The 143158-nt window shown below is 37.0% G+C and overlaps 9 protein-coding genes and 1 pseudogene across 20 annotated transcripts; 4 read left to right on the top strand and 6 right to left on the bottom strand.

Moving 5' to 3' along the window:
* The first annotated feature begins 23638 nt into the window (after positions 1-23638).
* On the top strand, positions 23639-28337 carry LOC107800711 (protein FATTY ACID EXPORT 1, chloroplastic). The gene is made up of 6 exons (XM_016623936.2): positions 23639-23814; positions 24696-24933; positions 26251-26418; positions 27677-27723; positions 27807-27847; positions 27936-28337. Exons 1-6 carry the CDS (start codon positions 23716-23718, stop codon positions 28027-28029), a joined length of 687 nt encoding a protein of 228 aa, XP_016479422.1. The 5' UTR covers positions 23639-23715; the 3' UTR covers positions 28030-28337.
* Positions 28338-48937: 20600 nt separating this feature from the next.
* Positions 48938-54368, top strand: LOC107800706 (cytokinin dehydrogenase 1). Its single transcript, XM_016623928.2, has 5 exons — positions 48938-51846; positions 52566-52693; positions 53005-53265; positions 53511-53773; positions 53861-54368. Exons 1-5 carry the CDS (start codon positions 51168-51170, stop codon positions 54186-54188), a joined length of 1659 nt encoding a protein of 552 aa, XP_016479414.1. The 5' UTR covers positions 48938-51167; the 3' UTR covers positions 54189-54368.
* A 220-nt stretch (positions 54369-54588) lies between these two features.
* LOC107800707 (uncharacterized) lies at positions 54589-58844 on the bottom strand. 2 transcript variants are annotated; one of them, XM_016623929.2, is made up of 3 exons: positions 58686-58844; positions 56848-56963; positions 54589-55130 (listed from the first exon to the last, which is right to left on the bottom strand). In XM_016623929.2, exons 2-3 carry the CDS (start codon positions 56876-56878, stop codon positions 54772-54774), a joined length of 390 nt encoding a protein of 129 aa, XP_016479415.2. In that variant the 5' UTR covers positions 56879-56963; positions 58686-58844; the 3' UTR covers positions 54589-54771. The 2 variants fall into 2 exon arrangements, with proteins under 2 accessions (XP_016479415.2, XP_016479417.2); XM_016623931.2 differs by lacking the exon at positions 58686-58844 and adding an exon at positions 58407-58618.
* A 5405-nt stretch (positions 58845-64249) lies between these two features.
* On the top strand, positions 64250-71182 carry LOC107800710 (glucan endo-1,3-beta-glucosidase, acidic-like; annotated as a pseudogene).
* LOC107800709 (protein IQ-DOMAIN 12) lies at positions 70831-74551 on the bottom strand. 5 transcript variants are annotated; one of them, XR_001651458.2, is made up of 7 exons: positions 74411-74551; positions 73684-73789; positions 73304-73582; positions 72463-72693; positions 72234-72356; positions 71482-72132; positions 70831-70969 (listed from the first exon to the last, which is right to left on the bottom strand). XR_001651458.2 is itself a non-coding variant. In XM_016623932.2 (6 exons), the coding sequence occupies exons 2-6, from the start codon at positions 73759-73761 to the stop codon at positions 71590-71592; spliced, it is 1254 nt and encodes a 417-aa protein (XP_016479418.2). In that variant the 5' UTR covers positions 73762-73789; positions 74411-74551; the 3' UTR covers positions 71246-71589. The 5 variants fall into 5 exon arrangements, 4 of the variants coding, with proteins under 4 accessions (XP_016479418.2, XP_016479419.2, XP_016479421.2 ...); XM_016623932.2 differs by lacking the exon at positions 70831-70969 and having other exon boundaries at positions 71246-72132; XM_016623933.2 differs by lacking the exon at positions 70831-70969 and having other exon boundaries at positions 71246-72132; positions 73684-73802; positions 74411-74512.
* A 4253-nt stretch (positions 74552-78804) lies between these two features.
* LOC107800702 (putative inactive purple acid phosphatase 16) lies at positions 78805-83522 on the bottom strand. Its single transcript, XM_016623926.2, has 5 exons — positions 83263-83522; positions 82063-82296; positions 80819-81089; positions 80322-80490; positions 78805-79259 (listed from the first exon to the last, which is right to left on the bottom strand). The coding sequence occupies exons 1-5, from the start codon at positions 83495-83497 to the stop codon at positions 79047-79049; spliced, it is 1122 nt and encodes a 373-aa protein (XP_016479412.1). The 5' UTR covers positions 83498-83522; the 3' UTR covers positions 78805-79046.
* A 3146-nt stretch (positions 83523-86668) lies between these two features.
* On the top strand, positions 86669-94504 carry LOC107800703 (U4/U6 small nuclear ribonucleoprotein PRP4-like protein). Its single transcript, XM_016623927.2, has 6 exons — positions 86669-86864; positions 90696-91600; positions 92093-92546; positions 92653-92850; positions 92942-93023; positions 93995-94504. The coding sequence occupies exons 2-6, from the start codon at positions 90699-90701 to the stop codon at positions 94087-94089; spliced, it is 1731 nt and encodes a 576-aa protein (XP_016479413.1). The 5' UTR covers positions 86669-86864; positions 90696-90698; the 3' UTR covers positions 94090-94504.
* A 484-nt stretch (positions 94505-94988) lies between these two features.
* LOC107777924 (uncharacterized) lies at positions 94989-109659 on the bottom strand. The gene is made up of 11 exons (XM_075233637.1): positions 109241-109659; positions 108447-108534; positions 108257-108348; positions 108034-108152; positions 107679-107794; positions 107482-107609; positions 107323-107409; positions 96147-96207; positions 96035-96075; positions 95836-95956; positions 94989-95473 (listed from the first exon to the last, which is right to left on the bottom strand). The coding sequence occupies exons 1-11, from the start codon at positions 109603-109605 to the stop codon at positions 95414-95416; spliced, it is 1278 nt and encodes a 425-aa protein (XP_075089738.1). The 5' UTR covers positions 109606-109659; the 3' UTR covers positions 94989-95413.
* A 3847-nt stretch (positions 109660-113506) lies between these two features.
* Positions 113507-122879, bottom strand: LOC107777923 (DNA-(apurinic or apyrimidinic site) endonuclease, chloroplastic-like). 5 transcript variants are annotated; one of them, XM_075233634.1, is made up of 12 exons: positions 122742-122879; positions 121297-121450; positions 121139-121221; positions 119711-119790; positions 119314-119571; positions 118890-119215; positions 117873-117980; positions 117482-117619; positions 117344-117391; positions 116897-116977; positions 114514-114673; positions 113507-113938 (listed from the first exon to the last, which is right to left on the bottom strand). In XM_075233634.1, the coding sequence occupies exons 2-12, from the start codon at positions 121387-121389 to the stop codon at positions 113817-113819; spliced, it is 1497 nt and encodes a 498-aa protein (XP_075089735.1). In that variant the 5' UTR covers positions 121390-121450; positions 122742-122879; the 3' UTR covers positions 113507-113816. The 5 variants fall into 5 exon arrangements, 4 of the variants coding, with proteins under 4 accessions (XP_075089735.1, XP_016453579.2, XP_075089736.1 ...); XM_016598093.2 differs by lacking the exon at positions 122742-122879 and adding an exon at positions 121534-121637; XM_075233635.1 differs by lacking the exon at positions 122742-122879 and having other exon boundaries at positions 119711-119840; positions 121297-121324.
* Positions 122604-134972, bottom strand: LOC107777926 (folylpolyglutamate synthase). 3 transcript variants are annotated; one of them, XR_012700418.1, is made up of 17 exons: positions 134636-134972; positions 133379-133584; positions 132928-132993; positions 131505-131614; positions 130849-130909; positions 130228-130311; positions 128847-128903; positions 128626-128686; positions 128103-128149; positions 127881-127958; positions 126488-126646; positions 125703-126032; positions 125485-125563; positions 124860-125015; positions 124459-124604; positions 124164-124354; positions 122604-123231 (listed from the first exon to the last, which is right to left on the bottom strand). XR_012700418.1 is itself a non-coding variant. In XM_075233633.1 (16 exons), exons 1-16 carry the CDS (start codon positions 134793-134795, stop codon positions 123172-123174), a joined length of 1905 nt encoding a protein of 634 aa, XP_075089734.1. In that variant the 5' UTR covers positions 134796-134967; the 3' UTR covers positions 122604-123171. The 3 variants fall into 3 exon arrangements, 1 of the variants encoding a protein (XP_075089734.1); XM_075233633.1 differs by lacking the exon at positions 124459-124604 and having other exon boundaries at positions 134636-134967; XR_012700419.1 differs by lacking the exons at positions 124459-124604; positions 125485-125563 and having other exon boundaries at positions 134636-134965.
* Between the last annotated feature and the right edge of the window lie 8186 nt (positions 134973-143158).

Genomic DNA, 143158 nt, shown 5'->3' with positions numbered 1-143158 from the left:
TGGAGGCCAGAGATAGGGCAATCAGAACTGGGGTCAGCAAACTCAGCAGCCATACAAACCACCTCAGCCACAGTACAACGCTGGAAGCATAGGAGGTATGAGACCCCCCCACAATATGGCACCTTATCCAAGGCCACATGGGTACAACAATCAGCAGCAAGGGTATCCCCCACCTCAGCAACAACATGGTGGAAGGCAAAAAGATGGGTTCACTAGACTTGAAGCAATGATGCAGCAGGTTATTGGGTCCAATGCAAAAATAAATGAAAGAGTAGATGCACATGATGCAGTAATCAAAAATATTGAAGTGCAATTGGGCCAAATTTCAATGTCTCTGAAAAATCGTCCTCAGGGGACATTACCTGTAGACACCCAGATTAATCCAAAAGATCAGGGCCCAAAACAGCTGATGGTGGTGAGTCTCCGTAATGGCAGGAATCTAGATGTAGAACAAGAGAGAGAAAATATACAGGCTGATACATTCATTCCAGTGCCCATTGAGCTGGATAAGTCTACGACACTGACAGAGGTGACAGTCCAACCTGCTCAGGAAGAAAAGAATATTCAGCAGGAGACCGAGTAGGAGACCGAGAAAGTAGCTGAGCCAGTAGTTGAAATAGTAGCTGATAAAGAGAAGTCTCAAGTGATTGGGAAGAAGATACCTCCTGCACCCTTTCCACAGAGGCTGGCCAAGCATCAAAAGGAGGAGCAGTATAAAAAGTTCTTTGAAATGCTCAAACAAATCCAGGTAAATATTCCACTGATTGAAGCTTTAAAGGAGATGTCTGGGTACGCAAAAATGATGAAGGACTTGATGTCCCGGAAATTTGATTTTCAAGACTTGGCTACGGTTACACTTACTCAGACCTGTAGTGCAGTGGTGACGAGACCTATTGCTGAAAAGCTGTCTGATCCAGGTAGCTTTACAATTCCATGCACTATTGGGAATTTCGCCTTTGCTAAGGCGCTCTATGATTTAGGGGCCAGCATTAATCTTATGCCCCTGGCTATCTATAAGAGGTTGGGCATTGGGAGAGCTAGACCCACCTCCATGTTGTTGCAGCTGGCCGACAAGACTGTGAAGCGTCCATTCGGTATCCTTGATGATGTGATTATTCATGTGGAGAAATTTGTGTTCCCTGCAGATTTTGTGATCTTGGATTGCAAAGTGGATGAAGAGATTCCTATAATCTTAGGAAGACCATTCTTGGCCACAGGGAGAGCTCTGATTGACTGTGAGGCTGGGGAGCTCAAAATGAGACTCAATGATGAGGAAATAACATTCAATGTGCAGAAGTCTATGAGGAGACCAAGTGAGTTCGCCAATTGCTCTCTTATTGATGTCGCGGATGTAATTGTAGAGTCCGATGATGAGGTATTGACAATTGAGGACCCCCTTGCTGCATGTTTGATGAACTTAGATGAAGTGAATGGTGAGGATTTGGCGGAATGGGTGTTGGCATTGGAAGGTAGAGGGTTCTAGGAGAGAAATCTAGAGTTTGAGCCCTAGCACTTAGAAAAGAGAGAAACTCCTCCAGCTAAGCCATCCATTGAAGAACCACTAAAGTTGGAGTTAAAGCCATTGTCAGCCCACCTCAGGTATGAATTTCTGGGACCTGACTCCACATTACCTGTTATTATCTCATCTAGTTTGTTAGATGTGCAGGTTCAAAAACTTTTACAGGTACTAAAGGAGTGCAAAACTGCCATGGGGTGGACCATGGCAGACATCAGGGGGATCAGCCCCGCCTACTGCATGCACAAGATTCTGCTGGAAGAGGGGCACAAACCTTCCAGGGAACATCAGAGGAGGCTGAACCCCAACATGAAGGAAGTGGTGAAGAAGGAGGTGATAAAGTGGTTGGATACGGGAATTATTTTCCCAATCTCTGACAGCAGCTGGGTGAGCCCAGTGCAATGTGTTCCTAAAAAGGGTGGCATGACGGGTGTGACAAATGACAACAATGAATTGATCTCAACAAGATCCGTCACAGGCTGGAGAATTTGTATGGACTATCGAAAGTTGAATCTAGCCACCCAGAAAGACCACTTCCCACTTCCCTTCATTGATCAGATGTTGGACAGATTGTCAGGGAGGTCACACTTCTGTTTTCTGGATGGGTACTCAAGGTACAATCAGATCTCCATTGCACCGGAGGACAGAGAGAAGACCTCCTTCACATGCCCGTATGACATTTATGCCTTTAGACGGATGCCCTTTGGCCTATGCAACGCACCTGCCACATTCCAACGGTGCATGATGGCCATATTCACTGACATGGTTGAGGACATAATAGAGGTGTTCATGGATGACCTCTCAGTGGTGGGGAATTCATTTGATGAGTGCCTGATAAATCTGACACGTGTGCTGAAATGGTGCATCGAGACTAACTTGGTTTTGAACTGGGAGAAGTGTCATTTCATGGTACAAGAAGGCATAGTCTTGGGGCACCGGGTGTCAAGCAAGGGAATAGAGGTGGATCGCGCGAAAGTTGATGTAATAGCAAAGCTGCCTCCACCAACTTCAGTCAAAGCCATCAGAAGCTTCCTTGGACATGCTGATTTTTACCGGAGGTTCATAAAAGACTTCTCCAAAATCGCCAACCCTCTCTGTAAGTTGTTAGAAAAAGATCACCCGTTTTTGTTTTCTGATGATTGCAAGGTAGCATTTGAGGAGTTGAAAACGAGACTGGTCACAATACCCATCATTGTTGCCCCCAACTGGGAGCAACCGTTCGAACTAATGTGTGATGCCAGTGACTATGCAGTGGGAGTAGTGCTGGGCCAGCAGAAAGACAAACTGATGCACCCAATCTACTATGCTAGTATAACGCTGAGTGGAGCCCAGTTGAACTACACTGTGACTGAAAAGGAGATGTTGGTTGTAGTGTTCGCGTTTGACAAGTTCCGATCCTACCTGATAGGGTCCAAGGTAATTGTATATACTGACCATGCAACTCTCAGGTACTTAATAGAAAATAAAGAATCTAAGTCACGCCTATTTCGTTTGGGTGTTGCTATTACAAGAGTTCGATCTTGAGATTTGTGACCGTAAGGGCACTGAGAATCAAGTCGCTGATCATCTATCACGACTTGAGGGAGCTGAAAATGTAGTTGAGGTTGAGGAAATACTGGAAACTTTTCCAGACGAGCAGCTGCTCGCCACCACTCATCAGGAAGCGCTATGGCATGAAGACTTTGCTAATTACCTGGCCAGTGGTATAGTTTCTCACGACCTTTCATCGGTCCAAAGGAAAAGATTTTTTCGTGAAAGCCGCCAGTATTACTGGGATGAACCTTATCTATTTAGAATATGCCTTGATAATATGATCCGTAGATGCGTCTCCGAGATAGAGCAATTTTCTATTTTGCAGGCTTGTCACGCATCGGCGTATGGTGGACACTTTGGAGGGGTTAGGACAACGGCAAAGGTGCTAGAGGCTGGATTCTTCTGGCCGACAGTGTTTAAAGATGCGCACCTATGGGTGAAGGGCTGCAATGAATGTCAGCGGACCGGGAACATTTCCCGACGTCACAAGATGCCCATGAACCCAATTCAAGAGGTGGAAGTGTTTGACGTCTGGGGGATTGACTTCATGGGTACCTTCGTCAGCTGCTATGGAAATAAGTACATTATTGTTGCTGTAGACTATGTGTCCAAATGGGTGGAAGCTGCGGCGTTATCCACCAATGATGCAAAAGTGGTGGTGGGATTTCTAAAGAAGAACATATTCACCCACTTTGGGACACCACGAGCAATTATCAGTGATGGAGGCACTCATTTCTACAACAGGGGCTTTGAAAAGTTGCTTGCTAAGTACGATGTGCGCCACAAGGTGGCTACTCCTTACCACCCGCAAACTAGTGGACAAGTTGAAGTGTCCAACAGAGAAATTAAGAGTGTGTTAACCAAAACTGTGAACGCCACAAGAACTGATTGGGCGAGGAAGCTAGATGATGCACTCTAGGCTTACAGAACTGCCTTCAAAACTCCAATTGGTATGTCACCATACAAGTTGGTGTTTGGGAAGGCCTGCTACCTGCCAGTGGAACTTGAACATAAAGTGTGGTGGGCATTGAAACAGCTGAACTTAGACATGGAAGTTGCAGGCACGTCAAGAGTCACTGAATTTCATAATCTTGAGGAGTTCAGATATCTTGCTTTTGAGAGAATAAAATTGTACAAGGAGAGAATGAAGAGGCTGCACGACCAGAACATTGTTGAGAGAAATTTCAAACCCGGGGACATGGTATTGCTATACAACTCAAGACTATGTCTGTTCCCAGGTAAACTTAAGTCACGATGGTCTGGACCATTTCGAGTAGTTAGAGTTTTCCCTTCAGGAGCTGTTGAGATTGCCACAGAGAATGACTCTCGTACATTCAGAGTCAATGGTCAAAGATTGAAGCCATATATGGGCATGAGCGAGAAAAAGGAAGTGTTTGAGCTGCACCTGACTGAACCACAAAGGTCGAGCGAGCCTTAAGTGCGCTCATCCTGCATCGTGCCACAACGTTAAATCAGGCGCTGCGTGGGAGGCAACCCACGAAATTGTTGTAAGTGTAACACATTATAAAAAAAATCAGACAACTGCCCAGACCGCGGTTCCACCGCGACTGCGGTCAAACCGCGGTCAGAGACCCCCTCTGAACTTCGTTCACCGAGACCGCAGTAGAACCGCGGTGGGAACCCCTCTCTGAACTTCGTCTACCGCGGTTCAACCACGACCGCGGCAGAACCGCGACAGACCCCGTCGGGCCCAGGTATGCAAAAATTTTTTAATTCACCCCCCTTTCTAATTCACCTAACCCTGCACCCACCCCAACACAATTATTCCCCCTCCCTATTCAAAAACAGAATGCCCCCCCAAATAAAACCCAAATCCTCTCTTCTCTTTCTCTCTCAAATCCCTCCATCACTCCCAAAAACAGTCAATGTCATCTTCTCTACACCTCCTCTCACCACTACCCACCCATTCCAACCTTTATCAAGTAAGTGTTCTCTTTTTTTTATTCTATTTCTTCTTCTAATTAGTGTAATTTAGTCTATTTAGTTAAACCCTAGGTAGGAATAGTGTAGATTTTCTTTCAATTTTTGCTTCTTCTCTGTTTTTATCGTTGTATTTGCTTCTTGTGGATTTGTTTGGTGCTAAAATGGTTGGCTCTTTCTTATACTTCGATTGTGGGGGTTGTTTAGATGATTTGGAGGTCTAGAAATAATTTTTGCGGTGTAGTTTGGTGGAGGGCCCTTTTTGGCCGAAAATTTGGGGCTTGTGGTGCTATTTTGAGGCATTTTGTGCCTATCTTAGGTTGTGGTGGTGTTGTATTTGGTGAATGGTGGTGTTATATTTAACGTGAATCACTTGAGGGAGTAAGTGTGGGGTGTTGTATGCCAGAATTTGTAAGAAAGTTGTGGGTCCATTGTGGAGGTTGTAACCTGGAACACCTCACTAGTTGGGGGTTTGGCATAGTGTATGAATGGATTAAATGGGGGATATTATCTGGTGCCATCGGGTGGTGAAGTCTGAGTAACCATCCGGCTGGCATATGTAGGATATAATTGATGGTTTTCTTGTTTTCTTTGCAGGTCATATGACTCGTAAGAAGCAAAAGAGATCGGCAAGCACGTCCCAACAGCCTACATATGATGCCTCAAGGTTCGAATCAGAATTTGCAGAGGACGACTTTCATGCCAAGGCCTCAAAGAGCTTCATCCCTGAGATTCCGATTGATAGGGCAGCCCTCCGTACAGAAAAGGAGGAGATGTATGAGGAAATCCGACGGAGGGAAATAGAGTTCTTATTTGATGAACCTGAAACGGTGAACAAGATGCTTGTAAGAGAGTTCTACGCGAACTGCCCATCACATACGTTGCGGGAGGTGACTGTGCGGGGCAAATGGGTAGATGCCTCAGTTGAAACTATTCAACAGGTGTTGCGGCTGCCCCAGTTTACTGGTGACGTCGACTATTACCAGGATGCACCAAGAGTCACTTGGGATATTATGACTGATGCACTCTGCGCAGGGGGCAACCAATCTGGATACATGACCATATCACCCTGAACTCCAATTTATTCACCCATTTGGCTAAGTGTTGGCTCACTATCATTTGTAGCTGGTTCTTGCCCTCAGGCAACACGACTGACGTGAACTTCCAAAGAGCCCTCTTGACGTGGTGCTTCGTCACAAAGAAAGATTTTGATATGGCAAGACTTATTGGTGATGAAATGATCATACGGTCCCCGCTGAGGTCAAAAGGATTCTACTTCCCCTCCTTGGTGACTACATTGTGCCTGCTGAAGAATGTCCCCACCAATCCTACTGATGGAGACTTGCCCCCTAAAGCAGCTTTCAAAGCTTCGAGCATCAGAGTGGGCAGGGGTGCACGCACCACCATTCAGATCGATGATGAGGATGATGATCTGGTTCCCATGGCACCATCCAGGAGATCCTATGACAGTGCCGGACCCTCTCGGTGCCCCCATGCTGGGGCAAACTTATCCAGATCATAGTCCACCCAGCCTATGTTGAGTACTATGGAGGAAGAGGTCGCAGATCTTCGCACCTCGGTGAAGGGCCTACACACGCGTATGGATGTCATGTCTCGGCGGCAGGCCAGGTCTGAGAGCCGGTTTATGTCCTGGTTCCGTGCTTTGGGGAGAGCTTGCCATGTGGACCCCAGCACCGTCTCCGACTCTGATTGAGTCTCAGGGAAGTCTTCTTACCCTTCTGCTCGTTATTTTTGATATGACATGGGGAGATGCCATAATTTTTAAGTGTGGGGTGGGAGACTTGCTCGGGTAATATATTGTAGTGTATATAGACATGGTGTATGTTGTAGTATTTGATTGGTGTTGTTGTGTATAATTAACTGTACTCACATTAGAAGTAACTGACTTGGCCCAACGACGGACACTTGTCGACGGGTCTCTTGAGGGTCAAAGTCGGATTTAAAAAAAATAATAAAAAAATGTAGAGGACTCTTTCTGAGGACGGACCACTTGGACAGTACTCTTGAGGGAAGTAATCCATGTAGTTTCTTTATTTTTTTTTCTTTTTTTAGGTAGTGAATAATTTTCCCTTGGTTTTTCTTTTGACCGCGGTTCTTTTCCAAGGGCTTTTCTTGCACCGGGTTAGGTAGATTTTTCGTTTGTAGTTTTAGGACCAAAATGGGTGAAGGCTAGAATGCAACCCTTGATGTACACACCTGAGAATAACAAAAACGAACATGAGGGTGCGATGTCTAGGCTCGTTTGTAGACTCGTAAATCTATGCCTTAATTTTGCACATCGTGTCTTGCTTGAACGCTCGTATGAGTGTGTTGATAAACTGATTCGGAATGAGCTACATGCCAAGTGTGTGTGAGCTATTACTTGTATTTTGTGCTTGCATGTGATACCTAGAACTTGCCATGTGTATTTGCAAAGCGAAATAGAAGCTGTTTGGTTTTAGAGATGATTGAGGCATTTCTTTGTGTAGCCTGCATATTTGTGAATCCACCTGTATATATTGCCATAGTTAACCCCTTTGAGCCTGAAGCCTATTCTTTGATAACCCTATAATGACCTACATCCCTGTGTTTGAATAGTTTGACTGTTTGAACCTGTACCTCCTAGAAGCACTTGAATTACTAAATAACATACAAAAGTCAAAGTGTGGGGTGGTAAGAAAGTAGGAAAAAGGGGAATCAGGAAAGAAATACTTGAATGGTGCAATGGACTTGTAAAAGTCTCAAAAAAAAAGTTGCACCTAAAGAAAAGTGGGGGTCACCTATGAACTAAAATGTGGAAGAACGAGTGGGCTGAGCATGAAAATTGAAATAAAAGGAAGTGTGTAGTAAAAGTGCTTAGGGAGGTTAGTCACTATATCCAAATATATCCTACCCGTCCCTTAGCCTACATTACAACCAAATAAAGACCTCTTGATCTTTGACTGAATAGCTCGATTAGTAGAGTACTACACTAGGGGCAAGCTTATGGTGTGTCTGTGTGGCATGTGAATGTTTTTTGCTGAGAGTGAGTGAATTCTTCCTATCTTTGGTTCCTTGTTGCTTGAATTTTATGTGTGTGGAACTTCTCTCAGAATTATGATGTGAGGGCATGTGACTCAGGAAGAAAAAGTGAGTTTTCACCTCTGTTAGAGTAACTAGAGTGAGCATGAGTGTGTCATGGTGTTAGAGTCTTCATCTGAGGCGTGACTGTTGCACTGCTTAGGTTGTTCCTTCATAATGGCGGGTGTGGCATAAAAATTGGGTAATGCGTAATGCATCGAACGATTAGGCCTAGAAGTGTGGTTTAACTTGCTCGAGGACGAGCAAAGGTTTAAGTGTGGGGTGTTTATAATAGGTGAATTTAACTATAATTAGGCCCTAAATAACCACATTCTTGTATAGTTTGGATGATAAAAGTGATAACAAAATGCGCTTATTAGTGTTTTTCATGCTTTGCAGGTTATATATGATCAGAGAAGGTTATGGAGTACTTTTAGGATCAAATATGGAGAAAAAGAGGCCGACCGTAAAAATTCCGTCAAGTAAACCACGCGAAACAGCTCAAGTCAGAACTGAAAGAGGACTGTCGCGGTTCCACCGTGACCGCGGGAGAACCGCAGTAGAAGATGGCTGCAGACAAAGTGAGAATCAGAGAGCATGTTTGGCTGCGGTTTGACCGCGACCGCGGCAGAACCGCGGCGGAGACAGAGAACTTCAGGGATTAAAGTGCAAAACACAGGATTTTTAGCCCATAACCCTATTTTAAACACTAGACTTCGCCCAAAAGAGGCATCTATTAATTTGGAGGGTATTCTGGCAAGGGAAAACAATTGTGAGAGATCACCCAAAACATCTTTCTTCTTTTCTTTTATTTTTCTTGCAAGTTTTATGATGAATATTGTTTTAGTTTGTTTACCCATAGTTATGAGTAGTTAAATCCTTTGTCTAAGGTTTTGATGGAACATATTGGGGGATGAACTTCTTGTTTATGTGAATACAAATTGCTAGTCTCAATCTTTATTTGTTCAACTTTGTGCATGTTGTAGTTAATTGACAGGATCCTCAATTAGCTGTGCCTATTTAGTGTGCATAACTCGGGAGAGAGTGCATATTTAGGTTATTGTTGAACAATACCACTCCCAAAGTATAAGAGGGATCTATAATTGCGGGTTTAAAGGCGGGATTAGGGATAACGAAGCGTTGAGTGCAATCTAAAGTGAACCGTGTTAATTGGAGCTAGCTAGTGTATCTCGGGAGAGTGCATTGAGTATATTACTGTGATTACTCGGGAGAGATTTACGGTAAGATTAGCGTTTATGATTGATAGAGAGGTGTTGGTCAATTTGTATGAAGCATAAACAGAAGGGATTCCATCAATAGGGGAAGTCATTACCTTAGGGTTTTCTCATTATTGTTTACAACCTTAGCATCCTTAGTTTACAGCTGTTTATTTACTTGCAATTTTAGTTATTAAAGACACATCACTTGTGATTCAAACGTTTGGGGAAATTGGTGCTCAAGAGTTTAGTGGGTCTAAAGATAGTGATTGATAGGTTAACTCTCTGTGGATTCGACTCTGGGCAGAATACTCAGGTTATATTTGCAACGTCCGCAGGGTCCTTTTTATAAGGCATAGTTGGGCGTGATCAAGACACATCATCTTTTAATGAACATCCAAGGGGGAGTGTTATAAATATATTATATTATGGATGTTCATTTAGTACTCCGTTGTAAATAATCTTCCTGAAGAAGCTTATCCATATGAGACTCCACCGTAAATATGTTTATCCATTTAATACTCTATTGGAAATAAGCTTCCTGAAGAAGCTTATCACTTCGGTACCCGATTATGGATAAACATTACCCTAGGTAGAAGACTATCCATACCGGGTATAATAATCTTATCCATTCAGTACTCCGTCATGGATAAACATTGCTCTCAGTAGAAGATTATCCATATCTGGTATAGTAGCATCTTACACAGCAGCTTGCAGTAGCATCTTACACAACAGCTTGCGTAGCAGCTTACACAGCAGCTTGTAGTAGCAGCTTGCGTAGCAGCTTACACAACAACTTCCTTTCTTCTATAAATAGAAGAGATTTCAGTTCATTATGTACGTCAGTTTGAATTCGAATAATATATCAGTTTCTCTCTATACTTGTCTTTACTTTACAATCTTTATTTTATAACAATTTAAAGTTTTTGGATGGTTGTTATATACTACCTCCTATCCAAAATAAGTAATTTTTTGATTGCTTTTACACATATTAAGAAATTCACCTTTTAACCTTAGTTAGCAATGAAATTTACCATATTAACTTTTACTATCTCTTCACATAAACACTACTAACACATACTCCAACATTAATTACTCCAAAGAAAAAATAATTAATTCATTCTTGAAATCTTAAAAAATCACTTATTTTGGACCACAAGAAAAAAGTCAAAAAATCACTCATTTTGGACCGGAGGGAGTATTGTATTGTATCGTATTGTTATTTTAAATACAATATTTATTTTAATTATTACTTAAATTTTATTGTATCGTATCATTAAAATTATTGTTATGTAACGACGTAAAATGTCACTTTATGGAACGACGGATTTGGTATGATGACATAATTTTCTTATTTTTTTTCTCTTAGCTTGCCCTTCCTTATTATTAAATAATCATATTTTATTCTTTACCTTACTTTTTTATATAATAATTCCACTCTCTATCCTATTTTTTCTTAGTAACGTTGCAGGTTTATTCTTCATGTTTTTGTGCGTGACATCATGAAATAATGACAAACGATACAATATATCCAAATGTTATATTCGTTAAATAATATAATATAATGCAGTACAATACAATACAATAAAATTATGAAACGACATATAACAACAATCCAACTAAAATGTGCAAATTTAATGTTGAAATTATCATAGTTTTCAAGTTTAGACACTCTAGTCTGAAGTAGGGGTGTGCATTCAATTTATCGATTCGATTTTGACCCTTATCGGTAATCGATTTGTAGATATGCTTATCGTTATCATTTCAATAAGGTTTCGATTTTTTCGATTTCGATTTATCGATTTTTTGGGGCTTATCGATTCGGTTGTCGATTACACCAATAAGAAAATCTGCGGGATTCCATGGAAAGTATATCGCTATAAACACGCCTAACTAATATGGACAAAAAAAAGCTAAAATAAGACGAACACCGTTTATAACATAAAAAATTGTGTCAACAAGCACATGCAACGAAACTAAAGTAAGAGATCAAAATGTATGCCACCAACACTCCAACGGGTAAAAATAAATAAATACAAAATACGTCATCACGGCTAATTCTATTTTCCATTAATTTGAACTTCATTCCCTTGAGCTTTAAATATGATCGTTCCTTAAATGTGGTATCCCTTGCTGAAAGTCCTAACCTTTAAACATGAAAGAAATTAAGAAAAATATTAAGAACTTTGTAATACATTACATTCTTTTACAAGTATATTATTTAAAATGGAGAACTTACATAGCAGCTAACAAACTCTAGCAAACATTGTCGGTGGAAGCTTCTTTGCCAAGATTAGTAAAATCTAATAAGAATATATATTAACAAATCAAGCAATTAATATATTATTTAACTATCTTAAGCAATACAATAAAATTAATTAAATTATACATACCTTCCTTGAGTGTCTCGAGAAAATCTAAATCTTCTTCAACATTTATCGGAAGCGATGCACTCCGAATATATTAACTTTGTGATTTAAAGTCTAAGCTAATCTTCTACAAATGTAAGAGAACGTATGAATAACTGTCTTTTAAAACTACATTAGTTGTTTTAACTTTAAAAAGAATTCTTGGAATATATTTTTTAAAATATTTTGTTTTGTTTACCAATAAATGTTGTTAGAAAAATAAACAAACATATCTGTGATATTCAGAAATCTTATTGGGCTAAGATAATCTCTTGCTAACTTGACTGTTAAAAATAATTAATGTAAATTTACTTATTTTTTAAGATTTTCGTCTATTCTGTCTTTTCAGATGTGACACCAAACCATAATATTCAGCTTTTAAATGAAACTTCAACAGCTCTGTCCACGTGAAATTTCATTGGTAGAATTCTTGTAAGTTGTAACTATTGAAAGGGTATTATAGAATAAGGGTATAGTTGTCTTTTTAGTATATCTTATCGGTTTATCGATAAACCGATAACCGAAGAGGGCAAAATAGAAATCGAAATCGATAACTCGATAAGGAAAATTTCGAAATCGAAATCGATAAACCGATAACAAATAATCGATTCGATTTATCGATAAACCGATTCGAATGTACACCCCTAATCTGAAGTTGAACTTTGTCAAAGCCTAACTTTAACGTATTGCTAAGAAATACAAGTTCAAATAATTTCCTAGTTATAAAGATTATAATTTTTATTTTAACCTAATTAATTAGCAAATACTAAAAGCAGTAAAATTGCCAACTAACAAGACTAAGGGTTGGAGATAAAATTAAGGAGGTCTAGAGTTATGATTTTCCCAATTGTCGGAATCCTTCTCGCTACGCCTCCTATAATTTCGCCTAAGTATTCTCTACCGATCGTGAGTACTCCGGGTGTCGTAATTCTCTTCTAAGCAACTACCATAATTTACTAGACATATTCTTCCGAACTACGCTAGCTGACCCTAATTCACCGATCACTAAGATCGACTAAGGTTTCGTTATTCCTAATCTCACATTTAAACCATTTGTATTGGTCTCACACATACGTTATGAGTGATGTTGTTCAACAACTACCTAAACGCGTACTTTCTCTCGAGCAGTACACACTAAATAGGTACAGTAAATTGATGGCCATTCAATTAACAACAATAAATACGTAGTTGAACAAGCAGAGAAATCCAAGGGCTCAATTATATAAATACGTACAAGAATTTATCCTACAAAAGGTCCATCAAAACCCAAGATAACAAATTAGCTATTCATAATAGTATACAAAACTACAATACTATAATTCATAACCAATAATGAAAATAGGAATAAGGAAATGAAAAACTCGTAGAAGAATTCTCCGGCTTGCTCCTAGCGTGTTCTTACCTCCTTGGGTCGAATCCTCTCTCTAAAAACATCCTCCCTCCTTAGACATGTTTAGGGAGTATTTATAGGCTAGGGTTCGGGGTCCTTGAGTCTAAATTCGGGTCGGAGTCTTTTAATTCATACACTTTTGATCACCGTACAATAGACCTCGCGAGGCTAGACTTATAGCACGGTCAACCTGGTTGCGGAGCTGGCTACGCCTGGCATGTAGCGTGGTCAAGCTGGCTATAGAGTTAGCTATGCTTGGCCTATAGCACGGTTTGGGTACTTGGTATTTTTGTACCTTTTTCTTACATTTTCGTCCTCTTTTTTAGCAATGTTCACTCATCTTTGTCTTCCGATGCTCCTACATATAAAAAAATATAATTTAGCTCAAACGTCGCACAATTAATCACTAAACTAATAATATATAAGGCGAGTAATGTACTAAAAATATAGCATTTTGGCCAAACATCACTACCCAACACTTAAACGTTGCTCGTCCTCGAGTCAACCACCAATTCATACTAACCTTGAGCACTTTATTTTCTTTTAGCACGTCCGAAGCACACCATACCTATGACTATGAGCCCGTTTAGATGAGCTTGCTTTAAGTGACTTTTAAGCTAAAATAGTTTTTAAGCCATAAGTTAGAAATTCTAGCTTTTGACTTGTTTTTGTCATTTTAGCTTAAAAATAAGTGCTTAAAAGCACTTTTTTACTTTACCCAAACACTACAAAATAATTTAAAACTATTTTAGCTTAAAAGCACTTAAAACAAGCCAATCCAAAAAGGCTCTATGGTTGGTATTAACAATTAAACTTTAGCATATGCCTTCAACACACACTTCCCTTCACTTTATGCCATACTTCAAAAATTTATTCAACAACAAGACAACATGCTTATAACAATCCTAGCATCACAAACCGACTCAATATCACAATGACACAATGCATTAATGGCTTGAACACTTATTATCATAAAGAAATCTAATAACGTCACCTATCCCTCGCGAAATCATATTCCTCACAACAAGACAAAGGAGTAAGTCGAACCCACATACTCAAATCAAATGCTCAAATATATTTTAAGGACTTAGATAAATCAAAGAAATTCCTCACTCTCACATAAAAGTCACGTGTATACACAAAGTACCATAAGGTTGCCCATTATGTAAACATCCACTAATATAGGCTTGCTTGATCTAAAATCAAGTAGGACTTTTTCATGGTTGCATCGTGGGCTACAAGACGGGTAGGATATATTTTTGGAATAGTGGCTAACCCTCTTAAGCACTTTAACATATCACATACTTCTTTAAGCATAAATTCTCCAATACCAACTTCAATTTCATAAACAATATCATCCCAAAAGCTCCCCCCCCCCTTTTCTTCAGCACTACTTTAATTCATACCTACTAGCAAGGACAATATATCAATTTATTTATCTACGTATTTTTTTCTCAACTATGTTTTTTTTTTCTTTGCAATTTTTCTCTTCTTTACAATTTTTTTTCTAGTAATGTATTCTTTTACAAAACACGTGTACCTTTACTTTTTCAGTGGTTCCACTCAAAAGCCACACAAGTTCCCTCCTTACTTCTTCTAATGCTCATTTTACAATTAAAGTGCTTTAAGAAGTACAAGGATCAAAACAATAACAATTAAGAATAAGGGGGTATAGGCTTGTAATGTGGTTTCTAAATAAAAGTCTATAGGCTCGAAACGGTTGACTAGGGATAAATTTTTATTTGTGGTAGGCATTAAGTCCAAAAAGATTAAAGAAAGCCGAAAATCATTTTTCAAACCAAGCAAAGCCTAGGATTTCGCTTCAACTCATATGACGGGCAAGTTCTTGACTCAGTTACAATGACATGGACTATCCATTGCCTTTATATTTGTAGTTGTTTCTCATTATTTCGTTCCATTAGGCACTTTAACATATCTTTGATCTTTTTAAGGTCAGGTTCCCCAAGTTTTTTTTCCTATTAACTTCACAAGAAAATGTAGAACCATCACGGGGTTGGGGGAGGATAAGAAATACAAGCACAGCCATAAAAGTGATCATCTTGACCACCACAAACATCACATACATTCCATATATAAGATTCAGTTGGTGCAAATAACTCGCTCTCGAAAATATTTTGACAATTTTGCCACAAGTGATTTCCTCCATAATAAGTACAAGGAAGATTAACACTAGAATTACCAACATCGAAACTCCCATTATTCCAAGATGCCATGTTTCTCAATTCAACAATTAAAACTAAAATAAAAAAAATCAAATATCTAAAAAAAGAACAAAATAAAAGTTCAAACTTGAAACCTAGCAATATGTACAACTACAACCACATCATTAGTTCCTCGGCAACGACATAAAATTTGATCACGCCCAACTCTAGTCCCAAAAAGGATAAGCGATCGCTGCAAAAATAATTCAGTCTAAAAGTTCGGAGTCAAATCCCACAGATAACTAAGGCTTAGCTACAACTATTCAGTATTGCTATGAAATACAAGTTCAAATAATTTCCTAATTATAAAGATTGTATTTTTTTAACCTAATTAATTAACAAATACTAAAAGCAGTAAAATTATCAACTAACAAGACTAAGGGCTGGAGACAAGATTAAGGAGGCCAAAAGTTATGATTTTTCCGATTGTCAGAATCCTTCACGCTAGGTGTCACACCTCCTTTTTGCGCGCCCCGCCCCGAAGGGTAGAAATGCGCGAGGGAGTTTTTCCAATTTAAGTGACAAGATTCGAAATGGGATTATTTATTTAATTCAGAGTCGCCACTTGGGAAATGTTTGGCTTTTGGTGTCCCAAGTCACCGGTTTATCTTGAATCCCAAATCGAGGAAATTTTCGACTTTTCCAAATGAAGTCTGCGAACCAGAAATTCTAAGTAAGGAATTCTGTTGACCCGAGGGAAGGTGTTAGGCACCCTCGAATCCCGTGGTTCTAGCACGGTCGCTTAAATTGTTATAATGGCTAAATATCTGATTTAAATACATGTTATGACTTACGTGCTTTTATTAAGTTTAAACCGCTTTTATTATTATCATTAATTTTTATAGAATTGCAACGTCGTGGAAATGCATCTCGAACCACGTCACAATCAATGCACCCGTGGTCGTCGACACATTTTGACTCCGTTGAGATTTGGATTTGGGTCACATCAATGTGCACCCGTGTTTAAGAAGGTTAAATTATTAAAGGTACGCCTAAAGCAACTAGCGTATTGTTATTTTAGGAAGAGGCCGTGAAGGTTCATTAAACGGCCAAATCCAAAGTCTAGTCAATGGTTATGTATTTTATTGAGGGCCCCGGCGGTTTGTGATTTATTTGGCGAGGCTCGTCTCATTTTTATTTTAAAGGATAAACCTATAGTGACTATATTTTCTATTAAGTTCGTCTCTAAAATAAAAGAAAATCTCTTAATTATTTACATGCTGAAAACGTAACTTATTAGTTATTAGTTTACGGCTAATGCGATTGGAAAATTGCAATCGAGTTTTTACAAAGAAAAACTGCTTTCATTTTTATATTCCATTATTTACTAATGCTGGAACATGAGAGGGATACACAATAATATCAAAGCCGATTAACTATTCTTCAAGTAATTTAAACTAGCATTATTAGATGAAGCAATCATACATATGCAGCCTCATTACTCATTAATTAATCGACTACATTTTTATACAAAGAGAGGAAAATTAATATTCAAACACAGATCCAAACAAAAGAATTCAACAGGAACAGGAGCCTGATTAATATTTCATTTTTTCGCTTCAAGCCAAGAGTGTACAAATGTGTACCTGGAAACAGCAGTACAAGAACAAAAGAAGTAGGAGTCAGCAACAGTAATAACGCGGCAACAGCAGGTTCAGCAACACCGCAAAACCAGCAACAACCAGTAGAATAACCCAGTAGCAGATTGAAAACTCAGCAATGCAAAAGTACAATCGCAGTCAAAGCAGAAAGAGAAAAGATATGAGATGCAGTAGTTTCTAACTTTTGAATAACACTCGAAGAAAAGCAAACATGATTGTTCGAGTGAAAGTTCAAATTGTCTTTCTCTTTTACTATCACAAACTCTCTCAAGTATAAAAGTATGTCAACTCTCAAGTGTAAAAGAATCTGTCAACTCTCTCTAAAAATCCTCTCAATAATATTCAACTCTTTTTCTCTCCCCCAAAAATCCTTCTTAAAACTCTCTAGTCCTCTCCCTAATGTCAAGAAAATGACTCTATATTTATAGCAAGACCTTGCCTTGAATTCCTAAACCCAAATTATTTCCCCAATGGCATGCTTTGTCCCACTATCAAATATCTTCTTTATTTTAAAACTTTGTCCCCCATGCCTACATTAAATAAATGCCACATTACCAACCCATTACAATATGTCCCCCATGCCTACATTAAACAAGTACAAGATTCCTCAACCCATTACAATTTGTCTTCCATGCCTAACATAAACAAATACAATATTCCCCTCCATTACATTATGTTTTGTCCTATTATGTTAAACAATTATATCAAAAAACCCACCCCATTATATTTGTCCCCCATGCTTAACATAAAGAATCAAAATAATGTTCAATTACCAAACTACCCCTCCGACCTTATTGCAATTACAAATCTACCCCCAAATGCAATGCAATTTACCAAATTACCCCCATCAGCTCTAAACACTCAATTAATCATAACTTGACCAAAATATGATCAAGATGACCAATTTCTCAACAATCTTCAACAACAATTATATGAACACCATGAACAACACAAACTCCAAATTAATGGAAATAAATCAACCATATCAGGAACCAATCCTGGTTAATTTAGATCATCAATGGATGAACAAAGATACAACAATACCAACAACAATATGCATGATTCAAATTAAATCAACAAATCACAAACAAACATAAACTCACATTAAATCACTGGATTTAAACATGAACTTCAAACAAAGATGAACATGAATTAAATCTGTTTTTTAAGCAACAAACATGATGGATTCTAACGATTCAAATAACATTAACATTTTCTGGAAAATTCATAACAACATGAAACAAATTGAAGAAATAATTAATTAAATTTCAATTTGAATCTAACAAACATTAAACTAACAAATATTCACTTAAACAACAATAAATATTCACTTGAACAACAGTACGAACATGAAATAAACATGAAAAACAATTAATTAATCTTTCATTTGGAATCTGAAAAATTAATTTAACAAACAACACATGAACATGAACTAAAAATTAATTCAAACGATAAACAAAACAAACATTTGCCGATTTTAGATTCGAAAATATCAAAACAAAGTACGGACAAAATAAAACTCAAAAATCTACTAACCGAATCCAACAATCATACATACGGACTGTTTCGGCGACCCTCGACCAAAGCTCAACCAAACGACGACGAACAAATCTAAGAAGTCGATTGAAGCCGCGCCGGAGCAGCAGCAGCAGCTGTCGCGGCAGAAGTGAAGGAACGAGGCAGCTGGGGTTCCGTTTGGTTACGTGACTGAGTTTGGACGACTGGCTCGAGCTTGGAACGTGAAGAAACAGCAGCGGGGGGGGGGGGGGGGGACTGGACGACGAAAGCTAAAAGCAGAAGGAGCAGCTACGGCAGCCATGGATGACGCGAAACAGGAGCAGCTGGGTGCGTTCGCTCGTGAAGAAACCATGGACGACGAGCTGGAACTGATGCAACTAGCGTCCAAGTAAACACATGCAACTCATCCATGAACGATGAAGCTAGAACGAGGTCGGGGGCAAAGACTGCCATGGACGTCGAGCTTCACACCCGAGCTTGACGTCGACGCAACAGTCGCGGGGTTTGCTTGGACGCGAGGGAGGTGGAGCTTGTGTGGTGCGTGTGTTGTTGATAGGGAGGCAGCCATGGGAGCTGCTCGTGCGGAAGGGGAGGTAGCCATGGATGGCTTGGGGTGTTTGGTGTTTTGGAGAAGAAGAAACCCAAAAATGGGGGCGGATGGTTTAGGTCCCTTTTTTAGGGTTTTTTGTTCTTTCTTTTTTTTTCTTTTGTTTTTGTGTCTTTGAAATGCAAGATAGGGGTATTGGGTTATGGATTGGGTTAATGGGGCGGACCGGGTCGACCCATGTTGAGATGGACTGGGTCATGGAGAAGGTTGGACAAATGTTTGGGCCTGGGGTTGAATTTTGAAGAAGTGGCCCAATCCGATTCTTCTTTGTATTTTTGTTCTCTTTTCTTCTTTTATTTTCTAAAACTAAATTATAATAATACTTAAATTATTATTAAGAACTAAATTAAGTTATAAAAGCGCAAATTAACTCCCAATAACAATTAACGCACAATTAAGTAATAATTAAGCATAAAATTGTTCATTTGGACATTAAATGCTAAAAATGCAAAAGATGCCTATTTTTGTAATTTTTAATTTTTGTAAAACTAATTTAATTACTAACAATTGTAGAATGAAATCCTACATGCAAAATGCGACATATTTTTATATTTTTTTATTAATTTAACAAATAAGCAAACACAGACAAATACAAATAATTATCCAAAAATATCACAAAAATACTCAAAATTGCACACCAAGGAAAATTATTTTATTTTGCATTTTCTGGGAGTATTTCTCATATAGGGCAAAAATCACGTGCTTACACTAGGCTTTCTATAATTTTGCCTAAGTATTCTCTACTGATCGTAAGTACTTCGGGTGTCGTAATTCTCTTCCGAGCAATTACCACAATTTACTAGACATATTCTTTCGAACTACACTAGCTGACACTAATTCACCGCTCACTAAGATCGACCAAGGTTTCGTTATACCTAATCCTACCTTTAAAACCTTTGTATTGATCTCTCACATACGTTAGGAGTGATGTTATTCAACAACTATCTAAATACGTTCACCCTCTCTAGCAGTACACATTAAATAGCACAACCAATTGATGGCCATTCGATCAACAACAATAAACACGTAGTTGAACAAGTAGAGAAATCCAACGGCTCAATTATATAAAAAAGTACAAGAACTTATCCTACAAAGATTCCATCAAAACCCAAGATAACAAATTACCTATTCCTAATAGTATGCAAAACTACAATACTAGAATTCATAACCAATAATGAAAATAAGAAGAAGTAAGTGAAAACCCGTAGAAAAATTCTCCGCCTTACTCCTAGCGTGTTCTTGCCCTCCTTAGATATGTTTATGGAGTATTTATAGGCTAGGGTTCAGGGTCCTTGAGTCCAAATCCGGGTCAAAGTCTTTTAATTTAGGCATTTTTGATCACCGTGCTATAGACCTTGCGAGGCCAGGCTTATAGCGCGGTCAGCCTGGCTACAGAGCTAGCTATACCTAGCCTGTAGCACGGTCAAGCTGGCTATGCTTGGCCTATAGCACGGTTTGGGTACTTGGTATTTTTATGCTTTTTTCTTGTATTTTCGTCCTTTTTTTGAGCAACCTTCACTCATTTTGTCTTTCGATGCTCCTACACATAAAACAACATAATTTAGCTCAAACATCACACACTTAATCACTAAACTAACAGCATATAAGATGAGTAATGTACTGAAAATATATCATTTTGGCCAAACATCAATTAAACAACAACATTTTGGTAATCATTTGAGGGTTTATTTTCTTCAAATTTTTAACGATTTTGTCATGATCCACTTAAACTCCATTATGATTCATGCAGTTACTATATTAACAACTGGCGTTTTCATGACAACAACGTGCTCCCCTATATTTGAATACCCACCTACAACTTTGATTGTTAAGCTGTAAGACAGAAACAAGTCGATTGCTGTCATTTCAAAAATCAGGGTTTAAAAGTCTTTCATCCGGGAGATTTAACTAGTTTATCAAATAATCTAATATAAATATCAATTTTTTTACAAAATGTTAGTGCTTGAATATATGCTTTTCTAAAAATGATATTTGGTCATTTTTATTCACGAGATTACTACATGATTAATGTAAATAACTTTAATAGATATGATAAGTTTTTAAATTTCTACACCAAGCAAATAGCAAAAAATTATTCGTACAACAGCAACAACAACCACCCAGTGTAATCCCGCGTGTAGGTCTGGGAGGGTAGTATGTACGCAGATCTTACCCCTATCCCGGATAGAAAGGTTGTTTCCGAAAGACTCTCGACACAAGGAGATGGAAAAGAGGAAATGGAACGGTAACAACAACATACGTTAGAAAGACACTGCCACCAACCTAAGAATAAAAAAAAATAGATGAAAAATGCAGTATCGGTAATCAGAACAATGGAAAGGTACTAGGCAATCAGAGCAGAAAAACAGTATGAACACAAAGAAGTACCACTATCCTAACACCCTCAACGAGGAAAAAAAGCGCTCAACTACCTACTAACCGACGACCTTAATATTCGCCTTCCAAACCTTCCTATATAAGGTCACGTCCAGCAAGAAATATTAACTTGATATCTTAAGTTATATTCTCCATTTTATAAAAGAAATATCCACTTCGATTAAAACAAAAAAACAAGAAGGAGAACACCAAATCAGGAAAAAAAGGTAACTCAGTGCACTAAGTTTTCGCTATGCGCGGGGTCCGAGGAAGGGCCGAACCATAAGGGTCTATTGTACGCAGCTTTACCCTGTATTTCAGAAAGTAATATAATAATAACAACAACGATTATGTCTCGACTCCAAATACGCAGAGGTGGAGTCGTAATTTGAAACTTATGTGGTCGAGAATCTAATAGTTTTAAGTTACGGTTTTAAATTAATAGTTTATATACATTTAATAAAATCTCTAAGATAAATATAGGTTTGAACCAAAGCTACCGCATTCGATCAAACCCATAAGCTATTCTCCGGCTCCATAAATTGGAATTTATTATATAAATCCTCACTGATTATATTTCTTTATTTAAGTTTATCATAGATTAACATTTTATATAAAATAGTATTAAAGGTTTTTTATTTTTATTGACATAAAATTTCCAAAAAGAGCAAAAAGTAATTAAAAAAAAACTGTTGGGATATGATAAAGGGAATTTTTCATAAAGCACCATCTTTTTGGTCTAATTAGCCATTTATAGATACCCTTTGCTATATTACGTGTTATAAATACCTTTTATGTTTTTATACAATGTATTTCATGTATTTAAGCTATTGTATTCATTAATACAACAAAAAATATAGGCGTAAAATCTGGAATTCCATCTAAGTTTGACATGTATTTAGCTGTATTCAAGTGACATTAACATTAAATACAATAACGTATCTGCGCTAAAAATGGAAGAAAATAAAATCACATGATATTCTCTTAATTTAACTCAACGAGAGTCTGGTTGTATGCAAATAGAGAGAGATTGTATTGAGGTTTGCAGATACGCGGTAATTATGTGAGAGAAAATACAAAAAAGGAGAGAGAAAAATAATATTTAGCATATATGGTGCCTTAATTGTAGGATGTAACTATATTTAGATTTTTTGCAATAAAGGATAAAAGGTATTTATAGGATGTAATATTTTAAAATAGTATTTATTTAAAATAAATAGGGTACTAAGGTTTTCTATAGGGCGTAAAATTCCTAAAATCAAACTAGTGGCTTAATTAGGTTCTTTCCCATAATATGTACTTTTGGCTGGTTAATTCAAGTAGTGTGCAGGTTTGTAGGAATACAAAAACTATGCAAATCACATAGATATAATGCGACTTAAGGATAAAGAATAGCCGGAAAAATATAAATAAGTTGCTAATTGCAAATAAATTTTTTTAGCGAAATTATTATGTGACTTAAAAAATTGGCAAATGTGATTAATGAATCGCTATATGCAAATGCGACTTATTTTGGATATTTAATTCTTCTAAATAATAAAACATTAAATTTAGTCGAATATTGAGCACTAAAGAGCAGTTCCGTGTATTAAGATCCCGTTATGTACGGGGACCTGGAGGGTCGGACTATCAGAGTCTATGGTACGCAGTCTTACTCTATATTCCTGCAAGAGACTATTTGCACAACTCGAAAGGCAGCAAAAAAAGAACTCCACCAAACCCCTTTCTCTGTGCACTTTATTTAGTAAAAATAGCACGGGCTAGCCAGTTTTCGGACGGGTCATTCAAAAATAGCCAGCGTTTGCAAAGTTATTAGAAAATAGCCACTATTTTGCTGCAACAGAGACCGGTCCAACATAATATACTGGGGATCAGTGCACCAGTGTATGAACTTCCAGCATATTATGCTGGACTGTTATATCATATTGGAACTCAAGTATATTATGCTGGAGTTCCAATATACTTATGGTGGAACTCCATTATAATATGCTTGAGTTCCAGTATACTTATGATGGAACTCTAGTATATTATGTTGGAATATTTTTTTCGGATTCTGAATAATGTTTTCATTCAGATTTATCTTTACATGAAAAATGGTTAAATTTCGATTACTTTTGAAACTGTAACTATTTTTAAATGACCACTTGTAAATCTGACTATTATTGAATTTCTCAGCTTTTTTTAAAGTTCAATATTCAAAGTCAACAATAGTTACCTTTAATATAACAATTAGCACCTTTCCCATTTGACTTTCTCAAATCTCAACTTTGAATATTCCAGTATTTCACAAAAAAAAAAAAAAAAAAAGGAGCAAAGCAAATCAGGCATGTCATCAGCAATTTCTCAGCTATCATGCTTCTCCTCTATCAATCGCAGATTACACTTCCGCACTCATCTCCACCCTTGTTCTACTTTTCCAAGACAGGTGTTTTTTCTTCATTTTTCTCCCTTTTTAATGCATATATTTTTCTTTAATTTCTCCATTTTATTTGAAAGCCCCTCAATTTTGCTCACTCCATTATCTTGTTTTCTGGGAAATACTTCCCTTTTATTCTCTTTTGGGTAATTGAGAAATTAGCATTCTCTGTTGAGTGTTTGCTTTATTGTTGTTTGTTTGAATACAAAATCAATGACTTTGAAGAATTTTTGATGTGGGGGTCTTCTAATTTTGTTAAAAATTTGATCTTCTTGGGTAAAATTTGTTCTTTTCAAAACAAAAATAAAAAAGAGGAAGAATTTTTAAGTGGGGTTCTGTTAATTTGGTAAAAAATTATATCTTTTGGGGATAAAATTGTTCTTTTTATAAAAAAGAGGAAGAATTTGAAGCTTTTGTTGTTAAAAAAAAGATAGGAGAATTTGAAGAATTTTTTATGTGGAGGTCTGTTAGTTTGGTTAAAAGTTTGATCTTTTTGGTTAAAACTAAAACTTGTTAGTTCTATGGTTTGCAATGAGAGATGAATTAATCATGAAGGTTGAGAATGTTTTTTCAATGTGTTTTAGTTCCACAGACTAACAATAATTTTTTGCAACTACATTTTGATATTGATCAACAAAAGTACTAATTTTTCCTGTTATCACTGTATAATTATTAGGCAAAATATGAGCATGTGCTTGTTCTTTTTACAATTGATTAGTCCGACTTGACATCTGTCTTTTGACTTCCAAATCAATAATGATTTTAGTTTTTCTATTGCTCCTTGAATTTTAATTTCTATTTTGCTTACTAAAGTGTGGGTTTGTGGAGTGAGCGATACTCTGTATGGTATTTATATTCACTTAGACATCTTCAATTATCATGGAATTCAGGTAGCGGTTGTGAGTAATGATGGTCGTGGCACGGATTTATCCAACTTAGAAAACAGGACAACTTTAAGTTATACTGGAGATGCATCACAATCACACAACGGAAGCTCATCAAATTCAAATTTAAAGTCAGAAGAACTTGTTCCAGGAAAAGAAATGAATGGGTCAGAGCAAGATAACTCCGTCAGTCTATCAAAAAAGACGGCCAAAATTCATGACTTCTGTTTTGGTATTCCCTTTGGTGAGTATTGCCTAGAAAAGGTAGAGGAACTAGTGTTTTTTTAGTGCCTGATGTCACCTGTCCTCTTCTTAGTTAAGGCATTCTCACTTGTTTCATGCTTCATGATAATGCTACCTCGTCTACCAATTACCCTTTTTAGGTTGATCCCTTGTCCAAACATGAATTCTACTATCCTAGAGATTTCAATGATTCTATAAAAGACGTGTCTATGTCGCTTTGATTGTATTGTTTTCATTTTTTATTCCCCTCCCTTTTTTACTCTCTGCGGTTACCAATTAAAGAAAAAAAAAAGGAGGATTATGTTGCCAACCATTCTTGTGATATAATTTTCCCTTCAACTATTACATTAGGAGTCCAAGTCGAGAGGTATGGAAGTGCTTTTGAGGGGGAACTACCGAACTACCTAAAAGTGCAATCGTCTTGTTGTTTTTCTTTTGCTTCTGCAGCATTTAGGATAACTACTTGGATAGAGGAAAGGTGCAACACTTCTGTATAGCTCCTTCTTTTGTTATGTACACTTCTTATATTCTGCAGAATAATCTCCTTCTGGGAGTGCTGCTTATGACCTTTCACAGAGTCTAGACATGAATTAACCTTCAGGTCTTTTTCTTAAACCTAAAAGATTATGTTGAAAGCACAAATTCTTAAAAATATTTAGTCCAAAAGGGAGGAAACATTTTGTCAATGTGGACAAGGTTCAGTTATTTTCTTGCAAAATTCTTTTTCTTCATTGGAAACATAAGCATATATCTGTAGCATATTTCCTTTAACCTCAAACTCCAGTTCTATTGGCCTATCCTGGTGGAATCACCAATGTGTAGCTGGATCCAGAAATTCTTTTTCATTATTTAGGAGTTTGTGCATCCTACAAAATTTTGGTGATGCAGTAGATATAAGTAAGGCAAAAAGTAGAATCGTCCCCTTATTGTTTATAATTTTGTTCTGTGCAAGGTATAAGTTCCTTGTCTTTGAGTTATATAATGTTTGCAACTTTACTTAGGAACCAATGATTCTCAGAATCCTACACATATCTCTACATTTAGACGAATTTTTAATTATCTCTAGCAACATCTCTTTGTTACTAGCTTTGAATCTTTACATGTTTCTTTTAACCGAAATGTCCGTGAGGGCCTAGAGAAAAACTGTTCTTGATCCAGTGGAACTGTTTATTTATCAGAAAGATGTCAAGTAACAATAACTAAAGAGATCAGAATGACAACAAACATTTATCTAAGATTTGTTATCACAGTGGTGTTTTTATTTCTTGCAGCTACTTAATTATTTTGAATATTGATTGCTTAATGATCCTCATCACAGGTGGTCTTGTTTTTACCGGGGGCATCGTTGGTTTTATTTTCTCAAGAAGTCCTTCAACTTTAAGCAATGGTGTTCTTTTTGGAGGCGCTTTACTGGCCTTTAGCACAATTAGCTTGAGGGTCTGGAGACAAGGAAAATCTAGCTTGCCGTTCATACTGGGTCAAGCAGGTATTTGCTGGTTTCGTGCAAGTTAATTCCTATTTTGTGCAGTTGGACTTCCTTTAGTTCGCTGATGAAAAGGGAACAATTTCTTTGAGTGTGATCCCTTTTGTATTTGATCTTATTGTTAACATTTTGTGTCAGCTATCCGTTTTCTCATTCTTTTCTTTGAGCAGTAACTCGTTCTTTTCTTTGAACATTAATATTTTAAACATTAATATTTTGTAAATATGATGGGATGTAGGGAGAAAAACAAATTTTATGGGTATATTATTTCATTTGATAGATATGCTTATGAATGAGACAAATGGATATGTTTTAAAACACTTGGGGGTGCTGTAGTAAAATTTTATTATGTAATTGTTTGAAATAAACCAGACATCTTTCAATGAATAATATATGTTTCTAGCTCTCAATTTCCCTACTTCCTACTCTCAGCTACCTCGTAGTGTAAATATATTAAGTCCATGGAAACATCTCCTATGCTGAAACAATCCTTGCTTTGGAAAGGGAAAGAGGTGAAAGAGGGAAGATATGTTTGCGCATCTGCCATCTGAGGATCTATATTTTTGGCAGCTCTTCTCCTAGATCAAGCCAAACATTCTCGAGATTCATCTCCCACTCTTTGCTTGCCAGATTTGTTGAAGCTAATGAAAAATAGTTAGTTTATTTGTTTATTTTATTTATTTTTGGCGGTAGAGCTGATACTGGATGTCTGGTTAATAAATTTAGTGAAAGAGCTTTGTTGCGAGAAATGAAATATTATTAACCTAAAGGATACTGAATATTGATCTCCTACACTCCAACCTGGCTTTGTCCATTTGGATAGTCACCTCGGTCCAGCTCCATTTTCACTAGTGTCTTTGACAACACTTCTCCATAGTTTTTATGATTTTCAGTGAGTCATGTATGTGCTTTATGTGGCTCACTTAAAATGGCCATGATATGATGCTTCGATTGGTTCTACTGCATAGTTCATTCAGGTAAAATGCATTTTAGCTGTATTTAGATTTAATTTTATGTCTTGAAAAGTGCCTTATTTACGGCAATATCTTAATACACTCCCTTCTTATTTTCCATTTTTACCTATCAAAAGAAAATTTGGGCTAGCATTCGCTATTGGATATCATTTGAATAAGTTAAGCATCTTCTTGTTAGAGTTGAAATTTTGCACTCCCTCTTTTCTGTTGTCTGAAAGGGTAAAATAAATTAGGAGTTTGTTTTCTCTTTCCAATTATTCATTTCTTCTCTGCTATTGTTCCTGCAGTACTTGCTGCAGTCCTCCTTTGGAAAAACATGCAGTCTTTCTCCCTGGTAGTTCCTCATATTTCCGAAGTCCTTTATTAGCTTATTTCATGGCTTGCATTTTCGAATTGATGATGATAATCTTTTTGCAGACAAGAAAAGTGTTTCCCACTGGCCTTTATGCTGCCATCAGGTATTGCAGTGACTTTTTTCTCGAATCTCTTCTTGAAAATTCATTGTGAGGTGTATCATTATATGATTTCTGCTATCTGAAATGACAGTGCTGCAATGTTTTGCTTCTACTCTTACGTGGTATTGTCTGGGGGAAATCCACCACCCAAGAAGTTGAAAGAGTCTACTGCTGGGGCATCTTGACGAGAATCTAGAAAGGTCAGTTTTAATTCTTAGAAATACTCAGGATCTTGAATCAATGTGCAGTTGGTTTGCCAGAGAGAAGCCCATTAATTTGCACAAGTTACTTCTTGATGTTGAAGAGGATGAGGGAAGTTTGATTGTATTGGTCTTGAATATGTATTTTTCCGTTATACTTAGTATTCTAGGAGATTGTAATTTAGCAACTTGCTGGTGGAATTGAGCATTCAATTATCATGTAAATTATGTATGGGATCAGTGTAAGTACTAAAGTATGCTCAATGCTGTTGTGCTGTTGTTCTTGTTCTCAATTCTGTTTACAGTTATTTCTCATAGGATTATTATCTTCGTAACTTCTAAACTTCTGCTGCTGGAGAAAGACCAACTATTACCCTGAGTGTATGCAAGTGTTATTATCGATAGAAAATTAGCACTTGCATGCTTTCAAGCTAACAATGTCTCTGGTTCCTACTCACTTTTTGAGCTGACACCACGTAGAAAGTTAATAGAAGCATTTATATTTCAAACTATGGGCAGGTTAGCTAACTTCGAAGCATCTTTTGTTCCTCTCTTTCCATAAGACCCATAAAGTGCCGGCAGGGTCATTGGTCGAAATTCTTTCCGATCCTTATTGAGATTACTTCTTGACCAACTTGCAAGCAGTTCTTTCACAGTTGTGAGCATCACCCCTTTGTGTTCCAAAGATGTTCGGGTAGAGCATTCTGTTGTAGTGTAGAAAAAGCCATTGTGTTTCTTCACAGTGTTCATCCCAGAGATAGCATCTGCTACATGCCTGATGCCTCTTTACTGTAAATTTCTCTATGTCCATGCATTTTGGGAGGCCAACCAAGTGAAGCAAGCAACTTTAGATGGGGCGTTTCTTTTTCAAATCCTTTTCCAGGGTATTGAGTGTCTGCAGTATAATACGAGTATCATAGTAGGAGTTGACTGAGAGAATTTACCATTCTTTTGACCTTTCCAGATTATGGTGTCTGATTTTTAGGGAAATTTTTTGTTTCATCATCTAAGCTAGACCCCACTTTGTGGGATTTTACTGGGTGGTTGTTGTTTTTGTTTCATCTAAGCTTTTCCAATGGTACTGTCATGTTGATCTCCCAGCCAAAGCAAGCTCTCGTGAAGCTAATTTGCCTATTTCTTGTATTATGCCATTGAGCAACAATTGAGAGTGTATTCGATGCAAAGGAGAAAGTTGTCTGCCATCTCCTAACTTGAGATGTATCTCACGGAGAATTCAGCCCATAAGTTTCTTCTGGGCTCCAACTCCGTGGGAGTAGCTAATTGTGTTTGAACACCAGGGAATCCAATTTTTTCTGTAAAATATTCCTCGAAAGCGTGTGTTCTTCCGTGTTCTATCTCCAGAGCCACTCGCAAAATCAACTTCTGTCGTATAGTCTCAAATTTCTGACCACAAGGCGACCAGCTTTTTGCTTAATATGACAGTGCTCGTATGAACACGCTCAGTAGCTATTAGAAGAATGTGAGTAATCTGCCTCCCCTTCCTCAACAATGAGTTTATAAACAGAACCAGGTTAGACAATTTACGAGAGTGATATTTGAATCTTTTTATGCTAAACTTGTTTTTGTCATTGTCCCGATGCAATGGAGGAAAGACATTGAACTGTAAGGATCTATCAAGTCTCAGCTAATATCTGACCTTTCTGACATTTGAAAATGAGGGAGAGGAAATGAATTCTTTGCCTCCCAAGTTAGATCTTTCCTCATCACTGTTAATTTGGTTTACTAGTTTACTTTTGCATTTGATTCTTTGCAGACCTGCTGTTGCCTAACAAACTGATGCTATAACTAGATGAAATGATGATTAAAATTTGTGATGCAGATATGTAAAGAAGGTTCTATTTGGACAAGTGCAACATCAGTTGCACTATCCAATTGTCGAGTTATGATAATCGTCAATGGAAGATGGTATTCATTCTTCTGCATTATTTCACATAGAAAACAAGCTACTGGCACATGCTTAGACGTTTATTATCTATAAATATACGTTGTAGTGTGTGACCATCTAATCTAAAAGCTTCACTTTTATTCACTTAATGATGTCTTCAATATGCCCCTCATGTGCGAGCTTGATTCTTGTTGATGAGCCAAGCACGTGAAAATTCTTTTTGATATTGGGTGGCGGTGAGACTCGAACACAGGATCTCTACCTACTCTGATACCATGTTGAAGCGTGTGACCATCTCATCTAAAAGCTTAAGCTGTTAGAGAGAACACACTTTTATTTACTTAATTACGTCTTCAATAGTATATTTCATTAATGAGAAAGAGAGACATATGCAGGTGGTATACAACAGAGGAAAACCTTATACAACTTGCTTGGTGTTTTACCACCAAAGTTTTGCCTATGCATTATAGTTTCAAAAAGCCGCGATAGTGGAGAAAGAGAGAAGGAAAATAACTAGATGATGTCTTCCTTGTAGTACAGCACCAAAGTTGGTTTTCAAGACTTGTAGCAAGTTTGCCACCAATTTCTGTTATAATTGACATTGATTTTGATTTTGGTGGTTGTGGTGGTGATGGTTGGGTTGGGGGGGGGGGTGTTAACTTCTTCACTAGCTCTAGTTTTTGATCTAATGCTGTAATTTTTTTTCCCCAGATAGCAGAAGAAGAATTAAATACTAAATACAGAATAAAATATGCTGCTGGTTTAATCTCAACTTATTTTCTTGATCTTTGACAGAATTTACTGCTTACATTGATGTTTTCCTCTTTTATCATATAATTGAGGATTTAGACAAGAGGGGTTGCTCCGATGGTAAGCAACCTCCACTTCCAACCAAAAGGTTGTGAGTTCGAGTCTCCCCAAGAGCAAGGTGGGAAGTTCTTGGAGGGAAGGATGCCGGGGGTCTATTTGGAAACAGCCTCTCTACCCTAGGGTAGGGGTAAGGTCTGCGTACACACTACCCTCCCCAGACCCCACTAAGTGGAATTATACTGGGTTGTTGTTGTTGTTGAGGATTTGAATGCAGAATCAGGAGGAGAGTTATGACCAGAGTCTTTTAGCTTGGCGTGCCTAGTAAACAGTTTTTTTTTTTTTTTTTTTTTTTTTGCTCTACAGAAATAGTTTGGTCAGTGTAACATGTTAGGGATGAGATATTTGCATCTTTTTACTCTACAGAAATAGTTTGGTCAGTGTAACATGTTAGGGATGAGATATTTGCATCTTTTGCACTGAGAGACTTGGAAAACTCAAGGCAGTGAAAATTGACTTTTGATGTTTATCTTGGAGATGACTGGTAGAAGTTGGATCCTTTTCAAGACATGATTTGGTAGAAAGTTAGTGTGGGATGGCCCCACGGCTTTGGTCTAGTAGCAAAAGGGCAATGCGCGATGTATGGACTAGGCACACGTCATGAGTTCAAATCCTGTCGCAGTTAAGAATATGGTATTTAGGTGAAGAAAAGTAAAGGAGCCGGCCCATTATCCGACGACTTTCAAACCATGCGTCAGCTGGCCCAGAGGATTTCTCAGGCAGCCCGGTGCACTAAGCTCCCGCCATGCGCGGGGTCCGAGGAAGGACCGGACATCAAGGGTCTGTTATACATAGCCTTACTCTACATTTCTGCAAGAGGCTATTTCCACAGCTCGAAACCGTGACCTCCTGGTCACATAACAACAACTTTACCAGTTACCCCAAGGCTCCCGTCGCCCTGGAGATTTCTCGATTATCAAAAAAAAGGATGGTGTAGGATGACCCTAATGGCAACCTACTTCATTCATTTAGTTGGGATGGGATTATTGTCAAAATTCCATCGAGGTGCACTTGCATCCAAGTGGTGGTGTGTTAATCTTTGATGTAAGTCCCAGAAAATAGGTAACTTGATATTATGACACTTGTCCATTCAGAAATATTAAGTCTTTCTCAAGAAGTAGTAGTCTTTAACTAACTCAATTGCTTGCCCTACAAAGCACTAACTAACTCCAACCAACTCTTTTCCTCCTCACCTTTTAAAATGTCCCATTTCTCTTGTCTAAAATCTTTCTTCTTTCATAGTTGTGTTTCTTTATGGTGGATTTTGAGTTGCATTTAGAATCTTGTTCTTTGAAAATTTTGGAGATTCCTGTGTGTAACACTTTTAGGGGGTCTTGTCATGTTTTCCACCATTGGCTTTTCCTTTTTCACATTGATTGTTAATTGCATCTGTCATTTCCATTCTTTTTCAACTGTTTATTTGCTTATTGCAGTGACAAGCTTCATGCTACTTTGACATTGGATATTCTAATGGAATAGAATGTTTGGTCATTTCTTGAGTTTTCTTGAAGGACATTGGTCTATGCTTGAATATTTGTTGGGGTTAAATTAGTGATTTTGGTTGCTCCAGCACTTTGGACTAGTGGCACGAGTGTTGTGCGTGATGTGTGGATTAGGCACACGTCACGACTATTGGTAAGCGTGCGGTGCATGATGTGTGGTTTAGACGCACGTCACGAGTTCGAGTGTTGCTGCGGACAAAAGATAGTATTTAAGTGGACTATGATAGATGGATGAGCCCATTATCCACTGAGTTTTTAATCGTGCATCATTAGTCCTCGGGGACTCCTCGGTATCAAAAAATAATTTGATCATATAATGGTAAACCACAAATCTGACTACAGTTTAACGAGATGCAGTCCGTTCTCTTCTAGTTTTTTTTTTCTTTTTTTCAAGAAAATTTTCCATTTTAATAGAAATTAGTGAGGGAGTCTAAGCCATGACATTAGTTTACTGATTTCCTCGACACCATGGTGAAAATTCTGACTCTACCACTACAGACAACCCTAGAACATATTATAATCATTTTGTTTTACGTACTCGTGTGTGTTCGACTAATAGTGCTAATCAACGACCTTTTGATCTATATATAGTTTGATTAAAAATTGCGATTAATAGCGTTAATCAACAACCTTTTGATCTATATATAATTTGATTAAAAATTGAAAATGAGTCGAGAGAGGCTTTAGTACATAGGCGAACTTAGCTTATATTTATTAAGTTCGACTAAATTCAGTATTTTTGATACAACGCATAATAAATATGTGAAAATTCACCTAATGGAACCGGCTTCCCTTGAACCATCCTCAAGAAGAATAAGAAAGGATAAAAGAACGGGATTTTCTCTTCAGCATATATAAAGAAGCATAGTGTCACTCTAACAAAATAGATGCATGCATCAAGGCATTCTGCAAACGAGCGAAGGTTATCGGTCAAGAAAGGCGATCAACCCTGGCAAATGCGATATAGTAATCTTTTCTTATTCACTTGTGATGGTGGCGAAGAGATGTCTTTAAAATCAATGCATTAATTATCCAAAGGGTCCTAGTACTATATACTAGATACATCATTCTCTTTACCTACTTTTAAAGATACAAAATGTTTGTAGAAGAGTGGCCAAATTGTGATATCATTTTCAAGAAGTGAAGCATGAAGTAGAAGTGAGCACAAAACATGAGTTGTTACTTTCAAACTTTTTTCAACTGATTGGATCTCACTTAGGCTATATATCTTAGCCATAAAACAAGAATGGGTTGCACATGCTATCTACTTTGAACTTACAGATTTGGAAAGTGACCTATCATGAAACAAAATCTCTAAAAAAAAATTCTATTCCAATTTTCTTTCTCATTGGTGAAATTTCAAATATTTCCAAGAGAATGTCCCACACCCTAACATGATTCACGTGCTATTTTAACATGTTCGTGTCGACAAGAGGGGTTGCTCTGATGGTAAGCAACCCCCACTTCCAACCGAGAGGTCGTGAGTTCGAGTCTCCCCAAGAGCAAGGTGGGAAGTTCTTGGAGGGAAGGATGTCGGAGGTCTATTTGGAAACAGTCTCTCTACCCTAGGGTAGGGGTAAGGTCTGCGTACACACTACCCTCCCCAGACCTCACTAAGTGGGATTATATTGGGTTGTTGTTGTTGTTGTTGTTGTTGTTGCGTGTCAGATTGTACCAGACAGATAACTTTTTATCGAAGTACGAATCTTATCGTGATTTATTTAAGTCAAGAAAAAAGGAATAAATGAAAGAACGCCCTCTATAGCTGTGGGTCGGATCCAGTGGTTCGCATCAGGTTTATTTGAACCCAATATTTTCGACGTGTTACGTGTGAAAACTTATTAAAATTTCAACACATAGAATATATGAATCTAAAATTTTATTAGTGAGTTAAGTGCTAACAAATTTAAAGATCGAACCTCACTAAATTTAAATTCTAAATCCGCTTTTGAACGTTTCTGTAGTGCGTCACAAACTTTGAATTATCAGTGAGTTAAGTGCTAACAAATTTAAAGATCGAACCTCACTAAATTTATATTCTAAATCCGCCTTTGAACGTGTTATGTGTCTGTAGTGCGTTGTAGGCAGGGGCGGATCTATATAGCATAGTGGGGGTGTGGCACGCCACCCCGGCGCCTCGGTTGATACTTGGATACGTAGGTATACATGTATAAGAAATACAGTAAATAGAATTCTTGCCCCACCTTGTGCCATTGGTAAGGAATCTAGTTTTCCACCTTGGAGGCGCAAGTTCGATCTTGGTATTTTGCAACTTTTGAAATATTTTTTTTTTCTTCCTTTTTATTTTAAGCATAAAATATTATATTTTCTCGTCTTTTTTTTTTTGGTCAAAATTTTAGAAACTTTCCCCTGGTAACTCAGCTTCTCTCTAGTTGTAGCTTCTTATCTCTCTGATGGTAAGCAACCCCCACTTCCAACCGAGAGGTTGTGAGTTCGAGTCTCCCCAAGAGCAAGGTGGGAAGTTCTTGGAGGGAAGGATGCCGGGGGTCTATTTGGAAACAGTCTCTCTACCCTAGGGTAGGGGTAAGGTTTGCGTACACACTACCCTCCCCAGACCCTACTAAGTGGGATTATACTGGGTTGTTGTTGTTGTTGTTGTTGTTGTTAAATAGCTAACAAAATACAGTGGAAAATAGCAGGTTGAGTCTTTGTTTCGTGTCATATGCTGATTTAAAAAAAGATATCTTATTTATGTTAGTAAAAATTATGCTTGTAAGCTTGAGTTGGTGTATGAATATGAATTTTTAGTATGATATTTGGAAAACTATTTGTCTATTTTCTATATAAATCAAAAAGACGAATAACTCGAATCGAAGCCAAAAGTTGATTAAATCGAATGTTTACTCTATTTGGAATAAAAGCTGGATTGTTGTGCTGGTGTACCATGCAACATTTGCTCTTCCCTCGCAAGATGACCGGGGTTCAAAACCCAGCGCCAGCAACAATGCTGTTGATTTTCATTTGCCGAGGGTCTTTTGGAAATAACGTCTCTATTTCTTTGGGATAGGGGTAAGGTCTGTGTACACACTACCCTTCCCAGACCCCACTAGTGAGATTTTAATGAGTTGTTGTTATTGTTGTTGTTACTCTATTTGGACCGTGTAAATAGCAAAGTATCTAGTTTCAAAGCAGTGTGGCATCTGGAACTTTCAAATTCTGGATCTGCCTCTGGTCGTAGGCTTTGAATTATTAGTGACTTAAGTGCTAACAAATTTAAAGATCGAACCTCACTAAATTTAAATTCTAAATCCGCGTCTGAACACGTCCGTAGTGCACAATAATTAATGCAACAGAGATGGCTATTGACCCCAAAAGTCTTCATAAAAAAGGAAGACTCAAATTTGCCCCCAAGCGTGCCCTTAAAAAGCCATTTATTTAGGATTTGTGGAGTTCGAACTTGTTTCTGTCCCTAGCTACCATCCTAAGCTAGTTAGTTTTCCACTTCTTTTGAGTTTTTTCCCCCCTATTCTTGATATTTGTATTAGAGCCTTAATTAGACAAGAGGGGTTGCTATGATGGTAAGCAACCCCCACTTCCAACCGAGAGGTTGTGAGTTCGAGTCTTCCCAAGAGCAAGGTGGGAAGTTCTTGGAGGGAATGATGTCGGGGATCTATTTGGAAACAGTCTCTCTACCCTAGGGTAGGGGTAAGGTCTGCGTACACACTACCCTCCCCAGACCCCACTAAGTGAGATTATACTGGGTTGTTGTTGTTGTTGTATTGGAGCCTTAATTAATTCAGATTTGCGCAGTGTAAGGCTCGTTAAAAGGAGAAGCATTCCTCACCAAAAAAAAATTTCCGTGAAAATAGTGCGGGCTAGCCAATTTTCGGACTGATAATCGAAAAATAGTCAGTCTTTGCAAAGTCATTAAAGAATAGTCATTATTTTGCTGAAATACGAATAGTTCCAGCATAATATGCTGGATTATGGGACTCATGCGTATAAACTTTTAGCATATTATGTTGGAACTCCAGCACACGACAAATTCCACCATAACATGCTGGATTATGGAGCCCCTGCTTTTAAACTTCCAGCATATTATATTGGAACTCCAGCACATTATGAAATTCCAGTATATGTTGGAATCTCATATGTCAAAAATTCGAACTCCAACATATTATGCTACAATTTTTTCGGCTTTTTAACGTGCTTTTATTCAGATTTTATCTTTATATGAAATTTAGGTCAAAATTTTGATTACGTTTGAAACTGTGACTATTTTTCAATTGCTAGTTGTAAATCTGGCTATTTATGATTCCCTCCCCCAACCACCTTTTTTACTCACAAGACTTAAACCTGAAATCTCGGTTAAGGATGAAGGAATCGTATTCATCCCACCACAACCTAAAGTAAATATCTAGAACATCTCACTTTCAATTCAATGTTGAACATAATTCATAAATAGCAAAAGGAAAAGAATTTAAATGTCATTTTAACTTTTTAATGCTAAATTTATTTTGCTTTTGAACTATCTTATCTAATTATATTTACAGATATTCTTATAACAAAATTAGGCTAAATGTACTATGGGGAAAAACCAATTCATTTACAACGTAACGTGAAGATAAAAACTTGTTATCGGTCCAATAAAAAGAATTTAGTATTTAATCTTTTTTTTTTTTGCACAAATGTGTCTGGTAATCTTTTCATCACTCAGTTAGTATCATATCCTCCTTTGGATAATAAATTAGCTAGGGTTTTTGTTATATTAAAAGGATTATTAACACAAAGGTAAAAATTATCGTTATGTAATTAGGAGGACACATGTTCAAATTGCAAGAAATTGTTCATAGTAAAAATGCAAAGCGCGTGTACAATAGACTTAATATAGTCCGAATCTTTTCCGGACCTCACATAAGTAAATTAAAATTTTAGTGTAGCGGACTGCCTTTACGAGTTTTTGTTGTATATTATCAAATATTTTGTTTAATGGTAATACTTCGTCGATAAGGTAATTACTATGACATATACTAACATTAAGCATTTTTTTTTGTGGACAAATCGTAGCAAATTACATTATTTCTTAACATTGTTGATTAACACAATGAAATTAAGGAAAATGCAAGTGCATATAAAATACAAGAAATCCCTTTCTGAGGATAATCACCCCCCATGAAAAAATTGGCAATGAAAATACAATTTACTAAATCATAGTAGTTGAGAATTTCAATCTTCTAATTTTTATTTTTATTTTTAATTTATTTACTCAATATTGCGGCACGATATTATATTATAGACAACAATAACAACAACAGCAATAACAACAACAACCTCCCAGATTAGACTAAATACAATGATAACACAATGTAAAAGCAACCCTGAGATAAACATAATAAGTTGTAGAACCAATATTCAATGCAAACCATCCCAATATGTGGAGTCACAGGTACATTAGCTTCTAGATTAGACTAAATACAATTCGTTTGAAACTTTGTTAGGTTATTGTGAATTTTATAGTAGAAGGCTAGTAGGTAATCGAACGTATTTTTTTTTATATCTATAGTATTAATATTATTTTTGTACTTTCTTATACTTATATTAATTTCTAGTATTATTGGTCGTTTCTTTTGCTTCGACTATCTTATTATCTTGATGTTGTTCCCGCTTCTTGTTACTGCTTCTTTTTTATTATTGTATCCATTACTGCATTTCGTTTCAACAATACTGTGAATCTGTGATTAAACCCTGTCGGACCATATATGTAGACTCACGCACCCCGTGAATTTTATAAATTTAAATGCTAAATTCGCCTCTGATACACCCTATCGATCGTGCTATTTTATGTCACTATCGGTAACGATAAAACGCATGCACGCACATTATTCCACAAGTAAATACATTATTTTATGAACTCTAAATTATTTCAAATGCGAATAATTGAGAATTAATGATCAAGGGAGCCCCAAAATAAATGACAAAAAAAATCAGTGTTTTTAGTTCAAATGCTAAATCCTAAAGAAAATAACGACTAGTTTTATTGGGGAGAATAGACTAGTGGGATTCTTTGGTTTTGGTCCAAAAATGTTAATTTTTTAAGATTTGGTAATAATGATGAAATGAAACTATATACTAACATTTTCATAAGTCCAAAGTATCTCTTTTATAAATTATGGTGTTGCACATAAGTCAAGATTATTCTGATTACACTTTTTATAATTAATAAGAATAGTTCAACAACAACAACAACCACCCAGTATAATCCCCTATGGTAGAGAGACTGTTTCCAAATAGACCCCCGGCATCCTTCCCTCCAAGAACTTCCCACCTTGCTCTTGGGGAGACTCGAACTCACAACCTCTCGGTTGGAAGTGGGGGTTGCTTACCATCAGAGCAACCCTCTGATAGTTCGTGCATGTTAATTAGTATGATCTTCAAATTTTACCGATTCGGAATAGAAATTATCATCTTAGTCAATCCAATTAGGATGCCTTGAATATGTCATGTTGGTTTTGCTACGAAGGCCTAGCCAATTTTCGGATTGGTAATCGAAAAATAGTCAGCACTTGCAAAGTTATTGAAAAATAGCTACTGTTTTGCTGAAACACGAAAAGTTCCAGCAAAATTAGTCAGTCTAATTAGGATGCCCTGAATCTGTCATGTTGGTTTTGCTACGAAGGCCTAGCCAGTTTTCGGATTGGTAATCGAAAAATAGTCAGCACTTGCAAAGTCATTGAAAAATATCTACTGTTTTGCTGAAACACGAAAAGTTCCAGCAAAATTAGTCAATCTAATTAGGATGCCCTGAATCTGTCATGTTGGTTTTGCTATAAAGGCCTAGCCAGTTTTTGGATTGGTAATCGAAAAATAGCCAGCATGCCTTTCATTGAAATATAGCCACTATCAGAGGCGGATCCAGGATTTTAAGTTTATGAGTTCCTGTCGCAATTTCAAATTAATATACAATAATAACTGAGTTCACAAATAGATATTTATAGATATTTAATAATTTTTTTAACAAAAATACAGGGTCTAAGCAAAAGCTATTGGGTTCCCTGGAACCCGTATATTACACCTTGGATCCGCCCCTGGCCACTTTATTTTGCTGAAACACGGGAAGTTCCAGCATAGTATGCTAGATTATGGAGTTCCTGCGTATAAACTTCCCGCATATTATGTTGGAACTCCAGCACGGAAAATTCTAGTATAAATTGCATAATATGCTGGATTATGGAGCTCCTTCATTTAAACTTCCTGCATCTTATGTTGGAACTCCAGTACATTATGAAATTTCAGCATATTATACTGGAATCTAATATGTAAAAATTCGAACTCCAACATATTATGCTTGAATTTTTCCAAAATTTTAGGATATTTTTGTTCAAATTATATCTTTACATGAAAAAGTGATTAAATTTCTATTATTTTTAAAACTGTGATCATTTTTTAATTATCAATCGTAAATCTGACTATTTTTTTTCCCCGTATAACTCACATACACCAATCTGACTGTGAGCATCTTTAGTGGTTAATATTGATTGATTTCTTTTTTTTTTTCCCTTATATATGTTCAGATAATCACAGAAGGTACAATTCTTCTAAGAATGGGAATGACCCAACAATAGCCATGTATCTAATCTGAATTACAGTGGTGAATATTACAAACAGGACATATATATCAATGATCTCGAGATTAGTCGGAGTTGAAGCGTAAGTAGAATAGAGAGATGATAAATTTGTATGGTACAACAATATACAAATTAAAAAATAAATTTCGTAAAAATTTAATACAAATTTGATACATCTACAACATCATATAAACTAAAAATAAATTTTACACAACTAATTATATAATATACAAATTCATACAACTAATTATATATTATACAATTTATTTACAACTTATCTACAACTTTCCAATATCATACAATTTAAATACAAATTTTATACAATATGTATTTTGTATATTTTTTATCTGATTTGTATATATTTTGTATGTGGTGTGTGCTTCTTCCTCTCTAAAATTTCAATCAAAATTTACTCTCTTAATACAATTTTGATACATATCAACAATTTTATGTAAAAAGATAGTATCGATAACTTAAATATAAATTTTATACAACAATTCATATATTATACAACTATTTTTAAATTTTCATACAACATTCAAATAAAAAAATATATGTCACTACAACATAATACAATTTACATACAATTATAATACAACTTTACTACAATTTAAAATTTAGCCAAAATCAAGTCTTTCTTCACCAAAACACCCTCAAAATTGAGATATAAACTCCGAACAATATTCTCAATTATTTGCAACAACACTCAATCCAAACAAATAATGATTTTTGAAAACCCAAATTCAATTTCAAAGTTTTTTAATGGTTGTCAATGGTGGAGAGTCAAACACCTTCAAAATTTATAGATTGACAATTTCAATTTGAACACCAATTGCGCAACATGAAAGGAAATTGTTACGTTAAAACGATTAAAATCCATTGATAAATTCTATTAAAACTATATACAACAAGAAAGCATAAAAAAATAGAGAATACCAAATGAAGAAAAATTGGGGAAAAAACAGAGAAGGAGAGTAGAGAGACGAAGAGAGCGAGAGAGAGAGAGAGGGCAAGTATAAAGGAATAAGGAAATGCAATTCCTAATATAAAAGAATACTCAGTTAAAACTTATTTGTATATAATTGGTAAATTGTATATGACCATGTAATTAAATTGAAACTTGAGTTATAGGAAGGGTAATAAAGTTTCAAATAGTGTATAGGAAGGTAAAAATTCCTTAATATTTTACTTAAATATGACTTTACTATTAATGTTATTACTATCTTGCTAAGTTTCATTTTTCCACCTTTGTTTGTACATGACTATTATGTTAATGAACTTTCAAATCAGGTATTGAAGAAAATAATCACTTTTTATAACGACTAGTACGTTAATATGCATAAGATATACCTACTAGTTAATATAAACTGAAGCGGAACCTTGACGTAATTAGTAAAGTTATTGTCATATGACCAGGAAATTAGGGGTTCGGGCCGTGAAAACAGCCTCTTACAGAAATGCATGGTAAAGCTTCGTACAATATACCCTTATAGTCTGGTTCTTCCCAAACCCCGCACATAGTGAAAGCTTAGTGCACCGAGCTGCTCTTTACTAGTTAATATACATAAAATAAAGTAAGTATATAGCAAGGGACAAATAGACAAGACTAGAATAGAATGTAAATAGGATGGGGAACATGATAAGGATAAAATAGGACTCTTCCTATATAATCTCTTAGCTTCCTATCTTTAGTTTTTTAACCTAAAGAATCTTGTGCCCTTTTTCCTTATCACTTTCTATTTTTATTGGAAAATAATACAGTATAGTCGTTGTAAAAATAATAGCCGAAAAATATATAAAATTTATATATTTTTTTATATATATTTACATTCTGTATGTTATATACAAAAATTATATAAGTTTTATACACTTTTTCGGTTAGCAGATGTAAATAATTTCTGGCGCGGGTTAAAAATGATAATACCCTATTTTTATTTGGAAGAAATGAATGAGTCTCATAGTGACAGGAAATAGATTTTATACAAATGATCTTTGTAGTCCTGACCTTTTCCCGAAGTCTGTATATAGCGAAAGTTTAGTGCACCGAGCTGCCTGTTTTTACTGATAGATACAATATCGGGAGAAATTCAAAAATAGCCAGATTTACAATCGGTCGTTCAAAAATAGCCCAGTTTCAAAAGTAATCGAAATTTAGCTACTTTTCATGTAAAAATAAATCTGAGCGAAAACATTATTCAAAACTCGGAAAATACGCCAGTATATTATGCTGGAATTCCAGCAAGTATATCTGTCCAGCATAATATACTGGAGTTTGGAGCACCGGTGCTCCAGTCTCCAGTATATTATACTGGAGTCAGCAAAGTATACCGGTCCAGCATAATATGCTGGAGTTCATACACAGGTGCACCGAACTCCAGTATATTATGCTGGACCGGTCTCTGTTGCAGCAAAATAGTGGCTATTTTTCATTGACTTCGTAAACGCTGGCTATTTTTGAATGACCAGCCCGAAAACTGGCTATACCGAGCTATTTTTACAACAATATCTCGTTTTGTGTTTAAGAGATATTGTATGTTACTGTCTTACCTTTTCGTCTATTTGAAAAAGAATAACCATATTTTTATATTTAAAAATCTTTTACTTTTTATTTTACTCAAGTGATATACTTTATTTATATCAATAGAAATATCATAACGTATTTTATACCGTACGCAAATCCTACATTAAAGATATACTTCTGCAAGGCCAAATTAAGTTTGTGATTTTATTTTATTTAGATTTCGTGCTACACATCCGTATAACTAGAAAAATAACAATGATTTCGTCGGAAAATTTATTTAAATATTATTTTTATTATTTAAATTTTTGACTTATTATTTAAATTCGCGATCGAACCAGTCGGAAATTTAACGACCAATTCAGTCACAAATCCCTTAAATTCAAACGCATCCTTGATTTTTCATTTTGCAACCAAATCTGTCGTAAACTTCCGACCGTTAATACGTCAGAAAAGTTCGATCGATTGATTTTCGACCGTTTTGATGGTCGAAAATTAACCCTTTTCTATTAGTGCGAACTCAAAATTAATGAAAGAGATTCACAACTTAAACAAGGTATGAGCGATCTTTCCTATCCTTTTCTATTTCGAATTCTTTGAAAGGCGAAAAGAGTAAAAACATTTGTTTATATAGAATGAAACATAAAAATCGTTCTTGTTTATGATCAACTTAGAAGTCTCATTAATGTGGTCGTAATCTTGTTTAATAACCATATTATTTTTGACATATTCTATTTATTTATTTATTTTAAAAAATTAAAAGTAGCTCGTATGATGTGTCTCTTCCCTATTGGTTGTCTCTCGACCCCCAACAGCCAATCAAAAGATGCATAGTTTTTATATAATTATTTTTTATTATACTATGCCTAACAATTGGTCTTTCTTTTCAACTTGGTTGTCTCCTTTTCATGAGCATCTGCAATTATATATATCTCCATTATTCATTATAAAATAATATTTGAAAGTTTTGCTCTTAACTTTCTAGCCGTTTGAATCATGATAAAAACAAATGTTTTATATTTTTTTAATGTCTTTCCTTATTTTATTAGCAAATAAAATAATGAGTTAAGGATCTCGTCTAAATTGGAATGTCTCTTAAGATTGTGCATGTGGGGTTCTTTTCAAAAGATATATTAGACAGAATCAAACATGAATCTCTGGAAAAAAGTAAAAGATTTGTAAATAAGAAAATTATAATGATTTGTCTATAAAAATAAAAAATAAAAAATCGGTGCACAAGGCATCCTGCATACACGCAAGGTTCCGAGAAGGACCGCATCCCAAAGAGTGTGATTTTACAGTCTACCCTAATGCAAGTATTAGTGGACGCTTTCACAGCTCGAACCAGTGATCTATAGGTCATACGAAGATAACTTTACCGTTGTTCCAAGACTCCCTTCGATGATGTTGGGCAGCCCGATGTATTAAGCTCCCGCTATGCGCAGGACCCGAAAAAGAGCCAGACCATAAGAGTCTATTGTATGCAGTCTTATCTTGTATTTCTGCAAGAGGCCGTTTCTACGGCTCCCTTCAATGATATTGTCTATAAGAATACCATAAATCAATCTTATTTCTCAGGAAAATTAGGTGTATACCAGTGAATACTAGTATTTTGCTATTTATATATAATGCAATCAAATCAAAACCAAAAAAGTTTAATTTCATTCAAGAAATCTGGATGATTTATATAGACAGCTTCCATATATTAATTATTTAAAGAAATAATTGCAAATTAATTTTCTTTGACGTGACATGAGATTGTAAATTATGGTGCTGAAAATAGAAAAATAATGTCCTCAACATTATTCTAGTTAAAGTATGAATGCAATTTAGATAATTGCCTAAATTAGGCAAAGTAGTTAGCCAAAAGTAGTGCCTCTTAGGCTAAGCTTATCCATAATTCTTTAACAACCTGTAATACTGTCAGATCTCTTTATAACAACATCCTTATATAACAACACTTTATTATAAAAGTTAAACTTTTTCGGAACCAATGTTGATGTTATGTTATAATATATGTTTTCTATAAGAGCAATTCACTATAACAGCCAAAAATATTCGGAACAAACGAGACTGTTATAAAGAGGTTTGACTATACAATTTTTATGGTGAGTACCTAACTCATCCTTATTTTACGACTATACAACCTATTTCATGCTGGTGGTACATTAATAGTAAGGATAATTACGAGATAAGTTCCAGTAAAATCCCACCTCTACCCTGGAAAGATAAAAAGACTGTTGAACGATAAAAAAAAACAGTAGCAACAAGCAGACACAACATCGTGATACTAAGAAAACCAAAGCGAAAGACAATAAGAAAACAATCGATAGTAATAGCAATCTAGGAATAAGAAAAATACCAGACTTACACTACCAACTACTACCGGCGATATAGAAAAGAAGAATATGCTCGATTACCTATTAACCTTCTACCCTAATTCTCGACCTCCACACTCTTATACAGAGGCAGACCCAAGATTTGGAGATGGCGGGGGCATATAAGTGAACTGCTCACTCAATGCCTCCATTGGACTTTTGATTTTAAGTGTTCCAAGTAAAATATATTGATCGTTTTCAACATATGCACGTTTATATATTTAAAAATTTTGCCTAAGTTAACGGGGTCTGATGACCCCACTCTCCAAAGCATAGGTTCGCCTCTGTCCTCCTATCAAAAGTCATGTCCCAGATACAACAACAACAACAACCCAGTATAATCCCACTTAGTGGGGTCTGGGGAGGGTAGTGTGTACGCAGACCTTACCCCTACCCTGAAGTAGAGAGGCTGTTTCCAAATAGACCCCCGACATCCTTCCCTCCAAGAACTTCCCACCTTGCTCTTGGGGAGACTCGAACTCACAACCTCTTGGTTGGAAGTGGAGGTTGCTTACCATCATGTCCCGGATACATGAGCAAATTTGAAACTGTTCCGATTGGCCAATAATATGTGCACACAAGAAGTACTTTCAACGCAAAGGGACAATTTTTCAATGAAAAAAGCTGCAGATAAATTCTTATCAGTGACTTCAAATCCACAAAAAAATAATGGCACAATGGTTGGCCTAAGTCAGTTGCAGAAAATCATGTTGGTTTTAATAAGTGCTGGGATCTAGGAATTCATAGACAATCTATTTTGCTAGTAGTAGTTATTGCTTTTTTTTTTTAGACCAACCTTTTGGCTTTTGCAGATCCTTTTTGATTGTCACAAATGAATGATTTTGCTTGGTGAGTCATTGGTGACAAATGACAAAGATCAGAAAATTCACTATCTGATTCATTATTGACTTTTCCCTATGGTTTAAAATAAACAATTCCCAACATTATGATAATTAATGATCTTCTCTTTCAGCTAGAAACATAATAATAACCTCAAAAATTCAAGATTTTGTTCTCTATGTTAATGAGTCTCTTTAAACCAACAAATTACTACAATTTGAGAGTTTGAATTTGAGTATTTCTTGAATCATTACTATTCCTGAGTGCAGGCTCGGTGATTCATGCCATGTCGGATGAGTAAGATATGCAGAAGTTGGGGGGAAGGGGGTTGCCTCGTCGTTCCCTTTTACCTATGTCATGATCCTCATATGGGCAGCTTATATTACTAGGTTTCGATTACACCAACAATAACATAATCAGTGTAATCTCACAAGTAGGGTTTGAAGAGGGTTGTGTGTATGCAGACATTAGGGTTACGTGTATGCAAATTTTACTCCTACCTTGTAAAGGTAGAAAGATTGTTTCCGATAGATTCGACTCATGAAAAGCGAGATTTAATATAATTGGGTTTCCGATTAAAGGTGCCAAACTATAAAGCCATAGGAGTGAACTAACCAAGATATAATGTAAGGTTTTCGCAAAATTTATTTCAGTAGAGCGTATGAAATCGATATTCCAAGGTAGAATACTCAATGGATTATGGTGGCCTCCATTTGACTTACCAACCTCATAATTTTTTTGAATACATGCCTAAATCGTTTGTACGGATAGAGACATTCAATAAAATTGAAACGATTAATCTCAAAAGATTAGCCCCTAATATTGCTATAACCAAATCAAATGATAGATATGCTTTTATATTAACTTATTCCAAATAGTTACACGGGTTTCACTCTTTGTTTGAAATCTACCATTAGTACATCATAATCTTTTTTTTGTTCTGAAACATGATATATGTAGGCTCATAATTTCAAGATTAATTAATTGTTTAATTAAGCTTCGAATAACATTATTTATTAGACTATAAATCAATGGGGTTGTTATGATGAACTTATATCTTATTTCAATTTTTTGTCTTCTTACAGTTCAAGCAATTGGAATATTAATATCAAAAGGTACATTAAAATGTCTAGCAACATAAAGATTTTTTAAAGTTTTTTTCCCTTGGTTATGATTGCCATTCTAATGTCCCCTCCTCACCCCCCCCCCCCCCACACACACACAAAGAAGGGGCATTAATATTGTATTTTATTCTTGTTTATTCAAACTTGCAGCTTAGTGTAATTCTTGCCCACTATAAACTTTTCTGTATGAAAAAAATAGTAAGTGCCTTCGTAGCAAGCAATTTTTTTCTGTCCGGGAGTTTGAGCCGTGGAAGTAGCCACTAATATTTGTATTAGGGTAGGCTATCGACATCACACCCTTAGGGGCCGTTCCCCTGACCCTGCGTGAACGTGGGATATCTTGTGCACCAGACTGCCCTTTATATAGATTCTCGAGGGTCAATAGTTGCATGATTTGAAGTTCGATAAATAATGAACCCTTCTCCACTGAATACACATCATATGTTGCGCTTTTACCTCTAAACGAGAACCTTTATGACAAGCATTTTAAATTTGAGATTTTGAATTTAGTGGCTGATGACACTAAAGATTAATGGTATTCTGACAATTAAAAAAGGAGATCAGTCTCTTCTCTCTGCATGGCTAGCTCACCAAATGGAACTTTTGACAAAGAGTATATAAAGTTCTTCCTAATGCATATGGTCACCCTTTTGGTAGAGAGCGTTTTACCCCCTCAAAATAAAAAATTTGATGCGAATTTAAATTATTCGCACTCCATAACGAATACCGGACACTGAGTGAAAAATTAAAAAAATGATAATTTCTCTGATCGCTGCTAAAACTATCGATGTTTTTTATGATCTTATCGAGTCACCATAAATATCTTTTACTTTTGTATAAATGTAAAACTTGTTCACAAATACGTCTAACCAAATAAAGATTACTTCAAAATGATACATAATCATAATATATGTAGTAATTAATGTATCTTTACAAATATGCACATTATTTAAAACATATGTACAGTTCTTAGTACACTAGTTGATCGAAGAGGCACTAAACATACATAATTATTTGATTTTCCAGAAGCCAAAGAATGGAGATTACTGATGTAGATACAGAAGAAACAAAAGAAAATGGGGTAATAATTTCCAGAATAGTACTTTGTTTGGCAAAAGAAACAAGAATAACACCATAAAGAATATTTTATGTAAAAGAATATTTTATTCTTGTCCCAATGCTGGGATCCAAGACCTCAAAATCCATTCAGTTGATAAATTAATTTTTCTTTTAGTGTTCTTCCCATTCAAAATTGTCATAGGACACGAGTTTAATTTTTATGCATCGGAAAAAGAAAGACAGTCTGGTGCACAAAGTATCTCGTGAACACGCAAGGTCAGGGGAAGGACCGCAGCCGAAGAGGGGGTGATGTAGCCCGATGCACAAAGCATCATGCGTTCACGCAAGTCGGGGGAAGGACCACACCCGGAGGGGGGGGGTGAGGTAACCTGGTGCGCAAAACAATGTGTTCACGCGAGATCGGAAAAAGGACCGCACCCGAAGGGGATGATATAATATGGTGCACGAAGTATCCCACATTCACGGAAGTCGAAGGAAGGACCGCATTCGAAGAGGGATGATATAGCACAGTTCACAAAGTATCCAACATTCACGCGAGGTCAAAAAGACCGCACTGAAAGTGGTGTGATGTAGGCGGCTAACCTGAATGAATAATTAAGTGAAACTAATCACATAAAAGTTGTTATGGAACTCCATACTAGTCAATAAGTCATTTGTCAGCCAATGTGTTAATTAAGTAGCTTACTTCAGTAGTAATATAACATTATAACATGACCATTTTCACAAGGTCCTTTATAGAATAAATGGGGAAAAAAACATGGGGATTAAAGAAATAAAATAGACCAGCAAAAAGTTGCCAAATTCGGCCCTTTTGTTTCTTTCTTTTTTGTTTTTTTCATTGGATATGATTCTTTTTGTTCTTTAATTTTGAATCTAATCAGTTTAATATCTGACAGAGGCGGATCTAAGATTTAATCACATCTCATCTAATTTAATGGGTTCAAAATTTATTATTTATAGATATTTAATAATTTTTTTGGCAAAAATACAGGGTATGAGCGAAACTGAACTCATAGCTTCTATACTATATTCGCCTCTGGTTGCTAGACAATTTCTTTTTAATAATCGAGAAATACCAGGGGACCAACGTAGCACAATCGAAAGTCGATAAATTACTAATTCACGATTCGAAACTCGGTGGATAATGAATTCTCTTCTATATTCTTCTCCACTTAAATAACAAATTTTCGCCTACAACAGAATTCAATTTCATAACATGTGTCTATCTACACACGATACGTTACGCTCTTACCACTGGACCAAAGCTCTTGGGGCAATTGTTGGACAAGCAGTCAATTCAAGCAAATGAATCTCACCCTCAAAAATACAAAGATAAGTAAAGATAACCAATTCAAACTATTTTTTTAGCTGAAAGTTTCTTTTTTCTTTTCACATGTCATTTCTCCAAATATTCCATCACAAGTCTGTTAAAAGAAGGTGAAAATCATGTATAGCACCATTTTTCCAAAGTGACAAGCTCAGGACCACCACTAAATCTTATTCCTTTTCTTTCTTTTGGCCATATTTATAAGACCTAACAGCAAGTAAACTTAGTAGGGGCCTCCCTTCTTCAAACCCTCTTTATCACTCAAATCCATCAAACAGCTACCTGACATTATCAGTAGATCTTATGCAAAAGTTGAACGAGTTTAACTTTTATGCACTGACAGTGTAAGATAATTTTCGACAATCAGATTACCTAAAAGATAGGGCAACTTAGTGCACTAAGTTAACACTATGTGCGGAGTCCGAAGAAAGGCCGGACCAAAAGGTCTATTGTACACAGTCTTACCTTGCATTTTTTGCAAGAGACTATTTTCACGGCTCGAATGCGTGACCTCCTGGTCATATGGAGGCAACTTTATCGGTTACGTCGAGGTTCCCTTTTTACGTAAAAGAAAACTACAAAAAACCATCTATAAAAAAGTGAGATTAGCACGCCTATAAATTAAGGCAGTTACCCTTAACAACCGGTTAAAACACACAGATAGTGTAATAATTCTTTACGCTGTTAGTTTATATAAGTCAAATCCGAGTTGGAAAGCCATCTTGTAGACAGGAAAACAAACATGCATTCACTCCCACGTGAAGTGAATATCCTCAAAGCCTAAAGCCTGCTACCCATTGTAGAAGATAAACTTGTGTGGCCCTAGTAAACTTAAAGGACCACTACAACACAGAGTCAGCCAAGCGCTTTAAGTTCCCGCTATGCGTGGAGTCCGGAAAAGAATCAGACCACAAAGATCTATTGTACGCAGAGGCGGATCCAGGATTTCAAGAGAATGGGTACACTATTATAAAATGATGGATCTAAAATTAAAATTTAACAGGTTTAACTATAGTTTCTTACCAGTTACCATGAACACGCTACACTTTTGAAATTATAGGTTCAAAATTATATTCTTTTTAAAATTTTAGTAATTTTTACTTATATATATTTATACTCTGTATCGAAAATAAAACCATTCAGAGTAGGATTTGGAACACAATTTTACTTGTAGAGGTGCATCCAATAATTATTGCATCATAGGAAACTTTGAGCATGGGTGCACGCACATATATTTAAGTAATTTTGAAGAAATATAACATTATTATACATAGTTTACGGAGAGCAGTATGGGTTCACGTGAACCCATATGCCTAAGCCTAGATACGCCCCTGATTGTACGCAGCTTTACCCTATATTTCTGTCAGAGACATTTTTCACGGCTCGAACCTATGACCTCAACCTATGACCTCCTGATCGCATGACAGCAGTTTTACCAGTTACGCAAGGCTCGCCTTCCTACTACAGCAAATCTTGGTGCAGCCATTATGACTTTCAAATTAGGATGCACTGAATAGGATGTAAAATTTAGCACAAATCACCAAACCACGAAAAAGAAAAATGGTGTCATTGTTTCACCAAATATGAACAGGTTGAATAGTTGGTATAGAACTCCAAAATTCTGCATATAAAATTTGCTCAAAATAGCAATCAGACATGTTAAATATGTCATATGTGGTAGTTGAAACACTAGTGAAGTACAAAGTGACAGGTGAAATTTTCCACTTCAAACTCTATAACTGTTGATACATACAAAAAAAATCAAGATTATATTTTCCATAAAAATCCATTTTCAAGATATATAGTCCTCACATGCAGTCCAATAAACCACTTAGTGTCTATTGACAGTGACACCTCTAATCTCCTCCTTATATATTCTTTCTTGACCAACCTTAATTTTCTTGAGGCCATTCTACACCCCCTATTTTCACTCAAACAAAAGGCAAATATTCAAGAAATAACAAACTTTTAATTTCCTCTACACATTTAAGAAGGATGAAATCACCACCAACTCATGTCTTCTTTAAACATAAAAGTATGTTTCTTAGGTTTCTTATATTCATATTAGGCATTTGCTCAATAAACAAAACTAACCTCTGTTGTGACCAAACTTTTGCCACCCCAATATCTTCTTCTTCTTCTATCCCTTCAAATTTTTCAGTGATTCAATCATCACTGAAACAGTTAAATATTGAAGGGTATTTTAGTTTCAAGAATTTCGATCACGCGGCCAAGGACTTTGGCAACAGATATCATTTCTTACCGTCGGCAGTTCTGTATCCAAAATCAGTTTCTGATATATCATCTACCATAAAACATGTGTTTGACATGGGTAGCAATACAGACCTAACTGTTGCTGCTAGAGGTCATGGTCATTCTCTAGAAGGCCAAGCTCAAGCTTACCAAGGAGTAGTGATCAATATGGAATCGCTTCGAGCGCCAGCAATGCGTTTCCACACAGGGAATCAAGAACTGACTTTTGTTGATGTTTCTGCTGGTGAACTTTGGATAAACATCCTGCATGAAAGTCTTAAACTTGGATTAACACCAAAATCTTGGACTGATTATCTTCACCTAACCGTTGGAGGGACTTTGTCGAATGCCGGAATCAGTGGTCAAGCATTCAAACATGGACCACAGATCAATAATGTTTACCAACTTGAGGTTGTCACTGGTATGTTCATGCACAACAATCTTATTATTCCCCAGTTTACATAGTATCAAGCAGTCATTAGAAAGTAGTCAGGCGGGAAGAGTTTAATCTTCCCATTTCTTTCTGAGTTTAAGTTTATACACTGACAGTGCAAAAAAGTGAGATTAGCAGCCTGCAAAAAATGAGGCAAGTTACCTGCTACAAATACAAAAAAAGGCAGCCCGGTGCACTAAGCTTCCGCTATGCGCGGGGTCCGGGGAAGGGCCGGACCACAAGGGTCTATTGTATGCAGCCTTACCCTGCAATATTTCTGCAATAGGCTATTTCCACGGCTCGAACCTGTGACCTACTGGTCACATGGCAGCAACTTTACTCGTTACGCCAAGGGAACTTCACCTGCTACAAATACAATAGGTTAAAATACACATATAGTGCAAAATTCTTTACATTTTCAGTGTATATAAGTCAAATCCTGCCTCTATTATATTCCAACAGAGTACCAAATCAACAACTAGAAGTCAGACTAATCAGTTAAAAAGTGTTTACATTGTGGACTTTGACTCAAGAAAGCCTACAGCAGAAGGCAATTTTGTTACAACAAGTCATCACCTTTTTTATTAATCTAAACTTCTGGATAATCAACTATAACTATTGGAAAATTTCACATCCTTCCATTCTGTAAGTTGGATCGCCACGTATTATATTTCTTGAAATTATTAATAATACATTTTTCTGCATAGGTAAAGGAGAGGTGATTACTTGTTCAGAGGAGCAGAATGCTGACCTGTTCTATGGTGTATTAGGAGGACTAGGCCAGTTTGGTATCATCACAAGGGCTAGAATTGCTCTTGAACCAGCACCTAAAAAGGTAATTTTTCCAACTCCAAATATCAAATAGTTAACATTAATTAGAATAAAGGGTAGCCTGGCGGCGCACTAAACTCCCGCTATGCGCGGAGTCCGGGGAAGGGCCGGATCACAAGGGTCTATTGTACGCAGCCTTACCCTGCATTTCTGCAAGAGGCTATTTCCACGACTCGAACTCGTGACCTACTAATCACATGGCAACAACTTTACCAGTTACGCCAAGACTCCCCTTCACATTAATTAGAATAAGATTTTAAAGAAAGAAAAAGAAAACAAGTCCAATAATTTCTACTAAAGTTCAACTATTTACAGGTAAAGTGGATCAGAGTGCTGTATTCAGATTTCTCCACATTTTCCTATGATCAAGAACACTTGATATCATTGGAGAATTCTTTCGACTATATAGAAGGATTTGTCATTATCAATAGAACAGGATTGTTAAACAACTGGAGGTCTACTTTCAATCCTAAAGATCCACTTCTAGCCAAAGAGTTCAGTTCTGAGGGAAAAGTTCTCTACTGCCTAGAAGTTGCCAAATACTTCAATCCAGAAGAGACAACCAAAACTGATCAGGTAAGATATTTTTAGTCATTTTAAGCTTCTAGCTTTTGACAAAAGAGCAGCCCGATGCACTAAGCTCCCGCTATGCGTGGGGTCCGGGAAAGGACCGGATCACAAGGGTCTATTGTACGTAGTGTTACCCTACATTTCTACAAGAGGCTATTTCCACGGCTCGAACTTCTAGCTTTTGACAACTTTGCAAAAATGTTCACCTAAACATGTCCACATCTTGACTCTTGTTTTTCTTAACATTACAGAATGTTGATGCTCTTTTATCAAAGTTGAATTATATCCAATCGACGTTGTTCCAATCAGAAGTCTCGTATGTTGATTTTCTCGACAGAGTCCATGTATCCGAGATGAAACTCCAAGAGAAGGGGTTATGGGATGTTCCTCATCCATGGCTAAACCTTCTAATTCCAAAGACCAGGATTCATGACTTCGCACAAGAAGTTTTTGGGAAGATACTTACCGACACTAGCCACGGTCCTATACTCATCTACCCAGTCAACAAATCAAAGTACTGAAATCATCATCACTCAACTAATCTTCTTGTTAAGGATATATGCATTTTCCTAACATGATCTACGATCATTTTGTGTTGCAGGTGGAGAAAAGGAACATCACTAGTTACACCCGAAGAAGATGTTATGTACTTAATAGCATTTCTATCTTCTGCCATGCCATCTTCAACAGGAAAGGACGGCGTAGAATATATTCTAAATAAGAATAAGAAGATACTAAACTTTTGCAGAAAAGCACATATTGGAATGAAACAGTATTTGCCACACTACACAACACAGGAAGACTGGAAAAGTCACTTTGGTTTCCAATGGGAAACATTTAATAGGAGGAAATCCACATATGACCCTTTGGCTATCCTAGCTCCTGGCCATAGAATTTTTAGAAGAGCATCAGGCGTTCAACAACAATGACTTCTTCCGAAAATATAAATAGCTATATAGAGTTATTTTACATAGATCTATGGTTATAATGCTCCACAGTGCACACATGTAACAATGTTGAGGCATTGTAGCATTCTTTTCGGAACGAACTATCTTTGTACATGAATACTTGAAACTAGCAATGAATCTAATGTTTGTGCTTAGCAGAACTCATTAAAGATTCAGTAAGATTCGACCCACGATTGAAATTTTTATTTCATAAAAGAACTTTTAATATGGAATTTCTACTATGTTTCCTAATACCATCTCAAACACAACAAGATACGTCAAATAGAGAAGTGCACAAAGGAGAAATAACAGATTGACAACTAAGCACATTAACGAAAAAGTGCACAAAGGAGAAATAACAGAGTGACAACTAAGCACATTAACGAAAATGTCCATCGTGGTTGATCATTAATTTCATACACTAGGATAGAACTTATTGCTTGAACAAACTGTAAGACAAATACAACTTACGTTCAATCAACAGGACCAGAGCTGAGAGTCTAAGAGTGCTATTAAAACTGGAAAACACCTCAGAAGTCCACCTTAAGTTGCAGTGTGGATAGATTTACTTCTTTGCAGGTTCAGTCCAGCCAAGGCCCGGTCGCTTAATGCTTTCACGTGGTCCTTCATAGTCCCAAGCATCACGAATAGAAGCCTCAAAGTCAGTGGTATCGGTTGCGATAGGAAGAACACTATTTAAATCGTCTCTTGCTCCTAGACCTCCGGCTCTTATAACATCATCCATAGTGATATCTGCCTCCATATTTACTTCGCCTTGAGAATTCACATGTCGTGGAGCTACATCGCCTGCGACATTCCTACCACCTTGACCTTGATTCCCTTCAGATGTCACTTCCCCTGAAGCCTTATGCAGTTTTTGATTGGATTCACTGCTTTCATTCTTAATGCTATAATCTTTCTTAACTGTTGCAGTTAAATATGCATCATTTCAAGGGCAAGCCATCATGCGTATTTGCAACATTTTGGAATTGATTAAGAGCATAGGCAATCTATTATCATCTAATTAGACAATTTCAAAGTTTAGAACACCTCAATACACTGTGTCAGCAAGAAAAATCATGATAAGATGATATACAGAAAAAGTGTACACTTCCCTCAGAAACTGTGCTAAAGCTTCTCTTTCCACGAAAAAGAACGATCCAATTTTTTATTGATCCTTTCTTTTTCCAGAAAAGGTAAAAGTTACTGCATTTACGATGAACTAAGTTCTTGATATCTTCAAGGTTGGCATCTAGAAATGTCGTTAAGCCTAATATCTGGTACTTATTTCTTTCCTTATTGCATCTCCTCCTTATCCTTCTGAATTTCTGTCCATTAACCTTTCACCTTCTGTCAAGAAAAAATCGCCGTCTTCAGGCGCATGACAAATCAAGGCTGTGAATTTCAGATTTCTTATTTGGTTAAAGAGATCCAGTCAACAAAGAATTGGAGTTCACAAGTGTTTGAGAGAAGTTTATCAAATTTATCAAGCTTTAAATCTCCCAAAGGAAAGATCGTTCGGACAGTTTGTTGGGACAATACTTTCCAGAACTTAAAGTGAGTAACGAATTATCCAATAACTTAATGGTTAAATATTGAAATAGAGATAACAATTCCAATAACAGACCGAGCAAGAGCCCTCTTCACTGTCACAGTGTTGTGCCTCAACTCTGTTTTTTAACTAAGGAAAAAAAATTAACTGAAAAAGAGAGTGAGACACGAGTATCTTATTTCTCTTTGGAGAGAGGGAAGTAATCAAAAACTGTTTCTTTCCTTTCTGCAGGACATTATTTACTCTTGCTGAAGTGAACATTTGGCAATTTCTGAACCAAGTGGATACATCATTTCCTGCTTCACAAAGCAGTGGACATTTCGTAATCTTACGGTATATCATCATGATGCCGGCATGTTATGCAAGAGCCATTCACCCTTTATATTATGATGATTGACTTTATTCTCAAAACGTGAGAAATACTAGCAAAAAGTTTATTGAAATGCCTTCCTCTGCTTTGATAATGTCGCCTGCTCTAGAAGACTGCTATACTTTACTTTGAGTAAGATCCTACACCTAAAATTTCTCGCGCTCCATAAATAGTAATATCTATATAGCTTTAAGGAATGTTCAACTTGGTTTTACTATTTTGCCTATGCAATTTTTTGGGCTCAAACTCTATGTCACGTCCTTTCCACCAGAGGCGGAGGCGCGAAGCCACGATTTGAAGTTACTGGGTTCAGGATTCTAGTCTTTTTATGTTACTGGGCTCTAAAGTAAGAATTTGTACATAATTCAATGAATTTCTTAAGACAAATATAGGGTTTGCGCTAAAGCTACTAAGTTCGCCGAACCCGTTACCGAAGCTCTAGCTCCACTCATGCTTTCCACCTTATTATTATGTATTTAACTATTTTTATGATGAATATTATGTCTTTGAATAATTTGGTTAGCTTTTTCCAATGATATACCTTCATGAAATCCGTTAGTTCAACAACCTCTTGCAGAAACCAAAAGACAGATACAATTCTCTGATCTGTTTTGAAACTTAAAATAGCACAAACCTATGCATAAAATTAATTGCATTCAGCAAAACAGATATAGTATATTGTTAGGAGACAAGGCATGCACGGTAACCAGTTGAAATACCTTGAGAAGTTCCAAGATTATAGTGCTCCATTCTGCCTTAAATTACCACAGAAAATAAGATTTCCTCTAGCAAATCTTCACCAGTTCACAACCCCTCGGGAAAACCTTCAACAACCCTGTTACAGCAAAAGCATCTATTACAATCAAACGACAAGAAACCATGAACTCTCTCTACAAAATAAGACAAACTGTACTAAAAAGACAAAGAAATGAGGATTAGAAGAAGCAATATAATTCTCAATATTTTCCAGATCAAGACTGAAGTTGGAAAACCAAATGATTCTTGTTACTAAATACCATTACTCAAACCCGTGACCTATAAGCCATACGGAGATAACCTTACTATTGCTCATAGGCTCCCCTCATGACGTAACATGGAACTCTAAAATCTACGGATACCAACTCCAGTCGGTTTTTAAACAAGTCACCAAGACTGCTTACTTGAAGTTCCTAATCAAATAAATATGTCATTATCAATTTACTCTAGTCAAAAACTTGTCTATATTCCTACTAAGAAAACTCCCATCTTTTATACCCTTAAAGAAATTTGTTTTGCCAACTTTTTTTTCTTTCCTTTTTTTTGGGGTGGTGGTGTTCACACTAGCTTCGTGTACCTTGACTAGTTTACTGGGCGTGTTCTAGCTAGGTCTTGAACGAGGTTTTTTCGTGCTGTCACTCTTATGCCTCAATCACTCAATCATCCCGTCGAGGCCTTCAATCTTTACTTTGCTATCAACCCTCTCTACATTGGTAAACATGCATCCAGCTAGAAAGAGTAACACATATAACTACATAATCAAACACTACATCAAGAAACATGATGTACGAATCATTCAAGATAAGTTCAACCGTTCGAAAACACTAACGATCTCTCAATCCCACCCTCCCTCTGCCTAAAAAGTAAAGCATACACTTTCAACATATAACAAACAACTACGCTTTAATCCCAAATAAGTTGAGGTCAACTATATAAATCCTCACTGATCATGTTCCACATTTAAATTCATCACAGTCCAACATTATACAAAACAAAAATAAAAAGTACTTCAGTCAAACCTCTCTATAACTGCCTCATTTGCTCCGATATTTTTTTGTTGCAGTAATGAAGTGCCGTTATAAAGGATATATATTATAACATAATAAAAAAATTGGTTTCGAAAAAAACTTAGATTTTATAGTGAATGGTTGTTATATAGAGATGTTGTTATAGATAGCTCCGACGGTATAATTTTATGCATTTCCTACTGACATACGAATCTCCAATAGGGCTAAAAGACTCCTGGAAAGCATAGGACCTAAAGTAGATGTATTAACATGGCTAAAATATATTCCCAATTAGACAAGTCTTCAACATAAGCTAGCAATTTAGAAAGAATTAATCCAATCTCTCATGTAGCAAAAACTTAGCTAGAACCATCACAAGAAAACAAGTTATCCATTGAGAAATGCTCACAAAATAATCAACAAACAGGAAAAAAAAGATAACAACAACAACAAACACAGTGTAATCCCACAAATAGGGGTCGGGAAGAGTAGTGTGTACGCAGCTTTATCCCTACCTTTGAGCAGGTAGAGAGATTGTTTCCGACAGACCCTCGGCTCCAAGCAAACATGGAAATCACAACAGTATATAGAGAAGAAATATACTAGTGTAAAAGTCAGGGAAACAGTAACAACAGCAACGAAGTAGAACAACCAACCCAAGCAATCAACAAACTGTAAAAATAAACAAATTTAAGAAGAAAAACCATTCTTGGCTATGTTAATGCACCTATTGATTTTTATAACACAACACAACTGTATGTTATAAATAGATTGAAAGGGATTAAAAGACTGACCAAGATGAAGCAGAAGCAAAAGGGTGTCTCCAAATTCCAATATCAACTATTCTGCTATTATGTGGCACTATGTTATGGAATTCTTGAGCACTGTTTTTTATTTATTTATTATGATTATGCTAGAGTTGAGTTATTGAGTTGACAGTACAAAAAAATACGTGTAGTAAAGGAAGAGAGAACACGTAAATTTGTCTATGTAATGGCCTGCTATCTTTATGAATTGGATTCTGTTTGCCCCAAAGGCCAATCTTGATTTGTGCACATTGTATTGGTCCAAGTGTTAGGTGATTTATCATAGGAATTTTTATAGTAGAAAACCTTAGTACCCTATTTATTTTAAATAAATATCATTTTAAAATATTACATTCTATAAATACTTTTTATTCTTTATTGCAAAAAATCTAAATATAGTTACATCCTACAATTAAGGCACCTTATATGCTAAATATTATTTTTCTCTCTCCCTTTTTGTATTTTCTCTCACATAATTACCGCGTATCTGCAAATCCCAATACAATCTCTCTTTATTTGCATACAACCAGACTCTCTTCTCCCACAAACCCTAGTTTCTTAATTCTTCTCCCACCCAAATTCTCAATTTTCTGCTCCGCGTCTCCAACGTTATCTATGTGCATATTCGATAAGAAATACAGATTGGAATTACTAACCGTATTTGTGGAGGTTTTGAGCGGAGACCCAATTCACTGCTGGAGTCAAGAAAGAACGTAACCAAAACCCCATTTGTAATTGGAGTAGCTATTGATTTATTCTTCTCACCATAGCTTCCGTTGGCTTTGTTCCACTTCTTGACTGGAATTGGCAGCAACTTTCTCGTTGAGTTCAAGCTTGAGGATTGAGTTTTTACTTGTAAGTGTAATGTGAAAAAGGAAAAAAACAAGGAATTTGCCTCATGGCTGACCAGCCGGAATTAATGGCTGGCCGCCGGCCGGCGAAGCCATAGAGCTATTTCTCTATCTAGATCGCCCAAATCGCCTTTTTGTATTCAGTTGTATTCGAATGTATTCTTCAGCTGTATTCACTTGTATTCAGGTTTAACCAATTGTATTTAACTATTTTATTCAGCAGAAGTTAGTTGTATTTTGTTGCATTCAAGAGTTTATTCAGCTGTATTCAATTGTATTTTTGTTGTATTCAAGTGTTTTATTCAGATGAATTAAGGTGTATTCTGTTGTATTCAACTGTATTATTCATATGTATTTCTCTTTATTCAGCTATAATCTTTATTATGTATCTTTCAAATACAGATTAATGAGGGATCGTTTTAGTTCGTTGAGTTAAATTAGGAAAATATCATGTGATTTTATTTTCTTCCGTTTTTAGCGCAGATACGTTACTGTATTTAATGTTAATGTCGCTTGAATACAACTAAATACATGTCAAATTTAGCTGGAATTCCAGATTTTACGCCTATATTTTTGGTTGTATTAATGAATACAACAGCTTAAATGCATGAAATACATTGTATAAAAACATAAAAGGTATTTATAACACGTAATATAGCAAATGGTATCTATAAATGACTAATTAGACCAAAAAGATGGTGCTTTATGAAAAATTCCCTTGATTTTATTGTGGAAAAACAAGAAGCTGCTGGGTTATAAGAAGAGACAAAGTACACATATAGCCATTTTCAGGGATGTTATTTATAAATTAACCAATACTTGTTTTGTCCTAAAATTTTAAACTGAAAATCTTAATTTCAGGACAACTCAGAACATTTTTATCCAATAAATTTAAACTGAAAAACTCAAATTCAGGATGCATTGGCTAATCTTAAATAGCAGCCATTTAGAATGACTACTTGGTATCATTTTAACTTGTAAGAATTGAAATAAATAATCTCAATATAAAACATTCATAAAATTAATACTGTGTTTGCCCATAAGGATAAGAAAAAATGATCTTCGGATAAAAATAAGGGATTTTTACCTATCTATACCATATATCAAACTTTATTACCCTCAATGTTTAAGGTTTGTGTTTATTACATTTAAGCATGCCAAATTACCATTTCTATACCATAATTCAAATTAGGGATATAATTAAGGGTTCATTTATATTAGGCATAATTATAGGACTATCTTCCCACTTTCTCTTTCCTTTCATCTCAACTGTTCACAACACACACACAACTCACGATGCTCCTATGCTTCCTCTCGTTGATCATCCCCAACTGCCCACCACCGTCGAAGAATATCATATTTTCAGATTCACAAGAAAATTTCAAATTCTTTGATCCAACCGCTTGAATTCCCACTGGAAATAATAATGGCAGAGAGTTCGAAATTATTTGACCTATTTTTTTTTTGGGCAGTGGTTGAAGGTTACTGGTTAACACAGTCGATTGAAGAAGAAGAAGAAGAAGAAGAAGAAGAAGAAGAAGAAGAAGAAGAAGAAGAAGAAGAAGAAGAAGAAGAAGAAGAAGAAGAAGACATATTTCCAGAATTTGTAGATATTTTGTAGTCAAATTAGAAAAATTGTAGAAAAATTGTAGACTGTTTTTTACAGAAGATTTTGTAGAAGCTTTAGTCGTTTTGGATTTGTGATAACAGAAAATAATGCATCTACAATCAGAATACAAATAATCTACAATTTATCTACAAGATATCTACAAAATAGATACATTGAATTTTAATATCCAAATTCTCATTTCAATTGTAGCATAATTGGCATTTTTGACATAATTGTAGAAGATTTGTAGAAGTTTTAGTCTTCCCAATCTACAATTTATCTACAATTTATCTACAATTTATCTACAATTTATTTACAATATATCTACAATTCTACAATTTAACTACAATTTATCTACAATTTCTGGAAATATGTCTTCTTCTTCTTCTTCTTCTTCGAGTTTCAATCTAAAATTCAGTCAAAACCAAGTCTAATCTTCACCAAAACCCCTCAAAATTGAGATATAAACTTCTAAACATATTCCGAATTATTTACAACAACACCCAATCCAAACAAATAATGATTTTTGAAAACCCAAATTTGAATTCAAAGCTTTCAAGCTTTTTAATGGCGATCAATGGTAGAAAATATATGGAAGAACAGACGAAGATGAAGATGAAGAACAGAAATCTCCTTTTCGTTTGATTACTGGAGCTTCAGTAGCTTGCGTTTTTTGAGAATTGTAGTTGAGTGAGAGAAGAGAGATCTCTTTCCGTTGAGGAAGGAGAGAATTACGCAGCAATTCTAATTTGATATTGACAGAATCACACGCAGATCTGGTGCCTTCATTTTAGCGCATTTTTTATGGCAAAATCTACCTATTTTTGGATTGGTATATAATTTGTAGTAAAAGTGTGGACTACACGGGTAAATAACAAATTATGAACATTTTTGGTAATAAAGTTTGATATATGGTATAGATAGGTAAAAATCCCTTAACTCATGTATAATCTTGGGAGAAATTCAAAAATAGCCAGATTTACAAGTGGTCATTCAAAAATAGCTACAATTTCAAAAGTAATCGAAATTTAGTCACTTTTCATGTAAAGATAAATTTGAACGAAAACACTATTCAAAATCCGGAAAAATACTCTAGTATAATATACTGGAACTATACTGGAGTTCTAGCATAATATACCGGTCCAGTATATTATACTGGAACTTTTCGCGTGTTGGAGTTTCAGAATAATATGCTGGAAGTTCATACACAGGTGCACCGATCTCCAGTATATTATACTGGAACTTTCCGTGTTGCAGCAAAATAGTGGCTATTTCTCAATGACTTTGCAAATGCTGGCTATTTTAGAATAATCAGTCCGAAAATTAACTAGCCCGTGTTATTTTTACTATAATCTTATGTAACATTTGGTTGGCCGTATTAAATGATACCCTCACTAAATTATGCGAAAATCAATCAAAGGCCAAAAATCCCCTTAATATAAGTAATCCTCACATAAAATTCTTTTTTCTTTTGGAGTACAAAATATTCACTCTTTATTGATCATTTTATAACAATTCCTACTTTGTTAACCATTGCCTAAAAATCTCTTAATTATTGTTCATCGCATAAATAATCACTGCATTGTAATCTCCGCCATAACTAGCATCTAAACGGTAAAAACTTACCCGCACCGGGTGTTTATACCAAACCAATAGATATATAACATGTGTCTTGCATATGGACTTCAATTATTTAACCATGGTAAATTACATGTATTCTCATCTAATTAAATTAATTAACCATAGTGAGTTAATATAGTTTGGTGTAAACATCCGATGTGGGTAAGTATTTACCCATCTAAACCAAACAGACAGAGGGGAATATATAGGGGCATTGGTCATTTGGCACCTTCATTTTTGGAATTATGTAAATATTTTAGGTGGTGTTAATTTTAATATTTAATAGAAGATCCACAATGTTGGATTTTTTTTCCTGATTTAATATTATTTACGAAATAAATATTTACTAATCAAGATTGGGTGATCAACGTTGATGAACAATAATGACACGTGACATATACTTAAAACTTTTGGTCATTTAGTAAATGTCTTGATCCTCATCCTATTATGTTATTTTCAAATTGACATATCTGCTGAGAGAATTATATGGTTTTCATGAAAATATAAATACAATCTTGAGTTATGATGAAAATATAAATACAATCTTGAGTTATGATTGAAAGACATTGTTTTAATTACTAGAGCAATTCGATTATTTGAGTCTTCGAATTTTCTTGTTACTAACGGTGGTGTTTAGGCGAAATTTTGATCACCTCTATAATTCTACTCGATAGGTGATAGTTATCACTAGACTAACATTTAATAATTTTGCCTACCAAAACTTAGGCGGTCGGGGGAAAATCACCTAATTCTATTTTGTGTTTGAACTCTTATTTTTCATAATTTTTACTCAATTCATTAACCGCTAGATCACACCTAAACGTGTCTCGAGTTCTTGATATGCTTGGACTAGTTTGCCTGTTTTTGAGGTAAAATCAATTATTGATGCCATATGTGGAATGCCAAAGCATTTCTATGTACACAACTACACAAGTGTTTTGTGGAGGTAGGTACAAGATAATGTGGATATTCTTTTTTAATCATATGTGAAATTTCTCTCCAACAATTAATGCAGATATTGATGCCAAGGGCTGCTAAGAATAATCAAGTTTATCATCAAAGGATGTGGTGCAGCGGATGAAGTTGCTCTTTCCTTAATCAAAGGTCGCAGGTTTGAACCGTTGGGATAGAAAAATCCTTGGTAGGGAGCGCGTCTCCTCAAATGGGGCCCTACGAGGTGCGAATCCGGATATAGTCGGACTTCAATGCGGGTACCGGACACCGGATAGAAAACCAAAAATAAAGAATAATCAAGTCTAATCAAGGAACTTTGGGGTTGCAGACTTTTCAAACCTAGTGAAATAAATCCAAGAATTTATCTCTTAGGTGTAGGTTCTAGAGCTTATGATTCAATTTGTTTGTTTTTCTTTTTTTCCATGGACTGATTTGACTTGACTGTAGAAGTTTTCTATATAATGATAAGCTTTTACTAGTTTATTATAGCCATAGCTCAATTCTTGTTTTTCTTTCCAATGGCTAACACAAAAGCACATTTAATTGTCACACTGCTTCTCCTTGGTGTACTTACATTAGCTACCCTGGATTTTACAGGAATCCCTCTCTTCTTAGACACAAAATATTAGCACAGAAAATTACAATTTTCTGCTTATAGGATAAACCGTCTCTTTTCGTCTTCTTGAGCCGAGGGTCTCTCGGAAACAACCTCTTTACTCCCTCGGGTAGTGTGCGTACTCACTACCCTCCCCAGACCCCATTTATGGGATTTCACTGGATTGGATAATCACTATTGTTTTTCCTATTGCCCTTGAGGGCTATGTTATAGGGATAATTTTACGTATGTTCATTGAACTTTACATGCATATATGAGTCAAATGATGTGTTATAATCTGACGTCAGTATTTTGACTTTTTTCAGTTACTTTAATGCGTAAAAAAACTAGTTTTGTGACCTTATTATAGTGGATAAAGTTAAGTGACGATATGAAATAGCTACTATGTTACATGGACTCAAGCATGAGTATTGGATGCAAGGAGGTACTAGACTCGGGATATAACGAAGTACTTGTGTTCATGTCCTGCCCGACTAACACCTATGTTACTCGGACTCTCCGAAAATGTCGCTGGGTGCGTGTCGGATTCTCTAAAAAGCAGTGTATTTTTGGAGAATCCAACACAAGTGCGACAATATTTTGGAGAGTCCGCGCAACATAGACTAACACAAGCGTAATGAGGACGATGAAGGATCCGAGTAACATAGCTTAAGGGTGGTTATGGATTGTAATAAGCAATTAAAGGCAACTTAACATGAGCTTATAGGCAGAAATGCCATGTTTTATGTGATGCAGGTGCTCAAACAGGAGTTTGTTATGGAAGGCAAGGGAATGGATTACCATCTCCAGCAGATGTTGTGTCGCTATACAACCGAAACAACATTCGTAGGATGAGAATATACGATCCTCACCAGCCAACTCTCGAAGCGCTTGGAGGCTCCAACATTGAGCTCATGCTAGGTGTCCCGAATTCGTGTTGCGGAAGCCAAATGTATATAGTGTGAATAAGTCACAACTACTATACCAAAAATTATGACAGCCACCAAATAATAAATAAGACAATAAATCAACAATAAAGGAAACACCAGAATTTACGAGGTTCGGCTAATTTTGCTTACTCCTCGGACACAACCAATATTTTATTCCACTCCAAAAATACAAGTGAAATAATACTAAAGAGAGAAGATACAAATGCCTTAAACAGATGAGAAGGCAAATGAGAGGTGTGTCTCAATCCTAAACATTAGGCCTTCTTTTATAGGGGAAAAATCCCTCCAAACTTAACTCCCAACCAATGTGGGACTTTGGCATTTTGCCAAACTTCAACAAATCTCCACCTTGGCAAAATTCCACATTTTCAATTCTCTCTCAATAACAAATTTTGGTTGTGTCTTCATCTTCAATCTTCAGTGTTCAACAATGTTGATCAAATCCAAACAATGTTGAAACTTGACCGCAGTCACCACCTTTGTCAGCATATCAGCAGGATTCTCTGTAGTATGAATTTTCTTCACCGTGACTCCACCTTCTTCTATGATTTCTCGTACGAAATGATACCGAACATCAATGTGCTTCGTCCTTGCATGATAAACTTGGTTCTTCGCTAATTGAATAGCACTTTGACTATCACAAAAAATTGTGATACCTTTTTGTTCAACACCAAGCTCCTTTAGCAATCCTTGAAGCCAAATTGCCTCTTTCACAGCATCTGTAATAGCCATGTACTCTGCCTCTGTTGTAGACAAAGTAACTGTTGACTGCAAAGTAGACTTCCAACTAACTGGTGCCTTTGCAAAAGTAAACACATAACCAGTAGTTGATCTTCGTTTGTCCATATCACCCGCAAAATCTGAGTCACAATATCCAACTACAGACTGATTGTCTTCCTGCTCAAAAACTAACCCGACATCTACAGTATTATGAATATACCGTAGAATCCACTTCACAGCTTGCCAATGCTCCTTCCCTGGATTGTGCATATATCTGCTAATAACTCCAACAGCTTGTGAAATGTCAGGCCTTGTGCAAACCATTGCATACATCAAGCTACCAACAACATTTGCGTATGGTACCTTTGACATATACTCTCGTTCAGCTTTATCCATTGGCGACATAGTAGTACTTAGCTTAAAATGGGAAGCAAGTGGAGTACTAACTGGCTTAGTCTTGTCATCTATGCCAAAACGTTGAAGTACTCTCTTCAAATATTCCTTTTGAGATAAACAGAGTTTCTTTGAACGTCTATCTCTAATTATCTCCATGCCAAGAATTTTCTTTGCCTCACCCAAATCCTTCATCTCGAACTCCTTCTTCAGTTGAATCTTCAACTTATCAATTTCTTCCAAATTCTTGGAAGCTATCAACATATCATCAACATATAGGAGAAGATATACAAAGGAACCATCTTTAAGCTTGTGCAAATACACACAATGATCGTATTTGCTTCTCTTGTACCCTTGCCGCAACATAAACTCGTCAAATCGCTTGTACCATTGTCTAGAAGATTGTTTCAATCCGTACAACGATTTTTCAAGTTTGCACACCATATTTTCTTTTCCAGAAACTTTGAATCCTTCTGGCTGAGTCATGTAGATTTCCTCCTCCAAGTTTCCATGTAAAAACGCAGTTTTTACATCCATCTGAACTAGTTCCAAATCCAATTGTGCTACCAAAGCCAACATAATTCTAATGGAGGAATGTTTTACAACTGGAGAAAACACTTCATTGTAATCAATTCCCTCCTTTTGAGCATATCCTTTGGCCACCAATCTTGCTTTGTAGCGAACATCTAATTGGTTAGGAAATCCTTCTTTCTTTGCAAATACCCATTTGCACCCAATTGCTTTCTTTCCCTTCGGGAGATTGGCCAATCTCCATGTATGATTCTGATGAAGGGACTGTATTTCATCATTCATGGCAATCCTCCACTTATCTTCTTCTGAACTTTGGACAGCGTCTTTGTAAGTAGTAGGAACATCATCAGCTACAATTGAGGTTGCACAAGCAACCGTCTCTATGAGACGAACAGGTTTCGTTATTGTTCTTTTTGGCCTGCTGGTTGCTATTGATTCAAGTTGTTGTTGAGATTCCTGAGTTGGAATCTCCTCTACTGGCTCTCCTTCCAGAGGGTAATTTTCATTTGTTTCCTCCTCTGCTTCTTGTGTAGGAAAAATAAATTTTCCCTCAAACTCCACCTGCTTAGAAGCACCTTCATTTTGTTTGGTATCTTCTGTTACCTTATTTACCATAGCAAATTCATCAAAGGTAACATCTCTGCTGAACATTACTTTCTTTGTCATAGGACACCATAAGCGATATCCTTTGACTCCAGAAGTAATTCCCATAAAAATAGCCTTCTTTGCCCTTGGATCCAATTTTGACTCCGTCACATGATAATATGCAGTTGAGCCAAACACGTGCAAAGAGTTATAATCTACAGCAGGTTTTCCGTACCATTTTTCAAATGGTGTTTTGCCATCAATAGCAGTAGATGGTAGACGATTAATGAGGTGACATGCATATGTAATTGCCTCAGCCCAAAATTCTTTGCTCAAGCCAGCATTGGACAACATACACCGTACCTTCTCCAGCAAGGTCCGGTTCATACGTTCTGCCACTCCATTCTGTTGTGGTGTATGTCTAACAGTGAAGTGTCGGATGATGCCATCATTTTCACAGACCTTATTGAAATGATCATTTTTGTATTCACCTCCATTGTCTGTGCGAATACACTTGATTCTCCTGCCTGTCTGATTTTCCACCATCGTCTTCCATTTGAGAAAAATTCCCAACACTTCATCTTTGCTCTTCATTGTATACACCCATACTCTTCGGGAAAAATCATCAACAAAGGTTACAAAATAGTGCTTCCCACCAATGAAGGTGTTTTGGAAGGACCCCAAACATCAGAGTGTACATAATCCAAAATGCCTTTAGTATTATGGATCGCTGTACCAAATTTAACCCTTGTCTGTTTCCCTTTAACACAATGCTCACAAAACTCCAAGTTGCAAGCCTTTACTCCTTTTAACAATCCTTGATCTGATAGAGTTTTCAAGGATTTTCCTCCAGCATGTCCCAAGCGCATGTGCCATAGCTTGGTTGCTTCTGCCTCTTTGTCGTCACTGGATGTTACTGTCGCTGTCCCAATAACTGTACTGCCACGATAGCGGTACATATTATTATTCTTCCGATTAGCCTTCATTACCACTAGTGCACCGGAGCATACTCTCATCACTCCATTTTCTGCAATGATTTTGAACCCTTTTGATTCTAGGGCTCCCACAGAGATGAGATTCTTCTTCAAATCCGGTATATATCGAACATCTGTCAATGTTCTGATCATTCCATCATGGTTCCTTAATCGTATTGAACCAATGCCATATGAGGTAAGAGGGTTGTTATCCGCTGTGTGGACGACTCCATATTCTCCTTCTTGAAATTCCACGAACCAGTCCTTGTTGGGACACATATGATAGCTACAAGCCGAGTCCATCAACCATATGTCTGATGATGTTGATGACTCTGTTGTAACTAATGAGAAGTCTGAATCATCACAATCAGCTACATTTGAATCCATAATGGCCTTTCCATTGTTATGTTTGGCCTTATTCTTCAACTTCGGACAGTCTTTCTTCCAGTGCCCTTTTCTCGACAAAAGGCACATTCATCTTTGCTGGGTCTGGATCTTGACTTGGATCTTCCCTTCTTTGTCCTCGTTTGATTTTGAGGACGACCCCTCACAAACAGTGCTTCTCCTTCTCCGCCCTTCTGTTTTTCTCGCTTTCTTTGTTCATAGCTGTACAAAGCCGAACAAACTTCTCTGAGAGAAACTTCGTCATTTCCATGGAGTAGAGTAGTTTCAAGGTGCTCGTACTCATCAGGAAGTGACGCCAACAACATTAAGGCCAAGTCACCATCATCATAAGTTGTATCCATATTTTGCAAATCTGTGACCAACTTATTGAAACTGGTGATATGTTCATTCATCGTGGTACCAGGAACATAGGTGAAGTGAAACAGTCTCTTCTTCATGTACAATTTATTTTGACTGTTTTTCTTCAAAAATTTATCCTCCAGTGCTTTCCATAATTTACTTGCAGAAGTTTCCTTTGTGTATGGATATTTCTGCTCTCTAGCAAGGTAGGATCGAATAGTACCGCAAGCAACACGGTTGATAATTCTCCAATCTTCTTCTCCAATAACATCTGGTTTCTTTTCTTCAATGGCCAGATCTAGCCCTTGTTGAAAAAGGACATCTAGAACCTCGCCTTGCCACATCCCAAAATGTCCGGACCCGTCAAATATTTCGACCGCAAATTTCGCATTTGACACAATTCTTGTCATAAGCGAAGATGCCAATGATGACGTGTTGTTGACACTTGATGTAGATTCTTCTTGTTTATTGTCTCCCATATTTGACACAAATATTATTTAATAGCTGACGACACAAATCAAGATTATTTCCTTTCTGATGTAGAAGATCAGACTAAGCTGCAACTACAGAGCATACTCAGACAGAACCTTGATTCAGTTACCAAGATAAATCTTTTCTGATGTGGAAGATCAGACTATGCTGCAACCACAGAGCATACTTAGACAGTACCTTGGCTCTGATACCAATTGTTGCGGAAGCCAAATGTATATAGTGTGAATAAGTCACAACTACTATACCAAAAATTATGACAGCCACCAAATAATAAATAAGACAATAAATCAACAATAAAGGAAACACCAGAATTTACAAGGTTCGGCTAATTTTGCTTACTCCTCGGACACAACCAATATTTTATTCCACTCCAAAAATACAAGTGAAATAATACTAAAGAGAGAAGATACAAATGCCTTAAACAGATGAGAAGGCAAATGAGAGGTGTGTCTCAATCCTAAACATTAGGCCTTCTTTTATAGGGGAAAAATCCCCTCCAAACTTAACTCCCAACCAATGTGGGACTTTGGCATTTTGCCAAACTTCAACAATTCGGACCTTGAGAATGTTGCTGCTAGCCAAGCCAATGCAGATACTTGGGTCCAAAACAATGTTAGGAGCTATGGTAATGTCAAGTTCAGGTATATAGCAGTTGGAAATGAAGTTAGTCCCTTAAATGAAAACTCTATGTACCTGTCCTTCTCAACGCCATGCGAAACATTCAAACTGCAATATCTGGTGCTGGTCTTGGAAACCAGATCAAAGTCTCCACAGCTATTGAAACTGGACTTACTACAGACACTTCTCCTCCATCAAATGGGAGATTCAGAGATGATGTTCGACGATTTATAGAGCCTATCATCAACTTCCTAGTGACCAATCGCGCCCCTTTGCTTGTCAACCTTTATCCTTACTTTGCAATAGCAAACAATGCAGAAATTAAGCTTGAGTATGCACTTTTTACATCTCCTGAAGTTGTTGTAAATGATAACGGAAGAGGTTACCGAAACCTTTTTGATGCCATCCTAGATGCCACATACTCGGCCCTTGAAAAGGCTAGTGGCTCGTCTTTGGAGATCGTTGTATCAGAAAGTGGTTGGCCTTCAGCTGGATCAGGGCAATTAACATCCATTGGCAATGCCAGGATTTATAACAACAACTTGATTCGGCATGTTAAGGGAGGGAGTCCGGAAAGGCCTTCCGGGCCAATAGAGACCTACGTTTTCGCTCTGTTTGATGAAGATCAGAAAGACCCTGAAATTGAGAAGCATTTTGGACTATTTTCAGCAAACATGCAGCCAAAGTACCAGATCAACTTTAACTAGTTAAGAGCAAGAGGAGAGCATTAATAGGAATAAGGACTGTCCTGTGTATGAAGATGAAGTAGTCCATTGGCATTATGTACTGAAATCATCATGCTCACTAAGAAGCAGTTATTACAATAATGAAACACCTTTATTTTCGCTGTCGATTTTTCGGGAAAATTTAAACTAGCTTTTAAGATTATTCTTCAAAGAAACTTATGCAATGTAGCAGGCAAAGGAGGAAATCTATATGAAAAATCAGAAGTAGAAATGCTTACAAGAAAAGCCATCAAACAACACCAACCATCACTGCCTCAAGCAAACTCAAACTCTCTGAACCACACAAAATTGGGCAAAAACAAACCAGAAAGTAGATATTTTTGAACTATTTACATATATATATGTGTAGTCTGTAAAAGTACGAAACCAGAAACAAAAAAGGAAAATGCTTCTTTTCCTTACTCAAGCAGCTACAAATCCAAATTATAGCTTCTCTTGATTATTTGTTTTCGAGTTCTATAACTGATGCACGCTTGAAGTTTCTGTCTTGCCCTGCTGGAAATAAGCTTTTCAACCGCGACAAAACCCTTTTACATTTATAGCTGTCTGCTGAGAGATTTCACTCTTTGTGGTAATGCTGTTCACTTCACCATTAAATGAAGTCCAAGAAGTATGCTTGAGCATGTGAGGAGAACATTGACCTAAATATGTTTCATGCAACATTAGCCGTTGCTTCGGTGTGCTCATTGATCTAGTCTTTGCTTTTGCAGATTCTGTAGCAGCCATGTAAGTAGGAATCATAGGAGAACTTGGTAAAGAGCTATCTTCACCAATTGATTTCTGTTTCACATGAGAAAATGATCTCCTTGGTAGCGATGACGGAGAATTTAAGTCCTCTATGAAATCTTGTTTACGCGCTTCTCTCATTTTGAGTTGTGCCATCTGGTTCATGTCACCTAGAGGAATAGTATTTGAGTCTGCAAATGACCTCAGTTGCTCAAATATTTCTGCTTTTCTTGGTGCTTCAAGTTCTGCCCATTGATCGAACCTGCTGCTCCTACGATTTTCCTTATTGAATAATGGTTCGTGCAGAACATGATCATTTCTCCGCTCCTAAAAACCGTATTGAATAATTAAACCATAAAACATTACATCTGCAGTAAAAATCAGAAAAAAAAAAGAAACTGAGAAAATCTAAATGCAAGTGAAGTTACCCGATGTGAAAACGAGTATTTCATCATACGCTCTCTTTTGGCAATGGCTTCTTGTCTTCTTAAACACAAGGCTTCTTTTGAAGCCAAACTGAAATCCCAAGTCCTTTGGCTGTTGCATTTTAGCTGCCAATAGGCAAAGCTAAGTTAGACATACTTTATATCATTATAGTAAAACAAATCTGTGGAGGCTCAGACAATGAAAAATATTGTATGCAACTAATTCTATTACTTTTAATTCATTAGAATTCATGTTTCCCTCTGGACTACTATCAAGTTTCTTTTCGATACTCTCATAGTATTCTTCAACAGTAGGAACTCTGATATGATAAACTCGCGGCTTTGACATTTGAAATGGCAGCATGCACTTCAATTTGGCAACGAGTCTTCGTCTCACAAGTTCACCTCGGATCACTGCTTGAAGCTTCACGAGTCCCTTCATTGCACTTAATGCTTTCCTTGCCTGCAGAATATCCCACAGTTTGACATAAGTCCATTTCAGCAAAGAAGAGGAAAATGTTCTTAGTCAAATAATGCATAGGAAAATAACAAGAATTACAGCTATACACACAAGCTCGAATTGGTGCATCGTTCGATAGCTGTACTGTTTTAATTTTTCCATTAGTCACAGAGTTTAACATGAAAAGCTTATCTTTGATCTATTACAAACATTGATAAAATAATGAACTTCAATTCTTATCATATTCATCAGTAAATGGAGTGTATATTAAGATTTTTAGAAACCAAAGCAATATCTGCATTTTTTTCCTTATAATCCTTTTCATAATTAATTACTCACTAAAATTCAACATGACGCAATCAAATACACATCATATTTCCATAACAAGCCAACCAGTTCGCAATGAAATTGTTTCTGTTGAATTGTGTGATCATCTCATCTAAAAGTTTAAGTTATTGAGAACACACTTTTATTTACTTAATTATATCTTCAACACGCCTCCTTTGAGGTGCAAACCTAATTCTTTTTCATGGGCCAAACGCGCAATAACTCTTTTATAATGAACTGACTATTGATTATGGAAAATTAAGGGGAAACCAGGGAGAATGCTCACAAGGTGTGCGCGATAAGCGGTTTGGATTCTAATGGCGGCATTCTTCCGTTTCCTATCGAGCTCATACGGAGCATTAGTAAGTCGGACAACTTCAGCTGCAGCATTGGCAGCAGCTACAGCAGCCTCAGCTGCAGCTGCTGTTGCCAGAGCAACAGCCAAAGCATGTTTCCTCTGCTGTTCTGTTGCCTCAATTATTAGTGTTTTCTGAGGTGCTTCAATTGCTGGAGGACAATGCTGGTATTTTAACCTTCTCAAAAACCATTTCCATCTCCTTAGTTTCTGAAAATAAAATAACAAAAATTCCACATTCATGTTATAAATCATATAAACCAGTTCTCAACAAGAAAAAGAGAAAATCAAGAAAATGGAAAAAATCAAACCTTTTCAGCTTTTGGTTTTGCCTCAGGAATGAAAAGTAGTCTTTTCACAAATGTAAACCAATTTCTTCTCTTTCCCATTTTTGCAAATGCATTAGACTGCAGCAAACTGATTCAGCAAACTGATTTAAACAGTCACTTTATTGTTGATAAGAGTATAGATAATCTCTTTGAGTTGGCAGTTCTATTTCTTTCAATAAAAACAAAAAGTTCCAAGACTTTACATTAGAAAAAGAGAAAAAAAACAAGAAGAATGAACAAAGCCATGCACAACTTCTCACATCAGCAATATTGTTCAGTTTCCATAAAAGCTCCCGCTGTGCATGGGGTACGGGGAAGGATCAGACCATAAGGGTCTATCGTTCGTAGCCTTACCCTGCATTTCTGCAATAGGCTATTTTTACGGCTCGAACCTGTGACCTCCTGGCACATAGAAACAAGTTTACCATGCTGTTTTCACGGCTCAACTCGTGACCTCCTGATCACATGACATCAACTTTACTAGTTACGTCAAAGCTGCGTTTGAAATTTCACTTCTCTTGCTTAATTAGTAGGAGTAAGAAAACATTCTTGTGATGGCAGCTAAAGTGGAACCATTCATGAGTCTAAGGAACCTGAATTCTTGGTATTTAAGGTGTACCAAATTTAAAAAATTAATCATTTTCCATTAAAACAAGGTAATTATGATGAATTTTTCCATATGATTTAATACAAAATTTAGGACACATACCTAGATTAGGTGAAAAAAAGGTGACATGCAAGATTTAGAAAAATCCAAGAAATCTTGGGAAGTGATTCTTGAATGACACTGTTGATGTTTCTATTGTTCCATGTGGCTTCATATATTTTCCTCTTATATATATCCAAGAACAAACTGTCTTTTACTAATTATGTTTTGAGAAGCATACCATGTGCTGATGGAGAATAAAATGAAGATTGAAAAAAACTTAAAGAAAAAAAAAGAATTGATTTTTCAATTATAGACTTTTGCAAGTACTTTCTTTAGTATCATATCAAGGGGTCCTCCCCTCCCCCCCCCAACAACCCAACCAACCCCCTCTCTCTTTCCCTATGTCATTTTCTTAACTGCATATTAACTATTTCTGCATAGCGGCGGAACCAGAATTTTGTTAACGGGTATCAAAATATATAAAAGTAAACATATCATGAAATTAAGGGAGTTAATACATAATAAATATATATACATATATTTTTTTTACCATCCTACACAGTGTATTTTTCCTGCAAAGAGGTATCATTTGACACTCATTCCTATAAGGTGGCTCCGCCACTGGACCTGCATAGACACTATCCTCCCCAAACCCCATTTGTGGAATTTCACTGGGCTGCAATTGTTTTGTGGGAAAAAAAAAATTGGATTAGATTATCCATGTGAATGAAGGGGAGCCTGGGTGCAACTCGTAAAGTTGTTATCATATGACCATGAGGTCACGGATTCGAACCGTAAAAACAACCTCTTGCAAAATACAGGGTAAGACTGCTTACGATAGACCCTTGTGGTTCGGCCCTTTCCTGAACTTAGCGCATAGCAGGAGTTTAGTACACTTGCTGCCCTTTTTTATTATCCATGTGAATATCTATCCCTTTTTTGACTCATAAAGTTGTCCAAATAATTTTTATTTATACCTAAGCAACTTGTTCTTTTCTTTTTCTTTTTTAGGCCCCTTATAGAAAGATGTCCTTAATGGGGACTATTTCTTTTGACTCACTACTCCATCATGGCCTTGAAGAGAACTTTGAGAGGGAGCATAAAATAGCCTTTGTCTTTTGAGCTGTTCAATGGACCCAATTTTGGTAATCAAAGATAATTATTACCTATATTTTGTAATAATAGAAAATGAGAGATAATAAAAAAAAATGAAAGTTAATTCTAATCATTCTTTGCAAACGCATAAATATATTTATTTTTAATTAAAATTACTAATTAAAAACTTATTGGTAGAGGGACATGTTTTTGAAATCTAAAGCTTCAGAACTGAGTACAGAAATATGAAAATAATCGTCGCGATTTAAGTTTCTTATAACTTGTGTCAGTAAAGTTCGAGGTACCAACAACTTAAAAAGAAAAGTATCATAAAAGTTCCAATTTCGAAAAGAAAAAAAAAACTAAATATTTAGTGAGCTATAGATGATGCAAGAAAGTGACAATTGCCAAAGCATTAAGTCATTTTCCAATTTTTATGATTGCACATTCTGCTTCATTTATTGTAACTTGAATTGAAATAAATAATTTCTTGATGCATGTTTTCTCATAGGGGAAAAAATGATCACACATAATTGCAGAACCCCTTTAAATTGGACAATTTTTAATGCTTCCTTTTGTAACACAAGAATTTCCATTGTCAGAATTTAGTGTCACACTGTCACAATAGTATCATTATATTTTGATAGATATATGTTCCTTCTATTTGCTCATTTACAATTTCATTGCGTTAAATATTTTTCCCATAACGTTTTGATAATAATAGTACTCTGAGTTAATTTGCACGCAACTCAATTATTCAATTTCTCGTAAATTTTAATAGTAGGAGAAAATTCTCATGCTTTTTCGACGATCACCCTTATTCGACAAAAAATTTCAAGAATGATGCATTTTTTTTAAATTAAAAGGTTAGTTTTCGACAATGACCTAATTTTATAACACCAAGTAGGCGTTTGAACAATATTTGGTTGACGATCAAAGAAGAGAATTTGAAGTTGAAATTAAAAAGGAATATCTGGAAATTATCACGTTTAAACATGAATTTCACTTGGAAAAAAAATTTGAAACAAAATTTCTTTCAATATTTCACTCATATTTCTAATATATGTAAATACCGAATTATTATTATTATTATTATTATTATTATTATTATTATTATTAATGGATAAAGGGGGATAAAAAAAGTGACAAAGGTTCTGGGAATTTAAGTGGAATATAATAATCGAAGTTTAAAAATGGGACCATATTGGAGCCTTATATAAATTGGGAAAATATAATGATTAAAGGATATCTAAGCATGGATTTGAGCGCAGAAAGTTATAAAAAAGCAAAATAATTAAGTAAAAGCAGCCATCATTACTAACTTGTGCTTGTACTTATTATAGGCCAGCACATTCTGGTTCATATTTTCTATTTTTTTTTTTTAATAATAATGGTTCTGAGATCAACTTATATGCACCTCGGCTATACCATCGAGTACGTTGATGGTTCAACTTCCCCTGCTCTATGGCCTGCTTCACTTTCGGGAGGGCACACAGCCAAGGGGTGAAGCTACGCGTGAATTGAAGGGGATCCAATTGTCCCCTTCGTCGAAAAATCATACTGCACAAATATAGCAAAAAATAATTTTCTTTTGTTATGTATAAACCATTGAATCTCATTTACAAAATATGAAAGATTTCAAAATAGTAGTAAATGGGGTTCAAAAGTTACTTTAAGTCACGGGTACAAACCCCAACTATATTGATGTTAGGCTAGAAATCCGTGTTTTAGCCGTAGTATTATATGCCAATGACTGCATTTTTTTACGTGCGTTTGAGTTCAAATGATAGTGAATTGCGCTAAATACGTGTTTAATGGCTTGCAGGAAGTGATCCTGAGCTCAAAAGTTAATTTGGAACTAAATTGATCAATTTGGAGCTTTGAAGTCTGAGTAAAAGCCCAATACATTAAGCCGGGATCGTGTTCGGAGGTCGTGTACCAAGTCCGGATGTTAAAAGAGGACAAAATAAGTTCACTCTGAGAAAATTACACTGTCGCGGTGCAGCAGTGTAAAATGCTGCCTGATGCGAAAAGTTGAAGCTGCTGATAAAATGCACTAACGTGCCGCATGGTGCAGCGCAGCCTGCGGCGCGGCTGTTCAACTTTTATAGAGCGAAGTCCTAGTTCGCGCAGGAAAGGATTTTTTTCGTCTGGGTCCGACCCTACTTGGTATAAATACATGTAAAAATGCTATTTTGAGAGGTTGGGCAGATTTGAGACACAGATTTGACCTAAGGAGGCAGAGACACAATAGGAGCAAGGCGCAGCAAAGTTCTTCCTTCCTCTTCCTATTTTTCATTGTTGGTTATGACTTTTAGTATTGTAGTTTTACATACTATTATGAATAGCTAGTTTGTTATCTAGGATTTTGATGGAACCTTTTGTAGGATAAATTTTTGTTATGTTTTTATATAATTGAGTCGTAGTATAATCTCTATTTGTTCAACTACGTTCTTGTTGTAGTTAATTGATAGGATCCTCAATTAGCTGTGCCTATTTAGTATGTATTACTCGGGAAAGAGTGCATATTTAGGTAGTTGTTGAACAACATCACTCCCGACGTATGTGAGGAATTAATAACCAAGGGTTTAAAGATGGGATTAGGGATAACGAAACCTTGGGTGCGATCTAAGTGAGCTGTAATTAAAGTCAGCTAGCGTAACTCGGGAGAGTATGTCTAGTAAATTGTCGTAATTACTCGGGAGAGAATTACAACACGCAAAGCGTTCATGATCGGTAGAGAAGACATAGCGGGAAGAATTCCGACAATTGGGAAAATCATAACTCTAGACCTCCTTAATCTTTTCTCCAACCCGTAGTATCTTTAGTTGTTAATCTACCAATTTAATTATTTAGTTAATTAGATATAAGAACCTTAATATTTATAACTTAGGAATTGTTCGAGCTTGTCTTCTTAGCAATATTGAACAGTTGTAGCTAAGCCTTAGTTCTCTGTGAGATTCGACTCCGGACTTATAAACCGGGTTATATTTGCAACGACCGCTTAGTCCTTTTTATAAGGCATAGTTGGGCATGATCATATATCATTATCTATTATTTGTTTGAATTGAAGGAGAGTCTCCGAGTAACGGTAAAGGTTGTCTCAGTATGACCTATAGGTCACGAGTTCGAACCATGGAAGCAACCACTAATGTTTGCATTAGGTTAGGTTGTCTACATCACACCCCTGTATTATTTGTTTGAATTACCGCGTAAAAATTTCTAGCTTCGCTACTACACGTAACCAGACCCTTATCAAACTTGATTAGGGCAATGTAAAAAGCAGATAATGGAATCAACTCTATTCATACAAAAATAACTCATCAAACTTGCTGACAAAGTTGAATACAAATAATGGAATTCACTTCATTTCATATCATACCTGTAAGGCAAATTACAATGTCATGTTGCTCTAACTAATAGCAATCATATGACATGAATGCAGCTCCTCACATCCTTCTTTTCTTGTACATAACCTAGTACTTGATATGTGATCTTGTAAGATAAAAAAAAGGACAGCGCGGTACGCTAAGCTCCGCTATGCGCGAGATCTGGGAAAGGGACGGACCACAAGAGTCTATTGTACGTAGTCTTACAAATATCAAGAATTCAAGAGGACTTCACTGTGCACATGACCATCTTGCATTCGAATCCATGACTTTAAAGAAAATGGTTGCTGTGTTATCTCCAAAATCCTAGCTCCTCTTGGCCAGTTTCCATACCCTCCATAACCCGAGTGGCGAGCGTAGCACAGCCACAGCTTCTTGTAGGGGCAACACCAGTCCAATCCATGGTTATGACCTACAAACACAGCCTGCCACCATCCGGAAAATCACTAAGACGTCTAATTTTTAGTGACAGAAACAGAACTACTGCAACATTATTCTTGTTATTTCTTGACAGCAATAACTCTGGGAGTACTTTGCTGTAAACATCTTTCTAGCCAAAAGTTTCATCTCAAACAGAGGCAATGAATAAGTAAAATATGTAGCTTTGATACAAGAAGGGAAGCCTTGGCGTAACTGGTAAAGTTGCTACCATGTGATCAGGAGGCCAGGGGTTCGAGCCGTGGAAACGGCCTCTTACAGAAATGCAAGGTAAGGTTGTTTACGATAGACCCTTGTGGTCCGGCCCTTCCTCGGACCCGCATAGCGGGAGCTTAGTGCACCAGGATACCTTTTTTAATGAAAATGCCAACAAAGGTGAACATTAGTGCAACAAAATCATTTTTGTTCATTTATTGATATCTTTTTTACAAGACTCACCGGGAGTAATTAGTGTTAACAATGGAATACACTCATCTGTGCTTTTAAGAAACTGCAATCTTTGTAAAGAATCTTTTCCATGCACTATTCAGCAAGCTGAGAGCTTTTGAGTTTTACTCTACAACAACTACGCCTCAATCCTAAGCAAGTTCAGATCGTCTATATGAATCCTCAGTGTCAGTGTCGTTCCATTCAAACTCATTTCAGTCCAATATTATAAAAACCAAAAATAAAAAAATGCTAGAAGTTTTTTTCTTTTTCTACTGATTTATAATCTCTGATATGACGAAATCTTAAAAGACATTGGATCAAAAGTAACCATACTAATATGACTAAAGCTTAATCCTGACTCTACGCATCTAATTTATCCAAATTATAAGCCCCGTCTTGATTATTCAGGATTACTCAGCACTGTTGAGTCAGCAGGTATGTGTAGATGCCCAAAGTCCTTCACCAGGTAAAGAAGAGATAGAGTTCGGGTGCAACAACAACAATAACAAACTCGGTGGGGTCTGAGGAGGATAGTGTGTACGCAGACCTTACCCCAAGAGAGTTCGGGTGCAAAGAATTAAAATGCAGAAGATGGAAAACTGAGGTCTGCAGTCCTTTACCTTCACAGAAGACCTTCCTTCAAGAAGCTGCATCATTCCCATTTCAGCTTCTTGAGCAGCGACTTCCTCCATAAACAGCGAGCCAATACAATTCCCATGTGCATCAGACCTTGGAGCAACCTCCTTATAAGCTTGGCTTGGTATATGCCAAAATATTATCTCAGGCACCCTGTTCAATATCCCTTTACGTTTAATTTCACACAAAATGAGGAAAGTATCATATAAGACATTCTTTTAATTTATAGCATTGAAAGTATAAACAAAAAGAGCAAATCGCTGCCCACTCCGCGTGCTTTCTACTGCCTTTGTTTCTACTTCTATAGATAACGTCCAAAAGAGCGTAGAAATTATTAAATACTTAACATCATCTTTTTTGCGGCCATAAAATGGATTGGATTATTACTGAACTCTAATTCAGTTCAATGTGCATAGCTTACACTTGTGGAGTGGAAAATTTAAACACAAAATGTAGAGGTTAATACTCGAAATTTGATTACCTTGAGTTAGGATTGATCTCTTGAGATGTGCGATTGAACCATTCCGCTTGGGCACTTGATATAACCTCAGGGTATGAACCACCGCCAGAATCTAAGAAATACATGTATGCTATGACTGATTCAGGGTTATTTGCAGATGAAAGCTTAAGGACATAGTTGGAAATACTTGGCCACAAATCTTTAGGACCGAATTTTGAGTAAGATAATTTGTTCATCTCTAGTTCATTCATCATCAGCTCCGAACGCGTTGTGCCCTTGAAGCTGCAAACACCTGGCACAGAAACTTTCCTGGATTGAGCAATTTTCTTCAAAATCAAATCTTACCAGCAAGAAGAATTACCGTTTCTTTCAATCAAATCCACCTGGTCAATTAGCAAGGGGGATGAGAAAATGTGACTGTCAAGGTTCAAGGTTATGCACAATAACATCCGATCATCACTGGAATCTAAGACGACAGTTTAAGAAACAGTCGGATTTAGGACCAAATTTTGAGTAGGAAAATGTGCTCATCTCCTGTTTATTCAATATCAGTTCCAAACACTTTGTACCCCTGAAGCTCAAGCATTCGCCTACTAATAATCCTACCTGCTAGAAGCATTAGCATTTCTTTCGATCAAAATCCACTTGGTCCATCATTCTTAAGGGGAAGGAGAAAACGTGCACGTCAAGAATCAAGTTCATGCACTATATAGCCTTGCACAAGACAACTGTTATTCAAGTTTTATCAATGCATCAAAAAAAAATATCAGCTTATTTTACAAAGGTTTCAGTCTGCAAGACCACTTCTTCAACTAGTATCCGATAATCCCTCATCCATAAGTTCTCTTTGTCTGAAACCTGCCTCTACAAGAAAAAAGGGCAGCCCAGTGCACTAAGCTCCCGCTATGCGCGAGGTCCGGGGAAGAGCCGGACCACAAGGGTCTATTGTACGCAGTCTTACCTTGCATTTCTGCAAAAGGTTGTTTCCACGGTTTGAACCCGTGACTTCCTTCAAACCTGCCTCTAGAAGAGAAACATAATATTGTGAACTGACCCTTTGAGCGATAAAAAGGTCATTTCATAAACAAAGTAAGGATTTTATCCTCTTGCATCTCTATCTACTTTTGCCAAGTCAGAGTAAACGTAGGAGAAAAGCAACTTTTAGAAGATACATTCTATTTACAAAATAGAAATCAACTGAAATCTTAACAAAGGAAGTATTAACTATAAATCTCTTTTTATGCAACGTAAGTTCATTGTCGTACCTTCAGATTCAGGAGGGCGGGAAACGTTCACTCGACAATGAAGAGGAGGAATTCCAGTGGATGAAAACCACTCCATTGGCCACTCAAAGTACATATCGTCATGGTTTCCGAACACGCTAGACCATGGAATTCCCCTATCTCTGGTTGGAGAGATCGCTTGATCCCAGTATAAACTTGCATTTTTTATTGGTATATTGTTGGCTGTAACGATATCGCCAAGATAAACTACAAAGTCTGCCACAAAATTCTTGAATTAGACAAGAGTTCAGAGAACATGCTGATCAATATTGAAGAACATTTTAACTCCAAATTTAAGCTCTCAAGAAAAAAAAGCAACCCGGTGCACTAAGCTTCCGCTATGCGCGGGGTTCGGGGAAAGACCGGACCACAAGGGTCTATTGTACACAGTCTTACCCTACATTTATGCAAGAGGTTGTTTCCACGGCTAATTATTTCACATAATTTTCAATTAAAATCCAAAGCTTGAGTCTCTCTCTCATGTGCGCGCACACACACAAACAGATACGTATAAGGGGTATAGATTCACGTGAACCCATGCTCCTCTCTCTAAACCATATATAACAATGTTATATTTTTTTTTCAAAATTACTTATATATATATGCGTGTGCGCGCGCAACCATGCTCAAAGACTCTTGTGGTGCAATTATTATTCGATGCACCTCTACAAGTGAAATTGATTGTTCAAATCCCGCTTAGGACCGTTTTGTTTTGAGACGGAGTATAGATATATATGTGAAAATTATTAAAATTTCAAAAAGAATATAATTTTCCACCTATAATTTCAAAAGTGTAGTGAGTTCATGGTAAAATATTAAAGTTAAACCCGTCATATGTAAATTCTAGATCCACCTCTTCAAAAAGTGCTCTCATCCTCTTAAAATCCTGAATCCGCGTCTGCACACAAATATACTCTCTCAGTTCCATTTTATATGACATTTTTTCCTTTTAGATTACTCTAAAACATGACACATTTTTCTATATTCTTATTTTACCTTGAATGACGTGATTTTACAGCTACAGCAATGTAACAGTAACATATTTAGGACGACAGCCATTCTTTCTTAAATTTCGTGCTCAATTAATTTCGTGCTCAATCAAATAAGTTTTCACGTAAAACTAAACTGAGGGAGTAACTGTATTAAACACAAAACTTAAACAAATTGCGATTAAATATCAACCTGGGTGTTCTTGATCAAGCACAGTAGACATAACTTTAATGGAGTTCACATCTTGACGTGGGCCCCAATCCGTCCACGTGTCCTCTCCAAAATGCAAGTCAGCAAAAAGAACAATCTTAAACGATGAAGAACCTGGCTGTACATGTAGAGTAGTATTATCTGAATGGACGGTCAGGATTAATCGGAAAATCAGAAAGATTAAGAAGACGATGGATATATGAAATGGAAGAGACATAATCGAAAATGTGTAAGGAATTGATAATTAGCCGTTTGTTACAAGAGATATAATTATAGGTGGAATGATATAATAATTACCTTTCACTAGTTTGTATTTAAATTATTAGTTTATCTGTCTCAAATTACGTGACACACTTTCCTTTATTCACTCCCAAATTTTAAATCTATACTTAAAATTAATTAATTTAATTTTATTTCATAGACTAATGGATAATTTATAACTTTCTTTAAACTACCAATTTTAATTTTTTTTTCTTAAATTCTATATTCAATTAAATTATGATCATAATTGCATTGAAGCACAGAAGAATATTATTTGAGTAGTTTCTTGTGCCGTTTTCAGTCTGCATTTGACACGTGCAGTCATGCATGAGCATATTGCTCAACGACAAAGGAATATGCTAATTAGCCTTAAAAATGGCTAAAGTTGCATAAAATTCAATTTACGGCCATGTTTTCAATATTAGCCTTAAAAGTGTCTATTTATGCAAATGAGTCAAAGAAATAGGTTAAAATAGCACGGGCTAGCCAGTTTTCGGACTGGTCATTTAAAAATAGCCAACAATTGCCAAGTCATTGAAAAATAGTCACTATTTTACTGCAACAAAGACCGGTCCAACATAATATACTGGAGTTCGGTGCACCTATGTATGAACTTCCAGCATATTATGCTGGATCGGTATACTTTGTTGGCTCTACTATAATATACTGGAGTTCCAGTATACTTTGCTGGAACGCCTGTATATTATACTGGAACTCTAAACTAGGGCTGTTTATCGTATGGATTGGGCGGTTATTTACTCTTAACGGCTTGGCTTATCGGTTATCGGCTTTTAAATGTATTAATCCGCTAGCCACCCGATAAGATATTGAACGGATTGGTATCGGTTTAGCTCTTATCGGACGGTTATCGAGCGATTTATCGGCCTAATTCAATCTATATTGCGTGCATTAATTGTTTGCTGACCTTCTGCATTTCTTCTGCATTGTTAGCGCCACCTTCTGCATTTCTTCTTCGATGAAAACTGAAAAGCCATAATCAAAAAAAGGAAACAGTAAACACTCAAGAGCGGACAACAGTAACATTTTACAACTTTCCCAGTATCCAATCACGTTAACAAGATTTGTGTTAAAAATCAAATAAAGTGATATAGAGTACTGGAAGTGGAAGAAGAGTTTTTGATTATTTAATATATATATATAAATATATATATATATATATATATATATATATATATATATATATATATATATATATATATATATATATATGTGTGTAACGGATTATCCGTTAAGAAAATTGAATAATCCACCCCCAAACCGATAAGTTGTTAATAAAAAAAAATTCAATCCGTTCCCCATCCGTTAAACCGTTAACCCGATACCAATAAACCATTAAGCTTCGGTTTCGGTTCGGTTTTGAACATCCCAACTCCAAACTCCAATATATTATGCTGAAATATTTTCCGAATTTTGAACAATGTTTTGCTCAAATTTATCTTTATATAAAAAGTGGCTAAATTTCGATGACTTTTGAAACTGTGACTATTTTTGAATGACCACTTATAAATCTGGTTATTTTTGAATTTCTCCCAAGAAATAGACATATTCTTTTTATTTCAAAAAGGGGGATTGAGGGACATCTCTCCAAGAAGATGTCTCAAACTATCTAGTTTGTGATGAAGGCACCACAAGGATTAATGTATAGTTTATTATGTATTAAGGAACAAGATATCTATTTAACAATAAAAGCAGATAATTAACAGTTGACAAACGCGGATTCAAAATTTAAATTTTGTGGGTTCAACATTTAAGACTCTTAGCATTAAGCCAATTATATTTTGAAATTTATGAGTTCAGACCTACTATTTGTTGCAATATTAATGAATTTTTTATTCATAAATTTATATTTCGCGTAAAAGTTATGTGTTCAGATGAACCCGGCATCGCTACTCTACATCTACCCCTGACTCGACAATATTAATGAGATCTTTAAAAATAGGTTGAAACCTCAGAAAACAAGTGAGTCTTAATATATAAATATGCAAGAATTGAGAGTGAAATGGAATACCTGATAAGTAATACTTCCTCCGGTCCAAAATAAGTAATTTTTTGGATATTTTCACACAGATTAAGAAATCCACCTTTTAGCATTAATTAGTAATGGAATTGACCATATTAACCTTTATTATCTCACATAAATACTCCTAACACATATTCCAACACTATTTACTCCAAAGACAATATAGGAAAAAATAATTAATTAATTCTTGAAATCTGAAAAAATCACTTATTTTGGACCACAAGAAAAAAGCCAAAAAACCACTTATTTTGGACCGGAGGGAGTACCTACATTAAATTATGAAAAAATTTATATATAAATTATGCAAAATACACTAGGACAGGTTGAGATTATACACATTGTAATATAAAAAATGGTAACATATCACAATAAATATTCAACAACAAAAAAAAAATAATCACTATATTACTAAAATCCTCACATTAATATAATTTCATTCCTAATCCTGGATAATTTTTTTCCGGTTATATTTTTTTATACTCTGTTTGGATCATTGTACCCTATCGTTTTATAATGTATTGTATTGTATCGTATCGTATAAATATAATGTTTGGATAGATTGTATTTTTTGTTATGTTAAAAAATATTTTGCTGTTTGATTTGACTGTATCGTACTGTACTGTAATTGATAAGTTTACTAAAATACTCTCAATTGTTTAAATATTAAATTTATCAAAAATTATGCATAAAAATAATTTTAAAAAATAAAATAGAAGAAGACAAAACACCTTAAGAAAGCAGAACAAAGGAGTGAGACAGAAGAAGGCAAAACAAAAGAGTACAACTAATTAGAATTGAGTTAAAAGCAAATTAGGAGAAAAAGTAAAACAGAAGGCGTTAAAACACCTTTAACGTTGGCGGCAGAAGTCCGAAAAAAACCAAAGTAGGTTATAGGTTGGAGATTTGGAGTTAATAAAAAAAAAAGGTAAAGGGTAAAATAGAATTGTGGAGTAATAAGTTAGAGCATAATTAGAAAGAAAAATAGGAAACAGTCCCAATACACCAAATCCGTTATTTCAAAAAAGGATACTTTTTATTATTCCGAAACAATAAATTTAAAAATACAATACAATCAATTTTAACGAAACATAGAAACAAACATTGGGATAAACAATGGGAACAACCATCCAAACAAGCTCTTAGGCTTCAGCATTATATTTCTCATATTTTTTTCTCTCCTAGTTGATAAACCCTCCCTGCTGCCCCGCTGTTCCTCCGCCGGACCGCCACCGCAAATCCGCCTCTCCTTGTCTACACCTGGCAGCATCTTCCGGCGACCTCCGTGAGTTTCTCTCCTTTTACTTTCTCTGTTTATCAGCTTCCATTGTAAAAACTAATTGCTAATTCGAGCCAGTGTGAATCACACAGCTTTGCTAGTTATTTGTTTTTTTGCTGATTATTGTGGTGAAATAACGTTAGCATATGATTATTGTTGATTTTAAACAGTTTTTGAGGTTACATACAGATTTACATATATGCAACAATGCCAGGATTTGAAGCTTATGAGTTCGAGATTCTAGTTCTTTTAAGTTACGGGGTTCTAAATTGATAATTTGTATATATTCAATGGATTTTTTAAGATAAATACAGAGTTTAAACTAAAGCGCTCGTAACCAGCATTCTAGCTTCGTCCCTGATGCCGAAGCATGGGTTTTAGAAGAGGAATTTCTCCAGTAGTAAACTTTTGGGTCATTATAGGTAGTGGCGGAGCTGCGAATTTAAATAAAGAGATTTGAAAAATACTAGAATGTCATAATTTAGGTCTGAACTTGTGACTTAAAAACAACATTTGGACCTCTCTTAACAAAGGCATCTAGTATTTGAAGTTTATTGGTTCCTACAACAACCTTAAGTTAATATACAGTAATAACTGGGTACACAGTCAAATATTTTATTGGTTTCTTAATACATATATGGGGTATGAACAAAAGCTATTGGATTTACGTGAACTTGTCGCTAACACTATAGATCCAACATTGCCCTTTACCACTTCACTAGAATTTTCATCTACGTCAATGGGATTCAAAAGGGGTTGCTCTGATGGTAAGCAACCCCCACTTCCAACCGAGAAGTTGTGAGTTCGAGTCACCCCAAGAGCAAAGGTGGAGAGTTCTTGGAGGGAAGGATGTCGAGGGTCTATTTGGAAACAGCCTCTCTACCTTTGGTAGGGGTAAGGTCTGCGTACACACTACCCTCCCCAGACCCCACTAGCGGGATTATATTGGGTTGTTCTTGTCAATGGGATTCAAAAGTGTACATATAATTTCTCTTTTACTTTATTTGTATAGTACTGGGGGAGGTGATTAGGCAGGATATGGCGATGCTTCAGATTTCCGAGGACATGGCACTTGATAGGAACATGTGGAGGTCGAGTATTAGGGTTGTAGGTTAGGAGGTAGTTGAGTCTTGTCTTATGCCATAACTTTGGGAGACTAGTTTGGTAGGGATACTATTTTGCTTTTGCTTTGTATCATTCTTCTTGATTTCATGTTATATGTATGTATGTATGTATGTATGTATGTATATATGTATGTATGTATGTATATATGTATGTATTTTCTTTCATATTATTTCTGTGGTGGTACTAATATTGTCTTCTTTTGTCTTTTTGTCTTTTTGAGCTGAGGGTCTTTCGCAAACAGCCTCTCTACTCCTTCGGGGTAGGGGTAAGGTCTGCATACACACTACCCTCCCTAGACCCCATTAGTGGGATTTCACTGGGTTGTTGTTGTTGTTTATTTACATAGTCTATCTTTTGACAAGTGGGTTCAATTGAACATTTGAACCCCCTTTCTCCAAGCTAACTCTGATTGTAGGATCTCTTTTATAGTTTTGAGGCCCAGATGCTTGGTTATTTCCTTGTTTTTGCTCATATGCTGAAAATGGAATTTCTCAAAATTGAAAATTGTAGTACATTGGTGCTTTCATTGTCTACTGAGTTGCAAAATTTGGACATTGCTGTTGATGCTGCTACTATGTTTGTATTTGTGTAGTTTCCGGGGGTAATTGTGTTTTTTATTGGTTGAGGACAGGGGTATTGTTACGAACATAAATAGCCCATTGGAGGACATGGATGGGAAATTGGCAAATTACATGTCGGACTCGGGTTAGAAAATAGTTAAATAACAGTAGGGTAGAAAAAAAGGGCAGGCTATTGTATTGTGAACTCTCTAGAATCCCTCACCTCCCTTACAGTTTCTCTCTCTTTTTTCTATCTTCTTCCTCCTCTTTCTCGGTTCTTCTCTGTCTCTCGTCTCCTTTCTATTTCTCTATTGTGTATTTCCCTTAGATCTTTTTTTTTTTTGATAAGGTAATAAATTTTATTGGCAAATATTGGGCATAAAATCAGCATACAAGAAGTTTCCTTTACAGCTTATTTCCCCTCTTGTTATCGTGATTTTGTATATTGTCTAGTAAATTGCGTCAGTTGGAATCTATTGTTATGTTGTCTATTGTCAGTGTGCTTGCTAAGATTTGGTTTATTACACATTTTTTTTGGGTAATATAATAATTACTAAGACTGTAATATTTTATGAACAATACTTATCCCAATTATTTTTATCGGAAACAATCTCTTTGCTCTTCCAGGGTAGGGGTAAAGCTGCGTACATCCTACCCTCCCCAGACCCCACTTATGGGATTATACTGGGTGGTTGTTGTTGTTGTTGTTGTTGTTGTTGTATTTATCCTGTATTTTACTGTGATTTTTTTTTGAGAATGAATTATTACTGTGAATTTTCTGAGTAAGTACTTTTTTTGGGAGGAATAGTTGGTAGTTTAATAATGGTTTGTTGTTTTTCTTATTTGCTTGTATTTGAATGCTGCATTATAAGTAATGTTTTATTATTTTAATAGTTTAAGTATCTAGTCTCCTAGCCTAAATTCAGTTTGCGGGTGGATCACAGCCCTGTTGTTGATTCTAAGTGAGAACTTTTAATGGCAAAATCTCTTTTTTGCTTCTTTGTTCTTATTATCTCTTCTTTTTTTGGGGTACTTAATTAGGGGCCTTGGTAGTAATTGAGAACTAAGTTTAATATTGATGCAAATTAGCATGTTCAAAATTTTTTTTTTACTTAAGGTTTGGATATTGGCTTATCTTAGTAGGACCCTGGTGTTTGTCGTTTAACCCGCTTGTCCCATACTTGCCACTCTAATATCCCTTGTAAAGTGTTTTTCTCAGTTTTGATTCATCTTGAAAATTAGACTGCTTGCTCCCATTCCTTCCCCCCCCCCCCCCCATGAATCTTTGTCATGTACTGTTTTGGTGCAACTTTTAGCTTGTTCCATCCTAAGTTGCTTGGACACGGGAGCGGGTGTCCGACACCGGTGCGGATCTAGAAGTCGGATCCTTCGAGATGTAAATTCTAAGATTCGGGGATACGGGTGCGGGGATCCGGCTAAAAATAATTTACAAAAATAAAAATAGAAAAATATCTCTTTATGAGAAATTTTGTGGAATAATTAAGTATAGCCTATAAAATGTGAATTTCTTTTTTTATTCTCAAGTTGTATAGATAAGTAAATGATTGATTTCCTAGAGAAGGCATGCTGTTTTCTTCAAATTTACCCTAGTTTTGGTTCTGATTTCGGGAATCAAATTGTATCTCGTCTCGAATTTTTCAATCCATCGTGGTCAAAGTATCCAAAATTGTTTGACCAGATCCGGTACGGATCCCATACCCACACCCATACTAGTGTCGTGTCGACACGGGTGCGGCAGCTAAACTGCCATGTCGGAGCAACTTAGGTTCCATCCACTTTATACAGTTGATCTGAACAATGAGCATTATTTTTCCTTTTATTATGCTGCACAACTGTTCAGTTAGCTGATTAGTTTAAAAAAATCTGTCAAAACTCACAGAACAAGGCTGAAACTTGAGGGAGATGAGTTGACAATTCCTTATTTTGTCTGTGGGATGAATTGCATAAGTCGAAGAGAAATGGCCAACTAGATACTCTGGAAAAATATAGATAGGGCATAATCTGAGCAAAATAAATTCTTAAACTGCTCAGACAGCAAGTAGGTTTATAATTATTGCTGACTGATGTCTGAGGTGAATGATTCTGTTTACTTAAATTTATGTGTTCATTGTTTGGACTTCTTTTTGATCAGGGTATGGATGCTGAGGAGGAAATTCCTGCTTCAACTGCAGAACCTTCGACTCTAGTTGGTGATAATTCGACTGTGGTTAATGCTATAGGAGCGATTAACCTTCAACCAGTTCCACCTGTCACTCCGCCGGTTGCTCCAACAGTTATCCTTCCTGCAGTTGTGCCTGCAATTGCTCCAACGCCTGCAGTCCCTACCCCCATTCCTCCCCCATTAGCTCCATTGCCTGTTCGTCCACCTGTCCTTAGGCCTCCAGTAGCACAGAATGGAGAAGTGCAAGCGAGCGATTCAGATTCTGATGAAGAAATGGGATCTGATCGTGGTACTGGGGGCTCAGTCCAAGAATATGAGATATCTGAGGAGAGCAGAATAGTAAGGGAGAGGCAGGAGAAAGCCATGCAGGAGCTTCTGATGAAGCGACGTGCAGCTGCGCTAGCTGTTCCTACAAATGATATGGCAGTTCGAGCTCGCCTTCGGCGGCTTGGTGAGCCTATAACTCTCTTTGGCGAAAGGGAGATGGAAAGAAGGGACCGTCTGCGGATGCTTATGGCGAGGCTTGATGCAGAAGGACAGCTGGAAAAGCTGATGAAAGCGCATGAGGATGAAGAAGCTGCAGCTTCTGCTGCACCAGCAGAGGAGGAGGATATTCAGTACCCCTTCTACACTGAAGGATCAAAAGCACTTTTAGATGCCAGGGTAGAAATTGCAAAGTATTCTTTAGTTAAGTCAGCATTACGTCTCCACCGTGCAAGGAGGAAAAGGAACGATCCAGATGAAGATGTGGATGCAGAGGTTGATTGGGCTTTAAAGCAAGCAGGGAGCCTCGCCCTTGATTGCAGTGAAATTGGAGACGATCGACCCCTTTGGGGATGCTCGCTTTCACATGATGGAAAGATGCTTGCTACCTGGTATTCTTCTGTACTTCTCTCTCTTGTTTTACCTGACCATAATTTTTCTATTGAGGGTGCTTTTTCCTCGTCCTTTTCTTTTTTATTTTGGGATGGGGGCTTCGCGGGTGGGGTGGGATAGGATACATGACCTGTTATTTGTTGGGTAGCTGCAGGTTTTCAGCATAGATTCATGCACTTAAAACTTGTAAATGTTTCTCTGATTCTGCTCTGTTTGGAACTTATTTTTTCACCTTTACGGACTCATATTAGTGTAACATACTAGCATTTCCTACTTTAACTTTTTGCAGAGATTATCATATTAAATCTTACGGTTAGATGTTCTTCGATTGATTCAATGTCCTACCAAATGAACTGGACAGTGGGATTTTATGTTCCTGTTAGCAAAATGCTGTCATTCTTTTATTAGTGTCTTTAGCGGTTATGAGTATTGGATTTATTCAAGCAGCACCATGACGCCTTTTCTTTTTCTTCCTTTCCTCCTGTATTTAGTTCTCTGAGTGGAATTGCAAAGTTATGGAGTATGCCTCAAGTGCAAAAGCTTTCCACTCTAAAGGGTCACACTGAACGAGCTACTGATGTTGTGTTCTCTCCAACAAGCAATTATTTAGCTACTGCATCTGCTGATAAGACTGCAAAGTTATGGAACTCGGAAGGGTCTCTTCTCAGGACATTTGAGGGACATTTGGACCGTGTAGCTCGGATTGCCTTCCATCCTTGTGGGAAGTACTTGGGCACAGCTAGCTTTGACAAAACTTGGAGATTATGGGATGTAGAAAGTGGTGAAGAGTTGCTTTTGCAAGAAGGTCACAGTAGGAGTGTGTATGGATTGTCGTTTCACCATGATGGTTCATTGGTAGCATCATGTGGGCTGGATGCACTTGTTCGAGTGTGGGATTTAAGGAGTGGACGAAGTATTCTTGCTCTGGAAGGTCATGTAAAACCGGTGAGCCCTCCTTTGATATGTAATCTTCTTTTTCCTCATATGCTTTAGGGATTATGAGAAGACATAGAAAATGAATTCTGTTACTTATTTTATTTATTGGTTCCAGGTTCTGGGTGTCAGCTTTTCTCCCAATGGTTATCATTTGGCAAGTGGTGGTGAAGATAATACATGCCGTATTTGGGACTTAAGGCAGAGAAAATCTTTGTACATAATTCCTGCTCACTCCAATCTTATTTCTCAAGTTAAATTTGAACCTCAGGAGGGATACTTTTTGGTTACAGCGTCCTATGATACGACGGCTAAGGTATAACTTAGTCTTTTTATGATTGTGCTGCTTTTTGGATTTTATTTTATTGCTTGTTTTTATATTCTTCATTCTTAAACTTATATTTCAGGTATGGTCATCAAGGGATTTCAAACCTGTGAAGACACTATCTGGTCATGAAGCAAAAGTCACGTCATTGGATGTAGCGGGAGGTAAGTTCCATTTAAGTTCAAGCTATTCTTACCTTTTCGAGGAGCGAAACAGTATCTTCGAGGAATTTAAGAAGTTTATGGATTTAGCTAATATGTTTTACCTCATTGGTACTAAACCCGTAATTCCTCTCAATAGAATTATTGTGTGTCTCATATGCTTTTTAAGTCACACAGCGATATAATAATCTGCCTGGGACTTCAAGACTCTGTAGCTATTGGTGTTAGTTCTGTTTTCTGTGTGGGATGTCATGCCTCACGATTGCAATTATATGTCATACCACACCCTTGATTAGTAAGGCTGATCTCTGATTATTGGACCAAATCTTGTCCCTCATCTTCTTTTATCGTTGTACTAATGTTTCAATGTTAAGCATACCTTATAATTTGGCACATCGGTACTCGCTCATGATTTACATTCATGAATCCCTACCCCTCCGAATTTTTCCAAGGAGGACCCAGAAAATTATATGAATAAGTCTGGTGTTTTGACGATGCCTCGTACGCGAGCAGTCATTTGAATGAATGTGAAGCATTTGCTACTTTCTCTGCCTTTCAGCTATGACTTCGTAGGAATTTAGTTATTTAATGCTGGTCCCTTAAGTTTGTTTGGAATTCTGTTTTGCAATACTTCTCTTAGTTTTAATCAATAACCTGTTTCACTCAACTTGAAACTTTTTGAGGCACCAAATGAGGCTTGTAGGTCTCTTAATAAATTTCATTGTTCAGGAAGCTAATGAGTCAAGGCTCAATAGCAAATGATCATGACCATTTTTTTGGGGATGGAGAGCAGAAATTTGGCATTTCGTTGCTTGTAATTCTGTCGGTGCAAAGTCTAATATTATCCGTGACTTTGGCTTATCCCATCTTACCTCACCCTGTGCCAAAGAAAATGCTGATATTTCTCCAATCTCAAACCTTTGTTTCACGTTTCGCATATGCTTATTTGTCTATTTCTCTTCTATTTTGTGCAGATGGGCAACACATTGTCACTGTATCTCATGATCGAACAATCAAGCTATGGTCAGGCAAAAACATTGAGAAGGAAGAGAAAATGGATACCGACTAGATTTTGACCTTGCTAAGTTTGAGGTATCATTTCGGATCATCGGGAAGAAATTTGAGTGTATTAGTCTTAAGTTTATAGAATCTCCGTAGAAAATTGAAGTGTAAGGCCCTTTGATCATCCTGTAATTTCGTCAACTAACGAAGTAATGGCATCCTCTACTGTTCAAGCTTGTACTCCAAGTAGTTATACATGAGTTTTACTGTTTCCTAGCAAAAACAAATATCTCGAGTTTTTGTCTGTCTATTTTCGTGCATAGCAATAGACTGGAATGCTTCACTATGACAGTGGACCTTTAAGTTGATGGGTTCAAAGTCATCTCTAGAAGCTCCGATGAAGGTACATGGTTATGCTAATACATTTGTTCATTGTAAGCAACTGCAGTGTGTAATTATGATTTTAAGTGCATTTCTTCAAATGAGTTCAATAGGATGATATATTCATCCAATCGCTTAAACTAAAAATAGACGTACAATATGTGTAATTCATGTATAAGATGCATGTAAATATAATCATGTATAATTACTGTATAGATGTAAACAGTGAATCTGGCCATCTATTTGAGTAAAGATCCTTTTCTTTTTTCTTTGGATGCATTGTGTATATATGAAGAAGTGAACGAAAGTCAATCAATAGTTACATCAATATGCATGAACTTGCATAAACGGGATGGATTGTCGAGCGATTTCTGCATCAAAAGTTTTATTCCTGGTACACACACAAAAAAAGAGGGGCAAGGTAGCCCGATGCACTAAGCTCCCGTATGCACTAAGCTCCCGTTATGCGCGGGATCCGAATACACATTAATGTTAAATATTTAATTTTGTGAGAAAAAAGAGGCAATATAATGAGTGTCTTGATATGGAATTGAACTATTCAGTTATCTAATAACTCCCAGGACTTAAAAAAGGAGCATTCAAAGATTTCAAGTTACTGATTCTAAAAGATGTTACCAAGCCTTCAAAATAATCGAATTAGGTGAGAATGCGAGATCATTACGGACATAATTACCAAGATACACGCGTTCTACAACATCAAAATCTAAGAAAAAGAAAACTAAGTATGACCCGTGCCAGAGGGGAAGTGTGGAAACACTATAGATTCTCCTAAATTAAATTTTTAAAAAAAAAAAAAACCGTGCCAACACGGTAGCTAACGAAGTTCTCCTACGGATTTGGTATAGGTTACAAGATCCAACAGCATGAGTTCATTTGAACTCCATGCATGAATATATAGGCTACCACTTCCTTCAAAATATTCATGCAGGATTAAGTTACTCATTCCTCTGGTTTTCGTCGAAAATGAAATAGCTCTTCTAGTGTTAGCTTCATTTATACCATCCTGTAAGGAGCCACCTCAACAGAAAACAGAAGCAGCAGCAAATGGCCTGTAAAACAAACATTTGTTAACCTTGACATTCCTTCCATGTATAAGAACATATCTGATGAGAGATCGTGTGAATAGTTATGCACATGAACAGGAAGAATGCCACTATCTGGTTGGTCAGAAGACGGAGGGAAACATGCAATTCACGAGCTCAAGGTTTGTGGACGCTATAATCAGCGTTACTATTAGCATAACTACGTTGACTAACTAGAAAATATATCACCCTTTTTGTGATTTAAGACCAATCATCTGTGGTAACAGGTAATGACTACAGATGAATCAGGAAGTGACTGAAAATCCACGTTGTTTAAATAGAAAAAGCGTAAAAAGCAAAAATGAAAAGAGAAAGAAAAAGTTATTTACCTGGAAAACCAGTAGCACAACACAAAGGGACTGTTCCGACATTCTGCCCAATTGCCTTAAGAAAAAGTTCACTAGTGTCCCATCATTTGTTCCGGTCAATAAGCCAGTCTGAGGGTCAAACCTGAAAGGATCCAAGATTAGTTAGTTCAGACACAGACTGGAAACTCAAAACTTGAGCAACTGCAATTAGAGAACTTACTTAGGTAGCCGATGCCTTGGACAAGGTATAATACCAGCTAGCTGAAAGGAATTCTTAGAGATCCAAAATTAATTGAGAGAGAGAGAGAGAGAAGAGAGAAGAGAGAGAGAACCTGAGGTAGTGATAGTAGGAAGTTCAGGACTTGCGGCAAAAAGAATATAAGCAGTGTTTCACTGAAAGGAAATCGACAAAACTAAACTCATTAGTCTCAAGTTTCAAATGAAGAAAATTAAACAAATATCTCTACAACTATAGAAACTGAAAGTCATTAGCACATAGAATAGTGACACTCGCTTTCTCTTTTCGTTTTCTTGAGCCGAGGGTCTTTCGGAAATAGCCTCTCTACTCCCTCGAGGTAGGGTAAAGTCTGCGTATACACTACCCTCCCCAGACCCCACTAGTGAGATTTTACTGGGTCGTTGTTGCTTTGTCACAATCAATGTGATACTTTAAGTGTGTCTATTTTGGTACATCTAAGATGTTTGATGTACTTCTACTGTTATACCACTCTATGATTTTGGCAAGTTTTAAGATTTTACTTCAATTAATAATTCACATATTCCCTATAAAACCGACGTGCAGCAAAACTAGTATTTTTTTTTTTTTTAATGGTAACATGTATATTAAAAATAAACAGCACTAGGGCAGTGCCAAGCTATATTTACAAGGAACAAAAACTAGCTATGTCAACCTAGGATTACAGTGCACCTATCAGGTCTACTAAAGATTCTGCCTCCTCAACATAACTTTCTTTACACCAGAAATGAAACAAAAGCAAACACTTCATCTTGATTTTCTGTAAAGAATTGCTTCTGTCTTCAAAAGTTCTTAAAATTCTCTCCTTCCAGACTGTCCACCATATGCACGCAGGAACCAATCGCCACCATTTCTTTTGTCTCACTATATCCCCATTGTAATTCCAACACTTCAACAATTCACAAGTGTGAGCTGACATGCTCCATTTAAGGCCCACAATATTAAGAAAGAGTTGTCACAGTTTGTCAGTAAAAGGACAATGAAGAAACAAGTGGCTATTAGTTTCTATAGCTGAACCACATAATAGGCATCTAGAGCATAGCTGAAAACCTCTTCTTCTCACGTTCTCTTGGGTTAAACAAGCCTTTCTTGCAACTAACCATGAAAAACATACCACCTTGAAAGGTGCCTTTACTTTCCATATATACCTCCAGGGCCATTGTTCTAACTGTTGGTTTGAAGCAGCAACTAGAGTGTATGCGGATTTGACCGTAAAATTCCCACTCCTGCAAAGGTTCCAACAGAGTTTATCTTCAGTTTCTCCAAGACCTTGGAAACGTTCCAAGATATTAAAGAAATCCACAACCCTCTCTAATTCCCAATCATTCAAGGCCCTTCTAAAAGTAACACTCCATCCTTGCTGACCCCAGGCATTGTCTAAAGTGGATGTATGCGATGTTGCAATGCTGAAAAAATTAGGAAAAAGTTCTTTGAGAGGGCCATATCCTAACCAGTTATCACTCCAGAAAAGTGTTTTCCTTCCATTACCCACCTTTATGGATGTATTATCAGCCAGAGTATTCTGGTGAAGTCTGATTGACTTCCATACCCCAACCCCATGTGAACTATTAACAATGTTAGAGCACCATAGTCCATTTTGTCCATACTTGGCACGGATGACCTTTCTCCACAAAGCATTAACCTCCAGATTGTACCTCCAAAGCCACTTCACTAGTAAACTCTGATTGTGGGCTTTAAGATTCCTAACACCCAAGCCCCCTTTGTCTTTGCTTGTGATAAGGGAATTCCAATTAACCAAATGAATAGCTTCCTTCTCTCGGTTTCCTTGCCATATAAAGTTCCTTCCTAGTGCATCAATTCTTTTCCTTACCTTGCTTGGTAAGGGAAACAGAGACATTACATATATAGGCAATGCATCCAAGACACTATTAACCAATACCACCCTTCCACCCAAGGATAAATACTGGCTCTTCCATATTGACAACCTCTTTTCACATCTTTCAAGAACCCCATTCCATATCTCTTGCGCTTTGTTCTTGGAGCCAAATATATAGTTGGTAGAGAACCCACCTCACATCCCAGTATAGCTGCTAGGGCCTGGATATCATCTACTTCTTTAACTGGGAACAACATGCTCTTCCTCCAATTTACATGGAGCCCCGAGACTGCTTCAAATATAACAAGAATGACTCTTAGATATTTTAGTTGATCTGCCTTTGCCTCCCAAAAAACTAAGGAGTCATCAGCATAAAGAAGATGAGTGATCTCCACACTATCTCCCTCCTGTTTGAAGCTTTAAAACCTTTCAGCCAACCATTGTTGTTTGCATTTCTTAACATTTGGTTCAATCCTTCCATAGCAAAGAGGAAAAGAAAAGGTGATAAGGGATCCCCTTGTCTCAAACCTCTCTCAGAAGGAAAAAAGCCCTTTGGACCAAAATGGAAAATCTAACTGTTTTGATGCAGAAAGATATCCAGTTGATCCACTTCCTACCGAAACCCATATCCTAAAGAACTTTGAGTAAAAAGTTCCAATTAACATGATCATAGGCCTTCTCAATATCAAGCTTACAAAGAATTCCAGGAACCTGCCCTTTAAGTCTGGAGTCCACACATTCATTTACAATTAAAGAAGCATCCATGATTTGCCTGCCTCTTATGAAGGCCATTTGATGCCCATTCACTAGCTTGTCCACCACTTTCTTGAGCCTTTCTGTAAAGAGTTTGGAAATGATCTTGTAAATGCTTCCTATGAGACTGATTCAGTCTGAAGTCCTTGAGTTCCTTAGCTCAATTCTTCTTTGGAATAAGGGCTATGTAAGAAGCATTGAAACTCTTCTCAAAATATTCATTGTTGTGGAAGTTCCTGATGGTCTGCATGACATCTTCTTTCACAGTCTCCCAACAATTATGGAAAACCCCCACAGAGAAGCCGTCAGGGCCCGGTGCCTTGTCAGCTGCACATAGCTTCAAGGTCTCAAACACTTCTTGTTCTTCAAATTCACCTTGCAACAATTCATTATCTTCCTCTGTAATGCTGCATTCACCTTGGAAGTTAAAACTTGGTGTTTTTGTCACCTTGTTTCGGCCATAAAGCTCTAGATCTTTGTCTCCAAGCTATCTCTTCATTCTTTGCAATATCCTGGAATTCCATGTGCAAGCTTGCCTTCTCAAGTAATTCGGCCTCATTTAATGGTCTTTGTTCCTGCAAAAGATCCAAGTTTTGAATTTGGTTCAAAAGCTCAGTTTTCTTCCTCTTCAAGCTCCCCCCATTAAGCACATTCAACTCCTTTAACTTAACTTTCAACATTTTGAGTTTATAAGCCAGAATATAATCTGGCCTTCCAGTGATCTCACATGAATTCCACCATCCTACCACCCTCTCCTTAAACCCTTCCACTTCCATCCACCAATTCTCAAATTTGAAATAAGATTTTGAGAAGTCCCATTCCCCACATTTCAAAGAAATAGGGCAATGATCAGAGACAATTCTAGGAAGAAGGGATTGCTTAATATTGTTAAACTCCTCGTCCCACTCGGCTGAAAACAAGAATCTATCGATTCTTGAAGAACAATCATGATTGTTCCAAGTGTACCTACCTCCCAATAAAGGAGGGTCAGCAAGCTCTAGATCTTCTATAGTTTCTGAAAAATCCTTCATAGCTCTGGTAATACCCCTGCTATTCTTTCTTTCAGTAGCATATCTAGTAGTGTTAAAATCGCCACAAACCACCCAAACACCTTCACAAACTCCTCTAATCGCACCCAGCTCCCACCAAAGCTCCTCTCTCTCCCTTCTACAGTTTGGGGCATAGACCCCAGTAAGGAACCAAGAGAAATTCCTATTCAGAGAAGAAATTTTACAGGAGATGCAATGTAACCCTGTATTAACTAATTCCCCGGCCCACACCCTTTTGTCCCACATAATTAGAATACCTCCCCTCCTCCCATTAGACTCTAAACCTGCATAGTCTGCACATCTGTTGCTACACAAAGACCTAACCAATGCGCCATCTCCCCTTCCATCTTTGTTTCTTGAAAACAATAGATATCTGCTCTCCATTCTTGCATTAAAGATTTTATCACTTCTCTTTTCAAAGTCATTCAAACCCCTCACGTTCCATGATAATTTGTACCTTCATCAATAACTGGTAGAATTGTTTGTTCCCCTGCTCTTTGATCCGCTTTCTTTGAATTTGATGCCAAATTGTAGATTCTCGTGCCTCTTCTATTCCAATTTCATGAACAGAGACCAGGCCTCCCATTCACATCCCTGAAAGTCCACCCCAAACTGCTTGCTTAGCTTCATAACATTTCGGTGAACCCATAATGAAGCTTCTAACTCCGCCATCTGAATTTGAACATCTAGCGGTTGGACATCTTCAATTGGCCAGTGTTGAGATTGTTCCACTCGAATTAATTATAGCCCATAATTTTCTTGGTTTTCTATGCCCGTTCCCTCGATATCCGGCCCTGCATCATGGAAATTTTCTTCATTTCCTTCAGAAATTCGCAGAAGATTTTGATTCTGATAACTAACATTAGCATCTTCTTTTGCAACCTCGGCTGAATCCACCATTGATATAGAGTCGCATGACTGTGAAGCTTGGATAGCTTCGATCTCCACGAGGAAAGAATCCACTATATTCAGTGGTCTGGGCTCTAAAGGAGTGAAAGAGCACAAAATTTGGTCTGGCCCAATTTCCTGCCTTTGGGCCCGGCCCAAATTCGATTCTTTAGGCCCAAGAGACGGACCATTTAACCCTAAATCCTCCACGTACTCAGCGTGCCCTAGCAACAATCCCAATTTGGAGTTAGATGACTCCCCTTGTTCTCCCCCATAACCAGTCATTACAAGACTGGGCTTTTGTGGATTACTCAAAAATAATTCTGGCCCGATTCCTTTCTGCAATATAAATGGCCTTTGAACCAGGCCCAAACTTGAGTCTTCGGCCCCAGAGTTTTTTCTAGCAACAACAGGAGCCTCCACGCGCTCTGCATGCCCCTTTAGTTTTCCAATTTTAAAATGTGACACTTCCCCGTGCTCTCCCACGTGACCAGCCACCCTAACCCCTATATCTTCTGCCACCAGATGTGGCTAAACACAGACCATAGCCCTAGACTCCCTTTCCTCAGTAATCCTCCAATCAACAGTCACTGTCGGAGTAGATTCACACCAAATTGGCTTGGAGAAATCCAGACCGTCATTTTCCACTTCAATGCATTTAGGAATTTTGTCAATTGGTCCTCTTACTCTGATTCTTGCCCATTTCAGATGATTTCTGAGAAGCGTTTCTTCTTCTGTTTCAACCCATCCGCCGCATTTCATCCCTATCTCCTCCATGACCTCCTTTGACCATAAATGAAAAGGTAAGCCAATAACCCTAATCCAAAGAGACTCACTAACGAGACCTGCCGAAGAGCAGCTGGCCCCCGGCGACCACCAAATCAATTTGATGGGTTCTTGTTTCCATCTCCACGCCCCAAGCATAACTTGTTCTGCCAACTTCTTGTTGGGAAATTCAAAAAGAAATTGTTGCTCGTTTAGGTCATAAATCTGGACGCCGCAAGGTAACTTCCATCTATCTGCGACCCATCTTCTTAGTTCCGATCTAGTGGGAGCTTATGTCTTCCCAATAAAGGATCCAACCAAACATCTGTTGAGAGTGTCATTATCTGTTAAAGCAACAGATCCAGGGATGCTGATACGCCGACTTTGATGTACGAAAGTGAGATTCCCCTGCTTAGGTTGCCATTTGCTCTGGTCAATTGTTGCTACATATGTGATCTCCTGGGTTTGAGGATTCTGCACAGCTACGTTGACTGTGTTTTCGAGGATAAACTTCTCTATTTTTGCAGCTATGCCTCCCTTTCCTTTGTTAGGAGACAGTTCAGGAATTATAATGACTGATCTCCTCTCCCCTTGAACTGCCACAATACTTATGAATCTACCGTACCTGTTGTACTTTTGAGAACATAAGTAGTTATGTAGATGATCAGTTAATTTCCAAGAATTGTACTTATTTCCTCTGGATGCAGACGCCATGTGCATTAAGTCGCAAATCCACAGCATTGCCTTCCTACTAACTGTCATTCTACGCATTGAATTTCTTCTCCTTTCAACCCAATCGTACCACCTTTCGGAAGCAGAGAAATCCTCAGAAATATCAAAAGATTTGTCCCCAGACGTGAAAAAATCTTGTTAGCACTGTTACCATAATCACGAACCATGTTTTAATCAAATCAGACTAGAAGAAGGCTCCCCACTGCAGGAAAAGGGTCCCCAACGCCGGAAAAAAGTAAAAGTTGTCAGAATTTAGAAGTTTGTCATGAGATGTGGAGCATGTGGGAAACATTCACAGAAGATATATGGATGTGGTCGGAACAACGCAGCGAAGAGGCTGTTCAAAAAGAAAAAAAATGAAATCTGGCCTGGAAAGCTGCTCACGCGCCGGCGCGTGGTGAGGGTGCGCCGGACAGTTAGCCGCGCGTGGCGGCGCTTGGAAGGGTGTACGCCGGATCTGTTTTCAGGGATAGGCTCGCTTCACTGTTTGGTCTCTGATGGTGTTTGTAAAATCTCATTATTCCATGTTCTCAAGCTCCTCGGGGAGTGTGCCTGAGAGATTTTGTAATTAGAGAGAGAAAAACTCCCCTTGTTACTGATCGTTGCTGCACGAACCTTGGCAGCCTCCAAAACGATGTTGAGGTGCTCGAAGTAGTCTTCCATCTTCCAGAGGAAGTTCTCTACATCTTGAGCATTTCGTTCGCCCCTAAACTCCTTCGGTTTTGGGCCCTGGATTTTGGTTTCACGCACAGTAACATGTTCTGTGCCTCCAGCAAGCCTTACTGCCTTCAGTTGTTGCTTTAGGGCTTCAACTTCCCCGTGCAATGCTGATACAGCCTCGGTCAGCTTAAGCTCAAGGTTGGTCAGTCCATCCTTGTGCTCATCGGTCAAACGATCTAAAGTCTCCTTGACGTCTCCCAGTTCTTCTAGAGCAGTAGACTCAAGCGAGCAGAAGTTGCCTTCAGCAACTTCAAGGCGTTGTTTTAAAGCAGTTAAACCAGCCTCAATCAGGTTTGCTCGTATTTCCAAAGGAAGTGCAACCAAACCTCCATCTACACCATGGCTAACTTGTTGTGGGGGTGGTACTTCACTTGTTGATGCTATGGTGGGATCTCGCATCTTGCTCGTCCCTGTCCTTTTTGGTTTACTGCCCAGATTTAGTTTCCGGGTTGGTGACTCGTCTCTTCCACGAATGTTGCCTAGATCAACATTATCTCTATCCGTTGCCATTCTGTTAACCTCGCTCTGATACCAATTTGTCACGGGCTTAACTCCAGTAAGCTACGTGCGGACAACTAGACAGCCTTTATGCTGCTGCTAGCTTCAGTCCTAACCCAAAATAAGCACAGATTCGTGCTTCATAAGGAATGGCAAGTGCACAATACACAAGGCTAGAAAGATAATGAAGTAAAAGACACACAAGAGTTTGGAGACCAAGGCCAATTTTCGGATTTACTTGATATACAAAAGGAAGTACAAGCTAAGTATATGAGATTTGCCTTCTAGCAAGGCTTAAGCATATCTATTTATACACAAAAACGTGCACTGATGGGTATTGCTGGCAGTGGACCCGTCCAGCTGTGTGGCACAACTTTCTGCTGGCATATGTGACTTTCATCATTGTGTTGGCACAAAGCCCGTCCAGCTGTTGTCCACTAATCCCTACTGGCCCAGATTGGCTCCCATGATTGTGTTCTTACCCAGCTGTGCAGCACTTGTTTTTGTTGGCAGAGAGTGGCTGTCATGATTGACCCAGCGGGCCGTGGGACCGTGTCTTCCATGTGCAAAGATTCCCTGACCTTTAGCAGCCAGGGTTGAGGCCCCTTATGCGGGAAAATCAGTCGTGAATTTGGCGGGTTGGCACATTCTCCCCCACTTGAAATGGCGACGCCCTCGTCGCCGCAAAGTTTCAACGAATTGGGAACTTGATCTTCGAACTGCCCTTGCTCCATAACCCCCTTGTCTCCGAAGGGTTCCTTTGACTGACTGGCATGCCCCTCCCTAAGAAACTCTTTGGATTGTTTACTTGAATCCTCCGACTTCCGACTTCGGAGGTGCCATGTGTTTCAGATTCATGGCTGGAGATAACGCTCCTGAAGTAGAGTCCTTATTAAGGACTCGATATTTGCCTTCACACAAGGTCTTGTCAACCTTGTTCTCTGTCGTGGTAGCCAAAATTGTGGCGTCTTCCTTCTCGAAGCCCTTCACAATTTGCATTGCGGACAGTTGACTATCGACTTGCGGCACCCGAATTGTTGGTACTACACATGGACCCCTTGAGTCATAAATGTAGATCTGGTCAAGATAAGGGCAAATGAACGCTTTAACCTCGTCCCAATAGTCTAGCCCCAGTACCAGATCAAACACATCCATGGGAGCGACAACGAAATTCACACTCCCCAACCAAGCTCCCAAGTTGAGCTGTACATTGCGAGCAACTCCAAATATGTTGGTGGGTTTGGAGTTTACCGTCTTTAACACGGCACTATCGGGACTGAACGCAAGGCCAAGTGACTTAGCCCTTGCTTTAGTCACAAAATTGTGTGTCGCGCCGGTATCTACCATAATGCGAACATGATGTCCGTTCAGTTTTGCATCCACGAACAGGGATCCTTTCTTCCTCATCTGAGGGCCCTTGCCTATCGCCACGTTGTCTAACGTACGACCCATTTTGGCAAGGTCAGCCTTTCTTTGGGCAACCTGCTTTAAAGCAGGCTCTTTTACCACAACTGCGCCCAATATCAAGTTGGCAAGATGAGCTAGATCCCCTGGCCGTGGGACCGTGTCTTCCATGTGCAAAGATTCCCTGGCCTTTAGAAGCCAGGTTTGACTCGGTTTGTAGTCCCTTAGTAGCCAGGTTGAACAACCGTCAGATCTAGCTCATCTTGCCAACTTGATATTGGGCGCAGTTGTGGTAAAGGAGCCTGCTTTAAAGCAGGTTGCCCAATGAAAGCCTGACCTTGCAAAAATGGGTCGTACGTTAGACAACGTGGCGATAGGCAAGGGCCCTCAGATGAGGAAGAAAGGATCCCTGTTCGTGGATGCAAAACAGAACGGACAGCATGTTCGCATTATGGTAGATACCAGCACGACACACAATTTTGTGACTAAAGCAAGGGCTAAGTCACTTGGCCTTGCGTTCAGTCCCGATAGTGCCGTGTTAAAGACGGTAAACTCCAAACCCACCAACATATTTGGAGTTGCTCGCAATGTACAGCTCAACTTGGGAGCTTGGTTGGGGAGTGTGAATTTCGTTGTCGCTCCCATGGATGTGTTTGATCTGGTACTGGGGCTAGACTATTGGGACGAGGTTAAAGCGTTCATTTGCCCTTATCTTGACCAGATCTACATTTATGACTCAAGGGGTCCATGTGTAGTACCAACAATTCGGGTGCCGCAAGTCGATAGTCAACTGTCCGCAATGCAAATTGTGAAGGGCTTCGAGAAGGAAGACGCCACAATTTTGGCTACCACGACAGAGAACAAGGTTGACAAGACCTTGTGTGAAGGCAAATATCGAGTCCTTAATAAGGACTCTACTTCAGGAGCGTTATCTCCAGCCATGAATCTGAAACACATGGCACCTCCGAAGTCGGAAGTCGGAGGATTCAAGTAAACAATCCAAAGAGTTTCTTAGGGAGGGGCATGCCAGTCAGTCAAAGGAACCCTTCGGAGACAAGGGGGTTATGGAGCAAGGGCAGTTCGAAGATCAAGTTCCCAATTCCTTGAAACTTTGCGGCGACGAGGGCGTCGCCATTTCAAGTGGGGGAGAATGTGCCAACCCGCCAAATTCACGACTGATTTTCCCGCATAAGGGGCCTCAACCCTGGCTGCTAAAGGTCAGGGAATCTTTGCACATGGAAGACACGGTCCCACGGCCCGCTGGGTCAATCATGACAGCCACTCTCTGCCAACAAAAACAAGTGCTGCACAGCTGGGTAAGAACACAATCATGGGAGCCAATCTGGGCCAGTAGGGATTAGTGGACAACAGCTGGACGGGCTTTGTGCCAACACAATGATGAAAGTCACATATGCCAGCAGAAAGTTGTGCCACACAGCTGGACGGGTCCACTGCCAGCAATACCCATCAGTGCACGTTTTTGTGTATAAATAGATATGCTTAAGCCTTGCTAGAAGGCAAATCTCATATACTTAGCTTGTACTTCCTTTTGTATATCAAGTAAATCCGAAAATTGGCCTTGGTCTCCAAACTCTTATGTGTCTTTTACTTCATTATCTTTCAAGCCTTGTGTATTGTGCGTTTGCCATTCCTTAAGCACGAATCTGTGCTTATTTTGGGTTAGGACTGAAGCTAGCAGCAGCATAAAGGCTGTCTAGTTGTCCGCACGTAGCTTACTGGAGTTAAGCCCGTGACAAATCTTCTACTACTATCATAATAATATGCATGTCATGTAAAACGGAAGAGGGAGAAAACTAGTGTTCACGTCTGTAGATGGTACAGAGTTAATCATGTGGGTTTTTTGGAGCTCAAAGGAAAAAGCAGTTCATAAACATGGGAATAAACGGTAAAGGGAAGAGCATCATCTCTAATACACCGTTCTCAAGAGTCCAGAAAGAAAGACGAATGATGCAAACAAAAGGAGAAGATAGTCTGATTAGCTAAGACCAGAGAAGAACAAACTAGTTATTCCATATCCCTTTTAAGTTCTGAAGGAAGGACAAGTCTATGCAGAATCCACACTGTACTCTCACCATATTTTTGCGAAAATAAGTACACTGTATAAACGTGTGGGCGTGCATGCGTGAATAACAAGCATTTTAGGGGCGAAGTAATGTTATTCTCCTCTTTGAAAGCTGGTTCTTGAGAACTTCTTTATGGATTAGTGAGTCCAAAGATCCTTCAATTTTTTCCTCTTCAAATATGGGTACTTTATCCCTGCTATAGGCTTGTCTGGTAGGTCCTTCATGAACAGGACTAGCATCCAGTGGTGCCACTTTTGTGTTGCTCACACAATAGTCCAGTCACTTTTTAAAATAAATAAATAAAGACAATACTCCAGTCACTTACTGGAAAAACTTAGGTTTCAAGTCATCAGCCAGACAGCCACCTTGGAGTCACTATGAGAAAAGTGAAACTGACAAGGGAAAATGGGACCACCTTTTCTTTCCTAAGACAGCGAGCAAGCAATCAAATGGTTCAAGAAGCAGACTAGCAGAAGCACTGCTGAATTTACCGGCAAGAAAGAGCACGAAGAAGAGATGTACCTAAAGTGACCCAAGATTCCAGCCACTGCCATGGTCATTCCAGCAAAATATGTAAAGGTATCACCAACGAAAACTGAGGAAGGATACCTGCAATGACAGCGGGGAGAGTAAGTAAAACATATTGCTGAAAGAGAACTCTGAGGTTATTCAAAGATGTACCAGTTGAATGAAAGTAAACCCAAGGAAGTGGCAAGCATTGGCTGAACAAGGTAAATAGAGAAGGCATGGGCTTGTTTGTATTCAGGATCAGCAGATGCCCCAATTTGCATGATGTTGTGTATCAAAATCTGTAATTACACTAGCGTTAGATGACATTCAATCGTCAAACTGATACTTAGAGAACAGTTCTAGCTTACAGCTGCTGCAATAACGACTGTCTGCCCAACTTCAAGGCCATTGATACCAGCGTGGATATTGATAGAATTTGTGCAAAATATAGCCAGTAGCCACATATATAATTTGTAGATCCGTCCTGTTAAACCAAGAGAGAATGAAGCATCGAGTCGAAGTCAACAATTGGAGATGATGAAGATATGAAGTGGTATAAAATTATGTCCATGTTAGCGACGACTTTAAGCATGTTAAATGTGCATTTCAAAACTTTCGAGTACTTCCAGCAAATCTAGCAAACTCCAACTAAAGGAAGCAAATCTAGCAAACTCCAACTAAAGGTTTTTATATAGAAGCATGACGAAATTATAGGCTGCTTACCTAGATCCAAGATCTCTAATCCAACATATGATACAAGGGGCTTTGGTATAATAATAGTTGTATGCCCAGCATATGCCATCAACAACGGAAGGGCTGCAATGGAGGGTAATAGCAGTTTCCTGTTTCAAATATTATATGAACTTCATAAGAATCTCAGCTGACAAGATTTCAAAAGGTCCCAGTTGCATCAGAGAAGCCTTTAGATATGATAGAAATGGATTACACTCTCCAAGGTACATCAAGGACATCATCCACAAACCCAAGCAGCATCATGAAGCAGATTGAAGATAATGCAGCATTGTACTCAACAAGCCACTGCCAAAGTCAAAGTCAAGAGGTATTCAGATCATCTTCAACAGACCTCAAGCAATAAAAAAACCTCCAAAAAACACAAAGCTTGCAACTTTACTTACATTTGAATCAGCTGTGAAGTTGAAAGTTTGAAACAAGATCGCAACGACCAAGAACACACCCCCAACAATAAGACCTAGTGACTCAGGTCTGCATAAAATCAATACGAGTCACTCATAAATTGCTTCAGAGCACCACTGGAAAACTTAATTGAGGTTGATTCTTAACTATAAAAACTTTCTTATTTAACTATGTTGAGAAATCACTCCCCTTGTCCCAGAAAAAGAACAGTCCTACCTGCATTTAGGCCTTCCCGAAACGGTCCCAGAAGACATTCTCATCACTAAAAATGATGTCCGACACTCAATTCAGCAAAAATATCTTTTTTACTCTACTTTGCAAAAAAAAAAGGTTCTAGATGGACACATGCTCGGCAAAAAGCTACTTCCTTCTATTCAAATTGAATGTCTCTTTTCGAATTTAAGCAGATCATACTACATGTTTGAAATTTACATATTATGTAGTACTTCCTCCCTCCCAATTTATGTAATACTCTTTCCTTCTTAGTCTATCCCAAAAAAGAATGTTATCTTTCTATATCTAGAAATGATTTAACTTTACCATTAATGAGATGATTTAGTCATACAAATATCTATAGCTTGTTTTAGACCACAAATTTCAAAAATCTTTCTTTCTCTTAATAAACAAACCAATTCAAACAAGGACTATCAAAATAGAAGTAAGGTATAATAAATTCGCATCAGTACTAAATTCAACTACTGCATTCACAAATTATGCGTGAACTTCAAGTAAATTAAACTTCAATTTCTTTTTCTATGCAAAAAGAAAAACTTACACTTTGATAGAGCCTTGAGGAGTGCCTTTTTTGTTGATATCCAATCCAAACAAACCCCTTCTCAACATATACTTAGACGCAACAGGAATCATAGTTACCGTTCCGAAGAATCCGATCAAACTAATTACCGCATTGATGAGAATCGATCGCCGGAGCTCCGATTCGATCTTATAGTGATAAAATATCAAGTAAAAATACGGGATTAAGAATATTAAAGAGATTTTGAAAATTAACAAAACTTTCGCCGGCGCTATGGGTGACGAGTCATCCGATTTAGGTTTTGGATTGTTTATGGATGATTCCGGCGAATTTACGGCGGTTCCTTTCGCCGGCGCCACCTTTGACGGCCGTTTTTTAGCTGCCATGGCGGAGGCTCTTTCACTGTGTGTGTGTGTGTGTGTATTTTGCTGTCTTTTTGGGTCGTTTTATAATTTGCTTATTTACTTAATTGTTTTTGGTTTAAGATTTTCAGTTGACCAATTGAATTTGTACACGTAGGTTGAACTTGTCATATGTGGGGTCCATATGATTATTTAGACTGATGAAGTAAGTTTAGTTTGCTTCAAAAAGGGAGATCAAGCTTTATTTTCTTTATTATTATCATTATTATTTATTTATTTTGGTATTTTTATTTTTCTTTCTCCCTATTTCTTTCCTATTAAATATTTCTACCTATGTTTATCACAGTAGAACAAAGAGGAATAATATTTGATCCTAACAAATACCAACTTAATAGAAGCATAAACTTGTAAAAATAGCATGGGCTAGCTAATTTTCGGACTAGTCATTCAAAATAGTCAGCATTTGCAAAGTCAAATGTTATGAACTCCCAGCATATTATGCTAGAACTCCAACACGCGGAAAGTTCCAGCATAATATACTGGAGATTGGAGCACATGTGTATGAACTTCCAGCATATTATACTGGAACTTCAGTATATTATGCTGGAGTGTTTTCCGGATTTTGAACAGTATTTTCGTTCAGATTTATCTTTACATGAAAAGTGGCTAAATTTCGATGACTTTGAAACTGTGGCTATTTTTGAATGATCACTTGTAAATTTGGTTATTTTTGAATTTCACTGTCGTAATTTTGTCAAACAAGTATTGGACAGAAGACTACCACCAAGAAGTGTGGTAAAATGATGTACTATACTGTCGGTATTTATTTTGTTTTGAAATTTTAAACTAAATTTTTTAACTTCACGACAACTCGGAAAATTTTTATCCTGAAAAATTGATCTGGAAAACTGAAATTCAGGACACATTGGCTAATTTCTAAATAATAGCCCTGTAAAGTAGCTACCTGGTGTCATTTCTACTCGGATTTGAATCCTGAGGGTAAAGTCCTCTTCTCAAGTCCTCTTTGGTAGGGAGCACTAATGGACTTTTTACGATGCAATCCAAATTAGTTAGAGTTAGATCAGATAAAATTTGAGTTAACCAGACGAATGAATTCCGAGCACCAAATGAAATAAGGAGCCTATAACCAACATAGTATGCTTCGTACGATGGAAATCTGAATTAGTCGGGTCAACGAGTTCTGTGCATCAAATGGTTAAACTAAAAAGAAGAGATTACACGAAAGTAGAAGGTTTGGAAAGAAAAAGGAAGAAAATATCAAGCCAATAATGGGCACGCTACCAAACAAGCAGAGCCTAGTCCTTTATAAATTTCCATACTCAAGCTATTATCATCTAACTGTATTATTTTTAGGTAAAATGTTCTCTTGGTCACTTAAACTTACACCCGATTGTCAATCTGATAAAGGAACTTACAACTTTTTCATTTCTATATGGTGTTCGGTAGTCGCATTGTGACCTGACTATCGTAGTTTTTTACATTGTACTAGTCTTTTTTTTTTTTTTGATAATCGTGATATGATATCCGAACCAACTTGTGTACACCTTAACTAATTTCATAGTTACCTTCTAGCAACACAAATACTGAATAACTCGGTTCACCAATAATGTCCCATAGTGTGACGGGCGGTGTGTACAAGGCCCGGGAACGAATTCACCGTCGTATGGCTGACCGGCGATTACTAGCGATTCCGGCTTCATGCAGGCGAGTTGCAGCTTGCAATCCGAACTGAGGACGGGTTTTTGGGGTTAGTTCACCCTCGCGGGATCGCGACCCTTTGTCCCGGCCATTGTAGCACGTGTGTCGCCCAGGGCATAAGGGGCATGATGACTTGACGTCATCCTCACCTTCCTCCGGCTTATCACCGGCAGTCTGTTCAGGGTTCCAAACTCAACGATGGCAACTAAACACGAGGGTTGCGCTCGTTGCGGGACTTAACCCAACATCTTACGGCACGAGCTGACGACAGCCATGCACCACCTGGAAGGTGATACGTGTATAGGATGTACTCAATGTGTCCGAGCCTGCCCCACCGATGTATTAGAAATGATACCTTGGGACGGTTGTAAGGCTAAACAAATTGCTTCTGCTCCACGAACAGAGGACTGTGTTGGTTGTAAGAGATGTGTCCAACAGATTTCTTGAGTGTCCGAGTTTATTTATGGCATGAAACAACTCGCAGTATGGGTCTAGCGTATTGATACGTTCGAGAAAACTTTACTTGAATCCATTTAATTTTTTTTACCGATAAACCTGTGCTCGAAAATCACAATATTTTGAGCACGGGTTTTTATGGTCCAAGTGTATCTTGTCTTTACTATGAATTATTTTCCTTGGTTAACAATAATTGTAGTTTTTCCAATATTTGCGGGTTCCTTAATTTTCTTTCTTCCCCATAAAGGAAATAGGGTAATTAGGTGGTATATAATATGTATATGTATTTTAGAACTCCTTCTAACGACTTATGCATTTTGTTATCATTTCCAATCGGATGATCCATTAATCCAACTAGTGGAGAAAAAAAAAGGTCCTGGGATGATACGATGATAATACTAACATTTTGGTTCACGTTAAACAATCAAAAAAGATGACAAACACTTAATATTATGTCACAATTTTAGTTTCTCCACAAATATACTTAAGATTCTGCTAGGAACAGTGTTTTGATTGTATTATCATTAACCATTGCTACCCAATTAAGCTGGCCGTTTATCTTCTTTTATTTTGGAGCAAAAAAAGATAGTATAACAAAGAAATAATGTAATATAAGTTCTCTCGCCAGCGCAAGTACAATTGTACAAGTAACTCTACCGACCAACGCTTTTCGGTATCTTATGGTTAAACCAAAAAAAAAAGGGTAGAACAACAAACAAAAGATGCTGATATTTTTAATTTTCTACTCTCAGCTACTGATCCTATACTGAATATCTGCTGCTAATACTTGAAGGCATTTAAGCAAGCAATAACAAAAAATAATCAAAACAAAATGGTGCAATTATAGAATTTATGCCAACAGCCTCGTGATTTATAAGTCGCATTTACCAATTGCGATTGACAAGTCGTAGTTACAATTGCGATTTATAAGTCGCAGTTACAATTGCGATTTATAAGTTGCAGTTACAATTGCGATTTATAAGTCGCAATTACAAAATTCTAAATCATTTATCAATTGCGATTTATAAGTTGCATTTACTAATTGCACTCGCGTTTGTCAAAAATCTTCCCATTATAAATAAGAATGAGAGTCTTTCAACTAGGTGTGTCGATTTATTGCGATTTGTAAGTCGCATTTTCGGTTTGCAATTTATAAGTCGCATTTACCAATTGCGGGTTATAAGTCAATTTAAAAGTCGCATTTACCAATTGCGGGTTATAAGTCGTATTTACATATTACGATTGAAAATTCATAAGTCTCATTTATAGATAGAATTTGACCACATTGCTGTCCACCAATTCATAGGCTACTAAGCCACGCTTTTGGATTTGTAAGCAATGAAGTTTTACTTTTATAGGAAATGTAAAATTGTAATAATGGTATAGTCGGCAATAAATAGCGCTAGAAATTATATTTGGATATGAAATGTTTAATGTTCCATTCTGCTTCTTCTAGCTTCCTCCTATTTCAACACAACTTCTATTTTGACAATATCCATCTTTAATTTGTTGTGTAAAATACTGCCAATGATTGTAACTTTTGGTTTAAGTACGCTATGGATGCGGTAGAATGGTTAGAGTTTCTCTGCCCTTAACCAAAAGCCTCGGGTTTGAGTCCTAGAGATGGAACCCTCTTTGGTACGGAACACTAAAATCCCCTAAAGTGGGCTTTCTAGAGAGCGAATCCAAGTTACTCAGGCCAGTGGTTCCTTGCACCGGATGAAACATGATGCGATAAACCAACATAGTAGGCTTTCTACGATGCAAATCTGAATTAGTCGGGTTAACCTATTCCAGGTACAATATGGTTAAACCAAAAAAAAAGGGTTGGACATGATTACATGACACAATATGGTCATCCAACATTTTTACTCAGTGCCCCTCCAGGATCTTGTATGCCACTTCAAAAATCAGGATTTACCATTTGTATGTCAAATCCTTAACTGCAAAATATCTACTCAACATAGCCTCTTGAGAATATTCTCGTCGCGTTTTTTGTTATGGTCCCATCTTCAGAAAAACATCAAGATGTTGGAATCAGCAAAAACGATGGTCGGAACCTACAGCTTCAGGATAAGGCCAATGGGACTGTGATCACTGCCATCTACATCTGGCAGAATGTAGGAGTCGTGCACGTTGTCAGCAATGCGTTCTGAGACAAGGAAGTAGTCGAGTCGCCATCCTGAAATTTTGTACCCCAGATGGAAAAAAGATGCAAAAAAGGTCATAAAAAAAAGATCATAGAGAGTAAATCATACACCAAACAACCTGAAACGACACCCTTAATTGGAAATGATATTGAACAAAAATGTGATGTTGGAATTATCTTGTCAAGGAGTGACAAATACGGAAGTCCACCATGTAGCAAGAGATTGGAGGAATAGAATGTCCGACGAGTAGTTTAAGCAGATCGATATGTAAAAAGCAAAAATACAACTATTATCACGACCCAAATACCTAGTCAAGTGCTCTTCTAAATTGCAGATTGATGTAAGGGGTTCAAACTCCTCTTACCTAGGTGGGAAAGAGTATAACTTTCACAATCACGCTATCAAATGAGCAATGTTCTCATTTCACTAGACAGTAAAACACAAAATGAGATACGCAAAAATATCTAATTTTAGGGGCTATGGAGAAGAGTATATTGAGCAAAAACTGAGGTATATTTCTGGTTTCTTAATTTGTTATAATAGGAACGGCCCAAGGAAGCAGAGGACCAAGTTACATAGCACCATAATAGAATAAATGTTCAAATACCTTTATTAGTTTTACGTCCACCATGGCGGTAACCCCAGTAAGTATAACCAACGACACCAGGATGCTGCTTCCTGAATGTATCTACGAACCCCTTGTTTAAAAAGTTTGTTTCAAAGGACTGTCTCTCTTCTTCAGTAAATCCTGCACTTCTTTTATTTCCCTAAGCACAGGAAAAAATCAGAACGACGAATTAGAATGATATCAAAACTAAACCGCAAGTAACTTTGGTAAGTTAAACTAATAACTGAAGACAATGTAAAATCCACAAGCAAATATCACGCCTTAAGTTGCAAAGTAACCATTCTGCTATTAGCAATGATATTTTCCAACATTTTATTGTGATTCTTTAACAAACGCAAGAACTTTCCTAGTAGATGAAGAGAACCGAATAAGTTTCCATGGTGCTAGGTCAGGCTTATAGATTTGAACACAGGGACAAGCAGTTGCCAAGTTTTGATCTTTTATGTTTCAAGCAGTTTGTCTCTATTTGTAGTGCATCGCTTTTAGATGCCAGTTAAAAGAGGAGCAAGAAGAGCCCCATACAACTTACAATTAGCTGCTCCATCAAGGTTCCTTAGTCCTTATTTTTAAAGTGCAAAAGATGACAACTGGAAATACTTGCAAAATTAATACTCCCTTAGTTTTAATTTAGTTCACTCTTCGGTTACCTAAGGTCATGTAACCTACTTTCGAGCAGAAGTGTTCATTCTTTTAGGAATTCAGAAAATACACCAAGGAGGACTATAAGTTGCATATTAAAATCACGAAAGAACACATTTAACGTGCAATCAGTGACCACTCAGTTTGACTATAACAAAGCAAAATGTGACAACTAATTATTTTTTTGACTATAACAAAGCAAAATGTGACAACTAATTATTTTTTTGACTATAACAAAGCAAAATGTGACAACTATTTTTTTTTTTGGTCGTAGGAACATTCTATTGACACTATCAAGCAATTCACCACTTGCTTGTAGAATATTTCCTGCTAAAAGTTTAATTTTGGAATCACAAATCAGAGGTTATTGGTGCTTTTACTTTTCCATGCTTCATCTTTTTTTCATAAAATAGACAATTATTTCCCTCCAGTAGATATTTCGAACACTTTCTATGCCTATTAGCTTTCAAAGAATATATTGACCTGTATATTGTAATTGCATAAAATTTCCTTCATTTTAATTCCAATGCTATTCTTAAAGCCAGATGCTAAGAGTCTAAGGAAGATATTCATCAACCTGAGGGGGATTCAATGGGTTATGCCAGGGAGAATCAGGGAAGTTCTAACAAGTTGGAAAAGAGATGGAATGCAGTCTGGCCAGAAGGAGAGATGGAAGATTGTCCCTGCATGTATATGGTGGACAATTTGGAAAGAAAGAAATCTAAGATGTTTTGAAGATACACATAGTACAATACAAAAGTTGAAAATGAGCTGCCTTACGCTCTTTTATTTTTGGTGTAAACACGAGTGCTTAGAAGAGAGTGAATGTATTTTTGATGTTTTAGACCTCTTATGAGCTTTACAGAGACTTAGTTTGTCTCTCTTTGTACTCCCTTTTGTAATTATGGATGGCTACACTGAATTAGTGTAGTCATGTTTATATTTAATACAAAAATGTTACCAATTTCAAAAAAAAAAAAAAACAGATGCTAAAAAAATCATCTTAAACTGTAGTACCTTAAATTGTAGTATCATTTCAATCTGCTAATGATTGATTAGTTTTAGCTTTCATTTTGTTTTCTTGGGGGCATTATTGATGTTATTTTGTATCTTCTCTTACAACTATAATATCAAGAGTCACTAAACGCCATGTAGCTTTACTGATGCTGCTGTCTATTTGGTTTCTTCTTATTCTAGTACTTTCCGTAACGTATGTGCATACAAGTGCAAATACTTAAAATCTTTCGCGAACATTTGACCCCTATAAAAAGTAATAATGCTCAATCTGTTCTTACACCTCCCCAAGTCCGACATAAACTTACTTAGACCTGTAACTTATAGATGTCTCCAACATTACAGAAGGTGAATGCATCTGTATGGTCAGTAAGTAGTAGTGAGGGCTATTGAAGATTCACTGGAAGAGGAACTAGAAAACAGATTTGGAAGAGGATCTCAAGCAGCTAGAGACCATTAAAATTACCATAATATGAAAGAGAAGGAGAACACGGCAACTCTACTTCATGTTTCGCGTAAATTATATAGTAGAACAACCAGGTTCATCTAAAGGAAGATTACAAAACGACAAATTAGATATAAAGAAAAAAGACACATGCTACCACTGACTGCTCTTTCTTCTCTTTTCTGGAATATACACTATGATTCACATAGCATAAACTGCTTTTGCATCATATACATGTTAAGACGTGACGGTAAAAATACTTACAGCAGGATTATAAATATCTATCTCCTCGTGCGCACAATTCAGATCACCAGTCAAAACAACAGGTTTTGACTTTTCTAGCTCCTGCAAAGCCACAGAAGAATTAAAAATGTTCTGCAGATTACGGGTTAAAAACCCCAAGTAGTAATGCCTGGAACAGAATAAACAAGATACACCCAAAAAAAAATAGGGGAAGAAAATCCAAGAATTTGGATGACTTTGAAAAAATAGCAGCAAAGTAAGAACAACTAGGACTTCTAGACAAAAGTGGAAGTATACCTGGCTGGACCTAATGAATGAAGGTTAAATGTCTTGAAGATTTTAAATTCATGAAATTCAAGATGCCTATTCAAAAATGAAAATCTAAAAGAACTTAACCTCGAAAAGGATGTACCTGTAGACAAATAAATATATGGTGCATAAGATGTCACTAAAGAAAGCAACACTCACTTTCATGTAATTGCCAAGAGAAGGATCCCACTCTGTAATTCTGTACGTCTGGCAAAGTACATCTTGTTAGTCATGTCCGTAAAAGGAAATGCATAATATAACAAATGCAAAGAAGATATATAAGATGTAACGGACTACCAATCGCCGTAGTCCATCGCCAGAATTTGGAACATATCCACACAGTAAATAGAAGTTATCAAATTCCACCGTGACAAGTCGTCCTTCAGTATCATGATCAGGTATACCGAGACCATATCTGACAGAAAGTGGCTTGATCTGTCAAAAGAGGAAAGCAGAAGAATATTGATTATAACCAAAGAAACCAAAAACAATCAAGGAAAGAACACATAGAGCCTCAATCTTCTTCCTCCTCCTCCTCTATAAGAAAAATTCTCAGAGACCAAAGTATGGCACCCCACAGAGGGCCTACATAAAGAAGCAAATCTGCTACTCCCAATCAAGAAAACAGGAAAAAAAAATTATTTAAAAAAAGAGAAGAAAAAAAGAGGGAAGGGAAAAAGGTTCATACCCTAGAGATGATTGCAGTACCGGAATACCCAAGCTTAGCGACACTGCATGTCCAAAAGCTATTCTCATAGCCACTGAGACTTTCTTTGATTGCTTCAACATCTTTATCCTGCTTCCAAGAATCAGAAATTAAATTAGCTAAGACAGCACAAAGATTTTGTTGTATGAAGGAACAAAGTCTCTACTAGTCACGTAGTAATCTCCACAGTGTACGGGAATTATTGCATTAGCACGTAATATTCCATATATTTCAAGGTACACCAACAACTAAAGTTTGTAGAACTTAGTTTAACAGGAACAAAATCATAAAAGAGAAGTCCAGTTTATGTTGCAGTCTCTAGATTCTGAAAAGACAGTGAGCCTTAAATTTGAAGAATCGTATCAACTAGGAAGCAAGTAGACTTAAGGAACCTGAGAATACACACGCACGCACGCGCGCACACACACACTCATGAATATGTATGTGCACGTTTGTGTGAGAATATTGATTACCAAGAATTTGAACAAAAAGTGGATATGGTTGATAAAAAACCATTGTCAACATAAATTGACGAGTTCTTATAAGGTCTTCCTCAACCCTTGATCAAATAACCTACAAAATCTTCAAGTTGTATCTGATTAAATCCAAGTATTTTAGATATTCCCTCATTTCCATCCCCAAGCATTCCAAGCTAACGGCATTTGTGTATCCATACACACACATATAACTAGTAAAAGACACAGAGTTCCTTTCATCGAGTTAAAATTAAGAGAAAAAACATAATGAGACATATCTGCCTTGAAGGCATTGACCAATGCTTCCATTTCATACAATTTCTGTTGTTGTGCAAATAAAGACCATACATTTATAAGGTGAAGCATCACCTGCATCCTAAGTTATGTTTACAAGGATCTCACTACATTGTAAGGTTGACGAGTTAGATAATCGACTGATATATTGTGCAACTTATTTAGATAATATCTATTACAATATCAAGTCGATTCCTACAAGCAGAAAAAAGATAAAATGAGAGCTCGCCTGTAGTTTAGTTTCCTGTAAGCATAGAACATCAAAATCTTCTCTATCGGCAAGCTGCTGTATCAAAAGATTCTTTAACTTCAATAGAGCCCTCAAACCATTGACATTCCATGACAATAACTTAACATGTTTTGTATCCTTAGAAAGAGGAGCTGGCCTCATTGTTTTAGGATTGTATACAATCCACCCATCTTTGGGCTTCTTGTGAGCGAAAATAGTCCAAGGTTCATCTTGATTTACAGAAATATCCACGCCCTCAGAAACTCCAATGTGTGCCGAAGCGGTCAATGATGAAACTTTTCTCTTTGCTCGTACAGTCTTCTTGCCTATCAAAATTATTCATCATTTAATACACTGACAAAGCAAAGCAAAGATGTACTGTAAGGCAAGGTGCAAAATAACCAGACAGAAAACACCGAAGCACCTTTGATGTCATTAGATTCAGCGGAGAGCCCTAGGGTAATTTCAGCTTGTTTAACAATAATGTCAGCACTTGTATCCTTGGTGTTGTCTTCTTTCACTCGTTTTTTCGTCTTCCTAGTACTAGAAACCTCTGATGCAGCAACATCTCTTTGGTTACTTGACACTTTTCTAGCCTTCCTTTTTGAAGTGTTATCGACTACTCCTAGACTCTTCTCAGACGATACTTGATCCTCCTGTGCCACAGATCCATTGCCTGCATCTATAGCAGAAAGTTACGGGTTAAAAGTATCTTTCTGCTATATTTTGGATTTTGGAGTTCACAGAATAATAACAATCACCTAGATAAATGACTTACGTCAGTTTCCAAATTAAAGAAATTAATTTTTAGAAAAGAGTACCATTAAGTTTGCTGTCGAGGAATGTCTTCAAAGAAGTAACAAGCTCTTGTTTAGTACCTCTGGAAGGAATCCCAAGACTCCTAAAAGACAGAAAACTGGCTTTCATGTCACAGGATCAAAGTGAAAGCTGCTGCAAAATACAACATGACACATTGTGTAAACTTTTCCAACACAAATCATTTCTGAAGTGGAATGTCATCAGAACAGAGGTTTTAGACCAACTAGTTCAAGTTCCAGTGGAATCACTTAGGGCTGAATGGTACAATGCTACAAGCCAATTGCTTAGTGGCTCCAACCAAGGGTCAAAACCTTTTAGCTCTACTACGGCAGCACATCTTTTTCAAACTTCTAAGGATAATTTTAAGCATTCACTACAACAACAACAACAATACAACAACTAAGCCTCAATTCCAGGCAAGTTAGCAAAGCTATATGAATCCTCACAGTCATGTTTTAAGAAACCCTGATTTGGACCCTCGTGATCGAGCTTATGATTGTAAAGAATGTGGCCGTTAAATGATCCAAACCAGGTTGAGAGCACGGAAGCTTATCCACCGAGTTATTCTCTATAACCATAACATGAAACAAGTAAACTTGGAAGCTTCGAAGCTTTTAAAGATGAGGCTTTTTGGCGAAGCCAAGTCAATTCCACGCCACCAAACCCTGAATGCCGCTACAACAGCTATTACCTTCAATCCCTGGATAATTTTAAGTATTTGCAGCTTAAGGAAAAACTTCTCCACAAGTATAGACTTGTTATGGCTGTCAGATAATCATTCACACACATATAGTTTCTATATATGTAGCACGGGAAATTATGACCAAGAAGCAATTAGAAAAACTTTTTCATATACACATTCTTGTCACACATATAGTTTCCCTATATCTAGCAAGGGAAATCATGACAAGAAGCAATACAGAAGGCATAACTTTCCTTGCCAACGAGCGTAATCCTTAAGAGGTGATACTAAACAATTGATATTTCACGTTATCGTAAATTTTCTTCAATTTCTTTGTCCATATATTTGGTATTCATGCTTATAGATATTAGTTTGCCTCTCTACCTACTCAGGTAGGGGTAAGGTCTGCGTACATACTTGTGGGATTACAATGGGTTTGGTGTTGTTGTTGCTTATAGATATTAGTCTTGGATTATACATACATATTTATTATTTTTCTCCATTTGCGCCTTTCTTCGTTAAAGCCCACACTTTATTTGTGCCTTGCGCTTAAAGGCCCAACAGACCTTAGAACTTTTTTGCGCTTTTCAACTCTGATAATACTATTTTTAGTATGTCCCAAAAAGAACGATACTTTTTTATACAAATAACTACGACTTATTTTAGACCACAAGTTTCAAAAGTCAGCCTTTCTTTCTTTCTACACTCTGCCAGTCAAACAACGTCACAAGAAACATTGAGCACATACCTAAGTTTCACTCTGAGCTGTGGAACTGTCATTTTCTCTACTGTTTCCATATCCTCCACAAGAATCTCCTTGTCAACATTTTCCTACATTTAACAACAAAAATTCAAATAAAAAACTAATTTTTCCTACTAAAAATTAATTTGTCAAAAAGATTCAACCTTTGAAACACCCTTTTCTGCTGCAACACCCATTGGTTCATTTGACTTTGCAATAGCTGATGAAGTTAAAAAGGGTCTTTTTTTAGACCCCATTATCGTAAAATTCACACAAGCCAAAACTTGAAACTTGGGTTTCCTTAAAATCACTCCAACACTGAGAAAAAAGTAACAGTCATTAGGGGAAAAAATAAAGAAAACAATTGAAAGACAAAACAGAAGTGATAATATAATTAATACCTGTGGGGATTAATGTAATTATATAGGCCTAATTTGAGATATTGTAACATTGATAGTAAGAATTATTATATGAAGGAGGTAAAAGAAGAGTTAGTGGAGTTTTTTATGGGTGGGGGTGGGGGGTGGGGGGGTGGGGGTGGGGGGTGTTGGCATGACATGGGTACATGTGAAGCCTCACCCAAAAATCATAACAAGAGGTGTAGAGATGTCCTATCCACGAGCCTCGTGCTGCTCGGGTCCAGTTCCTGAAACAGATAAATGAAAATTTGGCCAACTTGCCTAAGCGCAAAGGCGGATGAAAATGTTGTTTTTATAGTATTAAATAAGAAACATACATGTTCTTTAGAGATTGTTAATAACTTCATTTTTGGAAAGATAAGTTATGTCAAATAGTGTAATTATTGGGCTAAGATCCCTTTTAGCATGCGGCCGAAATTTATTAGATAGCAAAAGTGTATAAAATTTATATATTTTCTGTATATAACATACAAAAATATAAAAATGCATAAAGAATATATAATTTTTCCTTTATTATTTTAAGAACGACTATACAATTGCATTTTTCCAAAAAATTTTACCTAGTTATTGGGTCAACATATTTTTTTTCTTTTTCAGGAAAAGAATTAATATATTTTACACCTCTATATGTTTTTTAACTAGGTAGTAGAACGGTTTAATTATATTTATCTGTTTGCAAAGTGGAAAAAATTACAAAACGTCGCTAGGGAAAAGATCCACTTTTGCAAATAATGAAAAATAGTCCACAAATAATTTCATATGTTTTTTAAACAAATGCCACCCTCAGTCATTGGATATTTCTTTTTCAATCTTAATTTTTTAGTCAATATATTTTTCTCATACTAGAATTTAGATATTTATAGTGAATATTTTGATAAGAATAGTAACTTCTAATCATGAAAATACAGAACACTTGCCTGAGTCTCCACAGTTTTATGGAGACAAAAACGCCGGTTGATTTCTTCCTATTTGTCTAAGTTTTATGGATAGAGTTATTCGATACCAATGCTAGTGGAAGATAACAAATACACATATTAAATAATCGAGGTATGTGCAAGATGACCCAAAAACTATCGTTACAGGTAAAAGCAAAAGTGAGGAAACAGTTGTAATGTTCTCAATCAAACCTGCTATAACAAAATAAGTCATCTTATACTCAAACAATACCATTTATAACTAGGAAATAGCACCTTCATGGATAGAAGGATTTCAAAGGAGGTAACGGGTTCAAGCCGTGGAAATAGCCTCTTGCAGAAATGTAGGGTAAGGCTGCATACAATAGACCCCTGTAGTCCTGCCCTTCCCTGGACCCCGCGCATAACGGGAGCTTAATGCACCGGGCTGCCCAATCTCCCAATTTAAAGATAGAATATTGTCTGCATAATTAGTGAACATGAAAATAAAACTATAACAATGACAATATAATGGCGCAAAATTCAATTTCTAGGAAAAGAATACTGGGTTGCGTCGCATGAGAAACTCTCAAAAACATTCCAAGGATATCACTCTCCATCAACTACCTTGGCGTCGCATGAGAAACTCCGAAAAATGTTCCGACGATATCACACTCTCCAGTCTCCATCAACTACCCCCCAACCACTTGGGGAAGGAAATTTTACATTACCTCCTTAGTAGCTTCAATACATCGCCAACAAGATGCAATGAACCAGTGACAAGAACCTGGAATAAGAAGTATATAATGCTTTAGCTATCAAGGTGGTGTCACAAATTTGATTGTTCCAGCTCCAAGAAGTGTGCATTTGTGATGAAATACTAAGTTGCTCGGACTCGGGTGCGGGTATCCGATACGGGGACGGATCTGAGTATCGGATTCGGCAAATCTAAATTTTAAGCTTCGGGGTGCGGATCCGGATATGGATACGGGTGCGGGGATTCGGCTAATAAAAAATATAGCTATAAAAATATTGTTAATTTGAGAGATATTCTGTCAAAAACTTACATGACTATTGTAGAATTCAATCTTTCATTCTCCAAGATGGACATTATTCTTTCATTCTCCTAAATCTGTTTTATTTTTGATTTTGAGAAATTAAAATCTCAAATTTTCTCCCAAATTTGTCGATGGACTCCGGTCAAAGTGTCCGAAGTCAGTTGACCCTATCCGGGACGTATCCCGCTCCCGTCCCTGTCTCGTATCGGGACGGGAACGGCACCAAAATCGAAGAGTCCGCGCAACTTAGATGAAATATCATCTTCACTACCACAAATACTCATCAGGAAAATCAATGTCCTAGGTTTCATCTATGGGAAGTACATAGTAAAATAACATGTGGAGTAAGTAATAACCGGCATAAGCATGACATTATCTTCCATTCGGAGCCGTAGGTGACATTTATGATCGAGTTGGTTGTCACTCGTCATGTTTCACATAGGTCTAGTTGTAGGACGATTTTTTCGAGTTATCTCAAGGCAAATCGAGATAAAGCATTCATCTCTGTCAACTGAAACTCTAGCATCTTCACTTGCAAATAAACTTATGATGTCATCTATTAATAGGATATATGAAAACCTCTGAAGTCTAATGCAAGTAGGTTTATCATGTATGTCAGAAACAGTAATAATGTATGTGATATTCCAGCAGTACTATGTACCTGAAGTCTAAGGGAAGGGTTTTCTCTAACACAATCCCTCAACCAATTTATGGTCAATGGTAATGAAGGAAAAACCGCACTACAAGCAAAATATCCATCTTCTGGACCACAATGAGAAGCCTCTTTATAAAGAAATTCATGGGGTGGTACGCCTACTGAGGCGTTTATCTTGAGATTCTGATCAAGAACATCTGCATTAGACAGGAAGATATATGAGGTTCTACATGGATAAGCACTGCAAAGTTTTGAAAGCTATAAGCAAACATTCAGGAGGATACTAAACCAAGAAACAAACCATGGTGTCAAGTTGGAAAGGTTGATCACTTCCAAACATATATTTCTTACTTCAGTGACAATGCCCTAAGATTAAATTTGGAGTTCTCACGCCTCTCGTTATTGAATTTCACATGAGGCTGCTATACACTGCTTAGGCAACAGCTACTGCAGATTAGAAACCTATTTGAGCGAAGACAACCAAAAGATCGAAGTAACAAAATTAACAGAACCTGTTACATCAAAAGTCTCTTTATCAAACTTAAGCGGAGCCTTCTTTTTAGGGATATGTTTCAGATGCACTCTGCTTTAGTCAGCTATTCAAGACAGACGATAATCTTGCTCTAGGGAAAAGCAGGCTATATAAGATTTAAGAGAAAAAAAGTAAGAGAAGCCAGTTACCAAGGAACAGGCAGAAGTTACCTTTGCCATGAATGATTTTCTCCCAAATTCTCTGAAGGTTAAACTGCCACGACAAATCCTTTCCAGGGATATATGAGGGAATAGCAGAGGTAGCAGAAGTAACCTTGGTATATGCCGAAATGCTTGGCACAAAAATAGCTTTTGAGAAGTAAATACCTGCAGAAGAAAACATTCACATTGCCCAATTATCACTTTTCAATAAAACCTCCTTGTCATTTAACAAGAGAAAGAGATTTAAATGAGACACCAAAGGATTTTCTGTGATTTTCCTTGAACTAGACGGACAAGGTGTCCGGGCACATTCTATAACTCTACGTAATTCCACCATATGATGGTAAACATCAAGCAAGTCAATATAGTGTTACTGTGAACTTAGATTCTATAGAAGAAATTAACTTTGAGCGACCAATCAATCATTTAACTCGTTTATGGTGTGCGATGAACAAAGGTTTGGTTCATGATATAAAGAATAATTGTAACATAGGAGGAGCATTTATGGTAGTCAGTTGTGCCATCTTTTCTTAGTCTCGAAGAATCCATATGGATGCAATTCCCAGTCTGCAGAGATAAACATCAATGACGAGTTGACAACAACAGATTGCTGCATGATTATCTTGTTCACTACCTGATGATGCACAGGTATTGACAAGCTTAGGAAGAAGAATTTGAGGATCTCTTGCATCCATACAGTTGAATAACAAAATCTGCAGTAGAGAGACCATCTTATTCATAAAGCATGTCACACCACAAAGACAAGAAGTAGAGGAAGAAAAACACATAACATAAAGATTTATCAAATGCAAATGAACTGAATATCATGTATCAATATGAGAGCTCTTTTACCCGCTTTGGCATTTCGTCCGAATCCTTGTTATTACAAGGTTTGATGTAACCGTTTGTCCAGGCTCTCTCCATTTTATTGTCTTTTGAGGTAACTGATGAAAGTGACATGTCTTTTCTTCCTACCACAGAAGCAGAAAACCATCTCGCACAAGCATCCATGCTCTCAGGACTATGAGCTCCATCTAGGTAGAAGGTAAGATCTCCTGACAACCTTTTATTTCCTCCAGATACGTTGATCAGAGGGTCAGCAACAATCTGACCCCTGCCAGAAAGACGTGCAGCTGAAAGACCCCTCAGGAATTCCTCTGGTAGACCATCTTTCTCATATGCCTGTTTAATGCCAAGAAAAGGTCGAGCAGTGTGATAATAGAGCCAAAGAACATAAGAGTAAAAGAAGTTTCTTCTTAAGCCACATTAAATAATGAAATCCCCTTCCATATGTTACCATCTCCAAAAAAAAAAAAAAGAAATCCCCTTCCATTGGATAGCAAGATGAGATACAGTAAAACTTTTTTTTTTGATAAGGTAATAAAATTTCATTAATGAAGGGCATAAATACCCGTAATTTCTAGATTGCAATATAGATAAAAAAACCACATTTTTCATAATCAAAATGAAGGTTAAGTTTATCATAATAAACAAATAAAATTCAACAGGACAGGCTTTATGTAATATTAACACCTGACTGGAAACAAATCATGAACTTTAATATCCGTTGAGACATTTAAAAGTGATTACCATATGCACAGACTAATACAAGAGGAAAGAATAAAGAGAGTACCAACATCTTCAAACAGCCTTTTCCAGTTTCCTGTACTTCTAAGCCAACTTTTACAAAGGGATACAGCAAGGGCAGCATTACTGAGCTGGTGATCACCAGACAAGCTTAGCCTTGCTCCATTTAACTTTTCCAAGTTTAGCGGTGCGACAACTTGCAGCGAAACCTGCATGGACGGATAGATAATAGTCAGAAATTTCTCAGTACACACACCGTAGTTAGTGGTGCTTGCATGGAAAGAAAAGATAGTAGTCAGAAATTTGGGTATAACTACATAAAGTGGGTTACATGATGATGGTCAATAAACTAATAGCTTATCCACATCTTTCCAGGGACTATATGACTGTTTTCTGCATCTAGTTTTGATTTGTTTGCCCATGTAGAGCATATTTATGTGCATGAAAATGAAACTTTGGCACCAATAGAAACACTCTCAAGGTAAGTGAAACTTGCTTGCCATCGGATACATATAATATTGCATCCAATCCAAACAGAGAGGATAGTAGTGAATAATTAGAGTATACTCACATGCAACGTAGTTACTTGATGATGGCCAACAAACTAATATCTTTTGAAGATCATTACTGAGAGTATATGTGTCTGTTTTCTACATCTATTTTTGATTTGTATACCCATGTAGAGTATGTATACATGCAAGGAAACCAAAATTCTTGTGCCGATAGAAACACTAATGAAACTTTTTGCCAAGGAATACAAATGTTATATTATCTGGTCCAGTAATTTCATAGAGTTTTTTCATGGAGTAATACCTTTTTCGCCAGAAATCTATTGCTACAGTCGTTTTACAATCTTTTCAGAAAATAAAAATTATCATTTTGATGAAAAAAGAAGAACGATCATTTGAAAAATACATTTAAGAATAGTCGCTTATTGGATTGGCGATTTGATCCTTTATTTCACAATTTGTTGAAATTATGCTTAAAAGAAGATAGCAACTACAAGATTTTAAAGTTCTACACCACTGTAACTCCTAATTCAAATACTTATGTGCTCAAGCTCCACCCAAATCAAAAATTGAAGCCACGTAAGCAAGATGCAAGTTATGGAGGCATAGGTGTACAAGATTTTATGGAGGCATTGTAACTATAACTTTGAAACAAATGCAAAGTAAATGCTTAAATTGCTTTTTTAAAGTCAGACTTCTACTTATAGTTACTTTTTCAGCTCATGATTCTTCTGTCCATGGAAATATTTTAGACCAGTTCAAATTACAGGATTATGGGTAAAGAAAATATAGCATTAAGAAAAACTGCCTGTATGTGTAAGTAATTTATTTGAGTTAAGCCAAAAAGGGTGCAATCCCAGGCACATGATTTTATAGGTAAATAAACATTAGTCACTAGTCTTTGAATCCAAGAGATGATGTTACAGTAGATTACCTTCAACTCTTTGGCCCTTTCTTGAAGAACTTCCATTGCGTCAGAAAGTTGCAGCACACTGAATGCAGGAACTTGAGGCTTCACGAGCAGGAACACCAATCCAATTCAGAAAATACTTCATAATATAACTGCGGCTCAAGATATGGGCAGGAACTTTGCCATAAACAATCCACTATAAGAAAAAACTATCATACACTTACGAAATTGCACAAAACTAAGTACCTTAAGAATTCCGGCCTTGTGAGAAGCAATCTGGCCTAGTGTATCTCCTACACATCATAGTTGGCAGACAAACAAGTCATATCAAAAAGGTTTTCTAGTAGCCATCCGGATAAGATTTTTGTTCTTGCATCAAAAAGAAGAATTTTTTTGACACTTGATGCAAATTGAAGAGCTAATGGAGCATCCGTCTCCCGCCAAATTAAAGAATGTGCCAAATGAATTTGTTTGAATAAAACATCGTTTGTAGATACGTCTAAAAAATTTAGATAGTTAAGTAGTTATACTTGATAATATTAGTCTCTCATGAATACAAGCTATGTGGAATGTAGAATGGTACTAAAAAGTGATTCGTGCTCAAGACATATGTTGAAGATATGATTAAGAAAATAGAAGTGTGTCAACCTCTTCTACTTGTTTTCTTATTTCTTCTTTATTTTATTTATCAGGTCTCTGTTTTCTTATTCCTCACAAAATCTTTGCATAGAAAGTAAAAAACACGACTATAGAGGAGAGAAAGCCGCACCTAAAGTTTCCATGTGATCCATACCCAGAGAAGTAATACCACAGACAACAGGTTCCTTAATCTGCAAAATTGTTTTATCAAGTAATTCCACGGTCTTCAATGCCAAGGCTCAGTATATTATTTCCCAACAAAAGAGCAGAAAAGATTTCTCCAACGTCTATGCTACCTTGCATATTTTATATGTAGGAGCAACATGATCAATACACGATAAGATGCATTACCACATTCGTAGAATCCAACTTTCCTCCAAGGCCAACTTCAATGATGGCAACATCAACCTGTGAAGGTATAGTAAGTCTTGTTACATAATTGTTGAGGTTCACTTGTTTTGCTCTTGTTGGGAAAACCAAACATAGGCTACAGACTTTGAGATGCAATTAAGAATAAAGTTATCAACTATCTGACTTAAAAAAGAAGTAAATCACTCAATATTTTTTCTCACATTTGTTAATGAATGTTTTCTTTACCTATCAAAGAAAGAGTAATCTTTTCTTCTCCTGCTTAAGACTTTTAGGTATAAATTAATTCCATAGCACTACTCATCAATAAAGGGTAGCCTGGTCCACTAAACTCCCGTTATTCACGGGCTCTTCACAAGGACCGGAACACATTGGGTCTATTGTAAGCAGTCTTATCTTGCATTTTTGCGAGAGGCTACTTCGATGGCTTGAACATGTGACCTCCCGGCCATACAGTGACAACTGCCATAGTAAAGCCTAATTTATTTGGTTGGGAAGAATAGGACTTTGGACTCCAAGCCTACCCTACCCGGAAAAAAGGTGCAGCTATTAATGGAGCATTTTGTTGATACTACCAGTCTTCTCCCCTTCATTAGCATTTAGCATTATTTATCAATAAAAAGAAAAGTTTATTCAACTTTTTTATAAGTTTTAATTCAATAGTTCTTTAACACCACAGAGGTAATAGAAAAATCATTATACATATTTGATTTACAAGGTGCCAGAAATGGCACAATTTGGTCCCAAACAGAACCAAGACCTGTATGTAACCTGTTTGCTAATGAAATTAGATAGAAATTTGAAGATATTGAAACAATTGTATGATTAATCCCATAGCATTTCAAAGCTTGAAGTACTTGTGATATAAACTTATACTTTGGTCATCCCTAACACTATCACGAAGGTTTATGAAAATCATCGAAAAAGTTAAAAAGGAATTGTATATTCTAAATAGCACAGTAATCACTAATCAGTGCCAGGGTAATCATTACATGATGAGGATAAAATGCCTTGTCAAAGTCAAGATTTCTGAGGAACTATATCCAATCCGGAAGTCAAGGTCAGCGGATAACTTAGTCTTATCATTTCAGTAATTTTGTTCCAGGAACTGGTTTCCTATGGCCGTTTTTTTTTTTGGTTGAAAGGGTTGGCTTTCCTATGGCTATGACTTTTGGAGGGCTGGTTTTCCAATCAGTATGAGAATATGGTAATGCCACCAGACTCGAATAGTAGACAACTTCCAAGCACATCTTAAAAAAGAGAAGATAAACAGCAGAATCCAAATCAAACCACAGCTATGAAACTTCAAATCACGCAGTGAGGCATATCCAGATCAAGCAAAATAGAAGGAATAGATCTCTACCTTCTCGCTCACAAAAATTTTAAAAGCCAACACAGTAAGGAACTGGAAGAGAGGAGGCATAGGTAAGTCTTCAGAGACGTTTGCCTGCAAATTAACATTTCTGGAATCAGTAAAAATCCACCATCATAAATTTTACTAAATGCAGATTACTTCAACTAACAGTAAAAAGTTTCAGATGATGTGCCAAATCATATTTTACTCTCATCCAATACAAACCATTAAAACAAACTAAAAAGAATTTGCTATCATGAGCTTAAAGTAAATCATGTATGCTTATGTCAGACAGTATATATCAAAGAACGATGAAGTCGAGAGATGTCAGATCAGTGATAGCAAATGAAGGATTCCAATTAAAAAAGTGAACCAGTAAAATTTAAAAGATTTAGATATCTCCAGTAGTAACATGATTAGTTCCAGTTTGCTGTAACTAGTGTAATCCCACTGCGAGGCTGAATCATAAATTAAAAAAAAATTCATTTTAAACCAGAAAAATTACTTAAGACTACATAAATGTGTAAAAGAGAACCAACTGAGATGTAGTCAAGGTAAGTCGGAAAATCCACTAGCATAATTAGATAGGGGCATCGTGTTATCCAGCACAGAACCGAAATGGAAGAATACCTTGAGCTGATTCCAACAACCCCAAAAGTATTGCAGAAATTTTTCCTGGCATATGTCCATCCTAAGCAAGAATGAGAATCTTCGTCAGTAATTTAACTACAATCAAATAAAAGAAAGACATCAATCACATAAAGAAAACCTATTAAAAGCAACGAAACTCAACTTGAAATTTGAGTAGGGACGCCTTGTGTGCTTCAAGATATACTAAGAAGCACGTTAAAATCAACAGGGCATTAAGTTATTCCCTATCTGTTGATTCTGTTCTACAAAAACCTCATTGGGAGCAGTTAGTAGGATGAAAGGAAAACTGGGGATAGGAACACGCAAAACATTGGCTTTTTACTCCTTTCTGAAAAGTGAAATGAGAGTGGAAAATTAGATCGGTTACCTAACGTCATCTACATGGTTGACGAGAAAGTATCGAAGTCATTGAAAAGGAAAACACTGAAACCCTCCCAGATACACAGTGCAACACCAGATTCCTCTGAAAAAAAATTCCATTTTGAAGTGAAGAAACTCGCTTCCATCATTAAGTTTTCTTCCATATCTTTTCTTCTCATCCAACTTTACTATACACAGAATCCCCCCCCCCCCCCAATTGATGTAGCACTAACACTGAAGATGCTCTAATGTACAAAAGTAACAAGAATGCATACCCATCAAGGCGATATCTTTCTCTAACATCGATCAAATGAGGAGAAGTGAAAAGTCCTGTTTTGAAACCGCACTCCCGTAAAATTGCTTCACAGAAGGCACATGTTGAACCCTGAAACGAATTACGGAAATGAAGAGACACAGTAAAGAAATGAAACTAGAGAATTCCTGCTCTTTGAAAATATCAATTATTGAATCAAATAAGACATGGGATTAAAGGGCAGCCCAGTGCACTAAGCTCCCGCAATGCGCGGGGTCCGGGGAAGGGCCGGACCACAAAGGTCTATCGTACGCGGCTTTACCCTGCATTTTTGCAAGAGGCTGTTTCCACGGCTCGAACCCGTTACCTCCTGGTCACATGGCGGCAATTTTACCGGTTACGCCAAAGCTCCCCTTCAAGACATGGGATTAATTATCCAATTAAAAGAACACGAAAAGTCATAACTTCTTTAGAAAAGCTTTTCCATTCTGCATTTGTTCTGAGCTACAAGTGAATCTTAGATGCTGGACAATTACAGCCAATTAGTAGAAAATGTTAGAGCCCCACATTGGTTGAGGCCCTGAGGTCACAGACTGTAGTTTCTTTATACAGTCATGGACAATCCTCAACTCAGGAATTAACTTTGGATTTAAGTTAAGCCCAATGTCTATTTCTTTACAATCAATCAGACCCAACTCTGTTCTAGGTTTAGGCAATGTTGGGCCCCTATGTTATATCGTTCAAGCTTCACATATCCAGCTTTTGGCGTGTGGACTGTAGAGGGGAGGGTGGTTAGAGTCCTCATGGACTAACTTTTGGAGTTGAGTAAAGCCCAACGTTCAAATTCTTATCAGAAGACAAATAAAATACTGAAGAAGCAGTATCAAATTCACTTAGCTATGCATAACGTTCGTCCAATACACATCATGTGCACAGAAAAAGTAAATATCGTAGAAATCCCGGAAACCAACAGAGTTACCATAAAGATGTATTCACATGCAAAATAACTTATCCACCTTTTTTTTTTATGAAGAACATAGCCAATTAACCATTAAAAGATAATCCTAACATCCCACTAGCACATGCTTTTTACCCCTTTTTTCTTCTTCTTCCTTTTCTTTTTTGTTTTTGGTTTGGGTGTTTGTGGTGGGGGGGGGGGGAGGGGGGAAGGGGTTAGGTTGATTGTAATCGAAAAATGAAACTATAATTTAACAATAGATAACTCTTTTATATGAAATTTCGTCTCACCTCTTTCAGAAAACTTGACTATCCTTTCTAATTCATACATTTTTCTTTTAATTCAAAAAAATATTTGATTCTCAAATTTTAAAGGGAGATCATCACATCAAATCATTAAGGCAATCGGGAATGACTTACATTAAATGTCACAGAAAATATCAGGTTAAAAAAAGCAGTTAATTTGATGACGGAAATGGTCCAGATACCTTTCCTTTAGTTCCAGCAACATGGATAATCTTAAGGCCTGCTATCTTTTCTTCCAAGCCCAAAATCTGCAAAGAAATGCAATATATATCACGCCCACTTTGTTTTTTTCAAAATATATTTTAAGACCAAAATTTTTGTAATTTGAAAGATACGAAGTTCAAAACTTCTAACTGCCATCATATAATCAACAGTACTTTTCATTTCTCTTTCTTTTCAATAGATTACAAATTCATTGCTAGAATGTTTCGACTTATAATCACTCCGTTAATTAATTATAAGATCACTATGACTATACTGCACATTCTGGAAACAGCAAACAAAAGTTACACCGATAACACCAATTTCAATTAGTTTGTGGCATAAGCAGATAGGCAAGACCGGTACCACCAAGATGCACATTTATCACGCAACTCTTAAAGGCGAAACAGTCTAAGGTAGAAATGGCACTACCTTAATGTACCTCAACATTCTGTCCAGTTTCTGGTTTTGACCACTAATGGCTGGTATGCCATTTCTTTTTTTCTGAGTAATGAGAGTCGAAAGAGCGTCCATGGCAGATTCATATGCGGATGGAAGCTGGAACTCTTGTGAGATATCTTGATTATTTTGACTGAACTTTCCCACAATCTGAGATGACATATTCTTATATCTGAGTCCTTCAGGGACATAAAACCAAAATATTAGCTTTAAATTCTTCTCCACTGCAGTGAAGAAACTACTAATTCTTAACTAATATCATCCTAAGAAGAGTTTAAGTAAAAGGCATATCCAGTGATTGACATAACCCAATTGTACAGCTAACAATTGTTTATACATTCAGCAAATACGAAAATTTGCGACCCCGAGAACAATCACAATCCAAATGCAAATATTAAAAGCGCTAAAGATGGTTCCTTTCTAAAAAATGAAAGACACACTGTTTACTTAAAGTAAGACGCGACTCAGCTTGACAACCAAAGTCAAAAAAAAAATGTCAAATGGCAATTCAAAGCAACCAAGAAATTGTCCATACTTCCAACTAACTTTCAAGAAAGGATGTTTACATCATTTCAACTCTTGGACCTTCATAGTTTATCATACCCACTAACTAAATGTTTTAGAAGCAAAGTATGTAGCATATAACCAGTGACGATTCAAAAAGATACTAAAATGTCACATCTAGGATTTAAACCTATGACCTAAAGCAACTTTTGTACCCCTTGTGCCACTACCCGGAATTGTTAAGGGGATTAAACATTTTATATATAACCAACAAAACTAGTTTTTTCCCCGCTATTTAAAGGGCAGCCCGGTGCACTAAACTCACACTATGCGCGGGGTACGGGGAAGGGCCGGACCACAAGAGTCTATTGTACGCAGTCTCACCCTGCTTTTTTTCAAGAGGCTGTTTCCACGGCTCGAACCAGGTCACATGGCAGCAGCTTTACCAGTTATGCCAATGCTCCTCTTCAACAAAATTACTTTTTTCCCCGCTATTTATACAGTAATTTTTTGACTAAGGGAATTCAATTAAACCCCTTGCCTGAACTTAGCTACGCCCCTAGTCCAAATAAAGGGGACGATAACGAGCTTAAAACTAGTCAGTTTATGACGAAACGAATCCAAATAAAGCAAAATCAATATATAATCGATCTCAACTAGTTTAATAATTGTTGTAAAACTAATTTGATGCAAAAAGGTAATAAAGGGGGCGAAGAAAAATTGTACCTTGAAGCTTTTTTACACCATCAGTGTGTGCACTAGAAGGTGAATTTGGACCCATCCAAGTATTTAATCCACTGAGGAAATGGTCTCTTCTGCTAGCATTAATTTTAGAATGACCCATAATTTCTTGACCAAAATAAAGATTGTTGTACAATAATATCATTTGGGGTTATTTATTTTTCAGTGATTAAATCCCTATGACATTGAGGAAATTCTGAAGCTATGGTGGTGTAGAATTGTAGATGACCAAAGAGAAGATGCGAAATACTACGTGAAAAAAAAAATTATAAAAGGGGAAAAAGTTTTAAATTTATCCGTACCTGTTTGATTTTGCATCTATACCTTATTTTGGAGGTCACAATCCAACCTATAATCACTATCGGATCTAAATTTAAAAAAATAATTTGAAGTGAAAAATTATATTTGAGATGTACTTAAAACCAAATAGGCCTCAAGTACAACCAATGATTTTATGCGCTTAAGACCAATAAGTTTGAAATAAAAAATTACACTTCAAATGCACTTAAGGTTAAAAGGTCGGAAGTGCAACAAATATTTTCTTACGCTTAAGGTCAATAAGTCTCAAGTGAAAAACTACACTTCATGTGCACTTAAGGCGAAAAGGTCTTAAGTGCAATATGCCCAGAAACAAAAATTTGTTCTTCGAATTTTAATAATCCAATATACGATTTAATACATAAATATACTCTAAATGAGCTCAAATTTGAAACATAACATTCAAATATCATCAAGAACAAACATCAATCATCAATTTGTCAATACAACAATAAATCTAACGAACTCATTTTGCAATTAAGAAAAAGAAAATGAAAAAACCCTAAGCAATTGTAAAAAATAAAGCGTCACAATAGCTCACCACTATAAAACATCATAAACTGCCTTAAAATATATTCACAAATACCATATAAAATTATTGTTATCCGAAGAAGAAGAAGAAGAAGAAGAAGAAGAAGAAGAAGAAGAAGAAGAAGAAGAAGAAGAAGAAGAAGAAGAAGAAGAAGAAGAAGAAGAAGAAGAAAAGGCCTGAAGTTGTTTAAACAGTGGGTACAAGTTTTAAAAAAATTAAAAAGTGGGTACGGGTTAAATGGCGGCACCAAATTGAGCGTTTCGTGCAATTTTTACATTTAAAGTTGAGCAACTTTATTGTCCATTTGATTTTAAATTTATCCGTACCTATTTATTCATTTTGCATTGGCCCGTAGCATAACTAATATAAGGATAATTTTGAATCTTGCCCCATTGGGACGAGGTTTGGGTTTATGATGATGCGCATTGCGGCTTTAGTTTTGGAGATAGAAACGGAGAAGGAACTTCACTGTTGGATTTTGCTGAAGCGTTCGATTTGGTGATAACTAACTCGAGTTTCCGAATAAGGTGGATCACTTGGTCACTTTCCAAAGTTTGGTGGCCAAAGACCCATATTGATTATCTACTCCTCAGGAAGTCCAATAAAAATCTTTGCACGGATTAAGAGATCATCCTGTGTGAGAACCTTATGATCCAACATAGGCTCATGGACCTTGAGATCACGAGGAAGACGGTTGTGTATGGTCATCATAAGATCAAGGGAGCCTTGACTAAGGACAACCCTCATGATTTGGGGTTAAGCTTCTGGCTATGGGGGCTTGGAGGAGTGATGGGGACACGAGTATTATATGGACCACAATTGTATTAGGGCGGCTTTTAGAGAGGTATTAGGCATAGTCTCGAAGATACTCGGGTGGTCACTAAGGGGACTAATGGTGGAATAGAGAGGTCCAAGAAAAACTAGAAACCAAGAAAATGGTATATTTGAAGTTATTGGAGAGCATTGACAAGGAAGAAAAGAGGATGAACAGGGATTGGTATAAGATGGTTAAGAAGGAGACAAACTGTTACACCCCAAGTTTTCATACGTGAGAGTACGTCGTAAGTCATTGATGTAAGCTCGGAAATGAGATTATATTTGGAAGCAAATAAAGTAAGTTAATCATGTTACCTTGGAGGTTACAAATATTTAAGATCATGAATAACGAGTACCAAGAGGGTTGGAAATCTTAGAAGCTAAACCAATTGAAGAAAATAAGTTTCGTCGAAAGTCGACAAGTTTCGAATGTTATAACATGTACTTTGCGGTGAGACTAGGGTTATTAACATGATAAGGAGGTTATTCTATGAGTTATTTTATTCGTATGATATTCATTTTCTACATTTTGAAGGCAAGCAAGTTGTGGAACAAGAGTTGGCAAAGGTCATCACAAGTTACATTCATAAATTTGTTGAAATTTAGGTCAAATGTATCTGAGAATTTCTCCAAATATACTTGGAATAATGGGGTGGTCTACCTACCAAATTGAAGGTCTACGAGTCTAGTTTCTAACGCATTAAACCTTCGTCAATACGACATCGGAGTAGAGAGATATTCGCGTTTTCGCGAGACCGCGCAAGCAGCTCCAAATGGGACCCACTTAGGCAGTGGTTGACCTACTTCAATTTATAAACGATTTGAACGCCTATTTTTGCTCATTTTTCAGATAAAATTCGTCCCCAAACTTCGCCTAACCCTCCTAAACATATACCACAAGGGTTTGAAGTGATTCTAAAGTGATTACACCATATTTCAACATCAAAACTTAGTTCTAGTGAAGAACAACACCTCTTTGAGGTAGTGTTCTCATTGAGGATTGTTGTGGGCTGTATTTGGATGAAATTCCAAGTTGCTGCTGCTGTCTAAGGTGAGTATAACAGCCTACTAATTGTGCTTAATCTTGCTTATATGTTGATTAAGTTATTAGGATGATAAACTACAAGATAATACTTGGACTAGCTTAAGTCACTTCTATGGTGTTGTATTGCTATTAAGGGTTGTTGTAAAATGAATATAACTTGGATTTTGGCTTGAAGTTACTGTAGGAGGTATGTATATTGTGTTCTTGCTTGTGCCTAAGGTTATCTTGATATTGATTAAGTTAAATGGATGGGCTAGACATGAACTAGTGAATAAAGTTGCTAGTTGGGGATAGTTGAAGTTGTGGATTATTTTCGTTGTTATAAATATATGGTATAATGATGGAATCATTGATTAATGACTTCATTATCATGTTAATGATACTTTTATGTTGAAGTAAGAAGTCTATAAGGATTGATAAGGGGTATACGGATTCCAATCGGAGCTTGCCGCTCGTCGTAATGTAGTTGTGACTTATTGTTGTTATATGGTGTCTTGATATTGATAATTATGTATTGATGGATTGATCTGGTAATTGTTGTTGGTATATGGTATTGGAGGAGGCCCTTGTTACAAGGGAGATGCTGCCCAAATTTACGTAAACGAGCTACTAGCTTAAGTTATAGACTTAGCCTTTGCTCAGCACTGATTTTGAATCTCCTTATACTATGATAGATTGAGTTGACTTGTTTGAAGAGTTGATTGGAAGGGATTAGGGACTCAACGGGTTTAAGGTATGTTAAGTCACTTACTTCTTTATTTTGGCATGATCTAAAGTGACATGAACATAAACGGTACGCTAATTCATAACGGATCTACTCCTAGAAACTAAGGTTGTCCATGTTGTTCTTTCCTTATAAAATTATTCTAAGCAAGTGTGTATGATTCTTGAATCCTACTAAGGTTCATATTGAGGGTATGGATGTCCATAGTGCTCTTAAGTCACTCCAAAAGGTTTAGAAGGTGATTCCATGAGTTGGACATGCATTATATATATGTATCTATTTTACTCTACCGAGTCGCGCTATAGTCGGCCGGGTACGACACCTATTGTGCAACCACTGATCAGTTGGTTTACCGAGCTCCACGTGGCCGGGTACGATTCTACCGAACCTTATGATGGTCGGGTACGCTTTTACCGAGTCCTCTTTGAGGCCGGGTACGATATGATGATGATGATGCCCACAGAGGCGAATGTTTTAAAAAGTTTATGTATATATATGTATTATGCATTTCATATCAGTAACCCCCAGAGGCACTCTGATGTTACAGGTTGTATCTCCTCTATCTCTCTCTTTACATTACTGTTCTTGTTTATGCTTTCCTGCCTAACATACTCGATACTTTATTCGTACTGACGTCCATTTTTCCTGGGGACGTTGCGTTTCATGCCCGTAGGTCCCGATTGATAGCTTGACAGTCCTTCTAGTAGGCTATCATCTCAGCGAAGGTGTTGGTGCACTCCACTTGCTCCGGAGTTGCCTATTTGGTCAGTATGCTTTGGATATATATTGATTGGTATGGCGGGGCCCTGTCCCGACCTTTATGATTTTATGTACTCTTAGAGGCTTGTAGACAGATATCAGGTGTATGGATACTTGTATGGCCTTGTCGGCCTATGTTTCGAGTTTACTAATGGTCATGTCGGCCTTATAGGCCCGTATGTCACATATATTAGTTTGTATATCATGTTGGGTCTTCATATGTTGAGTATTCTCTTATGTTTTATTCTTGTTATCTCATGACGTGTTTTCTGGCTCATTTACTCATGATAATATGATAAGAAAGATATGTTGCATTGGTACTCGGTTGAATAAGGCACCGGGTGCCTGTCGCGGCCCTTCGGTTTAGGTCGTGACACAAACGTTACACCCTATATTTTCGTGCATGAAAACACGCCATAAATAAATTAAGGGAAGCTCGAAAATGAGATGTTACATCCCGCATTTTCGTACGATAAAATTTTGTCCTAAGTTAATCGACGTAAGTTCGGGAATGAGATTATAGTGAGACTATAAGTATTATGCTATTTCAAACAAGTGATGAGTAAATTCGTGAAGGTGATAGGGTAAGCAGATCGAAGGAAATGAATTTCGTCGAGGTTTGCCATTTTGGAAAAAAAATATGGCCCGAGCTAAAATACCCAGTATTTATGGACTAGTACCATACAAGGTACCACATGGTCATGATAGTAAGGTGTATAAGGAATGTGAAAAGTGAGTAATATTTTAAGTAAGTGGTAATAATTCTCAATTTTATGGGTAATTGATTAATCATCGGATAACGGGACATTATCTAATTAATTAGAGAATATATTTGGATAAGATTAAACCTCACGCTCCCATAACGTGGCAGCCAAAGCTTTATGAAAATGTGACTCTTAAAACCATAGAATAGGTGGCATTAAGAAAGCCTTTTTGTAGCTTAGTCACTAGGAAAGTGGGGCTCATATCTTTGTATGAGAAATAATAAACTAAAGAGTCTTAAACTTAAGACTCTTAAAGAACGTGAGTCTAGTAACTCAAGTTATTATTCAGATTTAAATTTCTTTATCATATATAACTTAAAGAGTTTTATGACTCTTAAAGAACGTGAGTCTTATAACGTTACTTGGTTCATTTAATATGTTTTTGCATATATCATATAAGCGACGCAAGACCTTCAAAAATTCAAATCAAAGTGAGATTTTGCAATTATAATGGAGTATGGTGCAATCTTTCTCAAGGATATCATACGAATTTTTCTCTATTCCGATCCGCCATTGCGTGTTATCGTAATTGACGTGTGTTAAAGGGATTGTCAAGAGAAATGGCTCAGGTATGTTAAGGATATCCTTTCTTTCTTTTGGCATGATCCATACGATACAAACGAAACGTGCAAATGCATAAATTCCACAAATGACTCTATTCATAGAAGTATTAGAGGTATCTATGCTCTTAAATTTCCAAGTGTCATAATATTTTATCATCTATTCATGAGTCTCAGAAAGATACAAAGTTGAAAATAGTTTACTTTATGATATTACTCAAAAGCAAAATGGTCTTATGACATCCCCAAAGATTCTATTAACGTACTTTTCATGTATTGCATCCATGTACATTGACTCTGACCAGATGGCGTTATATACGCATATATATATGTATGTATATATATGTACATGGGATATTACGGCGTTATATACACACCACCACCTGATTAACTGGTATACGTTGGTGATTTTGCCTACAGTGGCCAAGATGATATGATGGGATGCCCTCAGAGGCTGATGATGTTATGAGATATGTACCTATGCACGGCATGACATTCATACGCATATGCATGATACTATAATTATTTCATGATTTACAAAGTTTTCAAAGTTACAAGTGGATTCATTTACTCTATATTTCCTCCATGTCTGTTATGTGTTTATTTATGTACCTTACATACTCAATACATCATTCGTACTAACATCCATTTTGCTCGGGAATGCGGCGTTTCATGCCCGCAAGTCCTGATAGACAGGTCGAGAGCCCTTCAAGTAGGCTATCAGCTCAGCGGAAGATGTTGGTGCGCTCCAATTGCTTCGGAGTTGCTTGTTTGGTTGGTATAATTTAGACGTGTATTGTTTGGTATGGCGGGACTCTGTCCTGACCTTTATGAAAATTTCACATTCTTAGAGGCTTGTAGACAGATGTCATGTATGTAAGATATTGTATGGCCTTGTCGGCCTATATTCAGGGTACGAATGGTTATTTTGGGCTTGTAGGCCCATATGTCTTATGTATAGATTGGTATTACATGTCGTATCCTACCTATTTCACGGCAGCCCCTTCGGCTCAATTATTTATGATATTATGACATGAAAAGATATGTTATGTTGGTACTCGGTTGAGTAAGATATTGGGTGTCCATCGCGGTCCATCGGTTTGGATCATGACAAAAGTGGTATTAGGGCAGTTTTGTCCTAAGAGTCTACAAGCCGTGTCTAGTAGAGTCTTGTTTATGGGTGTGTCGTGCACCACACTTATAAGTATGAGGCTACATGACATTTAGGACTGTCACTTTTTCTTCTTACTCTAGATCGTGTCATAGAGCTTAATTGTAAGAACTCAATTTCCTAACTCTATCATATTCATAATATGACGATGCCTATATCCAAAAAAATGGTTGGTAAGAGACATAGCTGTGGAAGAGCTGAGTCAGAGGAACTCAATTTTTGCATCATGCTTATGATGGATAAATAGGAGGTATTTAGCAGATCATGTGTATACTAAGACATGTAAGCCTCTTGATAAGGAACCTAAGGCAAGAATATTTATCCACCCTTATGGTGAAAGACAATGAGAGATTCATAAGATAAATACAAGTTTCAACAAGCAAAAAAAGTAAGATGAAGAAGAGTACAAGGCACCCAATTAATGAAGGTTAACAGTGTTTTATAATTCAGGCCGAGGAATTTTGTTTTTCTTGGTACAGAAGGATTGTAAGGCGAGTAAGGGCCATCGATGATGTAAAAGAACGCCGAAGATGAAAAGGTGAAACATCTATAGGCAGGTCGTCGTAGCTCCAATTCTTAGTACCCCCCTAAAGGGAGGAATATGGAATGATAAAAGAAGAATGTTATAAAAATGAGAAGGGGATGAGATTGCACTTATCCAAATGCTACAGATATGCTATGATTCTAGAATATTATGCAAACGCGACGTCGAGGAAAAGAAGTAAGGGTCCCTGCCCGAGATATTATTGATAATTAAAGAGCCAGTGCGAGACGTAAGTTAAAACCAAGGAAATAACCCAAGAAAGTTTTCGCAAAATATTGATATGATAATGGGCCAACGAGTAGTTAGTAGTTGATTCAGGAAGAGCCTAGTTATGGCTAGTCAAGAGGATACAGAACAAGATAGCAGGTCGTGCAAGATAAAGATAGTAAAAGCCAATATAGTGAATTTAGCCCCACAGTGATGACATTGTAATACTTGAGAAATATTCAAATAAGAGTTGGGGTAGTTAAAGGTACCGTATGAGTGTTACGGAAATAAAAGATAGTTCCACTGGGAAGACAGTCAAGACTTTAGTTCAGTAGCAGCCGTACGAGCAGATAAGTGTGGAGGTAAGTAACTAAGGATAATTATAAGTGATCATGAACATCAAAAAAATTCTATCGGGAATACGATATAATAAGCTCGCATCTTTACAAGAGTCTGAGGATCCCCCCTAAGTACTACAGTGAAGGACTAGCTAAGGAAATGAGGAAGAAGGCTTCAACCTAAGTACAATGACCTAAGGAGGAAATGGTCTTGTAACAACAGTTTCACAACAACATTGTACGTCCTCCATAAGAAAGAGGAATCTACCGTGGCTAGTGAACGGGAAGTAAAAATCAAAAGAAATATTCGAAGATCATATGAGTTGTACGGAAATTCCGGCATGTGTGGGAGTTAAGATAAGCTAAAGATAAGCTAAGTATGCACGCAACAAGGGGAAGAAAGATTAGGAAAGGTAATAGCTTACGTTAAAAGAAAGCTGAGAAGGAACGAAAGGAATTATTTGATCAATGATCCCGAGTTGGTGACGTTATGAACACACTTAAGAGTTTGGATTTTTATACATGAAACATATATGTTGACACATACAGCCGTAAAAGATTCCGGTATAAGCTAAAAGAAAGAATTGAGCTCAGGTCATAGACAAAGGAATGAATTGTTAGAAGATTGTATCATGAATATTCCATAGCGTCCATGGAGGGATAAAGTAATAACTAATACCATGAGCCGTAGATTGGAAGATAACTTAAGCCAGCATAAAGACCGATCATA

This window comes from Nicotiana tabacum, chromosome 16 (assembly GCF_000715075.1).
Source record: "Nicotiana tabacum cultivar K326 chromosome 16, ASM71507v2, whole genome shotgun sequence".
Classification (NCBI taxonomy): Eukaryota; Viridiplantae; Streptophyta; class Magnoliopsida; order Solanales; family Solanaceae; genus Nicotiana; species Nicotiana tabacum.
Note: the sequence above shows the minus strand (reverse complement) of the source record. Positions and strands in the feature narration are given on the sequence as shown.

What these genes read in the sequence shown, in the direction of transcription:
- LOC107800711 (XM_016623936.2), top strand. Translation starts at nt 23,716, where the DNA reads ATGTCATCAGCAATTTCTCAGCTATCATGCTTCTCCTCTATCAATCGC. An exon ending in CTGTTTTGGTATTCCCTTTG is followed by an intron (nt 24,934 to 26,250) that starts GTGAGTATTGCC and finishes TCCTCATCACAG; the next exon opens with GTGGTCTTGTTTTTACCGGG. An exon ending in ACATGCAGTCTTTCTCCCTG is followed by an intron (nt 27,724 to 27,806) that starts GTAGTTCCTCAT and finishes ATCTTTTTGCAG; the next exon opens with ACAAGAAAAGTGTTTCCCAC.
- LOC107800706 (XM_016623928.2), top strand. Translation starts at nt 51,168, where the DNA reads ATGAAATCACCACCAACTCATGTCTTCTTTAAACATAAAAGTATGTTT. An exon ending in AGACAACCAAAACTGATCAG is followed by an intron (nt 53,266 to 53,510) that starts GTAAGATATTTT and finishes TTAACATTACAG; the next exon opens with AATGTTGATGCTCTTTTATC. An exon ending in TACCCAGTCAACAAATCAAA is followed by an intron (nt 53,774 to 53,860) that starts GTACTGAAATCA and finishes TTTGTGTTGCAG; the next exon opens with GTGGAGAAAAGGAACATCAC.
- LOC107800707 (XM_016623929.2), bottom strand. Translation starts at nt 56,878, where the DNA reads ATGGAGCACTATAATCTTGGAACTTCTCAAG. An exon ending in TAATCTTGGAACTTCTCAAG is followed by an intron (nt 55,131 to 56,847) that starts GTATTTCAACTG and finishes TAACTGCAACAG; the next exon opens with TTAAGAAAGATTATAGCATT.
- LOC107800709 (XM_016623932.2), bottom strand. Translation starts at nt 73,761, where the DNA reads ATGGGAAAGAGAAGAAATTGGTTTACATTTGTGAAAAGACTACTTTTC. An exon ending in CCGCTTATCGCGCACACCTT is followed by an intron (nt 72,694 to 73,303) that starts GTGAGCATTCTC and finishes GATATTCTGCAG; the next exon opens with GCAAGGAAAGCATTAAGTGC. An exon ending in AATACTCGTTTTCACATCGG is followed by an intron (nt 72,133 to 72,233) that starts GTAACTTCACTT and finishes TACGGTTTTTAG; the next exon opens with GAGCGGAGAAATGATCATGT.
- LOC107800702 (XM_016623926.2), bottom strand. Translation starts at nt 83,497, where the DNA reads ATGTCTCTTCCATTTCATATATCCATCGTCTTCTTAATCTTTCTGATT. An exon ending in GCTTGATCAAGAACACCCAG is followed by an intron (nt 82,297 to 83,262) that starts GTTGATATTTAA and finishes ATTTTGTGGCAG; the next exon opens with ACTTTGTAGTTTATCTTGGC. An exon ending in AAGGAAGGTCTTCTGTGAAG is followed by an intron (nt 79,260 to 80,321) that starts GTAAAGGACTGC and finishes GGATGGTGGCAG; the next exon opens with GCTGTGTTTGTAGGTCATAA.
- LOC107800703 (XM_016623927.2), top strand. Translation starts at nt 90,699, where the DNA reads ATGGATGCTGAGGAGGAAATTCCTGCTTCAACTGCAGAACCTTCGACT. An exon ending in GGAAAGATGCTTGCTACCTG is followed by an intron (nt 91,601 to 92,092) that starts GTATTCTTCTGT and finishes TCCTGTATTTAG; the next exon opens with TTCTCTGAGTGGAATTGCAA. An exon ending in CCTATGATACGACGGCTAAG is followed by an intron (nt 92,851 to 92,941) that starts GTATAACTTAGT and finishes CTTATATTTCAG; the next exon opens with GTATGGTCATCAAGGGATTT.
- LOC107777924 (XM_075233637.1), bottom strand. Translation starts at nt 109,605, where the DNA reads ATGGCAGCTAAAAAACGGCCGTCAAAGGTGGCGCCGGCGAAAGGAACC. An exon ending in TCCTACTATCACTACCTCAG is followed by an intron (nt 96,076 to 96,146) that starts GTTCTCTCTCTC and finishes AATTCCTTTCAG; the next exon opens with CTAGCTGGTATTATACCTTG. An exon ending in CCAAGGCATCGGCTACCTAA is followed by an intron (nt 95,957 to 96,034) that starts GTAAGTTCTCTA and finishes GGATCCTTTCAG; the next exon opens with GTTTGACCCTCAGACTGGCT.
- LOC107777923 (XM_016598093.2), bottom strand. Translation starts at nt 121,583, where the DNA reads ATGTTACAATATCTCAAATTAGGCCTATATAATTACATTAATCCCCAC. An exon ending in AATTACATTAATCCCCACAG is followed by an intron (nt 121,451 to 121,533) that starts GTATTAATTATA and finishes CTTTTTTCTCAG; the next exon opens with TGTTGGAGTGATTTTAAGGA. An exon ending in GCGATGGACTACGGCGATTG is followed by an intron (nt 117,392 to 117,481) that starts GTAGTCCGTTAC and finishes GTACTTTGCCAG; the next exon opens with ACGTACAGAATTACAGAGTG.
- LOC107777926 (XM_075233633.1), bottom strand. Translation starts at nt 134,795, where the DNA reads ATGATATTATTGTACAACAATCTTTATTTTGGTCAAGAAATTATGGGT. An exon ending in ACAAGGCCGGAATTCTTAAG is followed by an intron (nt 127,959 to 128,102) that starts GTACTTAGTTTT and finishes CTGCTCGTGAAG; the next exon opens with CCTCAAGTTCCTGCATTCAG. An exon ending in AAAGGGCCAAAGAGTTGAAG is followed by an intron (nt 126,647 to 127,880) that starts GTAATCTACTGT and finishes CCGTCCATGCAG; the next exon opens with GTTTCGCTGCAAGTTGTCGC.